At 43.3% G+C, this 144179-nt stretch overlaps 3 protein-coding genes and 12 non-coding genes across 19 annotated transcripts in view; 10 read left to right on the top strand and 5 right to left on the bottom strand.

Annotated features, from left to right (window-relative positions):
- Nucleotides 1-17962, top strand: part of pax7.L (paired box 7 L homeolog) — a 113903-nt gene extending 95941 nt beyond the window's left edge. For all 4 annotated transcript variants that reach the window (XM_018224609.2, XM_018224607.2, XM_018224608.2 and 1 more), the window contains 2 exon segments: nt 10256-10502; nt 15631-17962. In XM_018224609.2, the coding sequence (XP_018080098.1) occupies nt 10256-10502; nt 15631-15746 (363 nt within the window). In that variant the 3' untranslated portion in view covers nt 15747-17962.
- A 45740-nt stretch (nt 17963-63702) lies between these two features.
- On the bottom strand, nt 63703-76135 carry aldh4a1.L (aldehyde dehydrogenase 4 family member A1 L homeolog). Its single transcript, NM_001097079.1, is given in 15 exon segments — nt 63703-64253; nt 64430-64548; nt 65688-65809; nt 66494-66646; nt 67017-67061; nt 67238-67434; nt 67833-67906; nt 69098-69285; nt 69833-69907; nt 70184-70333; nt 70536-70691; nt 71600-71647; nt 71799-71891; nt 72951-73044; nt 76077-76135. Coding segments are annotated over 15 exon segments (1668 nt in total). The 5' UTR covers nt 76118-76135; the 3' UTR covers nt 63703-64140.
- A 9796-nt stretch (nt 76136-85931) lies between these two features.
- On the top strand, nt 85932-85988 carry LOC121395849. The gene has a single exon (XR_005962728.1). It is a non-coding gene; the product is annotated as a U7 small nuclear RNA (small nuclear RNA).
- Nucleotides 85989-90846: 4858 nt separating this feature from the next.
- LOC121395848 lies at nt 90847-90903 on the top strand. The gene has a single exon (XR_005962726.1). It is a non-coding gene; the product is annotated as a U7 small nuclear RNA (small nuclear RNA).
- A 398-nt stretch (nt 90904-91301) lies between these two features.
- On the top strand, nt 91302-91358 carry LOC121395847. Its single transcript, XR_005962725.1, has one exon. It is a non-coding gene; the product is annotated as a U7 small nuclear RNA (small nuclear RNA).
- A 926-nt stretch (nt 91359-92284) lies between these two features.
- On the top strand, nt 92285-92341 carry LOC121395846. Its single transcript, XR_005962724.1, has one exon. It is a non-coding gene; the product is annotated as a U7 small nuclear RNA (small nuclear RNA).
- A 410-nt stretch (nt 92342-92751) lies between these two features.
- Nucleotides 92752-92808, top strand: LOC121395834. Its single transcript, XR_005962713.1, has one exon. It is a non-coding gene; the product is annotated as a U7 small nuclear RNA (small nuclear RNA).
- Nucleotides 92809-94097: 1289 nt separating this feature from the next.
- LOC121395845 lies at nt 94098-94154 on the top strand. Its single transcript, XR_005962723.1, has one exon. It is a non-coding gene; the product is annotated as a U7 small nuclear RNA (small nuclear RNA).
- A 635-nt stretch (nt 94155-94789) lies between these two features.
- LOC121395851 lies at nt 94790-94846 on the bottom strand. The gene has a single exon (XR_005962730.1). It is a non-coding gene; the product is annotated as a U7 small nuclear RNA (small nuclear RNA).
- A 774-nt stretch (nt 94847-95620) lies between these two features.
- Nucleotides 95621-95677, top strand: LOC121395857. Its single transcript, XR_005962736.1, has one exon. It is a non-coding gene; the product is annotated as a U7 small nuclear RNA (small nuclear RNA).
- Nucleotides 95678-97545: 1868 nt separating this feature from the next.
- LOC121395844 lies at nt 97546-97602 on the top strand. Its single transcript, XR_005962722.1, has one exon. It is a non-coding gene; the product is annotated as a U7 small nuclear RNA (small nuclear RNA).
- A 340-nt stretch (nt 97603-97942) lies between these two features.
- Nucleotides 97943-97999, bottom strand: LOC121395858. Its single transcript, XR_005962737.1, has one exon. It is a non-coding gene; the product is annotated as a U7 small nuclear RNA (small nuclear RNA).
- An 823-nt stretch (nt 98000-98822) lies between these two features.
- LOC121395852 lies at nt 98823-98879 on the bottom strand. The gene has a single exon (XR_005962731.1). It is a non-coding gene; the product is annotated as a U7 small nuclear RNA (small nuclear RNA).
- Nucleotides 98880-100298: 1419 nt separating this feature from the next.
- Nucleotides 100299-100355, top strand: LOC121395842. The gene has a single exon (XR_005962721.1). It is a non-coding gene; the product is annotated as a U7 small nuclear RNA (small nuclear RNA).
- A 3967-nt stretch (nt 100356-104322) lies between these two features.
- Nucleotides 104323-142999, bottom strand: LOC108696856 (intermediate filament family orphan 2). 2 transcript variants are annotated; one of them, XM_018226545.2, is made up of 9 exons: nt 142360-142999; nt 116591-116651; nt 116347-116442; nt 112984-113124; nt 112363-112511; nt 108157-108277; nt 107914-108006; nt 107363-107493; nt 104323-106999 (listed from the first exon to the last, which is right to left on the bottom strand). In XM_018226545.2, the coding sequence occupies exons 1-9, from the start codon at nt 142878-142880 to the stop codon at nt 106894-106896; spliced, it is 1419 nt and encodes a 472-aa protein (XP_018082034.1). In that variant the 5' UTR covers nt 142881-142999; the 3' UTR covers nt 104323-106893. The 2 variants fall into 2 exon arrangements, with proteins under 2 accessions (XP_018082034.1, XP_018082035.1); XM_018226546.2 differs by having other exon boundaries at nt 104323-106981.
- Between the last annotated feature and the right edge of the window lie 1180 nt (nt 143000-144179).

Here is a 144179-nt window from a genome sequence, read left to right as displayed (position 1 = left end):
ACCAATCAGCAGCTGAGTGGACCTGATAGGGAACTGAAACCTGTCTTCTGGCAGAGAACACCCCCCCCCCCACTCCTCATGTGAGACAGGGGCAGGATCTGATCCATAGGGAGCCCAGTAAAGGGGCCTTTTTAAAAAATAATATTCATTTTCAGCCCAAAGTGAAACTAGCGACATATTTTGTCCGTTATTTCCTACAAGATTGGAGGGGTATTTAGTTACACTATGGGGGTTATTTATTAAAATCTGAAGGCCAAAAACCCAAAAAATTTGTGTTTTTTTTTTTTACTAAAATTTTTAGTGGGTAAAAAAATCATGAATTTTTCGAGATTTATTATACCCCAAGGATGGAAAAAGTCTAAATCTCAAAATCCAGCATCTCAGACCTGCCAAGGTTGCATTTAATTCAATGGGAGAAGTCCCAAAGAGATCCTGATCTGCGCTGGGTTTCGAAAAAAAATTTCGGTCGGGAAATCCCAAAAAATTTGTATGCTTCGTTTTATTCACAATTTTTTCGAGTTTTTTTCCTGTACAGGAAATTTTCGGCAAAATTTATTGATGAATAAGGGGGAAAACCAATTTGGTCGGAGTATTTTTCAGAAAATAATGCGATAAATTCGGACTTTGATAAATTGGCCTTCCCATGTCTTCTTTAAAAGAGAAGGAAAGCTAGTGCAAGCTGTAACACTGTATTTATTCTACAGAATGCTTTACCATACCTGAGTAACCAGCTCTCGAAGCTCTCTGTTTAGTATAGCAGCTGCCATATTAGCTTCCTGTGACATCACTTCCTGCCTGAGTCTCTCCCTGCTCACTCATAGCTCTGGGCTCAGATTACAGCAGGGAGGGAGAGAGGAGCAAACTGAGCATGCTCAAGCCCTAGAGGTTTAAGCTGAAAACAGTTAGTCTGATACAGAAGCCCATGAGTACACAATAGAAGGAAAGAAATGTGCTGTTTCTTTTGACAGAGGACTCAGAGCAGCATTACTTTGAGGGGTTACTGGTGTATTTATATAGACCTTTCTGATAAAGCTTACTTACTTTTAGCCTTTCCTTCTCCTTTAAATAAAATGATCCTCCTGGCTGAATTTTTTTATTGTTGGCCTTGATTTTTCCCAATGTCGGTGCTCACGCATTTGATCGCTATTTGTGGCACTTAAATAAAAGGCCCGACGCAGCCTGAATAAACAATATCATAAGAGGTAATATTTGCCCTTTATTGAAACATCCGCCCAGTGCTGAGCCAGAATGGAGAAAAGGATTCACTGTCCCTTTTAATTGGCTTGTTTTCATGCAAAACCCCCATCTCTGTCCCCCTCAAATTGATCTCACAAGCACCTGACACAAGTGAATCAGTGTGAATGGGACCTGTCATGTGTTTTCTGTCTCTCATTATCCCCAAACGCAACGTCGTCTCTGCTCAGTGAGGCCGGGAACCTAATTACAATCAGCCATTTGCAGCGTGAAAACGGCGTAATTAAATTTATTCACTCGTTCTCTCTAAACAGTCGTATCTTTCCAACAATCGCTCGGCCTCCTCTCTGGTTCCCTCCTTCCCGATATCTGAGGCCTCTTTTTTTTTTCCACTTTCACAAAAAAAAATGTTTTAAATAATTTCTCGTTACCTGACTGAGTGGCGTACAGAAAGCAAAATGGCAGCTGGGTTAGCGCTTGCCGGAACTGAAAAGCAAAACACAATGGAAACACTTTACAGATGTTTAGTTCTGGCCGGGGATTGATGGACATCTGCTTCCAATGTCGCCCTGAACTGCTTGAAAAGCTGAAGTTTTCTCCTACACAATCTTTTATATGAGGTGCCGAATGGGCTGAGGCTTCGCTCTCGCTACATTAACTATTAGGGTCCCGGGAAAACTTGCTTTTAAATTCTGTGTCGCATCGGAGCTTAAATCAAAGGCAACAAACCGTATTCCTTCATGACTAATGGATATTAGCAACTGGCAGTTAGTTCAAATAGAGTTAAAAGGTTGAACTTGATGGACGTGTGTCTTTTTTCAGCCTAACTTACTATTTTATACTATGTTATACTTACGAAGTGTCGAAGTGAAAATTCGAATCAAAAAAATTCGAATTTCGAGCTATTGTTTGTGTACGTCAGCTAGGGAATATTCCACAAAAAAAAAACGAAAATTCATGTAATGTCTCTTTAAAAAATTGACCAGTTACCATCTAAAACCTGCCGAATTGCTGTTTTAGCCTATGGGGGACCTCCTAGAACCTATTTGGAGTCAACCTTGAATCGAATTCGATCGAATACGATGTTACTTCAATTCGTACGATTCGAAATTGAATGAAAACGCCCGATTTACCTAGAAAAAAAACCTTTGATTTTTTTAATAAATTTCAGGGGGTTTTTTTATTCAAAATTCGAACCCTTGATCAATCTGCCCCATACAGTTGCAACGATTGAAAATGTACATCGGAAAGTTACCTGGAATCACAAATTTATTTTGCTATTTAAAGGGCTGGTTCACCTTTAAGTTAACTTTCAGTATGTTATAGAATGGCCAGTTCTAAGCAACTTTTCAATTGGTCTTCATGATTTATTTTTCTTGGTTTTTGAATTATTTGCCTTCTTCTTCTTCTTCTGACTCTTCCCAGCTTTCAAATGGGGGTCACTGACCCCATCTAGTTTTTTTATTTCATTTTTAGACCTCTAGAATTTACAAAATTCTCGGTCTCACTGAGATCTTAAAGGGGCGGTTCACCTTTAAGTTAACTTTTAGCAGTGATCCCCAACCAGTAGCTCGTGAGTAACATGTTGCTTATCAATTCCTTGGATGTTGCTCTCATGGGTCACAAAGCAGGTGCTTGTTTTTGAATTCCAGGCTTGGAGGCAAGTTTTAATTGCATACAAACCAAGTATAGTGCCAAGTAGAGCCTCTTGTAGGCTGCCAGTCCAAATGGGGCTACTAATAGCCAATCACAGCCCTTATTTGGCACTGCAAGGGACTTTTTCATGCTTGTGTTGGTCCCCCACTCTTTTTACATCTGAACGTTGCTCACGTGCAAGAAAAGTTGGGGCCCCTGACATTTAGTATATCATAGAATGGCTTATCCTAAGCAACTTTTCAATTGGCCTTCATTTTTTTTTTTTATAGTTTTAGAAGTATTTGCCGCCTTCTTCTGACTCTTTCCAACTTTCAAAATGCTCTGTAAGGCTTCAAATATATTGTTATTCCTACTTTTTATTTCTCATCTTTCTATTCAGGCCTCTCCTATTCATATTCCAGTCTCTTATTCACATCAATGCCTGGTTGCTAGGGGAATTTGGATCCTAGCAACCAGATGGCTGAAAACGGGAGAGCTGCTGAATAAAAAGCCAAATAAGTCAAAAACCACAAATAATAAAAAATGAAAACCAATCACAAATTGTCTCAGAATATCACTACATCTACATTCTACATCAGTGATCCCCAACCAGTAGCTCGTGAGTAACATGTTGCTCCCCAAACCCTTGGATGTTGCTCCCAGTGGCCTCAAAGCAGGTGATTATTTTTGAATTCCAGGCTTGGAGGCAATTTTTGGTTGTATAAAAACCAGGTGCACTGCCACACAGAGTCTCAATGTAGGTTGATAATCCACCAAAATGACCAATCACAGCCCTTATTCTGCACCCCAAGAACATTTTTCTTGCTTGTGTTGCTCCCCAACTTCTTCAACTTCTCGATGTTGCTCATGGGTTGAAAAGGTTGGGGATCCCTGCTCTACAGAGGTGAAGCACCCCTTAAATAAACAATTTCTGGGGGGGGGGTCCCCTTTAAATAAATGTGGCAGAAAAGCAAACTATTACTAGGGGGGAATAAATTTCCATTGAGCGCTCGGAGCTGTGAAGCTGGATAATGACGTTGCTGATGGGCTGATATATCTCCAGTATGTGTTAAATGGAAGAAGCAGCGGCTGATATCGCTGGTGAGTCTCTTATCTGCCCCTGTCTCTGCTCATCTCACAGTCCAGTTGGAGAGATCACCCTAAGCCTCAGCTATCGGGGTCTGTGATTGATCAGAGAAGCAGCGAGGGGCTCTCATATCGAGCGGCAGAAGAGACGCCCCAGGCCGGGATAAAGACACTTTAGGGAAAGTGCTGAAGCTTTTTCACATTTATCCAACGCTCCACTAGAGAAGAGATGAGGGGGTTGGTGGCAGCGGTGGGCAAGTTCTAAAGATCTCAGGAAATCTTGTTTTGAAGCTGTAAGTCAGTGTGAACTCTCCATTACTGAAGCCTCGGGGGGAAAACAAAAGCCGGGAGAGGGGGGGGGAGCTGTACCAGCTTTAGCCGAGAGGGTGACAGAGAGGTGAGGAGCGAATATAAGAGCCTCCCCCCAATCTCACATTCTGTTCCATTTACAGATTTTCATGGGCCAATCTGCAGAACAATGTCTTTTTGTTTTTTTATTGCAAAAGTTTGTGGTGCGTTTTAGGGATTTGTGTGACTCTAATAACCTCTTGTAAGTGCTGCAAATAAGTGGCAACTCCTTCTAGACTATTGTGTGCCCAGAACATTCCTTCTCTGTATATTTGTATTTAAACATATGGGAGGAGGAGGTGCCATATAGATTCCCTTAGACAGTACAGTATGAGGGTATAGCTTATTGTGTGCCCAGAACATTCCTTCTCTGTATATTTGTATTTATACATATGGGAGGAGGAGGTGCCATATAGATTCCCTTAGACAGTACAGTATGAGGGTATAGCTTATTGTGTGCCCAGAACATTCCTTCTCTGTATATTTGTATTTATACATATGGGAGGAGGAGGTGCCATATTGATTCCCTTAGACAGTACAGTATGAGGGTATAGCTTATTGTGTGCCCAGAACATTCCTTCTCTGTATATTTGTATTTATACATATGGGAGGAGGAGGTGCCATATTGATTCCCTTAGACAGAACAGTATGAGGGTATAGCTTATTGTGTGCCCAGAACATTCCTTCTCTGTATATTTGTATTTATACATATGGGAGGAGGAGGTGCCATATTGATTCCCTTAGACAGTACAGTATGAGGGTATAGCTTATTGTGTGCCCAGAACATTCCTTCTCTGTATATTTGTATTTAAACATATGGGAGGAGGAGGTGCCATATAGATTCCCTTAGACAGTACAGTATGAGGGTATAGCTTATTGTGTGCCCAGAACATTCCTTCTCTGTATATTTGTATTTATACATATGGGAGGAGGAGGTGCCATATAGATTCCCTTAGACAGTACAGTATGAGGGTATAGCTTATTGTGTGCCCAGAACATTCCTTCTCTGTATATTTGTATTTATACATATGGGAGGAGGAGGTGCCATATAGATTCCCTTAGACAGTACAGTATGAGGGTATAGCTTATTGTGTGCCCAGAACATTCCTTCTCTGTATATTTGTATTTATACATATGGGAGGAGGTGCCATATTGATTCCCTTAGACAGTACAGTATGAGGGTATAGCTTATTGTGTGCCCAGAACATTCCTTCTCTGTATATTTGTATTTATACATATGGGAGGAGGGAGGTGCCATATTGATTCCCTTAGACAGTACAGTATGAGGGTATAGCTTATTGTGTGCCCAGAACATTCCTTCTCTGTATATTTGTATTTATACATATGGGAGGAGGTGCCATATTGATTCCCTTAGACAGTACAGTATGAGGGTATAGCTTATTGTGTGCCCAGAACATTCCTTCTCTGTATATTTGTATTTATACATATGGGAGGAGGAGGTGCCATATTGATTCCCTTAGACAGTACAGTATGAGGGTATAGCTTATTGTGTGCCCAGAACATTCCTTCTCTGTATATTTGTATTTATACATATGGGAGTACAGCCCCAGTCTCCCCCATGAAATTACTTTATGTGCCATATTGGCTTTAGCATTTTCCTATGAACTAACTTATATTGATAGAGCAATAAGAGTGTGAAAACCCACTGAAGCTTTACAACCACTCAGCCCATAGACTTAACAGTATCTCGTTCCTATTGTTTTGGTTGTTGATCATCAGAAAAAATCTTTTTACAGAATCTTCACAACCTGTAGTTTCTTCTGATATTTTATAAAAATCGCCAATAACAAACAAATCGACTTGTTTCCAGTAATCATTGACTAACACAGTGCTATATGAATTCTGGAGCACTCTTTACATATATTCCTTTTAAATCCCCTTCTGGGAAAAGCCACAAATCCCATTTTTTCGCCTATAAGTCGGTAAAAAAGCTGCTAATTTCAGAAAGGAACGAGGAGCTTTCTATCTACAGACACATCCCCTATAAATGAGATATTACAGGGAATTACTAAGAGGGATGTGAGTGACTGATAAAAGCTCGAGCTGCTTGTGTGTGGGCTACGAGTGTAACGGATCATACCACCTTGCGTGTCGCTTTCCCTTTAATCACCACTATACATGGCACATTCCACCCCCAAGTAGATGATATAAGGAAGGCACTTTTATCCTATCTCTGACTTTCATGTAGTGTCACTTTCTGTACCATCCCCCTGCCGGGGCCAAAGAACTTGGAAGAGCTGATGGAGTAGAGATGAGGGGTCCCTAATTGCTCTGGAGCATCTAAAGCTGCACTCGCTTTATCATAAAGGGTGCAGATTTCCCTGGCTGCAGACTCCACGGACACAGACCCTCAGGCCCAGCTCAGAAATAGAGGGAATTAATTACATTCCTTTTTTAAGTCTCCCCTTCTTCTAAAGTCTGGAGAGTAAGAAGAAACCTCCCTGGGGGCAAATGTCTGCAGAGGAAAGAGAGAGATTGGATAGAGAGGAAGGGCATGAAGGCGAGTAACTGCCATTATTCACCAACGACCTGCTTGCCGGCACAGAGACACTTCCATCATCATCATCATCATCATCAGATTAGAGGGGCAAAAGGATTTAATGTTGGGGTAACTTGGCTTTGTCTCAAGCATGTGTACTGGGATGTAGCACTACATTTATATGGAGGCTTATCCTATGAAGGATAATAAAGGCAAGAAATCAAGTAGTGTTCAGCCTGTGAGCAATTACAGGCTTCATATCAGCTGGCAGTTGGACAGCAGAGGTCCCCAAACCATGGTCAGACCACTAGGCACTTACAGTCTAATGCCCTGCCCAGAGGAACTTACAATCAAGTAAAGCCCTGGCAAACAGAGGATCTTAATCCAGGGCCAGGGTGAGACTGGGCCAGCGGGGCACGGGTAACAAAACTGTTGGACCCCCAGCCCTTGTGGAACCCGCCTGCCCAGACCTGCTATTGGCGCTGCCCCTCTGACCTCCCTCCCGGGGCTGGGGGAGGGCCTGGCTGATGTGTCTTCTGGGGGGCCCCAAAGCAGCAGCAACCCCCCAGTCCGACCCTGTCCAGGGCATGCTCCCAAAAATCCATGCAATCTAAGATACACAATGGTCCCTAATGGCCAGACAGCTCTGCTACAGAGAGCTTACAATCTAGGGCACAATGGCTAGATGGAGAGAGCAAAACCGCTCCGACTCACCGCAAGTTGATCAAAAGTAGCCGGCACAATGAATCCGGATCTGGGTGCTGGAACTTCGGCGTCCCACGCCGTGAAGAGTGAGGATAAATGGAGAAGAGCGATTCCGCACACCAGGCCGTTTTAGTTAAAATAGAAAATCTTTATTGAACCATGTTTAAAAATACACGCTGTGGTTTCAGCTTGACGCGTTTCGGCTCAGCTGCCCTTAATCATAAGCTTATGATTAAGGGCAGCTGATCCCGAAACGCGTCAAGCTGAAACCACAGCGTGTATTTTTAAACATGGTTCAATAAAGATTTTCTATTTTAACTAAAACGGCCTGGTGTGCGGAATCGCTCTTCTCCATTTATCCTCACAATGGCTAGATGGCCAAAGAGCGTAGTCACTGCCTTGAGCACTGAAGTCAGTGTCGGACTGGGACACCAGGGGCCCACCCAAAAACCTTAGACCAGGGGCCACTCTCAGTAATATTATTCTTCCTCTCCTCACTCAACCTCTATTCTCCTAGTCTCTTTTCTTTATAGACTATAATCTATTAATTGTTCTTGTATCCGCTTGGGTATCTTCTGGGTACTCCAGTTTCTTCCCAAATTACATGAGAATACAGGCAGGTTCATTATATATATATATATATATAGAGTATAGTGTATGTAAATGTGATAGGGAAGAATATGTTGCAGAATGGGCTGCTATTGTATCAATAAAGCCTAATAATGGAGGTTGTGATACTGCAGGACGGAACTTGAATACAGAGCAACTGGGGTTTTGTTCACATCCAGCCTGTCTGGCAAACTAGAGGTTAATCTGCGAAACTGTGACTGATTAGGGGCAGCAGCACCCAGGGGGTATCGGTGGGTGCTGGGGAGGAAGTTCACTGCCATTCACTGAGCTCTGATATCCCTGCAGATAAAGCTTTGCAGATGCAACTGGTTTTGGTTTAGTGATGGTAATAAGAAATACGTTAAGCATTTTATAGAGGCTGTGCAAGGGGTAAAGCCAAGTTTTACATATCCAGCAAGTCCCCTCTATCAGCACCGAGCTTCAAACACTTCCGGAAATAAACGGTTCAGTTCATTTGCTTTTGAATCTGACCTGCGAGCTAAGAAACAAAAGCAAATGGACTGATCAGTTACGTCCTACGTGGTCCCTCCTCCTTCAAGTCGATGACAAAAACTGGCCATACACGGGCCGATAAAAGTGTTTGGGGGCCTCAGATGGGCTTCCCCAATCGATATTTGGCTGAAAGTCGGGCAGATGTCGATCACAGGTTTAAAAATCCCGTCGGAATGCGGCATCATCTCTTCATTGATGCAGTCCCGCGATCCGACCGCCCCTATTGGCTGCATTATGATCCGATCGAAATCGCCAAACGAGAGGATCTCTACGTGTATTGGCACCTCAAGAGTAGCCATACATTATAGGATCCGCTTGTTTAGTGAGGTTGCCAAAAGAATGAATCTTAACCTGATATGCCCACGAGAGACAGGGCAATATGGGGCTGATCCAAACATTCAGCCCTTCGGCCAAACAATCGGATTATAACGAAGGAAATCGGTGCTGACGGGTCGTAGAACCAGGGGCGCGCCGTCAATGAGGCGAGCTGAGCCACTCGCCTCAGGCGGGAGCACCTGAAAGGATTCCAGGGGCGGCAAAAAGCCGCTCCTGCACCTTTAAGAGCCGAATTTCCGGTTTTTGAACCGGAAATTCGGCTGTACTATTGCGAGAGAGCGCAATTGTGCTCTCCGCAATAGTGTGTCTGCCTCCCCTCCCGACACGTAAGCTGGTGAGGGGGGGCGGCATTGCAGGAGCCGCCTCAGTCAGAATCGGCGCTGCGTAGGACCACATAAACTGCCCAATGCAGTCAAAACCTGCCCGATCGATATCAGGCTGATTTTTGGCCCAATCGTGGACACCCATTGGAAGCCCCCACACATGGGCAGATAAGGTGCCAACTAGGTGGCCATACACGGGCAGATTAAAGCTGCCGATATCAGTCCTTTAGACCAATTCAGCATCTTATCTGCCCATATGGGGGGCTCCCAATGGGTCCTCCCGATTGATATCAGGACAAAAATCGGCCACATATCGATCGGTCAAGTTTGATTTTTTTGTACGATCCAGGACCACATTGGCTAGTTGATGCCGTCCTGCGACCCGTCAGAGCCCATTCATAGTATTGTAATCCGTTCATTCGTTCGGATTCATCCGATATTGCCCAGCTGTTAGTGGGCATATCGGGTTATGATCCGCTCGTTTGGCGACCTTGCCAAACGAGCGGATCTTATAATGTATGGGCACCTTTGAGGACCAATATTGGCAGCTTTAATCTGCCCGTGTGTGGCCACCTGAAGAGATAAGAGAGCTGCAAGGAACGAAGTAGTGTTCTGACTATTATGTTACACATCCAGCCTTCATACATTACATCTTTGCCTCACTAACTGCATTAGAAACATATTATTTTATTATCATTTACACAGCCTATCTATTTACCCAGTTTTATTTTTACACTGAACTGTTCCTTCACGTTTCCACCCAGTCTTGGGTATTGGTGGGGCACTAGGAGTATCTTGGAGTATCCCACCAATATTCGGTCAATATTCATATCCAGTCTTCCTGTTGGATTTTGAAATAACTGGTTTGTCGTGTTAAATGGTTTTCTGTTAGGAGACCCCCCACAGAGTAGATAATCCCAGTTATTATTTCATTGTGATCATAATTTAACCTTGATGTAGACATAACCTAACCGGCTGCTTTGTGTCTCTCTTTGTGTTGCTCCAGGTTATGAGCATCTTAAATAGTCCCGGTGGGGTTGGACCTCAGTCCCAGTCCGATTTCTCCATCTCTCCTCTGCACGGTGGACTGGAAACCAGTAACTCTCTCTCTGCCAGTTGCAGTCAGCGCAGTGACTCCATTAAGTCTGTAGACAGTTTGTCCACCTCTCAGTCCTACTGTGCCCCCACTTACAGCTCAAGCGGCTACAGCATGGACCCCGTGGCTAGTTATCAGTATGGCCAGTATGGACAAAGTAAGTACTAACTAGCCAATCTGCATTGTATAACATTATGTGTTGTCTGTGTATGTTCTTGTTCATTGTCTGTTCTAATGTATGGACGTGTATATAATAATATATATATAATGTATGGACGTGTATATAATAATATATATATATATATATATAATGTATGGACGTGTATATAATAATATATATATAATGTATGGACGTGTATATAATAATATATATATATAATGTATGACGTGTATATAATAATATATATATATATATATATAATGTATGGACGTGTATATAATAATATATATATATAATGTATGGACGTGTATATAATAATATATATATATATATATATATAATGTATGGACGTGTATATAATAATATATATATATATATAATGTATGGACGTGTATATAATAATATATATAGTGAATAAAGTACCCCCTTTTGTAAAATATAAGGATATTATAAGTTACCGAGGAGTTTCATGACTATATAAAAGTACGAGGCCGAAGGCCGAGTGTTTTTATACAGGTCATGGAACTCCGAGGTAACTTCTAATATCCTCATATGTTACAACTGGGGGTACTTTATTTATTATAATACACAAATTTCAATGAGTCGTGACAGAAATGACATCAGAACTCACCGTTTATAACTGATGACATCAGAACTCACCGTTTATAAGGATATAATTTACAGGATATTCATGGCTTTTGTGTATTATATATATATAATGTATGGACGTGTATATAATAATATATATATATAATGTATGGACGTGTATATAATAATATATATATATAATACACAAAAGCCATGAATATCTTGTAAATTATATCCTTATAAACTGTGAGTTCTGATGTCATCAGTTATAAACGGTGAGTTCTGATGTCATTTCTGTCACATGACTCACTGAAACTTGTGTATTATAATAAATAAAGTACCCCCAGTTGCAAAATATGAGGATATTAGAAGTTACCTCGGAGTTTCATGACCTGTATAAAAACACTCTGCCTTCGGCCTCGTACTTTTATATGGTCATGAAACTCCTCGGTAACTTATAATATCCTTATATTTTACAATAGGGGGTACTTTATTCACTATATAATGTATGGACGTGTATATAATAATATATATATATATAATGTATGGACGTGTATATAATAATATATATATATATATAATGTATGGATGTGTATATAATAATATATATATATAATGTATGCTGCTGCTGAAATGTATTGCAGGGGCTCTGCTTGTTGCTGAGGGTTTTTCAGGGGTTAAATTATTTGCTGAAGTTTATTTTTGGGGCTGCAGTCTATTGCTGAAACGTCATGAAGGTGCAGAGTCTGTAACTGAAGTTTATTCACACTCCCTGCAATATATAAACTGTCAGAAACTCCACTAACTCACGCCCCGGGCCAGGGAACACTGGATTCTGTACTTCCCAACATTTTGGAAATAGAAAGAGAGACAAAAAAAAGATCCAAGTGGCGCAAATGTTTTGGCAACGTCCATATTGTGTCCACACCCCCTAATTACAATGTTCATTTCACAAAATTTGGCAGGTTATGTTAAGTTTGAACACATTTCTGTGGTTTTTATGTAATATTACAGTTTTGCTAATGAAGCGAATTGCCCTTTAAGCTGCAAGTCACTGTTTCCACAAGAGGCCTGCTTATCTTAAATCGTTACAATTGTTTCTTTGCTTATCTTAAATTGTTACAAAATGTATCTAAGTGCAGCTGCCGGCTATTCTGGCCTCTCAATTACGTTTTAGAAACTTAGATCTCCTGCACTGAACAGCCAGAAAAAGATACAAAAGAAAGTTGGGACATTTCAGCAACACTACAAAACGAAAGGGTTCACTGCTGAAATAAATGCAGTTTTGAAAAATAGAAAATAAACAGGGGGGCAAACTCACAGTTCACCCCAGTCCAAGGTGTATACACCTAGGAACCTAGGATTTTAATCCAACGATCGAAAGAATATCCTTCGATCAAAAAAACTTAGGAAAGCCTATGGGGACCTTCCCCATAGGGTTTGGTAGCTTTTGGATGGCGAACTAGTCTTAAAGAGACAGTACTTCGACTATGTGAGTTCCTCCAAAAAAAATAATAAAGCAGCTAATAAAAACCAAAAAAAAAATTATTAGGACATGGCCTGACGCATTTTGTGCCACTTACTCATATTTGTTCAGTAACAACCCAGGACTGCCGGTTTAGCTGCCAAAACCGGGACTGTCCTAAAAAAAACGGGACAGTTGGGAGATATGCTGTATGCCCCCTTTTTTGCCCCTTAAAGCATGGGTTGCATGCCAGGGAAACTGCAGTATTTCCACGGGTGACGCTCACTATATAATTAAGATTGTAAAAAATGATATTCTAAGGCATTGTGCAGTTTTATGAGCTGAAATCCAGGATAAGCAACATGAAGCCCTTTAGGTAATGTTTAACTGCAACTCCCAGCATCCAACATCTACAGCACCACTAGGAATTTGTTTTTATAAACAAGTCCCTCAATGAGCAGCTCCTATACCCGGGCACACGGCCCATTCAGCTCCATCTCTGCTCCCCACATTGACAGGACAGAGAAGCGTGAAGAGACTCCTAATGGATATGACAAGTTTAATAAGAGTCCTGTCTGAACCAGCTTTCCCCCCAGGATGGGGACTGACACGCGGCTGACGCTTCATATTTGTTTACTCATTGGCAGTAACTGTTAGATCAGAATTAATTTAATTTGGGACATTAATGGGAGGGTGGGGGGAAGAAGCTCTCATCTTGTTCAGAACGGAGCTTTTCTGCCTGAAGGTTCCACGATCTTCTCTTAACACTCAAGTGACACAAATGCTGTAATGCAAATTGTTGTTCCATGAGAGTAGATTCCAGGACATTTAAATGCAGTAAGAGGTCATCCAGTAGTAAAGCAGTAGCCAAATGTGTTTTTATAAAAGTAAAAAAAAATCTTTATTAGGACATATGTGAGCCTGACGCGTTTTGGGCACTTACTCATAGGCTAGTGGTCTCCCCTGTTTACAATCCTTATAAAGGGGTGTTGACCAATTAAAATGCATGACATCATACTTAGCCAATCGAGGCCTCGTTACAGAGACATGAGCCAATAGAAGTTGATTGCCTGTGTTGCAACATGCTGAGCCTTATCCAATAGGGACGTACATCTAGTTAAATGGTGTCCAATAAGGACACGCATCCAATTAAACAAAAAATAGCAAAACAAATAACAAATATACTAAATACAAAACCATAAACATTGTGATCCAAAATTGTTAAATTTCAGTTCATACAACAAATGATATAGTGCAAAATTTTACCCAAATAGGTCACAATTATTAACTATTAATTATTAAGTTGAACATATTATCCACAAGATAGAATTGTCTGTTTGATAGACAGGGAGGGAACCCGTGTTAAAACACCACGGACATACTAAGTGGAGAACCCAATCCTAAGTAAATATGGTTATTTCAGATGCATTTTAAAGAAAAAATGGGAAGTATAGGATAAAAATCTATATTAAAGATAATATCCAAATCGGGAGTGTTCTGGTAGCCAGACATTCTAATTCTCCAGGACACTCACAGACTTGTATGGAAAAACATGCCTTTATTTTGCTATATTGTATTATTTGTGGGGCAAACCAGCAGGGCTGCTTTTAGTGGTGAAGGGCTAAATAAAACAGATACTGGGGTTTCCCAATCTTGCTTTGGCTATACAGGTATGTGATCCGTTATCAGGAAACCAGTTATCCAGTAGACTCAGAATTATGCAATGTCCGTCTCCCATAGACTCCATTTTCCATCCAAATACTCCAAATGTTTTTAAACGATTTCCTTTTTCTGTATAATAATAATAATAATAACAATAAAACAGTCGCTTGTACTTGATCCCAACTAAAATATAAATAATCCTTATTGGAAGCAGAACCAGCCTATTCGGTTTTCTAATACATTTAAGGGATGAAGATCCAAATTACGGAAAGATGTTATCCGGAAAACCCCAGGTCCTGAACATTCTGGATAAAAGGTCCCATACCTGTATATGAACTTCACTACTACTACTAAACTTACTCACCCATCTGGCCCATTTATACTCGCCATCCCACAGCCACAGTCCATTAGCAAATGGATCACATGACAGTTTGATGAAACTGCCTGGCAAGTTAAATTAACAAGAATGATGCAAAAATGCCAATAACTGCACCATTATAAATCAATAACAAATATCAGTCCATGGATGCATAACATGTGACCAAAAAAATGTGAGTTTTTCTCTAAAAAATTTAAAGACCAAAATATGATAAAAAATTCAAGTAATTTATTAGAACATAAAGGTGAAGGTCTGACGCGTTTCGTGCCTACTGGGGCACGTACTCATAAGCTAATGAGCATACCCCTGAACATCTCTTTTCAGTAGGCATGAAATGCGTCAGACCTTCACCTGTGTGTCCTAATTAATTACTTGAATTCTTTATCATATTTTGGTCTTTACTTTTTGGAGAAAAACTCACAATTACTTGGCCACATGTTATGCATCCATGGACTGATATTTGTTATTGATTTATAGTGGTGCAGTTATTGGCATTTTTGCATCATTCTTGTTATTTTAACTTGCCAGGCAGTTTCATCAAACTGTCATGTGATCCATTTGCTAATGGACTGTGGCTGTGGGATGGCGAGTATAAATGGGCCAGATGGGTGAGAAAAACTCAAATTTTTTGCCCGTTGCCTGCCAAGTTAGTCAAGTTCTATGAGTGACTGCATGAATGTAATTGTGTGTCTGTATAATAACAGGGGATTATATATTTATATGACTTTAAAGAAGAGCAACAGGGCAGGAGAATGGTTTCTTCAAGTCAACAAGGCCTATGTCTGGATGTAAGGCTTGGAAAACGACTCAGTCCGTAGAAATTAAATACATGAATGGATTTTTTTTTGACGAGGAAAGTTTATGAACAGGGCCCTAAATCTAAACAGTTTGCTCTTCAGTTTGGTCTTCAGTGAATCTCTGTAAATATGTTGGGTCAATAAGGGATACTAACTGTCAACGTCATGTGGGCAATGATATTATATGAATTCATCCCTCTTGTGTGTTTTTTTTTTTTGTTCCTGTTTCTGCAGCCGCTGTTGATTACCTGGCAAAAAATGTCAGCTTGTCAACACAGCGCCGGATGAAACTTGGGGACCATTCAGCCGTATTAGGTCTTTTACCCGTGGAGACCGGCCAAGCCTACTAAAGCAAAGCCATGATAGTAACTTGCACCAGAATCCTCTGAGAATCAGAGCAGCTTCTACATCTTCTGAGACCTGTCCATTGCTTCATCTCCTGCTTCAGGACAACAACATCAAGGTGCTTCTCCACTAACCACCTCCTAACTCCCTGCCATGTAAGTCAACTGGCGGTTCTTCCCAGGAGTCATTTCCTGCACTTTTATTTTTAAAAAAATTAAAAATATTATGACAAATGTCTGCCACTTGGTGACAAACTGAAACAGTCAAGTTTTGGGAGGACCAACTCTTGATATTGATCTCCCAAGACGATAAGCTCTGGGTAATAGAAGGAAAAAAAACGATTTTATTTCTTCGCCGGCATTTTTCTTTTCTTTCTCGATTTGCCTGTAACAAAAAAAAAGAAGAAAGAAATCGACAGCCTATTTTGGAGTAACGTTAAAGGACCAATGAAGACTTCAGATATGACTTTGCATCCTTGTATTCGCTGTGGATTTTGTGCTGGAAATTACAGTTCAGTGGATATTTATGCAACAATTGTGATGGAAAACAATGGACCTTTGCGAAAATGATTGAAATTTGGAAAACTCAATTTCTGCAAAATTTGCAGATTTAGAAGCACGTTATCTACTATAGGTAACATTAAATGCAACTTCTTTGTGTATAATGATGGCACTGTTTCATGAGCCCTAAAGTAAGTGTTTTTTTGGGGCTGATTGCGTCCCACTTTAAATGTGTGATACAAATGAATAGAAAACGTTTGCAGGGAGAAATATTGGGCTTCAGCTTCAGCCTATAGAGACTTTGCACAAGGTATCCATGTGATCTTATTGTTGGTTTTGACATGGGTTCAAGCACGTCTGTGTAGGTTTCCAAATCCTGCGCTTTCCTCCAAGGACCACAAGAATATTCGCTGATTCTTAGGACCAATACCAATTTCCAGAAATTTTTAACAAGAGCTCACTTTTCTTCAGTTTGATTGCTAAATATTTGAAATGGTGTCTTGTAGCTGACTGTCCCCTCCCAGGTCGGGAAGCTTGGGCTTGCCAAATGGTCCAAAGAGGTCCATCAAAAAACAAAAAAACAGAGACAAAAGCCGGACTGTGACCAAATGGGCCCCGAAAATCATAGAAATAGTAGTATTATAGGGCACAAATGTATATGTTCACGAAATTGTTAAAGCGCGGCCAACTTTAAAAATGATGTAAATAAGGACGTTGTTATTCCCTTCTATGTGAAAGAAACTCCTAAATCATTCCAGTGAGAAGATTTCGTTTTGAGTTTTCTTGTGGACCGTAATATTGACCGGATGTTTTAGTAAGGTTCCTGTAAACTAATTGAGTGGTGTCGTCTGAAAATTTATATATCAAAATCCCAAATTAAAAAAAAATAAATAAAAAAAAAGTCTATTTAAAATAATGTTACCAGAGAAAGCTAAGGGTTGAAGAAGCACAATCGGATTCCGAAAAATAACCCCCAGCTTTGGTTGGATTGTATTGGAGAGAGATGGGCTGAAACGTTAAGCCATTTGGAGCATAAGTGAGTATGGTGACGTTAAATAGCATTCCATCAGTGGCGTAACTACCAGGGGTGCAGAGGGTGTGATGGCACCTGGGCCCGCACCCTCTTGGGGCCCACCGGGGCCACGATTATGGATATCGTGGGTGGTTGGGCAGGGGGAGATTTTACAGAGCACGCGATTCATAGGGGGGAGGGCCCGACACCAGGGCCTGCCGATGAGTAGTTACGCCACTGCATTCCATCAACATATTCCTGAAGAATCCCACTATAATCTCATGGATATATGGACATTATGCCTTTTTTATACTTCTGCAAAAAACAACTCTGTTGAATGTAGATCCGGGACTTCTATGTATTTTACTTCTAACATGGACTTGCTTGTTCTAATCTACATCCCAGGAGCCACGTAACTAGTTCTAGATAACATTCCATCCACTGCCCCTGTATCTGACTCACAGCTACCTTGCTTCACATGTGTAAATATATATATATACATATATATAATCCTGCTATAATTTATTCAGCTATATTATGTGGTAGAGTAGGAAGATAAATCAATACTTGTTTTATCGTGTCTGTGCTAGCAGATGTTTGCATTGCGCTGATGACCAGCAGCGGGGGGTCTACCTGCCGCCTGTATGTGTTTTCTGTGCACCTCAGGCATTCCTGTTATATATTAAAGAAGATTCAATTCTAACCGGCAGCAATGCGTTTGGTTTTTTTTATTGAGGAACATCATACTTGCGGACCTACAAACATGGACACAGCAAGAAAGAGAATTGGGGGAAAAAATGCTTTCAACCTGAATAAATGGAACTGAATTCAAATGAGAAGTAGAGAATTAAGGAGCAGAATGCAGTGCGTGGCATTCATTTAAGAAATACAATAAACTCTTCTGCATCCATCTTGGGGAATAAAATAATGCTCAGAACTCCAGTAGGAACATAGAAAGTGTGCGTTATTAAGCATAGCAATGCAAGGATTGGCCCTGTATGCATTCATACAAGCCAAAGAAGAAATAAATGTCCATTTGATTTCAGCCAGGAGACAAACTAAAGTAATCTAAAGTCAGGAGATACAATAAAGTGATCTGATTTCAGCCAGAACACACAAAGTGCTTTGATTTCATCCATGAGATAAAGTTCTCTGATTTCAGCCAGGAGACAGACTAAAGAACTCTAATTTCAGCCAGGGGAGAAAATAAAGTGCTCTGATTTTAGCCAGGAAACACAATAATGTGCTCTGATTTCAGCTAGACGACAAAATAAAGTGATGTGATTTTAGTCAGGAGATAACGTTCTCTTATTTCAGCCAGGAGACAGAATAAATCATCTGATTTCAGCAAAAAAGATTTTAAGGCAGGACACACAAAATGCTCTGATTTCAACCAGGATATACAGTAAAGTGTATTGATTTCAGCCAGGAGACAGAATAAATTATCTGATTTCAGACAGGAGATTTCAACCAGGACACACAATAAAGTGCTCTGATTTCAGCCAGGAGACAGAATAAATTATCTCATTTCAGCCAGGAGATTTTAAGACAGAACACACAATAAAATTCTTTGATTTCAGCCAGGAAACAGAATAAATGCTCTGATTTCAGCCAGGGGATTTTCAGCCAGAACACACAATAAAGTGCTCTGATTTCAGCCAAGAGATTGTGTAAATGCTCTGATTTCATACATGAGATTTTCAGCCAGAACACACAATAAAGTGCTCTGATTTCATCCAGGAGACAGAATAAATGCTCTGATTTCATCCAGGAGATTTTCAGCCAGATCACAGAATGAAGTGCTCTGATTTCAGCCAAGAGACCGTATAAATACTCTGATTTCATACAGGATATATTCAGCCAGAACACACAATAGAGTGCTTTGATTTCAACCAGGAGACATAATAAATGCTTTGACTTCAGCCAGATTTTCAGCCAGAACATACAATAAAGTGCTTTTATTTCAGCCAGGAGTTTAAATAAATGCTCTGATTTCAGCCAGGAAGCAAAATAAAGTGCTCTGATTTCATCCAGGAAACAGAAAAATGCTTTGATTTTTAGCAAGGAGATTTTCAGACAGAACGCACAATAAAGTGCTCTGATTTCAGCCAGGAGACAGAATAAATGCTCTGATTTCAGCCAGGAGACTTTCAACCAGAACATACAATGAAGTGCTCTAATTTCAGCTAGTAGACAGAATGAATGCTCTGATTTCAGACAGGAGATTTTAAGATAGGGCACACAACAAAAGTGCTCTGATTTCATCCAGGAGATAAAGTGCTCTGATTTCAGCCAGGAGACAGAATAAATGCTTTTAGTTCAGCCGGAAGACTTTCAACCAGAACATAAAATAAAGTGCTCTGATTTCATCCAGGAGACAGAATAAATGCTCTGATTTCAGCCTGGAGATTTTCAGCCAGATCACACAATAAAGTGTTCTGATTACAGACAGGAGACAGAATAAATGCTCTGATTTCAGACAGGAGATTTTCAGCCAGAACACACAATAAAGTGCTCTGATTTCAGCCAAGAGACAGATTAAATGCTCCGATTTCAGCAAGGAGATTTTCAGATAGGGCCCATAATAAAGTGCTCTGATTTCATCCAGGAGATAAAGTTCTCTGATTTTAGCCAGGAGACAGAATAAATGCTCTGATTATAGCCAGAACACACAATAAAGTGCTCTGATTTCAGACAGAAGACCGAATAAATTCTCTGATTTCAGCCAGGAGATTTTCAGCCAGAACACAATAAAGTGCTCTGATTTCAGACAGAAGACCGAATAAATGCTCTGATTTCAGCCAGGTGATTTTCAGCCAGAACACAATAAAGTTCTCTGATTTCAGACAGAATACACAATAAAGTGCTTTGGTTTCAGCCAGGTGACAGAATAAATGCTCTGATTTTAGCCAGAACACACAATAAAGTGCTCTGATTTCAGACAGAAGACCGAATAAATGCTCTGATTTCAGCCAGGAGATTTTAAGACGGATCACAATAAAGTGCTCTGATTTCAGCCATAACGCACTATAAAGAGCTCTGATTTCAGCAAGGATATAAAATAGAGTGTTCTGATTTCAGCCAAGAGACACAATAAAGTGCTCTAATTTCAGCAAGAGAACAGGATAAAACACTCAGATTCCAGCCAAGGAGTAACGTGCTCTGCTATTGGGCACTAAATAAAGTGATTTGCATTTAGTCAGAGAACACAATACAGAGATAATATAGATAATAGGAAAACACAATTTTAGGATTTGACTGCTACTGAGTCCACCACAAAAGATTAACCTGTATCCAAATCTTAATTTGTATATGCAAATTAAGGGACAATTCCCATGATAATTAATGTTTGGTAATGCACTTACAGCCAGTGTAGTTGTTTTTGGGGATGCAACAAATCCAGGATTCGGTACGGGATTCGGTTCGGGATTCGGTCTTTTTCAGCAAGATTCGAATTTGGCCAAATCCTTGTGCCTGTCTGAACTTAATCCAAAACCTAATTTGTATATGTAAATTAGTAAAAAATTCCAATTTTCTCCCTTCCTGGCCCAATTTGCATATGCAAATTAGAATTCAGTTCAGTATGTGGCTGAATCTTTCACAAAGGATTCTGGGATTCGGTGCATCCCTAGTTGTGTTACATGTTGTTGCTTTTTATAACAAGCCAATTCCATAAACTATTGATTATCTCATTAGAACTATGAACTTCCTAACATCCTAACTAGTGATGGGGGAATAGTTACATAGTTACATAGTTAAATTGGGTTGAAAAAAGTCAAAGTTCATCAAGTTCAACCCCTCCAAATGAAAACCCAGCCCCATACACACACCCCTCCCTACTGTCACATAAATTCTATATCCCCATATCTATACTAACTATAGAGTTTAGTATCACAATAGCCTTTGTATTATGTCTGTCCAAGAAATCATCCAAGTCCCTCTTATAGTCATTAACTGAATCATCACCCGGCAGTGCATTCCCCAACCTCACTGTCCTGACTGTGATGAACCCCCTACTCTGTTCCTTTAAATGAAAGTTCTTTTCCTCTAGTCTGAAGGGGAGGCCTCTGGTACGTGATTCTCTTTATGGGTAAAAAGGTCCCCTGCTATTTGTCTATAATGTCCTCTAATGTACTTGTAAAGTCTAATCATGTCCCCTCACAAGCGCCTTTTTTCCCCCAGAGAAAACAACCCCAACCTTGTCAGTCTCCCCTCATAATTTAACTCTTCCCTCCCTCTAACCAGTTTAGTTGCACTTAGTCTCTGCACTCTCTCCAGCTCATTTATATCCCTCTTAAGGACTGGAGTCCAAAACTGCCCCCATACTCCAGATGAGGCCTCACCAGGGACCTATAAAGAGACACAATTATGTTTCATCCCTTGAGTTAATGCCCTTTTTTATACAAGAACTTTATTTGCTTTAGTAGCCACAGAATGACACTTCCCAGAATTAGACAACTTGTTATCTACAAATAGGGATATAGCGAACTGTTCGCGAACTTCGAACATCCGAAAATCGTTCGATTCGAACGATCGAAGGATTTTAATCGTTCGATTTTAGCGATCGAATGGTCGAATGGTCGAACGATTTTGACGCGAACGCCTATTGGCGAACGTCGCGCGACGTTCGCGAACTTGCGGCGGACGCGAACAGTCGAAGTTCGCGCGAACTAGTTCGCCGGCGAACAGTTCGCTACATCCCTATCTACAAAGACCCCAAGATCCTTCTCATTTAAGGAAACTCCCAACACACTGCCATTTAGTGTATAACTTGCATTTATATTATTTTTGCCAAAGTGCATAACCTGCATTTACCACCACTCTTTGTAGTCTATCTTTTAGCCAGTTCTCTATCCAGGTACAAATACTATGTTCCAGGCCAACATTCCTTAATTTAACCAGTAACCTTCTGTGTGACACTGTATCAAATGCTTTAGCAAAGTCTAAGTAAATCACATCCACTGCCATCCCAGAATCGAGGTCTCTACTTACCTTCTCATAAAAAGAAATTAAGTTAGTCTGGCAAGATCTATTACGCATAAAACCATGCTGGCACAAACTCATAGTATTATGATTTGCTATGAAGTCCAGTATCTTATCCTTTATTAACCCTTCGAAAAGCTTTCCTACCACTGACGTCAGACTAACTGGCCTATAGTTTTGAGGCTGAGAATGGGATCCTTTTTTGAATAGAGGCACCACATTAACAATTTGCCAGTCCCTTGGCACTATGCCAGATCTCAATGAATCCTGAAAAATGAATTAAAGAGGTTTGGCAATCACAGAGCTAAACTCGCTAATTTCCCTGGGATGAATACCATTTGGCCCTGGACCTTTGTTAATCTTAACATGTTCTAGTCTCTTTTGAATTTCATCATGTGTGAACCATGCATCATTAGTTGTATTACTAGAATTGGGACTGTTAAGAAGGAAACCTTCACTTACTGGTTCCTCATTTGTGTAGACAGATGAAAAATATGAGTTTAGAATCTGCGCTTTTATTTTGTTTTCATCAACCAGCTGACCCCCCTCTGATAGTAACGGTCCCACCCCTTCCTGCTTCATTTTTTTAATATTAACATATTTAAATTCACAGTCACATGTTTCATCCCACCAGGTCTCAGTGATACCAATTATATCATAATATTTAGAGCAAATAATTCTAGGTCTCCCATTTTACCTGACAAACTCCGTGCATTTGCAGCATACAGCGGAGGTTACTACTTTTACTTTTGAAATTTGCATTACTTAGTGGAGAATTATACGTTAAGTTAGTATTATTCTGTTTTCCTTGTAACAGAGGGACCTCCTTAGCTGGTAAACTATATGCCCCCCTCACTCCTCCCCCAAGACCCCTTACTAACCCCACTGCCCCATCTACACTAGCTCCCCCATAATTCTTTATCTCACCCCCCCTTGCCTAGTTTAAACACTCCTCCAACCTCTTAGCCATTCTTTCCCCTAGCACTATGGACCCCCTTCCATTGAGGTGCACACCGTCACGACTGTATAGGTTGTACCCCAACGAAAAATCAGCCCAGTGCTCTAGGAACCCAAACCCTTCCTTCCTGCACCAAGACTTGAGCCACACATTTAGCTCCCTAAACTCCCGCTGTTTTCCTAAACTTGCACGTGGCACAGGCAAAATTTCAGAAAAGATGACATTGGAAGACCTTTCCTTGATCTTAGAGCTTAGATCCCTGAAATCATTCTTCAAGGTCTTCCATCTCCCATTTATTTTGTCATTAGTACCGATATGCACTAAGACAGCTGGGTCGTGCCCAGCCCCACCCAATAATTTGTCTGATCAACCACATGCCGAACCCTGGCACCAGTTAGACAGCAAACTGTTCGGTTGTAGCGATCCGGACGATAAATTCCCCTATCCACTTTCCTAATAATTGAGTCTCTGCTTAGGCCTGACTCTACTCTCCTCCCCACCACTATTCGGACGCCCATTGACTTTAACGCCGGCGTCAAAATTGATGCAGGCGTCAATTTTCGAGCTTCACGAATTTATTCGCCAATCACTAACCCTAACAAATAAAGTGCATACAAAAGGTAAGTACCGGCAGCAACTGATATAAAGCAATGGGGAGTATGTAGACCTGACACCAACATCCGTACAAATAACAAAAGAAAATTTAGAAAAACTAAAACTTCAGATAATAGATCTATAAATAATAAATATGGAAAATGTAAAAAAAAAAAGTGTTCCTGCAGACCTTATCAGTAGTCACATTAATACACCAAAATGTACACCACTGAATATATTAGCAAATAGTGGCCGGCCTGGGACCCACTGGTTCGGGTCGGCTCCTGCACAAAATCTTCGGGAACCACTTCCAGCTTCCGGCGCCTAAATTTATAGACTCGCCCCTGTCCCTTTTGTGATGTCACTGTGGGGCAGGTCTATAAATAGAGGAAGAATGGGGGTTGTGCCGGATACGGGTTTGGAGGGAGGAGGGTTCGGGTTGAGTGCGGGTCAGGAATTTCAGGACACACCAATCAAAGCAAGATGGATATAGTCCACCCAACGAGTCAAAAACCTCAACAAGGTCTTGTCAATCATCCAGTCTTCAGTGATAAAGTATAGTAACGCAGGAGTAGGTCCGGGGTTCATCCCCCCAAAAGTTACAAAGGTATTGTAATGCTGGGGATGTTCACAGGGGTGCATCGCTAATGAGGCGAGTTGAGGCTGTCGCCTCTGGCGGCAGCGCCCCACTAGGTACCAGGGGCAGCAAAAATGCTGCTCCTGGTACTTTAAGAGCGAATTTCCGGGGGAGGGGGGGGAGCAGCAACTGCTTCTGCCTCAGGCGGCGGAGGGGCCAGGATCGCCCCTGGATGTTCAGACCACGAACGTTCAGATATTGATCATATGTTTTAATGCAAAGATTTTAAACACATTCAGATTTTAAATTGTAGGATTAAAGCTGTAAAAATAACAAATCAGATCATGTTCTGGCCATTAAAGAGGTTGTTCACCTTCCAAACACTTTTTTTTTTCAGTTCAATTGTTTTTGGATTTTACACCAGAAATAAAGGCTTTTTCCAATTACTTTCCATTTTTTTCAAAATCTAAGATTAAAGTTGAATGTCTCTGGTGTGTGAGTCTGGCAGCTCATGCGCCGAAAGTCACGAAGTTGCCGAAAAAAGAAATCGGAAAACTTTGTGACTTTCAGCACATGCGCAGTAGAGCTGAAGCGGCAAATGCTCCTACTGCGCATGTGCCGCCAAACGCCGGGCAATCCTGGAAGAAGACCGCACTGGAGACGATGACGCCTGTGAACTCTGTGGACAGGACCTGTGCCAAGGGGTAAGTAGCAACTTTGGGGCATTTGCCTGGGGTGGAGGAAGGAGGGGGGCAACACAGGGGAGGGCGGAGGAATTTTAGTGCCGAAGGGGTTTAGTTCTCCTTTAATACAAAAAATAGCAGCTGATTCCAGATCCAGTAAAATAAAATACTAGTTCTTGATAAGCATAAAATGGAGCAGTGCCGCTTCTGCCTGATGCGTTTCGGGCTTCCTTTGCCTTAATCATAGGCATGCAGTAGTAATAGAGCACGCCCTTAGATAAGAGAAATCAAATTCTCTCACATACTTGACACCATCTCATGTCACACGCCTGCCTTTGTTTTGTGACGTGTTTTCATTCGTTCTTACTTTCCCTTTTCTTTCTCCCCTTCTCCTCGCTCCTATTTTGATCTCCCTAGATGGATAGAGGGGAAAGTGTCGGAAATATTATTAAAAAAGAAACTATTAAGAAACGAAATAATGAAGACCAATTGAAAATATGCTAAAAGTTAACTTAAAGGTGAACCATCTCTTTAAAGGGATACTGTCATGGGAAAAAAAAGTTCAAAATGAATCAGTTAATAGTGCTGCTCCAGCAGAATTCTGCACTGAAATCCATTTCTTAAAAGAGCAAACAGATTTTTTTATATTCAATTTTGAAATCTGACATGGGGCTAGACATTTTGTCAGTTTCCCAGCTGCCCCATGTCATGTGACTTCTGCCTGCACTTTTGGGGGTATATTTATCAAAGAGTGAAGTTAATAGTGAAGTTCCAGCACTAGGGTGAAATTCCGCAGCTCTCAATTCATTTCTATGGCATTTTTATAGGCGTATTTATCAAAGGGTGAACTTTCACTTTTCACCCGTTGATAAATACGCCTTTCAAAATCCCATAGAAATGAATTGAGAGCTGCGGAATTTCACTCTAGTGGCGGAACTTCACTCTTTGATAAATTTACCCCTAGGAGATAAATGCTTTCTGGCAGGCTACTGTTTTTCCTTCTCAATGTAACTGAATTTGTCTCAGTGGGACCTGGATTTTACTATTGAGTGTTGTTCTTAGATCTACCAGGCAGCTGTTATCTTGTGTTAGGGAGCTGTTATCTGGTTACCTTACCATTGTTCTGTTGTTTGGCTGCTGGGGGGGAAAAGGGAGGGGGGTGATATCACTCCAACTTGCAGTACAGCAGTAAAGAGTGACTGAAGTTTATCAGGAACTTCACTATTAACTTCACTCTTTGATAAATATACCCCCCAAAGTGCAGGCACAAGTCACATGACTGGGGGCAGCTGGGAAATTGACAAAATGTCTAGCCCCATGTCAGATTTCAAAATTGAATATAAAAAAATCTGTTTGCTCTTTTGAGAAACGGATTTCAGTGCAGAATTCTGCTGGAGCAGCTCTATTAACTGATTCATTTTGGAAATTTTTTTCCCATGACAGTATCCCTTTAACCATACTAGACAATATGCTGATGGAATGGATTTTGATCTCCATAGATGCAAGACGAGGGGGCAAAGGCCGTCCCCATAGAGGATCCACATCTGTGTAGATAGTAACCACTGGGAAGTAGTTGTGGCTCAACAAATAATCTAACGGCAGCATCGAAAACGTAACACAATCCCGATACAGTTATCAAATCTTTAATACTGACAGGCTGGGGCTCATCAGTGCAAAGTCTGTAGATTGGGCTGATCAACAGCTGCCCTGGAACCTACTGTAACAGCCATTGGGTGAGATTTAGCCTATAGGGGATTCCTCTAGAATTGAAGTTTTATGAGTGAAGCTGGGTTTTCTTCCCAGGATTCCCTCTGCTTTGCATATAAATGAGTAGATGGTCTCCCCGCACTAATTGCTCTTCCTGCGCACATTCCTATATGTTATATATTATATATTATATATTATAGATGGTTCATGTCATAAAGGATTGTCAGGAGCTTTTGAGGTGATCTAGTCATGAAGAAGCTTACATTATAAATAGTGCAGAGATATCAGATCCAGCGTCTAAATTATTAATATAAATTTTAGAATGCTTGGGGTGGGGGGAGTTATAGAGACTTTGTAAGTTCAATATTACATAAGACATATGTTTCAATTATACCCCAAAGGGCTTACTCGTTTATCTGGTTATACAAGATACGTTTCCGTATTTTTTTTAAAGCATAAATGCTTAATGGCAGCTGAGATTCTAGCTATCTGTATAACAGAACATTCTGTCCCAGTGGCTGCACAGATCCTATCTGATCCCCATTGTAAGCAGCAGTCCTGTCCTGCTTTATGGCAGCTGAGATTCTAGCTATCTGTATAACAGAACATTCTGTCCCAGTGGCTGCACAGATCCTATCTGATCCCCATTGTAAGCAGCAGTCCTGCCCTGCTTTATGGCAGCTGAGATTCTAGCTATCTGTATAACAGAACATTCTGTCCCAGTGGCTGCACAGATCCTATCTGATCCCCATTGTAAGCAACAGTCCTGTCCTGCTTTATGGCAGCTGAGATTCTAGCTATCTGTATAACAGAACATTCTGTCCCAGTGGCTGCACAGATCCTATCTGATCCCCATTGTAAGCAGCAGTCCTGTCCTGCTTTATGGCAGCTGAGATTCTAGCTATCTGTATAACAGAACATTCTGTCCCAGTGGCTGCACAGATCTTATCTGATCCCCATTGTAAGCAGCAGTCCTGTCCTGCTTTATGGCAGCTGAGATTCTAGCTATCTGTATAACAGAACATTCTGTCCCAGTGGCTGCACAGATCCTATCTGATCCCCATTGTAAGCAGCAGTCCTGTCCTGCTTTATGGCAGCTGAGATTCTAGCTATCTGTATAACAGAGCAGTGTGTTCCATAGTACAGAACAACTATTTTTTTGCACTGGAAAAGTAACTAGGGATTGTTGCAGCAGAAGAGACAATCAGGTTTTTAATTTTTCTATTTATGATTTAGGGTGGGGGGCATTTGCATAGATAACCATTACTAAAAGGCATGAAGGTTTGTGAGCGCGGGATCGGCCAATGTGATATTTGCAGATAAGAGAAATATAATTTCTGACGAATCTCACATACTTGATCCATCTCATGTCACGCGCCTGCCTTTGTTTTGTGTTTTCATTCATTTTTACTTTCCCTTTTCTCCCCCCCCCCTTCTCCTCGCTCCTATTTTATCTCACTAGGCGGATAGAGAGGAGGGGAAGTTTAATCTGCGGACAGTTTTCTTTTCTTTTTAATGTGTTTTTTCTTCGGGGAGGTTGGGGCCAACAGCGGCCGTATCTGCTTCGCTTGTGTATTTTAAAGGCAGCGGACAAAAATCAAAATATTTGAAAATGTATTTCATGGTAATTATGTCGGATTTTCTGGCTGGGTGACAGTACTGAAAGGCAGACTGAATGCCTTAATTTGTATAGAAATTGTAATCATTTGTTCATTTCAAGGTGAAAATTGCATTTTTTAATTTAAATTGTATCCTGCCTGATAGTCTATTATGCAGTGAAATTGTCTGTACGTATCAGAACGTCACGGCTGTTACTGAGCCACTTATTTGCCTCATTCGCTTTGTACACAGTCGCTGCTTGCGCTTAGGGCTCGCTGGCCACATTGGCCGGGGAAAGGGGGGGCGCATATATTTTCACTTGCCTTGGAATGTTTTCCTAAGAATTTGGGTATTGAGTTGTTTTTTTTATATATGAGAAATGGAAAGAATTAATGTCGTCCCTTGTCCGAATAACAGGGATATTAAAATAAATAGTGCAGGTGTTTCTTATTTACGCCCCACATGTTGCGTTGGTATCGCTCAGCCACTCTGAGCCTTTCAGTAGCCGCGGGTATTATATGGGTAGCCCATTCTGAGAGCTCATTGATTGCTACAAGCTTCATAGAAATCAATCATTTAAGTACTTACCTGAGGCCGCTATATGTTGAGTAAATAACGATAAAGGCATGCTATAATCCCCTTTTCTAGAGTATAGAACTCCAAGATTGTATACATATCAACTGCTCAACTGCAGCCTCCAGCTTAATAGCCAAGCAGATATTCTATATGGCAGCTCCTGCTCTTAATGTCTAATATTTACCCTCATACTGTGTGACAAATCAGCATGGCATTACAAAAAATCAATATGGCACCTCCTCCTCCCATATGTATAAATACAAATATACAGAGAAGGAATGTTCTGGGCACACAATAAGCTATACCCTCATACTGTACTGTCTAAGGGAATCAATATGGCACCTCCTCCCATATGTATAAATACAAATATACAGAGAAGGAATGTTCTGGGCACACAATAAGCTATACTCTCATACTGTACTGTCTAAGGGAATCAATATGGCACCTCCTCCTCCCATATGTATAAATACAAATATACAGAGAAGGAATGTTCTGGGCACAAGCTATACCCTCATACTGTCATGTCTAAGGGAATCAATATGGCACCTCCTCCTCCCATATGTATAAATACAAATATACAGAGAAGGAATGTTCTGGGAACACAATAAGCTATACCCTCATACTGTACTGTCTAAGGGAATCAATATGGCACCTCCCTCCTCCCATATGTATAAATACAAATATACAGAGAAGGAATGTTCTGGGCACACAATAAGCTTTACCCTCATACTGTACTGTCTAAGGGAATCAATATGGCACCTCCTCCTCCCATATGTATAAATACAAATATACAGAGAAGGAATGTTCTGGGCACACAATAAGCTATACCCTCATACTGTACTGTCTAAGGGAATCAATATGGCACCTCCTCCTCCCATATGTATAAATACAAATATACAGAGAAGGAATGTTCTGGGCACACAATAAGCTTTACCCTCATACTGTACTGTCTAAGGGAATCAATATGGCACCTCCTCCTCCCATATGTATAAATACAAATATACAGAGAAGGAATGTTCTGGGCACACAATAAGCTATACCCTCATACTGTACTGTCTAAGGGAATCAATATGGCACCTCCTCCTCCCATATGTATAAATACAAATATACACAGAAGGAATGTTCTGGGCACATAATAAGCTATATCCTCATAGGGCATGTGAACTGAGAAATATATATAATGTGTGGAAGGCTTCCCAGGAATTTTGAGAGAAAATGAAGGGAGCAGGTTGGCCAATCATAATCACAGTTTATTCCCAGAGGAATATATTTGTTGATGCCCAATGAGGGGCCTGGATGTTCCATGGGGAAATTGTAATATACGTGAAAAATAATCATCAAGATTCTTTCAGAGGAAACTTCTCTTTTTAGCTAATTTGGTATTATTTTTTTTTTCCAAGAGCTCTGTCTCATTAGCCTGTTCTGCCCAATTCCGGCCCAGCTGAGCAACTGTCACTTTAAGTCTGGCCCCAGCTGTGAGCCGCCGCTCGGCTTTGGGAGAAGAGACCAAATTAAGTTCCGTGCGGCTGTGGATGGAGGGCCAGATGCGCGGGGAAACAGGCTGCTTATGTATTCATGAGCTACGAGGCGGATAAATAAAAGGATTCATTACCGAGGGAAGTGTTACTAATGACATATACCTGCCTCCGCTCCCCTCCGAAAATCTAATGCGACACAGTCAGATGGAAAATGCGTTCTCTTTATCCCGGATCCTCCGCTCAATGGGAAATTTCCACTGCCGGCCTCCAGCTAATTCTCTATTCACTAAAGGCCACGTTTACAATTCCGCCGCTATTATGTCCTACCAGGGCCTCTGTAGCCTCGGTCGCGACCTTACGATTAGCTGCAAATTGGAAATGGGTCAGTTCAGCGAGGGAAATGGGATCGGGATTCATATCCCCTCTTCTCAGGCTGAGGTTTCGGTGAGTTGCAGGACACACAATGTACAATCAATTAGCTTTGTGTTACTATAGTGTAACGTTGCAGCTCAGGGTGGAGAATGACACAATTCCAATTGCTCAACTGGAACAACCTTTCTCATTCAAGAACAGCAATGAGGCCTGGTTCTGTATTAGTCTTTTACTGTCGCCATTAATGCTCCTCAGGGGCCCCCACACCATCCCCCGGGCCCCCCAGCTGCAAAGCCCTCCAGTTCAGACATTCCTAATGGGGCCCATCATAAGCCCCAGAATCCACAGATTTCCATTATCGGCCTGCCCCCTCCACAAAAAGTTTGTTCTCATTGGGCCTTAGGGTAAGGTTGGTTAAAGGAGAACTAAAGCCTAACTACAGAAGTAGGTAGAAATGTTGTACATGATGTTTTGTGCTTCTGTACCAGCCCAAGGCAGCGACAGCCCTTTAGCAGTAAAGATCTGTGTCTCCAAAGATGCCCCAGTAGCTCCCCATCTTCTTTTCTGCTGATTCACTGCACATGCTCTGTGCTGCTGTCACTTACTGAGCTTAGGGAGCCACTCACAATATACAGTACACATAGAATAGAAATGTCACAATATAAGGCTGATTAGTAATTAATACACATAATTACTACATGGCAGCACAGAAACCAGTGCAATTAGCATCAGAATTTAATAATCAGCAAACCTGTAGCATCAGCTTATATTACAGCCAGGGAAGCTCATTTTCTGCTGGATAATTAGTGACGAGCCCTAAGCTTAGCTTCTCAACAGCCAATCAGAGCCCACTGAGCATGTGAGTGTCACAGACACTTTCCAAGATGGTGACCCCCTGTGACAAGTTTGAAGTCCTGGATCATTGCTGCTATTGACAAGCTCAAACTTTAGCCTCGTGCAATAAGTTCACTATATCAAATAGGACATTTTTAGCCACATTTTTAGGGTTTAGTTCTCCTTTAATGACTTGGGATGGAAAACCCTGCAAAGAGAAATAAAGGAATGTATGGGACATCCGCAGATTAAAAAAGTGAACAAGACTTGCAGTCCAAACGAACACAACAATAGAATGTTTTCATGGTCAGACTGGGGGGCCACCAGGGCTGCTGTCTCAGAGCGACCCGTCCCTAAAACCTTGCGGCCCTACACCCAGGCCTATATGACCCTGTCACAAATGCAGCGTCCTCCAATATAAAGTGTATTCTAATGTCAGAGGATTCTTATATCCCGTGATATGAAGGAATCTCTATTCACTTTCCCATGGTGCCCTGTCAGGTCAGGGTGAGGCTCCACATGAAATGAAATCATCTGGGGTAAATGGAATTATTAGGGGAGCTGAACGTTGACTGTCGTATTAGCTCTTCACTAGGGAAGGGTGTTCCTCGACCCTCCCGAAAAGAGGTGATACCTGCAAGAAAGAAGGATATATATATATATATAGTCATATATATAGTCAGGTTGGGTCTCAGCTCTCTGCATGTCTATTCACCTCTTTCTTCCAGATCTTGTTTAAAAGAATAAAACTGTTTATTTCAGTTTATTTCAGTTTATTTTATACATCCAGCTTCAATCCCATTTGACTGGATTATTGGGAGCCTCAGTAGAGTTTTGGTTTCACTCCGTATTGTGCTGTGACACCATGTTGGTTTGTAGTTTCCTTCATTGGAAGATCTGGAAAGACTTTGCCAATGTGGGATGGAACTTGGAATAACTGGATCTCAGTCTGATGTTCTGCTGTGGATCCAGTTTGTGAAATAATTAGATTTGTGGATCTGTTTCCATTCAATAATATAGATGTACTCTGGCTGGTGGCAGAGGTTGCAGGGTTCCTGGGCATGTTCCTCCAGGCTGATGGGAGGTGCAGTTCAGTTGAGTAGAGGAAGAAGAAGAAAGCTGAATGATAGTTGCACTAGAGCACTAGGGGTGCATATATACAAGTACACCACATAACATGAGAGGCACAGTATAAGCTCACACTCACACTCACACTCAATGAGGAGCCACTGTAAGGTCACATTACTGTGAGTAGGGGCCACACTTGTATCTGTTGGGGCCTTTGCCTGGACCTTACTGCATTTAGCATTTCTCTCTTTTTTGTCTCTCTTCTGCCTCTTTGTTACACTCTGTGAGGAACGTTGAGTCTTTTTGGGTAATGGGGTGATCTCTCCCCTCTATAGACATTCAATGAGGTGCTCTCACACACATTGGCTATGACATATACCCCACAGTCATTGCCATTGGGTTGCTGGTTCACCTTTAGATGTATCAGGCTTCCCAGAGGATCTGGGGCCACTTCCCAATAGTATTCCCGGATTTGTCTCTTCATGGAATTGCTGAGTTTGGGGGATTTAAAGCTGTTTATGATCTCCACTCTATCGGATCAGAAACGAGATGCCAACCAGTGGTTCCGATCTCTATCAAACTGGATCTGTACAGCTGGGCCGGGCACAGGTACAACCTGCCATTGGGCCTGGAAGAACATCAGCTTCTTTCTTTCTCCTGACAACTTCCTTGACTACTTGCTGGTCAGACTGGTGGGAAACCGACCAGCAGGTGGCGCTGTTGTAACACAATTCATTCATAGTAACAGTACATGTATCCCTTAATATCTTGGCATTAAAAAAAATATATAATAATAAATGTAAATGGCAAAAGTGCTTAGAATAGCCCCTTATCAATTTTACATTCACTTATGTTTAAGTTTTTCTTATCCTTTAAAATATTTTTTTCTCATTTCAGCCACTGTCATCTACCCTAGAAGGTTTGATCCACTCAGGAGTGGGGAACATGGAACATTAAAGGCAAAGCTTTGATTGGCCGGTGAGACCGGTGCTTCGGGTGGGAGACGTGTGAATATATAGGAAGGAAGGTGCCGTCAGTGACAAATATGATCACAGGTAAATGGTTAGGGCTCACAGATGGGCTTTACCTTGGCACGAGTTTGGTGATTTTATGGACATGAACGTGCAACTAAAAACACTCCTCTGTCTGCACTAAATTTCAACCCTAAACGGGATATGTACTTTTATGTGGCTTTCCCCCAAGAGAACCCTCTAATGCTGAGTGTCCCATGGAGAATGACTTATTCTGCCCTACCCTTGGGCACCTATTCCTACTAGGGATCCACCGAATCCACTATTTTGGATTTGGCCAAAACCCCGAGAAAGATTTGGTTGAATACTGAACCAAATTGGAATCCTAATTTGCATATGCAATTTAGGGGTGGGAAGGGGAAAACATTTTTTACTTCCTTGTTTTGTTACAAAAAGTCACGTGATTTCCCTCCCCGCCCCTGATTAGCATATGGAAATTAGGATTCAGATTCGGTGAATCCTGCTGAACAAGGCTGAATCCTGGTTGAATCCCGAACCGCATCCTGGATTCGTTGCATCCCTAATTGCTACCAGCAAAGAAATGCCTGAAAGCAAGTATAACATTTCCTATTGACTGGTAACTGTATGTGACTGCAAGTTCAACTGGAGTTTGGACTCAATATTCTCACTTGGACATTCCCAGGGCTACAGTCCAGCTGTACAAGTCGATACAGTCGGTGGTTATTCTGGTGAAGAGCAGTTGGTATGGAGGGTGTTGTCTCCATCTCCAGATCTCACTGTTCAGCACCTCCATAGAAACATCTATAAAGCCCCCGTCTCAGGTAAAGTCGATCCCGTCTTCCGCAATGCGACTCTGTTCCTCTGACATCACCGCACGTCCCCTAATCCCACTCTTCCTCGTGTTCCCGTCTCCGGGATTAACTGAAATAGACGTTGAATAGAAACTGTCATCCCTGTGCTGATACCCCGGTGTATCTGGTGTCACCCAACTCCCTCTGATTAATTCACACAATGTTCTCTCTCCTGTCGATATATTCCATGTTCCCCGCATTCCGCATTATATTATGTGTTAATATGGGGGGAAAATGACCCTTCTGATTTGTTTATACAAAGTCCAATATGTCACTAATGGGTTTCTGTGCCTGAGATATTCACTCGCTCACTGCCAGGATTATACAGACAAATAACTGATTATATTTTATTATTATTATTATATGTTACTGGGTACAGCTGTATATGAATCTAACCCCCAAATTCATGCAGTGTTTGATGTGTCTACAAGATATTTTTATAGGACCAGCTTATTTGTACCCTGGGTACCCCTGGAACTATAGCAGGGTGACACCCCAATGTTTCTATATATCTGTAACCTTGTTATGAGCTAAGGGGCCCCAGTCTGAAGGTGAGTTAGGGGGAGATTTGGGGTGAGTGATTATTTGTACCCTGGGTACCCCTGGAACTATAGCAGGGTGACACCCCAATGTTTCTATATATCTGTAACCTTGTTATGAGCTAAGGGGGCCCAGTCTGAAGGTCAGTTAGGGGGAGATTTGGGGTGAGTGCTTATTTGTACCCTGGGTACCCCTGGAACTATAGCAGGGTGACTGTTACCCCAATGTTTCTATATATCTGTAACCTTGTTATGAGCTAAGGGGGCCCAGTCTGAAGGTCAGTTAGGGGGAGATTTGGGGTGAGTGTTTATTTGTACCCTGGGTACCCCTGGAACTATAGCAGGGTGACACCCCAATGTTTCTATATATCTGTAACCTTATTATGAGCTAAGGGGACCCAGTCTGAAGGTCAGTTAGGGGGAGATTTGGGGTGAGTGATTATATGTACCCTGGGTACCCCTGGAACTATAGCAGGGTGACACCCCAATGTTTCTATATATCTGTAACCTTGTTATGAGCTAAGGGGGCCCAGTCTGAAGGTCAGTTAGGGGGAGATTTGGGGTGAGTGTTTATTTGTGCCCTGGGTACCCCTGGAACTATAGCAGGGTGACACCCCAATGTTTCTATATATCTGTAACCTTGTTATGAGCTAAGGGGGCCCAGTCTGAAGGTCAGTTAGGGGGAGATTTGGGGTGAGTGTTTATTTGTACCCTGGGTACCCCTGGAACTATAGCAGGGTGACTGTTACCCCAATGTTTCTATATATCTGTAACCTTATTATGAGCTAAGGGGACCCAGTCTGAAGGTCAGTTAGGGGGAGATTTGGGGTGAGTGATTATATGTACCCTGGGTACCCCTGGAACTATAGCAGGGTGACACCCCAATGTTTCTATATATCTGTAACCTTGTTATGAGCTAAGGGGGCCCAGTCTGAAGGCCAGTTAGGGGGAGATTTGGGGTGAGTGCTTATTTGTACCCTGGGTACCCCTGGAACTATAGCAGGGTGACTGTTACCCCAATGTTTCTATATATCTGTAACCTTGTTATGAGCTGGGAGGAAAACTCTAAATAAAAATCCACCAAAAGAGGTGGTTAAACCATGAAGTGCAACACTGATTTAGGGTGTAGTTATTACAAATGCTTATAAAATAGTGGAGTTCTTCTTCGTGGTGGTACCACTACTGGAAAGCCCCCTCTGGGCCCCCTGTCACAACCCCCACCAGCCTGCCCCCCTTTTTTCTTTTGCGACTGGACCAGGATCGGGAGGTTCAGTCAGAGGTTCGGGCAGGGAGAGGGTCACTGGGTTTTTTCCCGTTGTCCCGCCGCCCCAGTCCGACCCTTTACCCATTGACTCCAGTGGCAAAATGAAATGTTACTCTTTCTTATGTCTAGTTAGTTCCATACATCTAGATTTGTCTCCAAGATAAAGAGAAAAAGGATCTGAATAATGATCTAAGTCAGAGACAAATTACCCAGATTGGCCTCAAGGGCCCTGTAATAAATCTTTAACCCTTTAATGTGCATTACAACTAATAGGGAAGGAATAAGCAGTGGCCAGACCCCAATATACCTGTCACATGAGCCCTCTCCCCAAATCCCTGGGCCTACAGTTGGTTTCTGTTAAGTCTCATTTCTGTTCTTCCCCAAAGCTGCTCTGTTTGTCCTGGCGCGCGGCCCCCTTTGTATCAACGTCGCTTTGTAAACTGAACCGCGAGCCCCCGAGCTCTGAATGAAATAAGAGAAAAAGATAATAATAGAAAAATCCAGAAATTTGTACTTCCATGATAAACCTTCACTACTCCAATCATTCCTGTTTCCCAGATCTAGGAAAAGGCAGAAAAAAAACCACTGAATGAATTCCCGTGAAACGCAACGTACGGACCTCGTGTCTGAACTTCCCGCGCACACTTGGTTTTGGGGGAGATTTCCAGGCAGAATTCCTTTGAGGCTGTCGGATGCATTTAGGAATTGTGCCATTGTTTATTGATAGTGATGGGCGAATTTGCGAAAATTCGCGAAACGGCAAAAAATTCACGAAACGGCGCCCGTTTTTTTTACACAGGCGCCCGTTTTTGACTCCGGCGTCCGTTTTTTCAAAAAAAAATTGACGCCGGCGAATTTTTGCCGCAAATTTTCGCGGGCGTTTTGCGAATTTATTTGCTGCCGGCGAATCGCGCAAATTCGCTGTGAATTCGCCCATCACTATTTATTGAGTGTAACACATCAGGAGAATGTAATGAACCCACTGCAGAATATTGTCCATATTTGCAAACACTTCTTGTATAAAGGGACCAGTTATTTCTAAATACAATAGAACCCCTATTTTACATTTTTCAGGGGACCAGGAAAAAATGATGGAAAATCCGGGAAAATGTAAAATCATGGAAATGCGTTAAAGTACCTTTTTCTTTAAGGATATAAGCACACGAGTCAGTTTTACATAGAGATGCACCGAATCCAGGATTCGCCCTTTTTTAGCAGGATTCGGATTCAGCCAAATCCTTCTGCCAGGCCGAACAGAACCCGAATCCTAATTTGCATATGCAAATTAGGGGCTGGGAGGGAAATCATGTGACTATTTGTCACAAAACAAGGAAGTAAAAAATGTTTTCCCCTTCCCACCCCTAATTTGCATATGCATATTAGGATTCAGATTCCGTTCGATATTTGGCCAAATCTTTCGCAAAGGATTTGGGGGTTTCATGCGAATCCAAAATAGTGGATTCGGTGCATCCCTAGTTTTACTTAGAGATACAATATTTAAAGTTTTTATTTAAGAGTTTTATTAAACACACATACATAACAGTGGTACATAAGAAGAAGAAGAAGAAAAGAGAGGAAGAAGCGTGAGCCCAGTTGGCCAGTTTAGGCCCCACAAGGGGGGCATTAGGAAGACAGGGGTATCTGTGCACAACTTGGGGTTTGACATTCTAGGATCCACAGGACCAAAGAAAATGAGTTCAAAAATATATATTTTATTTGTACAAAGTTAAAAAAATGTATATTTGCATCGCCATCCGCCCTACGCGTTTCGCACCCACTTGGGGCACTTAGTCACGGGCTCCGATGTCAGACACAGGATATGAGCATTTATACACAAGACAACCAATCAAAGCACAGATAAGAAAATGAAAAGAAAAAAAACAAAACAATCCTTAAAGAGACAGCAGCTCTTGTATACCTCTGAAAAACTACATGAAAAAATTTCAGAAATATTCCAATTTTTTTTTTAAAAATATACAAGATATTAAGGAGAATTATACAATAAATGTACCATAGAAAACAATGTATGAGCATGAATAATAGCAGCAAAGAATGCACAAATATGAGTAAAAATATATGGGCCCCAGATTCCTTCAGATGTATCGGGGCTCCCTCGTGCCGTATATTTACCAGTTTTTGTTCAGCCAACGATTCCTGAACTCGTTTTTGTCCAGAACCTCAGTGAGAGGGTGACACTGACTTCCATTGTGATATTATCTCTTTCTTAGTGAAGTAAAAAAGCTGCAGGAGCAAAGTTTGGGGTAATTGCACATGGCTAATGTTCCCGTGATCCCCAGGAGACAGAAGTTGGGGGACAAGATATTGGGAAGATCTAACATGTTCTATGTCTGTATCCGGGGGAATTCCCAGGTAATAGGTTGGGACATGATTAAGCATTTAGGACAATCATCTGATGCTCTTCTAGATCTCAGCTGTCCTGTGTGGGGTTCACTCTATGGAGGAATTTAAGTTGGATGGATCTGTCTTTAGCAGATATTGTGAGCCGAGAAACAGGCCCGGACTGGCAATCTGTGGGTTCTGGCAAATGCCAGAGGGGCTGCTGTAAGGTGCCATTGACACTCACTATTTAGTGCGCTGGGGGGGGCTGTTTGGGCCTCTGTGTGTCCTGTTGGGGTCTCTGGGTACCTGAAATGCCAGGGCCTATTTTGATTCTGTAATGGCTTACCCTGGTGGTCTAGTGGGGGGATGGCAGTGACGCCCACCGTGTCTGCTTCCTCCTGCGCCGGTTTGCTATGGGCGCGATCGCCTCTGCTGTATAAATTGGGGCATGCGCGCTGGCGTGATGATGTCAGCGTGCAATGGCGCGAAATTTGAAAATATTTAAAGGGCCATTATGCAGATTCTCATTGCCCCGCTATAGGTTTGTTCCTGGTGCCTTTAGCTTTTTGCTATTCTGATTCTGAGCTGATTTTTGACTCTCTGTTGTGACCCCTGCCTGTTCCTGACGATTCTGACCTCTGTATCCTGATCCATTGTCTGAATTTCGACTACCTCTTCTGCCGTATCCCTCTGATTTATCTCCCGGTTTTGACCCTTGCCTGCCTGACCTCGCTTTGAACGCTGCCTGCCCAGACCCGGCCTGATTTGTTTACGCTCACTTTCTGCCTTGACCCGGCCAATTCCGACTACGATTCTGTCTAACACCTTGTACCACGACCTTCTGCCCAAAGACTTTGCTAATAGTTTTCCCCCTGCTTATCCGGAACCTCTCGTTTAAGTCCAGGTGGCATCCAAGTAGCTGAGGGCTCCTCCCGAGGCCAATGACGGTCACACTACTGGTGAAGCACGAGCCGAGACCAGGGTGCTTGGCATTTGTTCTGGTGTTGGGAGCTGACCGTGACAGATTCTCAGTCCAGACTTACCGGGGAACCAAGTCCAGAGCCAATATAGTTTCAGCCACTTTTGGTTGACTTTGTTGAGTGTAGAGGTGTTAGTCCCCATCACTAGGACATACTTATAGGTCAGCACTTATTGTAGGTTCTGCTTCCTTAGATATTTCTCTAAACTAGTTGTTTGTAGGGGCCTTGAGGGGAGTTGTGATCTGAAGTCACGGCACGTTTGTAACTATGAAAAGTGCAATGTAGGCGAAATCGGGGAGTCCTTCCTAAGGCTCTGGAACTGTTTGCCATTTTGTGATATCTGAGAAGGGTTTGATTCCTACATTTGCCCATGAGACTATGTCTGTTACTGAGTGGGAGTGGGTAGGTGTTTGTTTCCCCACAGTGGCCTCCATTTTGACCATATCGGCTTGTTGCCCTGGGCTACTTTCAGTGCTTTATAATGAGTCCACCACATGGGAACGGTCGTCTTATAGCGGGAGATCTACTTGTATATGTAGATGGGCTCCGTGTCGGACTGAAATTCTTTAGAAAACTTTAGATGGTGGGCCCATCGGTAAACGGTGACAAAACGATTATTCCTCCTCTCTGTAGTCAACCTCTTTATTCTCCTAGGCTTTTATATATATTTACTATACTTTATTATTATTACTATACTATACTTCTTTTTTACCATAAAGGAATAGGGAATGATCATGAAATAGACCAAATGGTTAGAAGCCCCACTGACACCTGGGCCCACTGGGAGTTTTCCTGGTGTCCCAGTGGGCCAGTCCGACACTGGATGGGCCAGAGCTTGTAGGGAGCCTATTACCGTGGCTTTAAGTACTTGTTATTTAGTTTGGGGGTCATCCAGCAGTGTGCAAACACCAGGCCAGGAAGTAAATGTGAAAGTTGGCTAGTGCTAGCCCACCCCTGTTTGCAGGGCCTTGTAAGGTTGTGAGATACAATATTTACTGTGTTACTAAGGGTTAAACATTACAATGTTAATGTTACACTATGGGGGGTGAGTGTAAGACTCAGTGTCAGTCACATACACAAGCTAAATAAGTGATTGGTGCAGGACTGTATAAGGGGCTCACTAATTGGAAATGACTAGTGATGGGCGAATTTGTCCCGTTTCCTTTGCCCACGATACCGGCAAAAAATTCACAGACAATTTTGACGCCGGTATCTGAACTGTCGCCGACATCAGAACTGTTGCTGGCATCAGAAATAATTGACGCCCGCAAATTTTCACGGCAAATTTGCAAATTTATAGGCGTCTTTATTTCACTAATAATAACATTCAGGGAAAAAAAGCAGTTTTTGGAAAACAACATTTTGTTGTAAAACATTACTTAAAAGCAGGGAAAGGCACCCAGTAAGATGTATTATAAATTAGTGGGACCACAAATGAAAAATGTAAAATGCAGAAAATCTGAAAAATCAGGGGACTTAAAGGAGAAGGAAGGTTAAAAGTAAGTAAGTTTTATCAGAAAGGTCTATATAAATACACCAGTAACCCCTCAAAGTAATGTTGCTCTGAGTCCTCTGTCAAAAGAAACAGCACATTTCTTTCCTTCTATTGTGTACTCATGGGCTTCTGTATCAGACTAACTGTTTTCAGCTTAAACCTCCAGGGCTAGGGCTTGAGCATGCTCAGTTTGTTCCTCTCTCCCTGCTGTAATCTGAGCCCAGAGCTATGAGTGAGCAGGGAGAGACTCAGGCAGGAAGTGATGTCACACCAAGCTAATATGGCAGCTGCTATCCTAAACAAACAGAGAGCGTTTAGAGTTGTGTATTCAGGTATGGTAAAGCATTCTACAGAATAAATATAGTGTTACAGCTTGCGCTGCAGGTTTTTGTCTGAATTTAATTAGTGGCTCCCACTGACTTGCAACTCAATCCTCTAGAGGCTCAGGCCATTCACCTTTTCACCGTTTCCAGCTCTTCTCATTGACACTTTGTTACCAGTAAGTCCCAATTATAAGACTTTACTAATGAGCAGAACCACACGCATGAAACAGGAGCAAACCCGACCCCTAATCCACTTAATACGCAATGAGCCTCAGTCCATCTTCAAAGGCTTTTGCTACAAAATAAATGAACCTACTGTGTCCCCCGCATTCCCCCTTTGCACAGACTCCGGGTCATTTATTTGCTCCATCCATTCCCACTAAATGTATTTTCAACCGGATAGAAGGAAATGATTGTATTTTCATTAACTCCAATCTGCCACTAATTCCTCCTAGACCCAGAGGTTAAACCAGTGACCTGAAGGTTTTAGTTATAGGTAAACTGATTAACCTGGATGGAACAGGACTGTGTGGCAACCAGGGGGTTAAGTGAGGGCACTTGCTGCTACTTTTATTTTATTTTATTTTTAATTAACAAAATTCTCATTGCAAACTGGAGAGCCACTAAATAACTCAGAAAACACAAATAATAAAAAATGAAAACTAATTGCAAATTGTCTCAGAATATCCCTCTATATCATACTAACAGTTAATTGAAAGATGAACCACCCCTTTATCTTTTAGTATATTATAGAATGGCTAATTCTAAGCAACTTTTCAATTGGTCTTCATTTTTTTAAAAATGTTTTTATAGTTTTAGAAGTATTTGCCTTCTTCTTCTGACTCTTTCCAGCTTTTTAAATGGGAGTCACTGACCCCATATAAAAACAAATGCTCTGTAAGGCTACAAATGTATTGTTATTGCTACTTTTTATTCCTCATCTTTCTATTCAGGCCTCTCCTATTCATATTCCAGTCTCTTATTCAAATCAATCCATGGTTGCTAGGGGAATTTGGATCCTAGCAACCAGATGGCTGAAAACTGGAGAGCTGCTGAATAAAAAGCTAAATAAGTCAAAAACCACAAATAATAAAAAATGAAAACCAATTGCAAATTGTCTCAGAATATTTCGATTCTAGCTGGTGGAAAGGCTTTTCAGGGAGATTAGTCGCCCGAAGAAGAGGCGATTTGTCGCCGGGCAACTAAATCTCCCCGAATCTTCACATGTGTCTCTGCCCTAAAAGTTACCTCAAAGGTGAACCCCCCCCTTTAAGGCAATATCCAAAGCAGCTTTGATTGGTTATTGTTGGGCTCATGAGAGAATTGTTAGTGTTTCCAATGGAGCTAAAACTGACGGGGCTCAGTCCACAAGCAGCACCTGAACTGGCTTCCAAAACTCTGAGATTTCACTGGTCGAGAGCACAGGGACACAGAGAGGGGGCACACGAGGGGTCGCTCAGGTTTCACTGGTCCCAGGGAAAAGTTGACAGTTGCTCAGAACAAGTTGTGAGGAGGGCGGGTGAGTGGGGGCGGCAGTTTCCCAGGCTGGGAGAGAGAACGGGCAGCTGGACTTACTCCCACCACGGAAAGGGGAGAAAGTGTGAAGTCTTGCCAAGGGCTTATCATGTGCAATGAAACTACAGGGTTAAAAGGGCAAGTGGCCCGGCCAGACTTTAGTGCAGCTGTTAGTCGCCCTGATCAAGCCCCCGACCCCACACTCATTGTATGTGACGACTCCGGTGTGAACCCCAAGTTCCTGAGATGCATCAGCTCAAGCTCAAGGCTCCTCCGCATTTGCCCAGCAGTGCCCGGGGCCAGTGAATGGGCTACAAGAAGAGGGGGGGGTATGTTTTTGGGGGGGTCACATAACTGACTTGGTCTGTATGCTTTAGAGGGGGGCCCAGGCCTTGGTTTGGGCATTGGATGTGCAGCGATGACTTCATCATTACACACTGGGAAGAGTATGACATCATAGTACAGAGATTAGTGAGATTTCACCCACATTCCACCCGTAGTGACTGCTTGTTGCCCCCGCTGTGAATGCTGGTGGGGGGGGCCAGGCAGATGCTGCCGGCACCAGCCAAAAAACTACCGGCCAAATTCCCTTTTACTTAGTCTCACCCGGGGGGGCAGGGAGGGCAGTGAGACCCAAACAAAATAACTGGTGATACTAAAGAACATTGGGGCTCATTTATCAACACTGGGCCAATGTGCCTATGGGCAGTTACCTATAGCAACCAATCAGTGATTAGCTTTATAAAGGCAGCTGCAAGTGGGACAATGAATGCAGCAATCTGATTGGTTGCCGTGGGTTACTGCTCATGTGCAAATCTGCCCAGTGTTGATAAATGAGCCTCATTGACTTTATACTGATTTCTATATGAACAATTGCCCAGGGCTATGGTGACCCCCAGTCCATCAGCTTCTGTGTATCATATCGGTATTTTCACACAATTTTTCCCCCACAGGTTGATTTGTCCTTTAATGTGTGTGAGTTATAGAGCCTGTAATGAACGTATAGAGTGTATAGGGCCACCATTAGAAATCACAAGTCCCAAACAACAACATTATACAGGGCCACGTGGGCTGCCACAAGCCACACCCCCATGTGATCAGGCCCAGAAATGTTTCTGCTGGGGGGTCCGGCTCCGTAACATTAACCCACTGTCCCCCCACTTATACCCCCTAGTAGCACCAGCACACAGAGGGTTAATGTGACTCAATGAGGGGCAAGGAATTGTGGGAAAGTTCCCAAGTTCATAGCAGGTGAGGGGGGCGCAGGGAGTTGTCGGGAGCAGCTGTCTCTGTCCATCTCGGGATTAATCACTTGGCAGCGGAGGTGTTGGGGGTGGAGGGAGGATTTTGGGGAACATTCTTTGGGAACGACGTCAATTTCGGATAAATTCCCTTCTAACTCCTTTTCCTCTTTAATGAGGAGCCGATCTGAGTCTCTCGCCATGTGGTCCCTGGACTCGGGCCCCTCACACACAGACGTATCAGTGACGCTCATACTGGTGCCCGCGGGGTTAATAGAGTGTCGCACATTCACTCTCGTTCCTTCACTGACGGGACATTTCTACATCTTGTTTCTCATTGGCTGAAAGGGAAGGTTTACTTTAATTCCTACCAGAGATCCATTGTACTTGCCCATGTTTTATTCCTCTTCCAGCCTGGCAATCAGACCCATAACTTGACTGTCCTTACAGTAAAGAACCCCTTCCTATGCTGATGGTGAGATCTCCTTTCCTCCCCACCAATGAATCACTCATTCCCCCTCTCTTGGTAGTGAATCCCATAACCTGACTGTCCTTACAGTAAAGAACCCCTTCCTATGCTGATGGTGAGATCTTCTTTCCTCCCCACCAATGAATCACTCATTCCCCCTCTCTTGGTAGGGAATCCCATAACCTGACTGTCCTTACAGTAAAGAACCCCTTCCTATGCTGATGGTGAGATCTCCTTTCCTCCCCACCAATGAATCACTCATTCCCCCTCTCTTGGTAGGGAATCCCATAACCTGACTGTCCTTACAGTAAAGAACCCCTTCCTATGCTGATGGTGAGATCTTCTTTCCTCCCCACCAATGAATCACTCATTCCCCCTCTCTTGGTAGTGAATCCCATAACCTGACTGTCCTTACAGTAAAGAACCCCTTCCTATGCTGATGGTGAGATCTCCTTTCCTCCCCACCAATGAATCACTCATTCCCCTCTCTTGGTAGGGAATCCCATAACCTGACTGTCCTTACAGTAAAGAACCCCTTCCTATACTGATGGTTATATCTCCTTTCCTCCCCACCAATGAACCACTCATTCCCCCTCTCTTGGTAGTGAATCCCATAACCTGACTGTCCTTACAGTAAAGAACCCCTTCCTATGCTGATGGTGAGATCTCCTTTCCTCCCCACCAATGAATCACTCATTCCCCTCTCTTGGTAGGGAATCCCATAACCTGACTGTCCTTACAGTAAAGAACCCCTTCCTATGCTGATGGTGAGATCTCCTTTCCTCCCCACCAATGAATCACTCATTCCCCCTCTCTTGCCCATTTATTAAATCTCCCTCCTTCCTTTCTTGAGTTTTATGGAAGGATATTTCATTAGTTACATATTTCTATTGTCCTTCTTTCTATTTGTACATAAACAAACACTTCTAGACGCAACAACTTCATTATCTGTAGCCTTTCTCTATCAAGTTAGATCTTATTCATGTAATTCTCCTCTTCTGATTTATAACTACAGTTTATATTATTATTATTATTATTATTATTATTATTATTAAACAGCAGCAAATCTGTAACCATTGTTTATCCACAGACAATTAATAGGTAGAAATGACTGCACTTTATTATTCGTGTAATAATCGGGGTCTCAGGGCTTTACTAGACGTCTGCCCTTTATGTGAGCCCCCCATTTCTTATAAATAAATCTATATCATGTACATTGGCCACTAATTCCTAATTGTCTGCAGCTCTAACTACTCACGGGGGGGGGGGGGCAGCCGTTACTTTACGCACCATTTAGTGAAGGGGATAATGACATATCCCCTAATGACATAAGACTAGTCATGGGCGAATTTGTCCTGTTTCGCTGAAAAATTCTCGAATTTATCAGCGAAATTCGCAACATTTTGACCCTTGACAATCTTTATGCACTCGACTATTCTGACACGCAGCCACATTTTTTTGACACGGCGAATTTTCACCGCAGTTTCGCAAATTCATTCACCGGTGGTGAAACGCTTAATTTCGACTGCAAATTTATTCGCTCATCACTACATAAGACAATGGGTGACGTAAGGAATAGTTTTTGGGGACGGGCTCTTCTGAGCAGGGTTATGGACGCTAGGGAGGCAGAAAGTATTAAATTAAAAAAACACTCCTCTCCTAACAGTCGATAAATGAGACAAAGTTTTAATTTGCACAGCTCCTTCTCCAGCTATAGTGACAGTGCCCTCCTCAGGCAGCATTGAGGTACTGCAGCCTCTGGATGATTTTCTTATCTGCCCAATAAATCTGCTTTTTCCAGCTTGTGCCTGGGGCACCTTCTCCTTCTTTGCATATTTCCATTCCAGATGAACAGGAGATAAGTGTCGATTTAGAGCCGGGGATGGGAGTTCATCTCAGTCAGTGATCTATAAGTGAGCGTTATCTCTCCAGCCAATGTCAGCCGCTCGCTCTCATTATATCTCTGGAAGGAATGTCCTTGGGTTCAAGGTGACCGGTCACATCTCAACTTATGGTGCTGCTTTTTACTTGCCTCCAGGCAGCGCCACAAATCCAATCAGATTTATCTTAAAGAGCTTGTTCACCTTCAAATTAACTGTTAGTATGATGTACAGAGTGATATTCTGAGACAATTTGCAATTGGTCTTCATTTTTTATTATTTGTGGTTTTCGATTTATTTAGCTTTTTATTCAGCAGCTCTCCAGTTTGCAATTTCAGCCATCTGGTTGCTAGGGTCCAAATTCCCCTAGCAACCATGCACTGATGTGAATAAGAGACTGAAATATGAATAGGAGAGGCCTGAATAGAAAGATGAGGAATAAAAAGTAGCAATAACAATACATTTGTAGCCTTACAGAGCATTTGTTTTTAAGGTGGGGTCAGAGACCCCCATTTGAAAGCTGGAAAGAGTCAGAAGTAGAAGGAAAAGAATTCATAAACAATAAAAAAAAAAAAATAATGAAGACCAATTGAAAAGTTGCTTAGAATTGGCCATTCTATAACCTACTAAAAGTTAACGTAGAGGTGAAACACCCGTTTAACCTTCTGCAAAAAAATTCCAAAAATGTTCCTACATTCGTGAGTTCAAGGCAAAATGTGTAAGACACGTGTAATGTGCAAAAAATAAATGTGGCGGTCATTAAAGGGGAAGTTTGCCACAGAAATAAATTCTAGCATGATAAAGCCACTGAGATCATAAAATAAATTAATTGTTTTTTTTCTACTTTTGTGGAGGGGGAGGGGTGGTTTCTCCCCATCTCTAACTTGAAAATAAAAACGCCACCCGGTAGCTGTAGATTTTGTTAAGCAACTCAGTCCCATTGGGCTCCACACATCAGGCGTAAATGGGGAGAGCTGAAATGTTTAATACATTAAAAAAAACACAAAGCGGTAGATTCACTAAAGGGCAAATTGTCGCCAGCGACCGCTTCACTCACTTCGCATCACTTTGCCGGACGAAAACTTGTTCCCTCTCCGCTAATTCACTAAAATGCGAAGTTGCGTCCTGGCTGCTGAACGCTGGCGATTTTTCACTAGTGTTACTTTAGCAGTAGGAGCATTTCAAATCGAAATTACGCTGGCGGTCGATTCTGCCCAGAGAAGTTTCATTAGTCCTCTTAGTTAGGTCAATTTGAATAGGGCGGGTACATATAGATCATATAGATCATATAGATCATATAGACGTGTTTATTGGAGATGTTGGTGCAAACGCTTGAAGTGGCCACTTATTATTACACAAGACAAAACAGATCCTACAATGTCCTGCACATGAGCCCACCCTAAAATGAATGTTCCCTGACCCTCAAATGTCTGGGGAAAATGTTATTCAACAGTCCCGTTCGCTAGCGAATTGTCGCCTACGCCTGTTAGGGAATTGGCGATGTCCCTGCGGATGGGATTGCTGGCAAAATGTTGCTTGCGTTAGCCACTCTGCCCTTTAGTAAATCTGCCCCAAGTAATACAAATTATGATTACAACTATTCCTGTGTTGAAAGTTTGAATTCTTTGTGAGCAGAGGGCATGGGGGCTATTAGTATCAATGGCAGGGCCGGACTGGGAGAAAAAAGCAGCCCTGGCAAAAAAAAATTAAAGCAGCCCACTTCAGGTATTGGATTGGTTATCTGGAAACCCATTTTTCAGAAAGCTCCAAATTAGGAAAGGCTGTCTCCCATAGACTCCATTTGCCCGTATTCACAAATGGCCAGTCCGGGCCTGATCAATGGTGTAACTATAGAGGACGCAGACCCCGCAGTTGCAAGGAGATCTGGGAAAAGAGGAGTCCGCTTCCTCTATATTTAACAAGAAACCCCGCCCCCTTCCCCAGCCACTCTCTTTCCTGCGGAGCTGAGTGTGGGCGGGGTCTGGGTGGGGAGTGGGTGGGATCCCAGTGGGGAATGGGTGGAGTCAGGGTTGGAAGGGGGTGGGAGGGTGGGTATCGGAGTGCACTGGGCCCCTGTGATTTTTTTGCATGGGGCCTGACACTAATTACACCACTGATTAGTACCTATGTACTCTTGTAGCTCCTCCACTTGGAGGTTGCAGGGAGTTGCTACCCATTTATACACAGAGGGACACTGGGACAGGTTTGTGTTACTGTCATATGGGGACTTTAATGGGAAATCCACAAAATCCTATTTTTGTACTGGTACGTGTGTAACTCCCAGCTACCTGCACTTCTTTCTCATTCTTGATCTCCACTGTCTATAAAGGTATGGGACCTGTTATCCAGAATGTGCCGAGCCTGGGGCTTTCTGGATAACAGATCTTTCCGTGATTTGGATCTTCACACCTTAAGTCTACTAGAAAATCATACAAACATTAAATAAAGCCAATAGGCTGGTTCTGCTTCCAATAAGGATTAATTATATCTTAGTTGGGATCAAGTACAAGCGACTGTTTTATTATTACACAGAAAAAGGAAATCAGTTTTAAACATTTGGATTATTTGGATAAAATGGAGTCTATGGCAGATGGGCTTTTCCGTAATTCAGGGCTTTCTGGATAACGGGTTTCCGGATAATGAATCCCGTACCTGTATTAATAATAGTTTTATTAGAGCAGAAATGTTTGGGTTTGTAATTACAGATAAGATGTATATTACATTTCCCAGCTCTCTAGTCAGTCAGGAGTCAGGAGCAGCAGTGCAGCCAACAGCTGGGGGGCCACAGGGTGAAGATTCATTGGGACTTGACGGATTTAATGTCTGCAGGTTCCAAAGCAGCAGCATCTGAATGTTGGTGGTTCCAAATATAATTCTTTGTGCTCTAAGCATTCACCCCATCCATCCCTGCGCCCCCAACTATCTCCTGGGACCCATGTACTTTATTACAGTGGTCCCAGATAGTTGGGCCAGGCCCTGACTCTCTCAACTTAAACACCTGGGACCCCCACATAACTATAATGAGAGATTGAATGTCTGGAGAGGGGAGAGATCACCCCATTCCCCAAAAAGACTCAACGTTCCTCACGGAGTGTAACAAAGAGGCAGAAGAGAGACAAAAAAGAGAGAAATGCTAAATGCAGTAAGGTCCAGGCAAAGGCCCCAACAGATACAAGTGTGGCCCCTACACACAGTAATGTGACCTTACAGTGGCTCCTCATTGAGTGTGAGTGTGAGTGTGAGCTAATACTGTGCCTCTCATGTTATGTGGTGTACTTGTATATATGCACCCCTAGTGCAACTATCATTCAGCTTTCTTCTTCCTCTACTCAACTGAACTGCACCTCCCATCAGCCTGGAGAACCAGGAACTCTGCACCCTCACATCAATAGTTGCAATGGGTTAATGAAGATCTGGAGGAAAGAGGTGAGTGCAAAGGAGACAAATACAGATCTTCTCTCAGTAACACTTGCTAAGCACTGACACATTAACAACACTGTGTGTTTCCTTCCCCTGCAGGTAGAACCTCTCTCTTTTGGACTCAACCAACTCCCAGGCCCTATGGAGAATCATGGGACAGACCACCTATCCGGCTACAGGAGACGTTATCAGTGTAGGCCAGTGGGATGATCTCAAGTTGCCCTCTGTTGGAAAGATCAGATCAAATTGCCCCAGCTGGGGCTTTATCATCTTGTCCCACTAAATCCTTCTCCATAATTGGCCGAACACACCTGTAACTAACAGGGCATTATGGGCAGGTGAGTGAGACTCAAGATTAAGCAAGAAGTGCAAGTTCAAGACCCAAAAAAGTGAATGAAGCACCCCTCCCAGGAGCACAGCGCCTCCGCTTTCATCAAGCTTCAACTTCCCAGCCTAGACCTGAGGACCAAGTGTGTCTCCTTCTTCACATAAGATCATAAGAAGAGATACAGTAACTAGCCAAAAGGCCCAGTGGGACGACACAGATACTACACTTGACTACACTTGACCTTAGCCAAAAGGCCTGTGTCCCCTGGGCCGTCCCCACCACTGCAGGGTCTGCTTCCCCTATAGTTACACCAGTGATGGACAACATAACCCAACTGAGACTTTATAGGACCATGTTTTACATTAAGGGGCTGTTCCTGCTCTAATGCCCAGCAGTTCTCTCCCTCCTCTAATCTATCCCATACTCACAGGCACTGGATTTCACTTTTTGTGCTGACAGACCCCACTCCCCACCTTCCTGCACTGGGGCCTGTGATGCAGAATATGCCCAAGAGCATCATCTCCGGTGCACTGTGGGTTCACCCCATGCAATTTGATCCTCTGTATCTGGCTTGCAATTTTCCATTTTTCCGTCTTTCATGGATGAAGGGGCCGGCACACAAAGAAGCAAATCCTGTAACTGTCATGGCTCTGATGTGGCCCTGCACCCGTGTGGAACAGGAGGGGATCACAGGAATCTGGAATCACTATCCAGGGCTAAAGGGGTTAAAAGCATGAGAGTAGATCAGCTGCAGTACCAGCCAATAGATTGTGGGTCTGGTGACTCAACACAGACCCACAACCTGCGTTTTTACTCTCTTGGACCCACAACTGCCTTATCCACAGGCTGATCCATGACCCGCTGACCAACATTAACCGTCATATATGGGCAGGGCAGAAAACAGTTTTTAAAAATGTGTAAAGGATTAAAATATGCTATAGTTACAACCTGCAGACCCGCATCTATATCTGCATCCGAAAGTCCTACCCGCAACCTGCATGTTAGCTGCTTTTTTGTGGGGAACCCATGCGAGGGGTCGAAGTTTTGTTAGACCTGCGATTGACCCAAACCCAACCTGAGAGCGGCCAGACCCAGCACACTGTGAGCAGGAGAGGCCTGTGATTCATATGATAATGATAATTTGGTAAACGAGGTTTAAAACAGACCTATAGGAAGGGGTAAATTATATACGACTTGTGAGAATGATGACAGCGACCCCCCCCCTAAAACATATGATAATGTACAAGGGCTCCGTGCCTTTCCCACCGGTCCATAAAGCCTGAAATATTACCAGTAAAAACCACCCATGGAGCTCACATGTCTGAGCCATAAGGGGAATAACGGCCCACCTTGTGTGCACATGTCTTGTCTCCCCCCAGTCCCTCGGGTGATTGTGATTCAATGGCCGGGCTCTCTCCCAAACCCATAAATTACTGGGTGAGACAGTCAGTATATCAGTTATATGTGCCTCTGGGGCTGCTCCCATGATGCCAGGGATTGTTCATCCGGCTACTGTTCCACATCAGCACCCCAACAATTCTAATATTCCCCCTACAACAACCGTTGCTACTTCAGCTGAAATAAATATTATATTATTATAGAATATTATCCTTTGTATCTGCTGTACCTGTAATTTATCCCACCCGGTGCTACAGGATCCAGAATTGCCAGATTTGCCCCAGAGATACCCAGAGAGGCTGGAGTGGAACAATGGAGCAATCACTTATATACTGAGTCTGACCTGAATAAAGGGAGACATTGGCTCCGCTATTTCTCTCCTCTGTATAAAAGGAAACCGTGGCTCCCTTATTTCTCCCCTTGTATAAAGAGGAACCTTGGCTCCCCTATTTCTCCCCTCCATATAAAAGGAAACTGTTGCTCCCCGATTTCTGCCCCTGTATAAAGAGAAACCGTGGCTCCCCTATTTGTCCCCCTTTATAAAGGGAAACATTGCCTCTCCTGTTTCTCCCCCAATTATAACCCCATCCTCCTGTTATGCCTCTGACTTTGCAAAGATACAAAGTTTTGTCTATGTAACATGTAATTACTCTTACCCCAAATATTGTGCCACTGGTGCTAGTGCCTGATTAGTCAATGCCTGTACAGCCCAGGGCCAGGCTCAACCACCAACTATCCCCCCTAACCGTTTATTCCACTATATAATAATATGAAGAACTTATTATGTAATGGATGTCACCCCTAAAAACTTGTTGCTTTTGGCCCTGGTCCACGCACACACCACACACAAAAACACACACCACACTCAAATACACACACACACGGAGCAGCTGCCTATAGGGTCGATTCTCAGGGAGAATTATTGTTGAGCAGGTGACATCCCGGGGGGCCCCAGTGATTTCATCAGACATTTCTCTGGCAGATTCTCACTGCACTTTTTCCTATGGACAAGAGAAGGGGGGGGGGGCAGTTCTACCAGGGGAACAAGGGCCCGGCGCTGAAACATCAGCCAATAATTTATTTCCCAGGAATCCCAAGGGTGCAATGAGCCCAGTCTCCAGGCTGGAATCTGCTGGCAACATAATGTATATGATTCACCTGTTCCCCGAGTCTCCTCCAGACACTGAGTCTTCCCATGAGCTGATCCGACCAATGAACAATGTGTCCCCTTCTTCAACTCCCCGCAGCCCCTTCCCAATGGCTCTTGTCTTAAAGCAAAACCTCCTGCTGTAACTTACACTTAGTCTGTGCCCCTTCAAAATAGGCGTCATTCAAAGAGGTTAATTATATATTCCCGTCTCCCACCCGGAAGCCTCTTCTGTCGGGATTGTGCCTAATGCCGTGGGCCAGGGTTTCTAGGGATAAGGCAAAAATTAATGGTGACAGGGGGCATCCCTGACATGTGCCCCCCTCTTATCTCAATGCTTTTGGATTGGAGCCCATTCGGAGTACCTTCGCTGCATCATATAGTTGTTTCATTCCGGTGAGGAATGGTTGTGGTATTTTCAGTTTTTCCAGGACGGCAAACATATATTTCCAGTGTAGCCTGTCAAATGCTTTCTGTGCATCTAAGGACTGAAGGAGGGAGGAGGTTGGTATCGTTAATGCTGGACTGGCGCCTGGTACAAAGCCCTCCTGATCTTTATGAATTATCTTGGGGAGAAATGTAGAGAATCTGTTGGCCAGTGTTTTCTCAAACATTATGATATCTGTATTTATTAGTGAGATCCGTCTGTAGATGTCACAGTTATAGGGGTCCTGTCCTGGTTTTAGTAAATGTGTTGTGATAAAAGTGACTTTTTTTTTAGGAGCGATTGAAAGAGATCCTTCAAGTGTGAGGTTAGGAGTTTATCAAATGTTTTGCAGTACTTTGCAGTATAGCCAAGTGGTCCGTCTGATTCCTTTGTGAGATTAGCCGAGGGGGCTTTGGCGGCTGTTTACAGTTCCTTGTAAATGTTACTAAACTGTCAGGGCCCGAAGGCTCAGGTTGGAATTACGGACCAGGGAGGAAGCAGTTGGCACTAAACACAGTTCAAGGTATCCAAGGGGTTAAGAGAATAACGAAGTCAAGTCCAGGCAAAGGGTCAGTTCAGGCAGCAAGGGTTCAATACACGATATAAAAGGCCAAGGTCAAGATCAGAATCAGCAGAATTAACAATATTACGCACCCAGGAACACACAAGGTAGAACCTATTATCGGGCAATGTCTGTAGACCTTAGGCGTCCATTTAAAGGCTGATTCTCGCTCCAAAACCTGCGTGATGACATCACATTGGATGTTGACACTGACAGTTTTGACGCATCGGTGTCAGAACATCACAGCGTCCCACGTGGCTCCCCTGGGTGCCGCCATCTTGCTGGTGACGCTGAACAAGTAAGGAACACCGGCGAGCGCTCCTTATATAATCGTGTTATAGGATTTGTTTTGTGTCTCTTGTTACTGTCCCTGTTGGGTCCTTATAGCAAGGATGTTTGTGTAGTATTTAGGGCCCTCAGTTTGCTCATTAGCATTGTGTGAGGCTTGTTCGCGTATTCGTAGTACTGGTATTTCGTTTTTCGTATAACGTAGGCTGCTTTGTCTGAGAGAGTCTGGATTAGCTGTGCTCTTATGTTTTGTATTTCTTTGTAGTTTTCTGGAGTTGGGTTGTTTGTATGTGTGGTGGCTACATTAGAGTCCTGCCATATCTGCAACCTGGACCCGCAACCCAGACCCGCAACCCGCATTCTTACCCGCTTGGACCCGCTACCTGACCCGACCTGCAACTACCTTATCTGCAACCGGGACCTGCGACCTGCTGACCAACAAGAATCAGGAAGTGTTGTCATTGTAAACCGGAAGTGACATCGTCGGAAGTAGGCGCGATTGGGGGGGAAAGTAGTAAAAATCACTATTGAGAAGACCAGTAGCCCGACCCGCAAACCCGCAGAACCGCCGACCAGCGTCTATATCTGCACCCGCAACTTCTACCCACAACCCGCAGGTACCCGACCCCAGGACCGCCATCAGAAATCATAGGGCCCCATACGACAAAATTTCCTGGGCCCCCTGGGCTGCGCCCACTGCAAGCCCCACCTACAGGTTCGCCCTCCCCACCCCACAGGTCCGCCCCCCCCCATTGGTGGCTAGGGTTCCCACATGTTAATAAAAAATAAAAAGATATTGGTGGTCAGGGCCCCCCATAAAAATACATTTGTGGCCAGGGCCCCCCCATTAAAAAATATTGGTGGCTAGTTGTTTAGTTTTCTCTTCTGTGGTCCTTTTTATTCGGGAAGCCGGTTTAATCCAAATCCCTCTAATTAACGCTTTGTGAGCTTCCCATCAGTTATAGGAGCGTTAGTTTTAACATGTTCTATTGGCCACCTCTGTACAGATCTCATTGTCTAACAGCAGCGATTCGTTCAGTCTCCACCCACTGTACCTCCCCCTCTTATTTAGTCCCACCTGTCCAAACGCGTTTCCACTATTCCGTGATCGGACCAAGTCATATTGTGGATTTTGGCAAAAATAGGCGTCATTCAAACACAATTATCCCTTTTGGAGTCAGTAGGGGAGGACATAAGTGTAAATAGTTGTGGGGATCATTACTGGCCCAAGAGCTGACTTATAGCAGAAGTAGAAATCGGCAATAGGGGAAGGGGGTAGAATTATGTATTGACCCCACCACAGACCCAACTACTGACTTGTGAGACACTTTACCTCTATCCCTGACTGTATCCAACTCTATTAATTGCTCTGCCCTCCCCATTCTCCTATGTAAAAATAGCATTAAAAAAACCTATTGAATTTACACAAATTCACTATATACACTATTCATTATAAAATATTTTGTCTATATTTATATTTTGTCTCTCTACTCCCTAACCCCCTTTCCCTTCTCTCCTTCTGTCTCTCACCCCCTTTTCTTTTCTCCCCCAACTGTTTGGCCTTACTCTCCCCCATCCTCCCTCTTCTCTCCCCTTCTATATTTCTCCTCTTCCCCCATTTGTCTCTCTACTCCCTAACCCCCTTTCCCTTCTCTCCTTCTGTCTCTCATCTCCACTCCTTTCCTTTTCTCCCCCAACTGTTTGGCCTTACTCTCCCCCATCCTCCCTCTTCTCTCCCCTTCTATATTTCTCCTCTCCCCCATTTGTCTCTCTACTCCCTAACCCCCTTTCCCTTCTCTCCTTCTGTCTCTCACCCCCTTTCCTTTTCTCCCCCAACTGTTTGGCCTTACTCTTCCCATCCTCCCTCTTCTCTCCCCTTCTATATTTCTCCTCTCCCCCATTAGTCTCTCTACTCCCTAACCCCCTTTCCCTTCTCTCCTTCTGTCTCTCATCCCCTCTCCTTTCCTTTTCTCCCCAACTGTTTGGCCTTACTCTCCCCCATCCTCCCTCCTCTCTCCCCTTCTATATTTCTCCTCTCCCCCATTTGTCTCTCTACTCCCTAACCCCCTTTCCCTTCTCTCCTTCTGTCTCTCATCCGCTCTCATTTCCATGGACAGAGGTTCCATCTGCAGAACCCCTATATTAATCAGGTTAAAGTTGGTTGAGTTAAGACCAGGGTGTGAAAAGTCTTCTCTAAAACTTGAGTGGGTCCAACTCAATGGGTTTTGATTTATTAGGAGAATGGAGCAGATGAAATGGGAAATGTATTTTTTCCTTCCATCCTTTCCTAGATAGAAACTCTATGAGAATTAGAAAGATGGAGGAAGCTCCTTTATGTGTAAGAAATGGCAGATATGAGTTGAGAGGCATCTCCTGACCCGGCAGCTAATGGATTTGGGGCAGAATGTATCACAGAGACCCAGACTGACATAAAGAAACTCAACTCTGTCTTTTTTGCTGCAAAAATAGGAAAATAAATCTCTATTGAACGTGATTCCGGGGATGAAATTCAGAGAAATGAGTCGACAGAAGAGGCTGCTGAGCCGACAAAACTCTCACATTTCAAGATGATTGCGGATCGGGGGGCAGAGGTTGCCGGGATGGGAGACAACGAGATTGATGTGTTTTATTTTGCCCCAGTAGGAAGTAAATCCATTAATACTGCAGACCTATCAGGTGAATCTAAATAGAGAAAAAGCTTTGAAAACAGAAAGTGAGGAGAGAAATTGTTACTATTCCTACATTCCAATCTGGAATCAAACCCGGCAGCTTTTCTTGGCAACTGAAGCTGAGCCAAAGCCAGATCCCATTTCGGAGACTAATAACTTAAACCCTCATAAAACTGCAAATAATTCCAATACGTGACTGTCCGCTCAGAAGAGACCTGCGGCCCGACGCTCAGTGCTCAGAATATCAATCTCGTGGCATCTGCCATTGGTGCTGAGCGGGAGGAAGACTTTGCTACTTTCAATGGCTAGTGGTATGGCCAGAGTTGGGCAATGAGAGCGTTCCGACACTTGCCCTTAGTGGGCTGGGCCAGGATTGGACAGAGAGAGAATTCCGACACTGGTCCCTAGTGGGATGGGCCAGGATTGGACAGAGAGAGAATTCCGACACTTGTCCCTAGTGGGATGGGCCAGCATTGGACAGAGAGAGAATTCCGACACTTGTCCTTAGTGGGCTGGGCCAGGATTGGACAGAGAGAGAATTCTGACACTTGTCCCTAGTGGAATGGACCAGGATTCCGACACTTGTCATTAGTGGGCTGGGCCAGGATTGGACAGAGAGAGAATTCCGACTCTTTTCCCTAGTGGGATGGGCCAGGATTGGACAGAGAGAGAATTCCGACACTTGTCCTTAGTGGGATGGGCCAGGATTGGACAGAGAGAGAATTCCGACACTTGTCCCTAGTGGGATGGGCCAGGATTGGAAGAGAGAGAATTCCGACACTTGTCCTTAGTGGGATGGGCCAGGATTGGACAGAGAGAGAATTCCGACACTTGTCCTTAGTGGGATGGGCCAGGATTGGACAGAGAGAGAATTCCGACACTTGTCCCTAGTGGGATGGGCCAGGATTGGACAGAGAGAGAATTCCGACACTTGTCCCTAGTGGGATGGGCCAGGATTGGACACAGAGAGAATTCCAACACTTGTCCTTAGTGGGCTGGGCTGGGCCAGGATTGGACAGAGAGAAAATTCCGACATTTGTCCCTAGTGGAATGGGCCAGGATTGGACAGAGAGAGAATTCCGACACTTGTTCCTAGTGGGATGGGCCAGTATTGGACAGAGAGAGAATTCCGACACTTGTCCTTAGTGGGATGGGCCAGGATTGGACAGAGAGAGAATTCCGACACTTGTCCCTAGTGGGATGGGCCAGGATTGGACAGAGAGAGAATTCCGACACTTGTCCTTAGTGGGATGGGCCAGGATTGGACAGAGAGAGAATTCCGACACTTGTCCCTAGTGGGATGGGCCAGGATTGGACAGAGAGAGAATTCCGACACTTGTCCCTAGTGGGCTGGGCCAGCATTGGACAGAGAGAGAATTCCGACACTTGTCCTTAGTGGGCTGGGCCAGGATTGGACAGAGAGAGAATTCTGACACTTGTCCCTAGTGGAATGGACCAGGATTCCGACACTTGTCATTAGTGGGCTGGGCCAGGATTGGACAGAGAGAGAATTCCGACTCTTTTCCCTAGTGGGATGGGCCAGGATTGGACAGAGAGAGAATTCCGACACTTGTCCTTAGTGGGATGGGCCAGGATTGGACAGAGAGAGAATTCCGACACTTGTCCCTAGTGGGATGGGCCAGGATTGGAAGAGAGAGAATTCCGACACTTGTCCTTAGTGGGATGGGCCAGGATTGGACAGAGAGAGAATTCCGACACTTGTCCTTAGTGGGATGGGCCAGGATTGGACAGAGAGAGAATTCCGACACTTGTCCCTAGTGGGATGGGCCAGGATTGGACAGAGAGAGAATTCCGACACTTGTCCCTAGTGGGATGGGCCAGGATTGGACACAGAGAGAATTCCAACACTTGTCCTTAGTGGGCTGGGCTGGGCCAGGATTGGACAGAGAGAAAATTCCGACATTTGTCCCTAGTGGAATGGGCCAGGATTGGACAGAGAGAGAATTCCGACACTTGTTCCTAGTGGGATGGGCCAGTATTGGACAGAGAGAGAATTCCGACACTTGTCCTTAGTGGGATGGGCCAGGATTGGACAGAGAGAGAATTCCGACACTTGTCCCTAGTGGGATGGGCCAGGATTGGACAGAGAGAGAATTCCGACACTTGTCCTTAGTGGGATGGGCCAGGATTGGACAGAGAGAGAATTCCGACACTTGTCCCTAGTGGGATGGGCCAGGATTGGACAGAGAGAGAATTCCGACACTTGTCCCTAGTGGGATGGGCCAGCATTGGACAGAGAGAGAATTCCGACACTTGTCCTTAGTGGGCTGGGCCAGGATTGGACAGAGAGAGAATTCCGACACTTGTCCCTAGTGGGATGGGCCAGGATTGGACAGAGAGAGAATTCCAACACTTGTCCTTAGTGGGCTGGGCCAGGATTGGACAGAGAGAAAATTCCGACATTTGTCCCTAGTGGAATGGGCCAGGATTGGACAGAGAGAGAATTCCGACACTTGTTCCTAGTGGGATGGGCCAGTATTGGACAGAGAGAGAATTCCGACACTTGTCCCTAGTGGGATGGGCCAGTATTGGACAGAGAGAGAATTCCGACACTTGTCCCTAGTGGAATGGGTCAGGATTGGATAGAGAGAGAATTCCAACACTTTTCCTAGTGGGGTGGGCCAGGATTGGACAGAGAAAGAATTCTGACACTTGTTCATAGTGGGATGGGCCAGGATTGGGTCGAGAGAGAATTCCGATACCTGTCCCTAGTGGGATGGGCCAGGATTGAACAGAGAGAGAATTCCGACACTTGTTCTTAGTGGGATGGGCCAGGATTGGACAGAGAGAGAATTCCGATACCTGTTCCTAGTGGGATGGGCCAGGATTGGACAGAGAGAGAATTCCGACACTTGTCCCTAGTGGAATGGGTCAGGATTGGAGAGAGAATTCCGACACTTGTCCTTAGTGGGATGGGCCAGGATCGGACAGAGAGAGAATTCCGATACCTGTCCTAGTGGGATGGGCCAGGATTGAACACAGAGAATTCCGACACTTGTTCCAAGTGGGATGGGCCAGGATTGGACAGAGAGAGAATTCCAACACTTGTTCCTAGTGGGATGGGCCAGGATTGGGCAGAGAGAGAATTCCGATACTTGTTCCTAGTGGGCTGGGCCAGGATTGGACAGAGAGAGAATTCCGATACTTGTTCCTAGTGGGATGGGCCAGGATTGGATAGAGAGAGAATTCCGATACTTGTTCCTAGTGGGCTGGACCAGGATTGGACAGAGAGAGAATTCCGATACTTGTCCCTAGCGGGATGGGCCAGGATTGGACAGAGAGAGAATTCCGATACTTGTCCCTAGTGGGATGGGCCAGGATTGGACAGAGAGAGAATTCCGATACTTGTCCCTAGTGGGTGGGACCAGGATTGAGTAGAATCAGAATCCCAACGCTCGTTACAATGTTTCCAATCCCGGGATTGTGCAGTGAGACGGGTCTGACATTAGTTACAATGTTTCTTACACCCACAGCCCATTCTGGAAACATTCCAGGTCTGATTTTTATTACCGGTTGGGAATGAGTGACTTTGGGATCCATCCAGATCGTGTCATGCGGAATCTCCCATAACTTCCCAACACGGGACATCAAATGGTTTCATGTGGGAATTGGCTCCAGGCGGCTCCACTAAACTGAATCAGATGGAACTTGTATTATCCTGAGCTCCTTCTGTTTCTTATCAATGTTCTGCTAAAGGGGCAATCGTTTTATTTCCCATTACTTGTTGAGTGGAGCCTCAGTAAGAACTCACCGACCCCCCTTTCCAGAAAGAATAGGAAATAAGGAACAGTATCAGCACCAGTAGGTTATTGCTGTGGTTATTTTGCTGAAAATATTTGGAGGGTTGACATGTCATTGTACTTCCTGCTCCTGGGCTGTTCTCTTTCCCATGGTCAGACAGGAACCTCCCCCTGGGTAAGTGAATCCAATCTCCCCCAGTACTTACCCAGGTACAGAGCTCTGATTCTCTGTACTTCCTGCTCCTGGGCTGTTCTCTTTCCCATGGTCAGACAGGAACCTCCCCCTGGGTAAGTGAATCCAATCTCCCCCAGTACTTACCCAGGTACAGGGCTCTGATTCTCTGTACTTCCTGATCCTGGGCTGCTCTCTTTCCCATGGTCAGACAGGAACCTCCCCCTGGGTAAGTGAATCCAATCTCCCCCAGTACTTACCCAGGTACAGAGCTGATTCTCTGTACTTCCTGCTCCTGGGCTGTTCTCTTTCCCATGGTCAGACAGTAACCTCCCCCTGGGTAAGTGAATCCAATCTCCCCCAGTACTTACCCAGGTACAGAGCTCTGATTCTCTGTACTTCCTGCTCCTGGACTGTTCTCTTTCCCATGGTCAGACAGGAACCTCCCCCTGGGTAAGTGAATCCAATCTCCCCCAGTACTTACCCAGGTACAGGGCTCTGATTCTCTGTACTTCCTGCTCCTGGGCTGTTCTCTTTCCCATGGTCAGACAGGAACCCCCACCCCAGATAAGTGAATTTTAACAGATAATTTATAATAGTTCTGATCGGAGAGTGGGATGGGGATGGGAGTGGGTGGAGCAAGAAATATCCACTCAGATAATTAACAAAACACAGCATAGCCAATCTCCTGTAACAGTAATGAGCAGTAGCAATTTATTATTATTATTATTTTTATACTTAGAAACATTGTAACAAATCACTCAGCACAGGCAGCTCCATCGTGCTTGGCTTCAGAGCTTACAGTCTATTGTTTCCTATCGGTGTATAATTTATACAAATAGAAGTTTGTGTTCCAGTGTAACTACAGGATTCCCTGTTTTGTACCATCCACATAAAGAACATTCTCTTATACTCCAAGGCGCAACAATAAGGATATCGGGATTGTTCAGAGATTAAGCGGCTTCACTTTAAATCTGAAAGAAACTTGCATTCACAAGGCCGGGTGTAAAGTGAGATTTCGTTTTGGCTTAAACTCGAATCAGTTTGTACCGGGGGGGTGAATTTGTCTTTACAGCACTGCTGCCTGGCGAGGTCTCTTCTAACCAGGTGACTTAAAGGCAAAGTTTTACACTTAAATAGGAAAAACCTGTTCCTCTGTCTGTGCAGCAAATACCAAACACTCCTGGAACGTGGGTTACATTTAAATGCCAGTATAAAAGGAAGTGGGATTGGGGTTTAACCCCCTCAGTTATTAACAGCAACTAGAAAGAAATACATTGGAAGGAGAAGCTTCCAGCCCAAAATCTGCAGCCCCCCCCCAATTCTATGCAGATGAAGCCCCTCAATCCGCCTCCAATTAATTTGGATAACCGGATAATGACGGCAGCGAGGAAACTGAGCGAATGTGTGCGACCAATTGCGTTCCGCCCAATCCCGCACGTAATTAACAGCGAGCCGGGGATTATGTATCGGACAAATAAAGGCGTTTGATACGAGGGGAGAGAAAATGCAGGGCCCTTCAGTGAAATTACATTTAATTCTCTTAAATAAAGAAATGAGCGGAAAGTGGAGAAATTAAAGGGGAAGTAAGTCTCCTGGGGCCCAGCATGAACCCCTAATGATCAGAGCAGGCTCCAGAGGAGAATATTGGGGGGCAGCGGCGTAACTAGATATAATACACAAAAGCCGTGAATATCTTGTAAATTATATCCTTATAAACGGTGACTAGTGATGTCATCAGTTATTAACGGTGAGTTCTGATGTCATTTCTGTCACATGACTCACTGAAACTTGTGTATTATAATAAAGTTACCCCTGTTGCAAAATATGAGGAATTTAGAAGTCACCTCGGGGTTCCATGACTAGTGATGGGCAAATTCATTCACCAGAAATTCGCGAAGTTGCCGTGAAAATTCGTTGAAATTGCCGCTGGTGTAAATTTTGACGCCCGCGAATTGTCCAAAGTAGGAAATACGGACAGGAGATTGAAGTGAATGACATTATCAGCCAATTGCTGATCGCCATCTCCTCAGCCCTGCCCCTGATGTCACAGGCCCACCCCCCTGCCTGTTTTCACAAAAAAAAAGGTGGCAACCCTACCCCAAAATGTTTAGAGCTTGACTTGTTTTAGCAATATTTATTGAAATTGTATATGAATTAGAGCCTCATGGGGCCCCTATACCTCCTGGGCCCTCCTGCAGCCACAGGGTCTGCTTCCTCTATAGTTACACCACTGTTGGGGGCCCTAAAGGGTTTAGGGGTCCTGGTGGCTGAACAAATGCTTAAGGCTTCATCTCAAAGTTTAGAGGGACCCTCAAATAGTTTTGCTTTGGGGCCCACAGGCATCAGCATTTCCATATGGCCACACCTCCTATGGAATTCATGATGAGAAGGACCAGTCCATCATTTCTGCTCTATAACACTGCATTGTAGGCTTGGAGTACATCTCTAGTACTGAATACTCACTACTTCTCAAGACTTTCACAAACAGTTCTATTTATGGAAGGTCAATGGAGACTTTTCCCAAGAGTAGAAATAAAATACTGTCACCCTTTGTTGGGGAAGTTGGTATGGTCCACACCGAGGGTTGGAGGTCACTCCTCAGCTGAGCCAACCAATGACCTAAGGCAACCAATCACGGCTTGCTTTTAATATTGGACCTACTATGGGTCACAAAACAAAGATTATTGTGACCTTCAATCTGATGCCTCCTCCTGATGCTGAACTACAACTCCCAGCATTCCAGTGGCACAGATAAATATATCAGAAAATCGGAAGGCTCGGCACCAAGAACCTTTGGCCTGGACATTAGCAGATAAGGGTCTGGATTTTTTTTTTAAAGGGGAAGTTATCACTTAGTATGTGTTGTAGAGATTGTCTCTGGCATTTAAAGGAGACACTACTTTACTGCAGTGATTACGGAGTGACTTGCCTTTAACTCTCCCATAGACTGCAACAATAACAGCAAACCCGTCCAAAATGAAATAACAGCAAAATTTCACCCAAAAAAAGCAGAGCACTCACTTCAACCAGCAGGTGGAGCTCTACTACACCATCCACTTTCATGGAAGTGCTACTTCCCCTTTATCCCGATTCGCAGCTGGGAAGTTCCATTACAGATAAGTCCTTTTCCCAAGTTTGTCCAGTGAAATTAAGACTTGGGCATAGGGCTCCCCCTTGTGTTATTATTAAATAATGACATGAATGGATTCACTTAAAATAAAGTTAAAGTGTTAAAATCCACTTTAAAAAAATAAAATATTGCTATGATAAAATCTGTAAAATGAGGCGTTGGGGGGATTTTGTGTCCATGTTCCAGAGGACCAACCGGATTTTGGCAGCAGCTGTGATTTCTCCCCTCAGCAGCTTGAGTTGGTTCAGCCCTCATGGACACAGCTCACTGCATATACGGGTACTTCCATTCCGTCAGGGGTACGTGGGTCTCTTTAATGACTTGCGGTGATGTCCATCTGAGGATGTAGTGCCGCCCCCCAGGCTTGTCATTGGTTCCTGGAATGAATAAAACTCAGAGTGGGAGGTGCTTATCTACTAAATGGCATACACAGTCGCTTCCCCCAGTGCAGGAGGTACAGTGGGGTCCCTGGGTATCTGGGGTGCAGGTTGGAGAGGGTGGGGGTCTCATGCCTCATTTTGGGACAATGTTTGGTGGTTTAGAACCAACTTACCAGAAGCTCGAGAGCCCCCAAAAGGCTGCTGAGCCACAACTGCCCCCGTGGATTTATCATTTACGTAGAAATTCCCTGCGGCGTGTCGGAGTATCTGTGTCGCCTCCCTCAGTACATTCCTGAAACCAGATACAGAGATTTCATTAGATTCATCTTTCCTCCTAATAGAGACAATGTGTCTTTACTCACAACTGACACTGACCTAACTTACAGTTTCAGCATTGCATCAAACTCCATTATCCTCCCTCAAACTTCCTTCTTACATCCCCTAGTATTGTGTTATAAACCCAGGAACAGCCCCTAAGTTTGCTCATAGTCTGTACAGAGAGATCCCATAAAACTATGGCAGCATAGGTATTCCCTGTACTAAGCACAATTCAGCAGGAACAGTCCCTAGGTTTGCTCATAGTCTGTACAGAGAGATCCCATAAAACTATGGCAGTATAGGTATTCCCTGTACTAAGCACAATTCAGCAGGAACAGTCCCTAAGTTTGCTCATAGTCTGTACAGAGAGATCCCATAAAACTATGGCAGCATAGGTATTCCCTGTACTAAGCACAATTCAGCAGGAACAGTCCCTAAGTTTGCTCATAGTCTGTACAGAGAGATCCCATAAAACTATGGCAGCATAGGTATCCCCTGTACTAAGCACAATTCAGCAGGAACAGCCCCTAAGTTTGCTCATAGTCTGTACAGAGAGATCCCATAAAACTATGGTACATAGGTATTCCCTGTACTAAGCACAATTCAGCAGGAACAGTCCTTAAGTTTGCTCATAGTCTGTACAGAGAGATCCCATAAAACTATGGCAGCATAGGTATTCCATGTACTAAGCACAATTCAGCAGGAACAGCCCCTAAGTTTGCTCATAGTCTGTACAGAGAGATCCCATAAAACTATGGCAGCATAGGTATTCCCTGTACTAAGCACAATTCAGCAGGAACAGTCCCTAAGTTTGCTCATAGTCTGTACAGAGAGATCCCATAAAAATATGGCAGCATAGGTATTCCCCTGTACTAAGCACAATTCAGCAGGAACAGCCCCCTAAGTACTCTGTGCTCAGCAGAGACTGCAGGGAGTTCTATACAGCTTTAGGTTACATGGTTCATCCCTATCTTTGGGGACAAGCAGACACTCGTCTTTGGGGAGTCTATAACTCTCATTTGCATATGTAGATTAGCTTATTAATATTTAGTCTCTTTATTTCCATTAGAGTCACACGTCCCCCAGTATTGGGCAGGTATCAGCGCTACTCACTTGTCCTGAGCAAACACTGCCCCCGTGAGGCCGTATGGGGAGGTGGAGTCAATAAGGTGCAGGACTTCTCTGTAGTTGTTTTCCGGATAAACGTAAACCACCAGCACCGGCCCGAATATCTCCTGTGTGATAAGGAATAAATGAGCAGGGCCCAATATGGCACCGAGGGATCCAATCGGAACCAAAAGCTTCACCCGCCCAAATACAGTGTAGAGATTGTGTTACAGGCCCCGCCCACACTCACCCCTTTGTATGTGGCTCAGATTTCTGCCTCCCCCAAACCTTGCTGCTCCCCTCATTGCCTAACCAGCATTCCCCATCCATTTACATTGCTCTATTATGTCCTCACCCCCTAAACTCTTGTTTCTTACTCCAGGGTTAATAGAGTGTCAGCTCACATGGGCAAATGGGCAATATAGGTGTTTTTTATTCTTAGTTGGCAAGTCCCATGCCTCAGTGGGCTAATTTTCGAGGGGTCTGGAGGGGAGGGCTGCCAAGTGCCATGCTTGCGTGGGGGAGTGTATTTCCTGGTGCACATGTAAATGTCCGACTTCCTTTCTGGCAGATAAAGACCAGACCTGTCTCACTTTACAGCAGGGACCCTACAGTCACACTCAGGACTGAGGAAGTGAAGCCACAGGCAACATGGGCAAGGTTTACTTCCCCTTTACATAAGGGTATAGGGGAAAAAACTTCATCTGAGACCCTACACCTGAGGCAGGTAAGTAGCCAGTGCTATACAGTAATAGGGACCTGAGCTCTGGTATATACGGTGGGTGCTGCCATACTGCCAAAGTCGCTCGTACCTCTTGAATGATCTTCTCCTTGGGGTTTTTGCTCTCAATGATGGTCGGTTCCACGAAATACCCCTCGCTGTCGTCACACTTCCCTCCTGCTAGAATGGTGAGCTCCGGGGAGGATTGCGCGTGTTTTATCCAACCCTCTATCCGCCTGAAAGACTGAAACACAAGTCTCGTGAATTTTGCCCCTGTCCCTTATTGGCTGCTGCCTGTCACCTGATGAACAGCAAGTGTCTGTACCTCCCAGTGCAGTGCTTGCCCTTTATACCAGCCCCAACCTTTCTACAGGTAATAGGGAATCAGAGCTGACCAATAAAGCCGACCTCCGACCCCTACACACTGCTGTGCTGCCCTCCAGCTCCCATACTGAGCAGCAGCATCTTATGCAAGAATTAGATTGTAAGCTCTTGGGTGCAAAGCCCCTAACGGGAGAAAAAGAAAATCCCTACATGTAACAGATGCAGGTGGATAAATCCCTGGCTAGGATATTAATGCTGCAGAATTAGGGTACAGGGTAGAGAGGACTTACCTTCTGATCGATGACAGCGGAGAAGAAGGTGGAGAAGTCGTTGGGCTGAAAGGAAAGAGAAGTCGGATGAGAAGGAGTCACATGACTAAATCAGCGGATTAACAAGATCAGAATCCGTTAAATCCGTGTCAGGATCAGAGCAGGGGATTGGGGCGGAATTAGCCGTGGGATTAATCACATGAGTGCGGGGCCAGAGGAATAAATGACACATTGACACTCACGTTCCCCGTTTTTATCTTGGCGAGTTCCTCCAGGAGCCGTGCTCTCATCCGGGGCCACATCGAGTCGGGAACGTAGAGGCGGGAACAGGCCGAGCACTTCTGCCCCCCGAACTCAAACGCTGAGCGGATCGTCCCATTCACCACACTCTCCAAGTCGGCCGAGCTGTGAACAAAGTGGAAATTCTTCCCTCCACATTCTGATTGGTCCGGGGGGGGGAAGAGAATCGCTGGTGAGTTTTATATATATATGAGCCCCTCCCTGTGCCCCACAATTACGCCCCCTCTGTGCCCCTTGCCACCCCCACCAGCCCCTAATGACAAGGGCCTATTGGTTTCCCATGTACCGCCCCTCACCCACTCTGCGCCATGTGCCCACCTGCACCATCTCAAGCACAGAAAGGAGTGAGTGTGCCCCCCCCCAGAATGAACCCTCATATATTTGCCCATGTCTTTCTACTACAGGAACGACCAGAGAGACACCTAACGGTTATTTCTATTCCACAAACACAGACTGGTAGGTTCCCTATTATATCCAGTTGGGCCCAGTCTAATTCCCTTTAATTAGGGACCAGTCCCCCCAGGACAGAGCCCTCACCTCCTGACAATCGAGGGAAAGTCCGATACACGTCCAGGTTCTGTGCCACCTGCTTCCAGAGGTGCTTGAAGGTTCTGGGTACCAAGAAAATCAAAATATTAATATGATCATCAGATAAGGCCTCAGCAAGGGCACATAGCAGCCAATAACTGATTGGATTGGGATTCTACCAATCTTCTCCTACTGTCTCCATGTTGCCCTACTGTCTCCATCTTGTCCTACTGTCTCCATCTTGTCCTACTGTCTCCATCTTGTCCTAATGTCTCCATCTTGCCCTATGGTCTCTTTCTTATCCTACTGTCTCCATCTTGCCTTACTATCTCTTTCTTGACCTACTGTCTCCATCTTGTCCTACTGTCTCCATATTGTCCTACTGTCTCCATCTTGCCTTACTATCTCTTTCTTGACCTACTGTCTCCATCTTGTCCTACTGTCTCCATATTGTCCTACTGTCTCCATCTTGCCTTACTATCTCTTTCTTGACCTACTGTCTCCATCTTGTCCTACTGTCTCCATATTGTCCTACTGTCTCCATCTTGTCCTACGGTCTCCATCTTGTCCTACGGTCTCCATCTTGTCCTACGGTCTCCATCTTGCCCTACGGTCTCCATCTTGCCTTACGGTCTCCATCTTGCCCTACGGTCTCCATCTTGCCCTACGGTCTCCATCTTGCCCTACGGTCTCTTTCTCATCCTACTGTCTCCATCTTGTCCTACTGTCTCCATGTTTTCCTACTGTCTCCATCTTGCCCTATGTCTCTTTCTCATACTACTGTCTCCATCTTGTTCTACGGTCTCCATCTTGCCTTACTATCTCTTTCTTGACCTACTGTCTCCATCTTGTCCTACTGTCTCCATCTTGTCCTACTGTCTCCATCTTGTCCTACTGTCTCCATCTTGCCCTACGGTCTCCATCTTGCCCTACGGTCTCCATCTTGCCCTACGGTCTCTTTCTTGTCCTACTGTCTCCATCTTGCCCTACTGTCTCCATCTTGCCTTACTATCTCTTTCTTGATCCACTGTCTCCATCTTGTCCTACTGTTTCCATCTTACCCTAATGTCTCCATCTTGCCCTACTGTCTCCATCTTGTCCTACTGTCTCCTGCAAGATGGAGGTAGAGGTGCTGTAGAGTAGAGTTACTATTGGGGCAGCATCTCACTGGCCCGTGTGTGGGGGGCTCACAACAACCCCATATAAATAAATTGGCTACAGAAAAACCAGAACCAAAATGTGAGGAGAATTTTCTCAGTATTGGGGCAACTCACGGGACACTGCCGGTAAAGTTAATGCCACAGAGATGCTCCGAGCTGGTTATGGTGTCACCAAAGACTGGACCATCGGCCGGGACAAACTGGATAACGTTGGGCGGGAGGCCAGCTTCACGTAGAACCTGATACACTGCGTAACTGGCCAACATGGCGGTGTCACTGGGTTTCCACAGAACCACATTCCCCTGGAAAACAAGAGAAACCGCCCAATGATTGGACTGGAACATGGGGACCACCTGCACCCACATCTGATCAACTGCCAGAGCGTCAGTCTGTATTATATAAATATATATATATTTGTGAGTAATATTAAATTCAAGGTGAACTTGCCCATTAAATTAGGAAGGGACACTCTCCACTACACCTGAGCCAAGTATAATACTGACCCAACCAGGGTCCCACCTTGGGCCTCAGCCAATGGCAAGTTGGTGGCACAATATGAAAATGTGGGGGCACATATATACGTCTTATAGGCGGTCCCTCCCTCCACCTGCACCAATGGATGTACTGGAGTTGGTACAAGGGGCAACATCAGTGGGTGGGGAGAGAGTCAATACTAATGGGCTACAGAGCCCTACCCTGGCTAATATGTATATCATTTGGCCAGTCTGTCCCATGTTAATTATTACACCCCCAGTGTGGGTGCCGGACTATGAGGGGCTACTATCCAGTTATGGCATCATTAGTATTGATAAGAGTGTCAGCTTTTCACCCATCTATATCTGTACTCACCATCAGTGCCGGAGCTCCCGCCAGATTCCCACCAATTGCAGTGAAGTTAAATGGTGACACCGCGGCAATAAACCCCTAATATTGAGAGAAAGTGTTAATTATCAATTATATCAGGGTGACTGTTACCCCAATGTTTCTATATATCTGTAACCTTGTTATGAGCTAAGGGGGCCCAGTCTGAAGGTCAGTTAGGGGGAGATTTGGGGTGTTTATTTGTACCCTGGGTACCCCTGGAACTATAGCAGGGTGACACCCCAATGTTTCTATATATCTGTAACCTTGTTATGAGCTAAGGGGGCCCAGTCTGAAGGTCAGTCAGATTTGGGGTCAGAGCTTATTAACAGCTTTTACCTCTAAGCCCCTATAAACCATGGAGTTGGTGCTGACGGGGATGCTGATCGGCTGCTCGTGCGTCAGGTCCATGGCGTATTTGGCGTTGAATCGGAAGAAGTCGATTAACTCAGCAGCGGCATCAATTTCTGCCTGGATCGCGGTTTTCCCCTAAAACAAGAGAGTGAGTTTGGGGTTCAGCTTACAAGTAGATAACCTGCTCTGTTAGATATCAGGGGTATTACAGGACAGGTCACATGACTGTGTGGGTAGTAAAAACAATAATTAGTGATTCAGAATTAATAAAGGTACAAATCTCAGGACAACTCCCAGCACCCACAGATGATACAAGTCCTGTGTATGTGACACTCACCTGCCCAATCATAGTCTTGGCCAGAATCTCCGCCCTCCTGGGGCCACTCAGAAGATCTGCCGCTTTAAAGAAGATCTGGGCCCGGTCCTGTACGGGTTTCAGGTCCCACTCCTTGCGCACGGCCAGCGCCGCATTGATGGCTTTATTCAGCAGCTCCTGGGGGGCAACACAAAGTGGGAGGAGTTATTTGGGGTAATGAGCCGTCCTACAGGGGGCGACACTGGGGTGGGGGGAGGCGGAGATGGAGGAATGAGGGGCAACTGGGAAACTGATTGGGGAGGGAGTGAACGACATTGGACCTCCTTCTTAATGTTTCATATACAGGGTATTTAAAGGGGAAGTTAAACCTGGGCCTCCTTCTTAATGTTTCATATACAGGGTATTTAAAGGGGAAGTTAAACCTGGGCCTCCTTCTTAATGTTTCATATACAGGGTATTTAAAGGGGAAATTAAACCTGAAACTCCTTCTTAATGTTTCATATACAGGGTATGTAAAGGGCATGTTAAACCTGGGCCTCCTTCTTAATGTTTCATATACAGGGTATTTAAAGGGAAAGTTAAAACTGGGCCTCCTTCTTAATGTTTCATATACAGGGTATTTAAAAGGGATGTTAAACCTGGTCCTCCTTCTTAATGTTTCATATACAGGGTATTTAAAGGGGACATTAAACCTGGGCCTCCTTCTTAATGTTTTATATACAGTGTATTTAAAGGGCAAGTTAAACCTAGGTTCTTAATGTTTCATATACAGGGTATTTAAAGGGAAAGTTAAACCTGGGCCTCCTTCTTAATGTTTCATATACAGGATATTTAAAGGGGATGTTAAACCTGGTCCTCCTTCTTAATGTTTCATATACAGGGTATTTAAAGGAGACATTAAACCTGGGCCTCCTTCTTAATGTTTCATATACAGGGTATTTAAAGGGGAAATTAAACCTGGACATGATGTTGCAGACAATAGCTCGGAACAAATCTGTACGGAAATGTTGAGGTACAGGAGCCATGCCGCAGGTGTAACACAGGGCCTATTGAGTGGGGCAGAACACATCTGAGTAAGCACTCACCTTATCCGCATAGCAGTACTTGGCCACTCGGTGAGAATGCTTGAAGGGCTGAAATACACAAGAAGCCGGGAGTTATCAGTTAAAGTGACAGCAGCAGAGTTTACGACATTGTGGGGGGATTTACCCAAGTTACCCCAGATACAAACACATGAATTTCTCTATGTTGTGTCATTGATGAATCATTGGCTCCAGATCTTACCGACACTTGGTACCGCACGTCCTTAGTCCAGACCTCCTCTCCCCCCACGACACATGGGATTTCTTCTGTTTTATCCTTCAGCTCCTTTAATGCCTAATAATACAATACAGACATCAACTGGGGGTGCAAATGCACGGGGCAACTCTTATGTATGGTTATTCCAGTCTAGGAGCCACCAATCAGATTCTTGTGATGCTTTAATTGGCTGCAAGTTGGTCTAGTCCTGTAACTATTCTAATGCTCTGATTGGCTGCAAGATGGCTTAGCCCTGTGAATATTCTAATGCTCTGATTGGCTACAGGATGGTCAAGTTTATCAAGCCTAAGATATTTGCATCCCTAGGTGTTTTGGGTTTAGTTCTCCTTTAATCTGGGTTGGTGATAGAGCAAGCTATTTCTAGTCAGGTTCCAATCAGACTGAGAAACAATTAGAATAGTCACTCGCACCCAATGGAAGACCCTAATGGGCAAGTAATAGCCGACAAACAGACAGGTTTATATTCCTGTTATCAAACAATCTGCTCATACACGTTATTCATTAATGAGCTGTCTGGGAATCTCACCGTCTGTACACACTAATGAAGGTGAAGAAACTGCTGGAGCAGCACAAAATCGCTAAACTAACATGAAAATCACACAATTGGCCGTCTGTCCGTCCCCTGGTAACAGATTAACCTGCGTTGATGTGACTTGTGAAAGTAAAGGTCAAATTCACCCAAAATAACATTCCATCCAAATATCTGTTGCCCGGTCTAGTCTACGGTCTAGTAGCTGTTTGGGGCCCCCAGGAGATGCCTGACCTCTATAAGTCATATACACATTTTATCAGCGTTGGACTGGGACACCAGGGGCCCATCAAAAAACCTTAGACCAGGGGCCACTCTCAGCACTATTTTCTTCCTCCCCTCACTCAACCTCTATTCTCCTAGTCTCTTTTCTTTACATACTATAATCTATCATTGCATCTATTTAGCCTCTTTGTTCTCATAGAAATAGTTAATAACCATGAAATAGGCCAAATGAAGCAGGAGGGCCCACTGACACCTGTGCCCATCGGGAGTTTTCCTGGTATCCCGGTGGGCCAGTCCGGCACTGCATTTTATTATCTGCGCTGTCCCTTTAATATTTACAAGAAAAAAGGCCAGTTACATACCTGCTGGAGGGCCGCCCTCTCCGTGCTGCCAGGTTTAAACTCCAGGATTGGCTCATTCTTTACTTCCACTGCTGCACAATGATGCCGGCGCCACCTACAGGAAACAAGAGAGAAGATCAGGCTTTACCCATAAGAAACCCCAAATACCCAAAGCAGCCCCCATGGATTTACACTGACACTGTCTGACAAACACCTAAATCTGCTCCCGTGTCCTAAATCCCTGCTTTATAGAACCAGATAGAGAGAGGGGCAAATAGAGGGGCAGATAGAGAGACAGAGAGAGAGAGAGAGACACAGAGAGAGAGACACACAGAGAGACAGAGACACAGAGAGACAGAGAGACAGAGACACAGAGAGAGAGAGAGGCAGATAGAGGGGCAGATAGAGGGGCAGAGAGAGAGACACAGAGAGAGAGACACAGAGAGAGAGACACAGAGAGAGAGACACAGAGAGAGAGACAGAGAGAGACAGAGAGAGAGAGACAGAGAGAGAGAGACAGAGAGAGAGAGACAGAGAGAGAGAGACAGAGAGAGAGAGACACAGAGAGAGACAGATAGAGAGGACTGAGCACCCAGTGAGATTGGGGTGTGCCAGTCTGCCCTATGGGTGTATCTTTATTAAAAGAATTCTGCTCGTTTGCAAATAATCCATTGTTTGTGGCCAGAGACCGTCACAGGATCCTCACTACAAACACCCACTGGGTGAAAACCAGAAGAAACACATTGCAGACTTTTGTTATTAGCGCAGGCCCTGAAATAAAGTGTCAGCTCTTGTGAGTATAAAGGAAACATGTGTAATAGGTATGTCCAATGTGCAGGTCTAAAGCTGAAGAGAGGATGATGGGAGCTGTAGTTCAGCAGCTGGTAACTTTATATCCCATGTCCTTATTTACAGAACAGCTAATCCAGGGTGATACCATTCTACACCAGTCTCATTCACTGACCACATTTACACAAAAATATGCAAATAAGACTTTTGGGGCAAAACAGCCAATGGACTATGAACCCTTCACAGGTAAATACCCCCCCCCCCCACTGTCTAAACACAATAATAAACAGACCCCCCTTCCCCCAGTTTGTTGTTTGTAGATTTGTCTCTGTTACAAACTGACTAAACAACATTCTCCCCTCCCACCAGAACTGACAGTTTACGGACTCCCAGGTAAGTGCAGGTGTCATATAGAACATATTGATCCCTCAGAACAAGAAAGGGGCCTGGAGCCCCACAGGGGTATAAGTGAATCTGGGTGTATAAGATTTGAAGTAAAGGTATTAACTCTTTGTGCTGGTGTGGAATAAAGGCTAAAATCTGTTTTGTTTTGTATAAGTGAAGATGATGGACAAAAACTGCCGACTTGGCTTCTTTGAGCTGATTACACTTATGGGGCAAACGAATGGCCTGTCCCACAGCAGCTCTCCATTAGCCCCATAATGACCCAAGTATTGACCTGAGGCCAAAATAACTCGATCGGCCCAATCTAACCGCCAAATGGGCAACTATTCCTCTATACGCGGTCACTGATCTGGCCAAGAGACTGGTCAATGCACAATATCAGCCCCTCATTTTACTGATAATTAATTCTGACCAACTGAATATAGAGGAGAAATATAGAAGGGGAGAGAAGAGGGAGGATGGGGGAGAGTAAGGCCAAACAGTTGGGGGAGAAAAGGAAAGGAGAGGAGATGAGAGACAGAAGGAGAAGGGAAAGGGGGTTAGGGAGTAGAGAGACAAATGGGGGAGAGGAGAAATATAGAAGGGGAGAGAAGAGGGAGGATGGGGAGAGTAAGGCCAAACAGTTGGGAGAGAAAAGGAAAGGAGAGGGGATGAGAGACAGAAGGGGAGAAGGGAAAGGGGGTTAGGGAGTAGAGAGACAAATGGGGGAAGAGGAGAAATATAGAAGGGGAGAGAAGAGAGAGGATGGGGGAGAGTAAGGCCAAACAGTTGGGGAGAAAAGGAAAGGAGAGGGGATGAGAGACAGAAGGAGAGAAGGGAAAGGGGGTTAGAGAGTAGAGAGACAAATGGGGGAGAGGAGAAATATAGAAGGGGAGAGAAGAGGGAGGATGGGGGAGAGTAAGGCCAAACAGTTGGGGAGAAAAGGAAAGGAGAGGGGATGAGAGACAGAAGGAGAGAAGGGAAAGGGGGTTAGGGAGTAGAGAGACAAATGGGGGAGAGGAGAAATATAGAAGGGGAGAGAAGAGGGAGGATGGGGGAGAGTAAGGCCAAACAGTTGGGAGAGAAAAGGAAAGGAGAGGGGATGAGAGACAGAAGGGGAGAAGGGAAAGGGGGTTAGGGAGTAGAGAGACAAATGGGGGAAGAGGAGAAATATAGAAGGGGAGAGAAGAGAGAGGATGGGGGAGAGTAAGGCCAAACAGTTGGGGAGAAAAGGAAAGGAGAGGGGATGAGAGACAGAAGGAGAGAAGGGAAAGGGGGTTAGAGAGTAGAGAGACAAATGGGGGAGAGGAGAAATATAGAAGGGGAGAGAAGAGGGAGGATGGGGGAGAGTAAGGCCAAACAGTTGGGGGGAGAAAAGGAGAGGGGGTGAGAGACAGAAAGAGAGAAGGGAAAGGGGGTTAGGGAGTAGAGAGACAAATGGGGAGAGGAGAAATATAGAAGGGGAGAGAAGAGGGAGGATGGGGGAGAGTAAGGCCAAACAGTTGGGGGAGAAAAGGAAAGGAGAGGGGATGAGAGAGAGAAGGAGAGAGGGGGGTCAGTGAGTAGAGAGACAAATGGAGGAGAGAAGATAATGTAAGAATTCTCAGCTATTTTCAATATGTCGCAGTTCTCTGGCCAGTGACAGTCCGTAGGGTGCAGGGAGTTGTAGGTCAGACATCACTGGTTTATTCCCCTCACATTGTGGCTCCAGTTTGTGGTGTATCAGGATTGGATGAAGCTCAGTCAGTGGCAGGAGAGGTTCCCTGTCAATCAGAGAAGCTGCAGAACCTCTTGGAGCTTCAGTCTGTTAGTAATTAACAGTAAATAAAGAGAAGCTTCGGCTGGTTGTGCAGGAGCAGAGGCTTCATAGTAACGTTGTTCAGTTCTTATTCTACAATAGCACAAGAGCTGACGCTCTAAGCCCGCCTCATGCAGAACAGAGGCCCCAGTCTGACAGTTTTTGGGGTCACTTACCCGGCACAGGAGCGAGTGAGGAGTCTGCGGAGCTGCAACATGTTCCTGCCGAGTCGGTGACTCCCCTCAGACTGAGCTCACCTTGCGCTTCCCCCACTGACCTGTCTCCTCCCTCCTCTTGTTACTCGGCTCCCTATTGGCTGGAGACAGCGCTGCCCCCTGGCGGTACAAGGAGCAAGTGTTACAGCAAAGGGTTAATCTCCCTGTCCCGGGGGGTCGGATATTAGAATATCAATTATATTCCTATTAAATTCACAGCCTTGAACACGTGATTCAGTCTGGATACAATGAAAGAGAAAGAATCAGCAGCCAATGATCAGCCAATCAGAAGCTCCGTTACAACTCAGCGTCAGGCTGGGCTTTCCCTTCTCCAGCACGTGCTTGGAATCATCCATTCTTACACATAGGGGAGGCCTCGTGCTGCAAACCCCGGGGAAGGCTCAGGGCGGCCGAATCTGTTACTGAGCGACATTCCAGATATTAAACAATAAATATACTGATAACACAAACAGCGCGTTGGTATGTGGGGGAAATATAATCACGTGCTGTGTTTGTGGCTTTCTCGTTCTCTACCCCCGCCTCGCTTTGACCTCGCTCCGTTGTAGGCGTTGTTGAGGCCGGTACCATGAGAACCAATCAGCGGACGCGCGGAGCGGTTATTGTCCAATGAAATAGCGATAAGTGACAGACGCCTCTGCCGCCGCTGTTTACCCACATATGGTCACCTGGGGTGTGAGGGGCAGACCATTGAGTTGCAGGGGGATTGGGTTACACCATTCTGCTGCTATTGGGGGGAGTGGCAGGAGTATTAGTGAGGGATCAGCTCCAGGGTACTGCAATATCATATCTATGACTGGATTCTGGGACTGCCCTTGTATTGGCTTTTTCTTAGTGGGGAAATAACATCGTTTTACTCACCTGTCCCTTTTACCCATCATCCTCTCTGTGTCACATGACCAAACCCACCTGGATATGAGACACTCCCATAGAATAGAATCTCCCAGTTGCACAATCACATGGAATGAATGGAGAATTCCTATTGGCTGCACATTTCTGTCCCATTATTTCCTGCTCTTATCTAGGTCACATGACTGGAGATTAGATTCCAAATCTGCACCTTCTGTTTGACTCCTAAGTGACTCGGCCTGTTGTGCCACATCCCCGGGGTCGTTATGTCCCTGACAAGGACAAATTCATAAAGGAATGAAGGGTGTGACCTCCCACACTGTTTACTTGCCCCGAAGAACTGCCCCAATCACTAGTGTAACTGGTTTAAGGGTCAGGCCACACTGGGCGTTTTGGGGAGATCTGGTTGCCAGGCGACTAATTGCCTCATCTTTGCGGCGACCAATCTCCCCTAGCGCCTTCCCTCACTCTGCGCCGGCTAAAATGAAAAAACGTCAGCGCTAATCACACGCGACGATTCATTTTCCGAAGTCGCCCGAAGAATCCTTGTGAGGCAACTTCGGACGACTTCAGAAAAGGAATCGCCGCAAGTGATTAGTGCCAGTTTTTTGGGGTTTTTTTCATTTAAGCCGGCGCAAAGTGAGGGAAGGCGTTTGCGGAGATTGGTCGCCACAAAGACGAGGCGATTGGTTGCCAGGCGACCAAATCTCCCCAAAACGCCCAGTGTGGCCTAACCCTAAAGGAGAAGGAAAGCTACAGAGGCAGTTTATTGCCGATAGATTAGCTGCATTAGAGCAAGTTATAACACTATTTATTCTGCAGAATGCTTTACCATACCTGAGTAAACCACTCTAGAAGCTCTCTGTTTGTTTAGGGTAGCAGCTGCCATATTAGCTTGGTGTGACATCACTTCCTGCCTGAGTCTCTCCCTGCTCACTCATAGCTCTGGGCTCAGATTACAGCAGGGAGGGGAGGAGGGAGAGAGGAGCAAACTGAGCATGCTCAAGCCGTAGCCCTGGAGGTTTAAGCTGAAAACAGTTAGTCTGATACAGAAGCCCATGAGTACACAATAGAAGGAAAGAAATGTGCTGTTTGACAGAGGACTCAGAGCAGCATTACTTTGAGGGATTACTGGTGTATTTATATAGACCTTTCTGATAAAGCTTACTTACTTTCTCCTTTAGTCCCCCAGTCCTTCCTTCCACCTTATACCCTTATCATGGCTCCAGTGGTCCCCAAGTGCAATCACCCCCCCCCCCAATACTTACACCTACAGTTGGACTGGGCCAGTGAGACACCAGGAAAATAAAGAGGTGGGACCTGCTGACCAGCTCCCTGCACTGCTCCCTGACCTCCCCTACTGGCCCCGATTATGTTGTGTCAAGAGAATTATTTATTTCTTCATTATATGACACTGGAATGAGACATGGGGATAAAGGACAGACTTGTTCAGTGCTGGGAAACCTTCGGCATCATCCCCAAATTTCTTCCTGTCACTCAGTACATATAAGAAAATTCTACTTCTAATCAATGCCACACAGTTGTCCACCTTCATCTCATTCCCTCTAAACACTTCTAAGACAGGTGATAACTAGAATGGGTCACCAAGACCCCAACAAGAAGATAGTTGCTTAGGAGGCAAGGCTTTGCCAGTGAGGGCAGCAGTGTTAGTGAGACCTGGAAATCCTGAAGGAGAGGCAAGACAATTCCTATCTGGTGTAGGCCAGAGGTACATAGGACGTGTGCTGGACTAGAAGGACCAGAAGGTAAAATGGGAATTCCTGGAGTAAGGCAGGGGGACAGCAACATTTTAGTTTGGCGCATTATCCTGCAGAGATACATTTACATACGGTCAACAGTCCTCACCAATCAGAATACTCTCATTTGCATACTGATTGTTATTGTTGCATATTCTCATCTTATTTAATGGGTTTCGGACTTTTAATTGTTCTATAAATACATACATATATATATATATAATATATATATAGATAGATGATAGATAGATAATAGATAGATTACAAACTCAAGCCGTCATCAGGAACTGTAACAATGTGACTGTGTATAAAGATAGAATTATTAAATAATTACTAGTGAATATAGTGCCCATTGGCTAATCATGGATTTTGCTTGTTATTGAGAGAAGAAAGCAGCCCCCTATTGTGATTGTATTGACTTATCCCTCCAATTTGGCTACACAAAGAGATAATAACTCAAAGTTAAGCAGATGTTGGTATATCGCTGCAAGATACCTCAAACGTAAAAAGAAAATGTGTTGTACTCCTCAGGTGAATTAAAAATGTTAAATAAACAATGTAAAAGGCAAATAAATTGCTTCCAATTAATTAACCAGAACTAGAATCGCATACAATTCATAAATTTAAAGTGACATGAGCTTATTGAATCACTGCAGGCGCTCCTGATTGAATGGTGCAACGCGCATGTGCAGACGGTGCTGCCTGGCGCCTAAAAAAACTTTTTTTTTGTAGATCGTGAGAGAGGTCTGGCCTGGCAGGTTTAAGGGTCGGGGCCCACGGGTTTTTTCCTGTGGTCCCGCCAGGCCAGTCCGACACTGTATACTTGATTGTAAAGTGACACGTGCTTCAAGTGATTAATTCCAAATGAATAGTGAGTTCTCTTAGCCCAACACCCCAAATAACTCCTTGAGTTGGTTTAGATTAGAAACTGGAAAAAAGAGAGAAGCTTTTGGGAACAGCTCCACCATCTTTCTAATTTGTTTACTGACTAACCCCTGGGAACAACAAGCAGAGAGAGAAAGCAGAAACTGAAGGGCTACAGTATCAAATTTTACCTTCCCTAGTCTTATATTGGAGAGGATATTAATAACCTAGAAAACCGCAAACCCATCAGTTCTTGGAGAGAAAATAGAATAAAGGATAACTAAACCTTAAAAATAAGTGAATGTAAAATTGACTTTTGCAATGTTCACTCATTATTTATTTATTTTTAATTCCAAGTTATTAAGGGATAAAGGAAGATTATTTCATACTTACCGAGATCTTCCTTTCCTAGACGTACTCCATGTCAGTACGTTACGGGATAGCCCCTCCTCCCTGCTCCAATTAGAAGGAACCTCCCCAAGCCTTTAAAAGGCCACCACACCCACCTACCGGCGTCTTTGTAACAAGCTCTTAAATTACCGGAAAAGAAAGGGCGGGTGTACTGACATGGGGTACGTCTAGGAAAGGAAGATCTCGGTAAGTATGAAATAATCTTCCTTTTTCCCTAGACGTACTCCATGTCAGTACGTTACGGGACATAGCAAGTTAACGTTATCCCATGGGAGGGAATATGCTTTAAGAAGAAACTGTAATAAGGAAATGAGTATCTCTGACTAGATAGTCCACCATCATGCAAACTCCTTACCTTAATATAGAGAGTCCAGGTGAAAACCCCAGAATAAGTTCACCAGGCTAAGAATAGAGCTATAGTATAGCATATACTATAGAGAAAGAGAGAGAGAGCGCGAGAGAGAGATGTTAGCCCACTGAGAGTGAGGAACAAGTTAGCTCACTAACCACCACTTCACCCTCCAGAAGAGAGAGAGAGGAAGACAGTCCTGTAAAAGGCGAATTCAGCAAGCTGAAATACTTACTCTCCTACTCACCAAAAAGCATTCATCACATGTATGCCTAATTTCAGTGCAAATTGCAAGGTACCTGTAAGAAACACTTGGTAGGAGTAAGAACCCAAAACAGACACAATATAGAAATGATCTGCTTAGGATATATCCATAAATGTAGGATATCCAATGTACCCTCAGGTACCCAAGGCCAGTACCATAAATATCTTCATATCAGAATGCATGTTAGTCAGGACTGTTCTAACAGAAAGCAGATCCTAAAGATCGGAGACAAGGGCACCTGAGAAAATAATTGGGATTAGAATTCCTTACCCTGTGTAAGGTCCTGTGATGAGGCAGACTCAATTAACTGTAAAGAGTTGAGCAACTACAGTACCTAAGAAAGAGCCCCTGTTGGTTGACCCAACCTAGTACTCTGAGAGGTATAACTGAATACCCCTAAGGTTACAGATCCCAATAACCACAGTGCAACTAAAGGACTAATTCCAAGATTTATGGAGGCAGATTATATGCCCTGGATAAATGTTTATAGTCACCCACAAACCTGTGTTCTCTCTACCCATAAGGGACCCACTTAGATGTGGAATCAACTATACTACATATTTAATCGTTGAGGCTGACCTTGGAACTGGAGGGACACTATGGATGTTCCAGTAAGTGTCAGAAGGGCCTCTGATCTACTAGAGTCATGCTGGGTCATATGTATCAGGAGTAGCACAGGAATGTGAATCCGAGAACAAACCAGGATAATAGGAGTGTTGTATCTGGAAATTACCTGGACATTGAGCTCTGTGCGAATGTTTCAGACACAATTTTCAGCAGGTGTAAATGTAATCCCCCTAGCATAGGGAATAATGTGACAGACATGGTCAAAACAGACAAAAAAAATACTTCCAAGCCTCCCATTTGAAGCTAGACAAACCTGTAGGACAGATACATAAACTATCCTTAATTCATTCTCAATGAAATTAATGACTGGAAGTGGTAAGAGATTACACTCTACTGTAATGACTGCAACCGTCCCACTTAAGGGAAGACTATGATCCTGCTCAGAAGAGCCAAGTACATTTTCGGCCGAAGCAATAGGATAAGTAGCAACTGCAGTATGTAACTGTGAGGAGGAAAGATCCAAAACTGCTGGTGTTCCAAGAGGGCACAGACATAGAGAGGGAAAATAATTAACGCTCCTAGGATGCCTCCATCTGCTGTCCAATCAGTTACCTATCTGGTGTGGAAGAACAGCCGGCCCTGTATTCTAAAAAACCACTAACTAGGGGTTTGAGAATTGAAGAAAAAATAAATAAATAAATAAAATAAATGGGCCCAAAATAAGTGCCTTCTGGACACAGAGCCTTAAGTCACAAAGCCGTTTTGATGATAGTATAAGGTAGTATAAGCAGAATATCCCTATCCTGGGCCAGACTTGAACAGAGGTCATCTCTATGGACTAACAAGACACTTTGGAGGACTCCTATAGCCTGAAAACCCTTGGTTTGAAATATATACCTTATGCAAATTCCCAGTGGCCTGATATGTATGTGTACCCTGTCTCTATAGACACCCTGTATTGGCAGATAAAATGTCCCCTCTATCCTGACATTAAGAATATCAGTAGAAATAGTATAGGAATAACACTGGGTAGTGGCTCCCCTCTCTAATTTGTAGGAGGCACCAAGGAGTCACCCTAAAAAACGGTAGAAATACATCTGGGGATCCTTCAGCAAGCATAGAGAACTGTATACCTTGTTCTCCTTAAACCTATGAATATGGAATTTCCACAGGTTGCACCCCTCGAAACTAGCCAGATGTCCTGGCTGCTATAGTGAAACTTATGGATGAAGAGTTCAAGTACTGATTGTTCCAGGAATCTTCAAAAATACTATATGTTGCATAAAAATATAGGTTTATTGAGCCAACGTTTCTGGTTCCAAAAAAGAACCCATCCCAAGGACACAAATCATATATAGATATCTGTGCAAACATATATACACACTCATATACATGCCTTAATAATAAAATATATGCACCTGCCTATGGCCCTCTTATAGCTGCAAACATATATGTTGCTTGGTAGACCAGTTGTATTATGGAGTTTATCCATTAATTGAGCATTTGTTCTGAAGGCAGTAGAATCCCCCTGCAGGATGTGGGCCATGTTGCAAGCATATATTAAAATATGTGATAATAATATGTACCTCGGTCAGAGTCCTAAGCTCCTGGTAGAGCACAGTACCCGACCCCAGAGCTCGAGCTGCGTGGGTAGTAATAGACTGCACAATTGACTGGGCAAAGAAATTATCTGGTCCTCCATTCGTTCAGGCAGTGATCGGTGATACAAGGCTGCTGAATCTGGAAAAATGTACATTCAATGGTCCCAAAAGTAGTACATACCTGTGGTTATTGTTAACCCAGCAATCCTTATGACAGACAGGCTTCAGAACTCCTGTAGTGTTTATCAAGACAAAGTTAAGCTTACCTGCCATCGGGAAAAAATATTGCCTAGTGTTTAATTTATTAAGCCATATCTTATCCCAGGAGCAATGCCATGGAATGAAAAGACCTTCATATGTAGGTATTCCTATCAGTACTCATCTGGATTAAACCTGAATGTACCCCAGAAACAATTACAACCCCATGTAATGCATAGTTTAGGTTAGCTGCAGTCAGAGCAAACCTATATCCGACCTTCATAGCCACCCAGTCCAGTGATGTACATCTATTAGAGCTACTGGTTCAAGGTGAGTAATAATTAGAGCATATCATACTGCAGAGAATAGGAGCATACCGATATGATCACAGCAACATGTAATACATAAAATATTAGCTACTGCTTAGGGCAAGCGTAAATCTGGTCCTAGACATTCCCAGGCCTGTGCTTTACATACCTTAGGGCTACCTATTCCAGGTGAGCCATAGCCAGGGTATATACTGCAGAAGAAAATATAAGCACAGATTCAATCACAGTAACATGAAATACATAGTTTATATGAGCTGCTGCTTAGGGCAAGCATATCTCAGGGCCTAGCAACTCAAAAGGCCTGTGCTCTACATCCATTAGGGCTACTTGTTCCATGAGAGAAATAGCCAAATCGTAAACTGCAGAAAACATGTAATACATAATTAGGTTAGCTGCTGCCTATAGCAAGCATGTATCAGGACCTAGCAGCAAGACAGATCTGTGCTCTACATATCGCAGGGCTACGTGTTCTTTGTGAGCAATAGCCAGAGCATAAGCTGTATAACAAAATAGTAGCACAGGTACAATCACAGCAATATGAAATACATAGTTAGATTAGCTGCTGCTTCGAGCAAGCATGTCTCAGGGCCTAGCTGCCAGCCAGACCTGTGCTCTACATCCTGTAGGGCCACGTTTTACCTGTGAGCAATAGCCAGAGCTTAAGCTGTAGAACAAAATAGGAGCACAGGTACAATCACGGAAACATGAGGTCCATAGTTTAGATTAGCTGCTGTATAGAGCAAGCTTATATCAGGCCCTAGCATTCAGCCAGACCTTTGCTCGACCTCCATTATGGCTACCTGTTCTATGTGAGCAATAGCCAAAACATAGAATGCAGAACAAAAATAGCGCAATACATATTATGGATTATCTGATGTTTATAGCAAGTATATATCAGAGCCTAGCAGCCCCCCCAGCCCAGTGATCCATATTCAATAGGGCTACTGGTGTCCTATTTGTAAATGGCTTGTGCTTTCAGGCAGGAAACAATCATAACCAGGCACAGTGCAGATAAGCATATGAATATATAGCATGCAAGCAGTTAGTTAGACTTTAGTACACTGCAGAACAGCATATGGACACACTCCTTACCTGCTGCTCATTATACAAGGCTGGAAGCTGACCCTTTAATGTCACAAATTCCAGGACACTATTGTTAACAGGAAAACAGGCCTCACAAGTTTACTGACAACAGCAGGACTTACCTGAGGCTGCAGCTTCCTCGCTTGCTGAGTTAGAGAGTGGGCGGGGCCATCTCCACTTGCTTTAGCTGGACCTGATTATACTCAGCTGGTGTCTGCACTCAGTGGGGGGTTGATTATACTCAGCTGGTGTCTGTATAGGCAGGGAACCCAAAGCAACTGCGTAGGTTATACTGAGGCGAATTGGATAATTAGTGTTGGTGCTTCCTGCACAGGCCCAAGTTTGCTATAACATGAAGCCTATAGCGAAACTTTTTTATATTTTTTATTTTTTATTATTATTTTAACTACCTCCACCTTAGGAAAGTCTGTTGAGGGAGGCAGTTGGCCATGACCTGCCCCCATTAAAACAAAAATAAAACAAAGGTAACAGGGGGCAGTAAGGTTCAGGCCCCTAACTAATTAGCCTAAATTAACTGCCACCTCCCTCGCCCATTCGTAAAAATGGGGTGTAGGGGCCACATACACCAGTGCCGCCTGAGGCCCTCTGGGCAGGTCGGGAGGGCACACGAATGGGGGGACAAGCACCTGCCACCCAATGCTCTTGATAGCAATACAGGAAGGCAACTGAAATACAGGCAGACAAGGAGTAGCAAACATTGCACCTCAGTGCCTTACCTGATTCAAGAGCTGAAGTTCAGAAGACTCCAGGTCTGAGGTAGTGTGCTGGGGGGAAAAAGGTCCCATGGACCAAAACCCCTGTCCCTAGGACGCCTTCCGGGCAGGCCTAATGCTTTCCTAGGCATAAAAAGAGAAAAACAAAAATTTGCTTCTAATGATTGAGGCCTTTGTTCAGAGAACAAAGCCAAGAGCATAAGAGAAGGAAAAAAAAGACGCCGGTAGGTGGGTGTGGTGGCCTTTTAAAGGCTTGGGGAGGTTCCTTCTAATTGGAGCAGGGAGGAGGGGCTATCCCGTAACGTACTGAAATGGAGTACGTCTAGGGAAACATGTAGTGTTACTATGAATGAATTTAGTTACAACAGCGCCACCAAGAGGCTGATGTTCTTCTGCTTAGGAAAGATGTGAGAAAGGTTTCTAATTTTATTACTAAACAGAAGAACATCAGCCTCTTTCTTTCTCCTGACAACTTCCTTTATCTAAAACAGGGCTTGTGATAAACAGTTTCTCCTTAACCTTAGGAATCCCCCAACGGGTAGAGCTTTTTTTACACTCGCTGGATGGAAGCTTGAGTGATTTAATAGGGAATTTGTAGCTATTATTTCCCCATTCTCACTCTTGCTAATACTCAAATCAAGGAAGGAAACTTCTTTGTCAGAGATCTGGGGGGTTAAATTTATGTTCAAGTTGTCGTGTTTTTAATTTACATACTAATTTACATACTGTCTCTCCCTAAGGAGCACAAGGGAGGTACTGAGTGGGATACAGTTAGTAGGGAGAGTGTAGGTAAGTGTTACAGCTCTTTTACTATTTGTCTAGCAGGTTCTTACTCTGTAGGAGCCACACACTGTGTATAATGACAGAATTGTTAGCAAATTAATTAAGTATGAGTTTTATTTACTTTTCTCAGTGCAGTGTTTGTGGCAAAGTTTTACTGATTTTAGCTTTAGGCTCAACAGCACATTTTTGAAGTCTGGAGAATCTGCAGCCCTAACTGTCTCTGCTTCTCCTCTGTTCACTTAACCCTAGAGTTGCTGACTTATTAATGCTTGATACTAGCAGTCTAAAACTGCAACTATCTTACAAAACAAAAAAATCTAAAACCACTGTAAGATACTTTTAGAACCATTCACATAAATTGATTGCATATTATTAGAATATCCAATTAAAAAATCAATAATTACACACAATTTGTGCATCCTTCAGAGTAAGATCCTACTACACAAATAATAAAAGAGCTGTAATACTTACCTACACTCTCCCTACTAACTTTATCCCACTCAGTAGAGTCCTGCAGCGGGTCGGGTACCCGCGGGTTACCCGCAAAAACCTGCAGTACCATGCGGGTTTTTCGTTGAAGTTCAAGGTGCGGGTATACCCGCGGGTCGGCGGTTCTGCGGGTTGCGGGTCGGGCTGCGGGTCTTCTCAATATAAATATTTGCTCCTTTTTTCTGGTCACGCCCACTTCCGATGATGTCATTTCCGGTACACAATGACAGCACTTCCGGTTTTACTCCCTTTTTTTCTGATCATATCTACTTCCGATGATGTCACTTCCGGTTTATAATGACAGCACTTCCTGATTCTTGATGGTCAGCGGGTCGCGGGTCCGGGTTGCAGAGAAGGTACTTGCGGGTCGGGTTGCGGGTCCAAGCGGGTAAGAATGCGGGTTGCGGGTGCGGGTTGCGGATTGCAGGTTGCGGGTACGGGTCGGGTTCAGGTCCCAAAAAATGGACCCGCGCAGGACTCTACCACTCAGTACCTCCCTTGTGCTCCTTAGGGAGAGACAATATGTAAATTAGTATGTAAATTTGTCTCTCCCCCATACACTGATCACAAGCCCTCTGAGCAATTTTTTTAAATTTGCATTAAAGGGGTGTATGTTAAAGAATGGTCAAATCTAATATGTAAGTGAATTTCTGGGTCTACAACGTATTGTAAAATGGGCTTATATAGCCATACAAAACTATCTGCCGGGAACTGAATGTTTTAGATATTTTCAAATCCAACGCTTTCTCAATAAAGTAACATAGTAACATAGTGACAGTAAGTAAGGTTGAAAAAAACACATGTCCGTCGAGTTCAACCTTTTTTTTTTATTATTATTTATTAACTACCTATCTGCCAGTTGATCCAGAGGAAGGCGAAAAACCCCATTTGAAGCTTCTCCAATTTGCCTCAGAGGGGGAAAAATTCCTTCCTGACTCCAAAATGGCAATGGGACCAGTCCCTGGATCAACTTGTACTATGAGCTCTCTCCCATATCCCTGTATTCCCTCACTTGCTAAACACCATCCAACCCCTTCTTATACCTATCTAATGTATCAGCCTGTACCCCTGATTCACTTCCCAGCTCTCCTGTAACACCCCTTTCCCTCCTCTAATCTCATTGGCTCCCTCCTGTCTGCTGGGAGGAGCTACTGGTGAATAAAGCATCCGACCCTTCCTTGTACCTATCTAATGTATCAGCCTGTACCCCTGATTCAGGGAGACAATTCCACATCTTCACAGCTCTCACTGTAACAAACCCCTTCCCAATATTTAGCTGGAACCTCTTTTCTTCTAATCGGAATGGGTGACCTTGTGTCAGCTGGAAAGACCTACTGGTAAATAAATCATTAGAGAGATTATTATATGATCCCCTTATATATTTATACATAGTTATCATATCTCCCCTTAAGCGCCTCTTCTCCAGAGTGAACATCCCCAATTTGGCCAGTCTTTCCTCATAGCTAAGATTTTCCCTTTACCAGCTTAGTTGCCCTTCTCTGTCCCCTCTCTAATACAATAATGTCCTGTTTGAGTGATGGAGACCAAAACTGTAGGGCATATTCTAGATGGGGCCTTACCAGTGCTCTATACAGTGGGACCCCCTCCTCCCGTGACTCTCTGCCCCATTTAATACAAGTCAAGACCTTATTTGCCCTTGATGCTGCTGACTGGCATTACTTGCTACAGACAAGTTTATTATCTACAAGGACTCCAAGCTCCGTCTCCATTATGGATTTGCCTAGTGCAGTCCCATTAAGGGTATAAGTGGATATTGTTACATCCCAGGTGCAGGACTTTACATTTATCAACATTGAATCTCATTTGCCACTTAGCTGCCCAGATTGCCAGTTAGTCAAGATCCTGTTGCAAGTGCCACATCCTGGATGGAATTAATTGGGCTGATAGTTTTGTGTCATCAGTGATACATTACTTACAATACCCTCCCCTAAGTCATTAATGAACAAGTTAAATAAAAGTGGCCCCAATACTGAGCCCTGAGGGACCCCACTAAGAACCTTACTCCAAGTAGAGAATGTCCCATTAACAACCCCCCTCTGTACCTGATCCTGTAGCCAGTTTCCTATCCACGTGCAAACGACTTCATTAAGCCCAACAGACCTTAGTTTAGAAAGCAGTCGTTTGTGGGGCACAGTATCAAACGCTTTGGCAAAATCCAAATAGATCTACTGCCCCCCCACTATCCAGAATCTTACTTACCTCATCATAAAATGCAATCAAATTCGTCTGACATGACCTATCCTTCATAAAGCCATGCTGATTGTTGCTCATACTGCCATTCTTTAGGACAAAATTTTGAATGTGATCCCTTAACAAGCCTTCAAATAATTTGCCCACCACAGATGTCAGACTTACTGGCCTATAATTGCCAGGCTGAGATCTTAATCCCTTTTTAAATATTGGAATAACATCAGCTTTTCTCCAATCCATAGGCACCATACCAGATGACAGTGAATCTGAGAAAATCAGAAATAGGGGCTGGTTTAAAACTGAACTAAGCTCTCTTAGAACCCGGGGGTGTATGCCATCAGGCCCTGGAGCCTTGTTTACATTAATTTGTATTAAAGCTTTATGAATCATATCCTGAGTCAGCCACTGACTAGACTGAGCTGAGCCATTAGTGCAGTTATTAAGTGAGCCTGGGAACTCAGACTCCTCTATTGTATACACTGAAGAAAAGAACTGATTTAACACATTTGCCTTTTCTGTATCTGTTACAACCAGACTGGTACCATTATTTAATGGAGCAACACTCTCAACCTGCATCTTTTTACTATTAATATATTTAAAAAAGCTTTTTTAGGGTTAGTTTTCACCTCCACCGCAATTAACTCTTCAAAGGGTGTAGTAACATTTTAACTTCAACTGCTTGGGAACAAATGTGTATTAAATTCCCATGTAGTGGAGGAATAATAATCTTATTATATAAGGAAATTTTAAACACCTCCACGCCTTCCCTTCCAGTTTACACTAAACAATGGGAAAAAGAGCTGAACAAGACAATAGAAGCCATTTTTTGGCAGCAAACTTGGGAGACTACACATAAAAGTTCAATAAATCTTCTGGCACAAGAAACACAATATAAAGTACTATCTGGATGGTACCTGGTGCTACTAAACGACATAAATATTATCCTAACTCCAGCTCATTATGCTTTAGAAATTGTGGTATGGAAGGTTCGATGTTACTCACTTGGTGGCAATGTAGAGAGGCGTCTAGATTTTGGTCACTTTAATAGATTCAATCACAAGAATTAATCTTTGATAGTACTATTAAATACAAAAATTCCAGTATTAAATAAACATACTCGAAAATGGTTACAATTTATCTTCATAGCAGCAAAACAAACCATTGCGGCTTCCTGGAAAAAAACATACAATTCCTATAACTATGTTTGGCCATAGAAAGAGCTGATAATGATCAATGAGAGAATATTAAGTGTAACAACTGATAAATATATTATAGCAAGATCTGGATGCCTTGGATAACATATACTAATATGTAATACTGGAATTATATGGAGAAACTGTAGCACAAATGTGTAACTTATATCCCAAATTGGCTAATGACGGCAGATTGAGTTGGAATCTGTATGACGGAACCTTTGGATACCTTAAAGCATTATATTAGCAGAATATACTGTAGGATACAAAAATGAAAAGAATACACAGCTGTAGACGGATACGTTTGTTAGTTTAAATATATATTGGAATACAGTTTTGAAAACTGAAATGTTTAAGTCATCATATATTGTAACTGATTGTAAAGCTGGCGCTTCCCTCTGCGTAGATGAGCCTTTGTGACCCGAAAAAGAATAAAAAAAAGGGAAAAGGTTACGTCATGATGTAAGTGAATGTAATGATGTTAACCAATAAAAAAGTTTTGAAAAGGAAGAATGGTCAAATCAAAATAGTCTTCATTTTTTTATAGTTTTTTAAATTTATTTACCTGTTCAATTCAAAGTAAACTTTATTGTCATATTGGTAGAAATTGGGGGGTCGCTGACCCCATCTATAAACAAATTCTCTGTAAAGCTACAAATGTATTGTTATTAGTGATGTGCACGTCTGCCGGAACCTTAGACTCCTGGTCCCAAGCTTTAGAAAGTCAGCAAGTCTAGGGTTAACTGAATACAGTTGCTGCTGAGCTAAAAGCCTTATACTAGCTGTCTAAAATTGCTAATATCTCAGAAACCACTAAAACTAGAAAATAAATGGAATTTGTAGAAGTTCTCAGAGGACGTGTTCTTGTGATCAGTACATGGGGGGGAGACAGTTAAAATAAATTCAAAATATTGTGTTTTCAGCCTCATAATGTGTGTGCAGAGTGTACATAGTAATTTACATACTGTCTCTCCCTAAGGAGCACAAGGGAGGTACTGAGTGGGATACAGTTAGTAGGGAGAGTGTAGGTAAGTGTTACAGCTCTTTTACTATTTGTCTAGCAGGTTCTTACTCTGTAGGAGCCACACACTGTGTATAATAACAGAATTATTAGATAGTTATAAACTTAAACTCTTGAGTAAAGAATACAATTTACTCAATTAGTTTCTATCTGCTTTACAATTTTTTAATAGTTTACTTTTCTAATATATTTGTAGTTTTAAATTAATTCCAGTCAGCTACCCTTGGGTTCCATTAATTCATGAAGTGCTGCTGAGTAAATACCTGCTACTAGCTGTCTAAAATTCCTAATATCTCAGAAACCAGAAAAAATAGAAAGTTAATGCAAATTGTAGAATTGCTAAGAGGGCTTGTGATCAGTTTATGGGGGAGAGACAAATTTACATACTAATTTACATACTGTCTCTCCCTAAGGAGCACAAGGGAGGTACTGAGTGGGATACAGTTAGTAGGGAGAGTGTAGGTAAGTGTTACAGCTCTTTTACTATTTGTCTAGCAGGTTCTTACTCTGTAGGAGCCACAAACTGTGTATAATGACAGAATTATTACATAGATATAGGTTCAAGCTCATGGGTAAATATTACAATTTACCAAATAGGTTTTAATGTGCTTTTAGATCAAAAACTGGTACAGGGAGGTTATTAGAACAATTGTAATGGTTTATAACCTTTGAAATTATTTGTAGTTTTAGTCTGTGAGTACCAGTCAGCAACTCTAAGGTGTAATGAATACATGAAGTGACTTACCTGTAGTGCTGCTACAAACTGTGTATAAAGACAGAATGATTAGATTGTTATACAATTGGAATTACTTATAAAGTGGCTTTTAAAAAAAATTACAAATATTCTTTAATAGAAAGATGATTTTATATAATTTAATGCAGGGAGCTCCTTATAGCAATTTGTGATCCATATTAATATCCAGTTGTATCATTATCTGAGATATTTTCACTTTAAACTGCTGATACAAGGCTTTGAGAGTCAGGGAGAGACAGCAAGGGGGTGCACTTTTTGGGGTGAATGAAAGCACAACCTCAAGCTTTTTAATTAAAAAAAGAAAACAACTGAATTGTATATAAGGACAGAATGAATAAATATCCAGATTTAAATATGTCATAACCAAAAATGACTTTAATGTAATGGCTTTTGAGGGTCACTAACCTTTAGGTTAATTGAATACAGGGAGGGCAGAGACAGTGAGAGCTGCTGATACTCTGATCTACACAAGGTGCTGCTGAACAGCCTGATACTAGCTGTCTAAAACTGCTAATACTTCAGAAACCACAAAAACTAGAAAATGAATGCAATTTGCAAAAGTTTTCATAGAGCTTGTGTTCAGTGTATGGGGGGGGGAAGAGACAAATTTACATACTAATTTACATATTGTCTCTCCCTAAGGAGCACAAGGGAGGTACTGAGTGGGATACAGTTAGTAGGGAGAGTGTAGGTAAGTGTTACAGCTCTTTTACTATTTGTCTAGCAGGTTCTTACTCTGTAGGAGCCACACACTGTGTATAATAACAGAATTATTAGATAGTTACATGCTTAAACTCTTGAGTAAAGTTTGCAATTTGCTCAATAGGTTTCTATTTGCTTAACAATTTTTGAACAGTTTTAGTAGTTTAATTTACTAAGATATTTGTAGTTTTAGACTGTTAGTTCCAGTCAGCAACCCTTGGGTGCCATTAATACATTAAGTGCTGCTGAGTAAATACCTGCTACTAGCTGTCTAAAATTGCTAATATCTCAGAAACCAGTAAAAATAGAAAGTTAATGCAAATTGCAAAACTGTTCAGAGGGCTTGTGATTAGTGTATGGGGGAGAGACACATTTACATACTAATTTACATACTGTCTCTCCCTAAGGAGCACAAGGGAGGTACTGAGTGGGATACAGTTAGTAGGGAGAGTGTAGGTAAGTGTTACAGCTCTTTTACTATTTGTCTAGTAGGTTCTTATTCTGTAGGAGCCACACACTGTGTATGATGACAGAATTATTAGCAAATTAATTAAGTATGGAGTTTCTTTACTTTCCTCAGTGCAGTGTTTGTGGCAAAGTTTTACTGATTTTAGCTTTTGGCTCAATGGCACATTTTCAAAGTCTGGAGAATCTGCAGCCCTAACTGTCTCTGCTTCTCCTCTATTCACTTACCCTAGAATTGCTGACTTTTAAATCCTTGGTACTAGCAGTCTAAATCTGCAACTCTGTGAAAATCCTAAAAATGGGAAATTGCAAAAATCCTGAAAGAATTTTTCTGCACCTGTTTACATACATATATTCCATATTCTTAGAATATCTACAATATCTATTGTGAACCCAAAGCAATAGCAATTCAGATTTTCTGCTAAGTTCTGCAGCTCCTACAGAATAAGAACCTATTAAACGAATAGTAAAAGAGCTGTAACACTTACCTACACTCTCCCTACTAACTGTATCCCACTCAGTACCTCCCTTGTGCTCCTTAGGGAGAGACAGTATGTAAATTAGTATGTAAATGAGTGTCAGCCAGTGTTGGGTGCAGACCTGCTGAATGAAGAAATGATAATTCAGGAAATGTTTGGGTGACCCCTAAAACCAGGCAGACTCCTTGTTCACTCATAGGAGCTGTAGTTAGTGTGGGCTGAACCCCAATCTCTTATCTGCACAACTCCCCTTATATAACTCTGCTTCAACAGGGAATATCTGTGCACAAACAAAGGCCCATTAGATTTATATACAAGTATGGGATCTGTTATACAGAATGCTCAGAACCTGGGGGTTTCCAGTTAAGGGATCTTTCCATAATTTGGGTCTTCATAATTTGTCTGCTAGAAAATCAGGAAAACGTTTAATAAACCCAAAAGGTTGGTTTTGCTTAATAAAAAATGAAAACCTATTTGTGGTTTCAGATAATACAAATTTTTCAGGTCCATTGTTTTTTCTGTGTATTTTTCTTGAATCATGGAGGAACAGCTAATTCGATTTTAGATAAATCAGCCCCTTAGACTGTTAGTACCAGGAACCGCAGGGTGTAATGAATACATGAGGTGTCCTACCTGTAGTGCTGCTGAGCTAAATACCTGCTACTAGTTGTCTAAAACTGCTAATATCTCAGAAACCACTAAAATTAGAAAGTTAATGCAAATTGCAAAACTGCTCAGAGGGCTTGTGATCAGTGTATGGGGGGGAGAGACACATTTACATACTAATTTACATATTGTCTCTCCCTAAGGAGCACAAGGGAGGTACTGAGTGGGATACAGTTAGTAGGGAGAGTGTAGGTAAGTGTTACAGCTCTTTTACTATTTGTCTAGCAGGTTCTTACTCTGTAGGAGCCACACATTGTATATAATGACAGAATTATTAGTAAATTAATTAATTATGGAGCTAGTTATTTTTCTCAGCGTTTGTGGTAAAGTTTTACTGATTTTAGCTTTAGGCTCAACAGCACATTTTGGAGAATCTGCAGCCCTAACTGCCTCTGATTCCTCCAGTTCATTTTAGGGCTACTGATTCTGCTCTAGCGCCAAATATTTTCACAAATAATTAATAACTGTTGTTATTAGGGAGAGACAGTATGTAAATTAGTATGTAAATGTGTCTCTCCCCCATACACTGATCACAAGCCCACTGAGCACTTCTGCAATTTGCATTCATTTTCTAGTTTTAGTGGTTTCTGAAGTATTAGCAGTTTTAGACAGCTAGTATCAGGCTGTTAGTTCAGCAGCACCTTGTGTAGATCAGAGTGTCAGCAGCTCTTACTGTCTCTGCCCTCCCTGTATTCAATTAACCTAAAGGTCACTGACCTTCAAAAAGCCTAAAACTGCTCTAAGAAACTCACTGCATTAGTTTACATAAAAACATTTTCAGTTATGAAATGTGACACTGACAGATGAATATAATAATATTTACCTATAAGTAATATTGTTCATGTGAATCTATCACTACCTAATAATTCTGTCATTATACACAGTTTGTGGCTCCTACAGAGTAAGAACCTGCTAGACAAATAGTAAAAGAGCTGCAACACTTACCTACACTCTCCCTACTAACTGTATCCCACTCAGTACCTCCCTTGTGCTCCTTAGGGAGAGATAGTCACATGATTCCCCCCCAGATCTGCACCAAGGGACCCCCCACTTACACTACAAGTCTATGGGGAAATGACATGGAATTTATACAATAAATAAAAATGATGAAAGTGCAGAATACAGGATTGTGATTGGTGCAGACTTTCCAATATGTAAATGAGTGTCAGCCAGTGTTGGGTGCAGACCTGCTGCATGAAGAAATGATAATTCAGGAAATGTTTGGGTGACCCCTAAAACCAGGCAGACTCCTTGTTCACTCATAGGAGCTGTAGTTAGTGTGGGCTGAACCCCAATGTCTTATCTGCACAGCTTAATAAAAAATGAAAAACTATTTGTGGTTTCAGATAATACAAATTTTTCAGGTCCATTGTTTTTTCTGTGTATTTTTCTTGAATCATGGAAGAACAGCAAACTCGATATTAGATAAATCAGTCCCTTAGACTGTTAGTACCAGGAACCCTAGAGTGTAATGAATACATGAGGTGACTTATCTGTAGTGCTGCTGAGCTAAATACCTGCTACTAGTTGTCTAAAACTGCTAATATCACAGAAACCACTAAAACTAGAAAGTTAATGCAAATTGCAAACTAAGCTCAGGACTTGTGATCAGTGTATGGGGGAGAGACAAATTTACATAGTAATTTACATACTGTCTCTCCCTAAGGAGCACAAGGGAGGTACTGAGTGGGATACAGTTAGTAGGGAGAGTGTAGGTAAGTGTTACAGCTCTTTTACTATTTGTCTAGCAGCTTCTTACTCTGTAGGAGCCACAAACTGTGTATAATGACAGAATTATTAGTGGTTTAATTAATGAAGTATGAGGCTTTTATAATTTCCTCAGTGCAGTGTTTATGGCAAAGTTTTACTGATTTTAGCTTTTGGCTTAACAGCACATTTTTAAATCTGGAGAATCTGCAGCCCTAACTGTCTCTGCTTCTCCTCTATTCACTTAACCCCGGAGTTGCTGACTTTTAAATAACTGATACTAGCAGTGTAAAACTGCATCTCTCTTAGAAAATGCTGGGAAAGGCAAAATTCTCCAGAATACTCTCATTTACATACTGATTGTTCTTGTTGCACATTCTCCTCTTATTTAATGGGGTTTGGCCCTTTAATGTAGTATCTATATATATATATATATATATATATATATTATATATATATTATAATATATTATATATATATATATATATATATATATATAAATACAAGATTCCTCTGCACTCAAACCCATTAATCAATATATTTAAGACAGCGACATTTTGTGCTACTGCTACTGAAAAATGCCTTACCCTTAAACAAAACAGGGATTGTCCCTTTTATAAAATGTATAATTAAACCATAGAATTCTTAATGAATCAGATGAAAATTGAGCGTAGGACTGGCCAGATATGGGATGCCTGTGACGTAGTTGTTCAGCTTAAATATATTGCAATAAATGGACAAACAATCCCTGTTTTGTTTAAAGGGTAAGGCATTTTTCAGTAGCAGTAGCACAAAATGTCTCTGTCTTAAATATATTGATAATGGGTTGAGTGCAGAGGAATCTTGTATTTGTCTATATGGATTTTGTGGTCACACCCTCATTGCACCCCCGCCTAATGTTTTAAAAACTAGTGGTGAGCACAACTTTCCTTGTTTGTTATAGTTATACAAGAGCAGTGACCAGCTCCATGTTGTAGCTCCCACCCCTACCCAGCTATAGTCAGGTGATCCCACTGGTGTCTAATAAAAGGGCAGCCAAGTTTGGGAGTTTTACTTTGAAAGCAGCAAGTAAGTTGCAGGTAAAACGTATTCGTCCCTTTTATAAAATGTATAATTAAACCATAGAATTCTTAATGAATCAGATGAAATTGAGCATAGGACTGGCCAGATATGGGATGACTTTGACGTAGTTGTTCAGCTTAAATATATTGCAATATATGGACAAACAATCCCTGTTTTGTTTAAAGGGTAAGGCATTTTTCAGTAGCAGTAGCACAAAATGTCTCTGTCTTAAATATATTGATAATGGGTTGAGTGCAGAGGAATCTTGTATTTGTCTATATGGATTTTGTGGTCACACCCTCATTGCACCCCCGCCTAATGTTTTTAAAAACTAGTGGTGAGCACAACTTTCCCTTGTTTGTTTTATATATATATATATATACCTGTACTGTAATCATGTGACTGTGTATAAAGATAGAATTAATAAATAAGTACTAGTGAATATAATGCCCATTGGCTAATCATAGATGTTGCTTGTTTGACAAGTTTTAATATATAAATAACTGCCCCTCCAGCATTTCATATCATGTATAGAGGAGTCCCCAGTGTTTTATTACAGACACAGTGCAGCCCCCCAGCATTACATGACTGGCATAGATATTTGCAGATTTAGACTGCTGTTACCAGGCTTTTGAGGGTTAACTGAACACAAGTGCAGAGACAGTGAGGGTTGCAGAGATTCTGAGCTACAAAATGTGCTGCTGAGCTAAAAGTCTGTTACTAGCTGTCTAAAACTGCTAATATCTCTGAAACCACAAAAAACACGGTGATCTATGAGGTAAATAAATGTACATACTAATTTACATACTGTCTCTCCCTAAGGAGCACAAGGGAGGTACTGAGTGGGATACAGTTAGTAGGGAGAGTGTAGGTAAGTGTTACAGCTCTTTTACTATTTGTCTAGCAGGTTCTTACTCTGTAGGAGCCACAAACTGTGTATAATGACAGAGTTATTAGCAATTTAATGATTTAGTTATGGAGCTTATTTACTTTCCTCAGTGCAGTGTTTTACTGATTTTAGCTTTTGGCTCAACAGCACAAGTTTAAAGTCTGGAGAATCTGAAGCCCTAACTGTCTCTGCTTCCTCTAGTCATTTAATCCTAGAGTTAATGAATTTTTAATGCTTGATACTAGCAGTGTAAAACTGCAACTATCTTGAAAAAAAAAACGAAAAATGAAAAATCTAAAACAAAATCTTTCGGCACCATTCACATAAATCAATTTCTTATGCTTAGAATATCCAATTAAAATAATATTACTACACACAGTGTGTGGCTCCAACAGAGTAAAAACCGGCTAGAAAAATAGTAAAAGAGCTGTAACACTTACCTACACTCTCCCTACTAACTGTATCCCACTCAGTGTCTCCCTTGTGCTCCTTAGGGAGAGACAGTATGTAAATTAGTATGTAAATGTGTCTCTCCCCCATACACTGATCACAAGCCCTCTGAGCAGTTTTGCAATTTACATTAAAGGAACAGTAACACCAAAAACTGAAAGTGTTTTTAAGTAATGAAAATATCATGTAGTGTTGCCCTGCACTGGTAAAACTGATATGTTTGCTTCAGAAACACTACTATACTTCATATAAACAAGCTGCTGTGGAGCAATGACGGAAATTGAAAAACGGCTAAATGGCACAGGTTAACTAATGGATAACAGATAACACCATTAGACAGACAGAGCTTATCTGCTGTCTGCTGTGTAACTTGAGCCTTTTCTCCTTTGAATGGCTGCCCTCATTGCTACACAGCAGCTTATTTATATAAACAATAGTAATGTTTCTGAAGCAAACACAGCAGTTTTACTAGTGCAGGGCAACACTGCATTATATTTTTATTACTTTAAAACAATTTAATTTTTTGATGTTACTGGTCCTTTAACTTTCTAGTTTTACTAGTTTCTAAAAACTAGACAACTAGTAGGTATTTAGCTCAGCAGCATTATAGGTATATCACTTAATGTATTCATTTCACCCTAGGGTTGCTGACTGGTACTCAGAGTCAAAAACAAAAAATATTTTAGAAAATTATAAACCATTAAAACTGTTCTAAGACACTCCCTGTGTTAGATACAAATTATAGAGTGTGCTGAAACCTGTCTGAGCATGAGCTTATAGCTACCAGGCAATTCTGTCATTATACACAGTGTGTGGCTCCTACAGAGTACGAACCTGCTAGACAAATAGTAAAAGAGCTGTAACACTTACCTACACTCTCCCTACTAACTGTATCCCACTCAGTACCTCCCTTGTGCTCCTTAGGGAGAGACAATATGTAAATTAGTATGTAAATGTTTCTCCCCCCCCATACACTGATCACAAGCCCTCTGAGAAATGTTTTAAATTTGCATTAAAGGGGTGGTTCATCTTTAAGTTAACAATTAGTATGTTAAATAATGGTCATGTCTAAGCAACTTCATTTTTTTTAAAGATTTTTTATAAATGTATTTACCTTTCTTCTTCAGGCTCTTTCCAGCGTTGACCCATCTAAAAACAAATACTCTGTAAAGCTACAAATATATTGTTATTAGTGATGTGCACGTCTGCCAGAACCTTAGACTCCTGGTCCCAAGCTTTAGAAAGTCAGCCTAATGCTAGCCGTCTAAAACTGCTAATATCATAGAAACCACTAAAACTAGAACGTGAATAAAATTTGCAGACGTTCTCTGGGGTCTTGTGACCAGTACATGGGGGAGATACAGTTACACAGGTAAGAAGCAGTCGGCTTCAACGTTCCCTCTAATTCCATCGCGACTATATGTGCATAGAAATTCTCTTGTGAGCACATTTTAAACTTGTGTGTGAATTATTAAAACCTGTGTTTGTAGGTCAGAATAAATGTAAAATGTTGTGTTTTCATTACCCTCAAAATGTGTGAGTGTTCAGCTTAGAGGGAACGTTCTCCAGAATACTCTCATTTATATACTGATTGTTATTGTTGCACATTCTCCTCTTATTTAATTGGGTTTGGACCTTTAATTGTAGTATCAATATATATATATATACCTGTACTGTAATCATGTGACTGTGTATAAAGATAGAATTAATAAATAAGTACTAGTGAATATAATACCCATTGGCTAATCATGGATTTTGCTTGTTTGACAGTTTTAATATATAAATAACTGTCCCTCCAGCATTTCATATCATGTATAGAGGAGTCCCCAGTGTTTTATTACAGACACAGTGCAGCCCCCCAGCATTACATGACTGGCATAGATATTTGCAGATTTAGACTGCTGTTACCAGGCTTTTGAGGGTCCGTAACCCTAGGGTTAACTGAATACAGGGAGTGCAGAGACTGTAAGAGTCAGGACACACAGGCAGATTCAGGAAGATTAGTCGGCCCGAAGAAGAGAAGATTTGTTATTGGGCGACTGATCTCCCCTGTGTGTCCTGAGCCCAAGGGCTGCAGAGATTGTGACCTACACCAGGTGCTGCTGAGCTAAATGTCTGATACTAATTGTCTAAAACTGCTATTATCTCAGAAACCACAAAAAAACAGAGGGCTTGTGATCAGTGTATGGGGGAGAGACACATCTACATACTAATTTACATATTGTCTCTCCCTAAGGAGCACAAGGGAGGTACTGAGTGGGATACAGTTAGTAGGGAGAGTGTAGGTAAGTGTTACAGCTCTTTTACTATTTGTCTAGCAGGTTCTTACTCTGTAGGAGCCACACACTGTGTATAATGACAGAATGATTAGGTTTCAACAGGGAATATCTGTGCACAAACAAAGGGCCAATATAATTACCATTAGTATAGGGGGGATAGAGAATTCCTTATCTGTTCTTTTGTATTCATACCTGTCACTGGGAGCTGCCATGCTGATTTTTATCACCCCCTGTGTTCAGTAAATACAGTTCCTTCCCTCACCCAGAGACAAAAACACAGACATTTGTATTTAATGTGGTTTGTTTGGGGGTGTTGTAGCTACTCAGTGCAGAGTTGTTGTTTTGTCAACATGAAAAATCAGTGATGTCAGTTGCACCCGGGGGATTTCTCGGAGATGATGATGATGTTCTACACCCCCAGGAGACCGGTAACTGGAGGGGACACATTGGAAATGGGACTAAACTAATGAGATTGGGGTCGGGAGCAGATCATATGGAAGAGGTGAGACTGGAGTTGGCCGGTGCATGTGCTGTAGTTACACACGAGTTCTGGGCAGGTGGTGAAATAATGATATTGTTGGTGTTTTCAGTCAGTTCTTCCCATTCATCAGAAGTTTGGGAATGTGGGAAGAGCTTCTCTCATCAATGGTGTTGGGCCCATTGGCATCAGCTTGTGGTTCATGTTGGACGTGGGTTGGACTGGAGCAGAAGAGCAGAGGGTCTGTTCTAGTGTCAGGGAAGGAGCTGAGGGGAGAAGATCTGTTTCAGGAGACCCCTCGGATACCATTGTTTGTTGTTCCATACAAAGGGGATTAAGAGTTGATTGAGGTTTGTAAAGAGGGATTTAGGAATTGAGCAGGGAGAGTTGTGTAACATGTAAAGGAATTTGGGAAGATAAACCATTTTTATAATATAACGCAAAGCAAACTGGCCAAGTTTAAAGCTGCTCTCATCCCAAAACGATGGTTTTAAGCAAAATAATGCAGCGCTGCAATTTATATTAATCTCCAGGGTTTCTTTTTCTAAAATATTTGCCGTTTTTTCCACTGCTAGTACCAGACATCTCGAAATCACCAACCTAAAGGGTTTAAAGGGGAAGTAAACCCTGCTGCACTGCTCAACCTGTAGTCCAGCAACATCAGGGTGGTATTCTTAAAGCAATATTGCACAATAAAACTTTCCCCCAGATCTCCACAGCCAGCGACTGCTTTAAAATGCAAAAACAAAAAATCCTCCAATGAGAATCCAGCTGATCTGTACCGATCTGACTCCATGTTCTTTGTTCTGCGACTGGAGTTGGAAGCTTGAGGGTAGAGCTCCACAAGCGGTTTTCGTTGGATCAACACCCGCCGGCAAAACACACGCGACAAGTCGGATGCAGACGCACGTGTGAAGATATAATTGGACTGAATGAAAAGTTGGAGGTAACAACTACATCACATGCGACTAGACTGTCAGATGTGGTTGCAGAAAGCAGCATCTTCTTCCAACAGTCGGACTGTGTAGTTATTAACTCCGACTTTTCATTCAGTCCAATTATATCTGCTCCGACTTCTTCATACGACTTGTAACGTGCGTTTTGCCGGCGGGTGTTGATCCAACGAAAAAAACGCTTGTGGAGCTCTACCCTTGAGCCCAGTTTCCCAGCACTGAACAAGTCTGTCCTTTATCCCCATGTCTCATTCCAGTGTCATATAATGAAGAAATAAATAATTCTCTCTATATGTAAGATAACAGCAAGATGCCTGACATGGGGCTGGGAATCAGCATTCTCATTGGTCACTTCTTTTGCATTTATAATGAAGTAGAATTCTCATTGGTGAATTCTCTTGCATCTATAATTATGGTTTTTGGCAACTTCTATAGAAAACCAGGGGGCGCAGTGGGACGACATTATGATTGGGAAGAATATGCTCAAGCCCATTGCCGTATTTCTGGGATATAAATCTATATATTCGCTCTATATACACAGAGGCTGGGGTTGGGTTCTACACTTTCTCTTGATGATCAGAACCAGGTCCATTTGTTTATTACCATAAGGTTCTGACATTGTGTAACCGGCATCCCACGAGCACTTGGTGCAATTTGCCCAAATTGTCAGCATTCTGCCCCAATATTTGCCAGTGTGTGAACCTGCATGTGCCAGTGTGTGCCAATGTGTGTATATCAGTGCGTGTGCTAATGTGTGCCAGTGTGTGCCAGTGCCAATGTGTGTGTACCAATGTGTGTGTGCCAATGTGTGTGTGTCAATGTGTGTGTGTGTGCCAATGTGTGTGTGCCAATGTTTGTGTGTGCCAATGTGTGTGTGTGTGTGCCAATGTGTGTGTGCCAATGCGTGAGCCAGTGTGTGTGCTAATGTGTGTGTGCCAATGCGTGAGCCAGTGTGTGTGCCAGTGTGTGCCAAAGTGTGTGCCAACATGTGTGTGCCGATGCATGTGTGCCAGTGTGTGTGCCAATGTATGTGCCAATGTGCGTGCATGGCACCGGAACACTTCTGATTGTATTTCTGTCTCCCAATTCACATTATTTATTATAGAAACCAAAAAGACGGACACACAAACCAAGAGTCTTTGGCATTTATTAAAAGTTTTTTTGTTTTTTTTTAATTTTGTAACCAAAGATACAGAGAACCCCGTCCCCTTAACAACGACCCCCCGGTGACAGTCACAACACATTGCTGTGCAGTACGGCAGCCCCCGCAAGTACCACTGGGCAAGGCTTTTTAAACCCCCAAATCTATAGGACAAACTTAACTTGAAAAAAAAAAAAGGAGAAAAACCACCATTATTAGACTTTTATTTTTAGAAAAAAAAATCCCGGGGGGAAATAAAACACAGAACAAAATATTCTCATTAAAACCCACTTCCAAGTGACACAAGAGAAAGAATAAACAGAAGATACTGAAAGTGCCAGAGATTTGCTTTCTGAACCCCAAAAATTAAATTCCGCTTCTTTCAACCCAAAATATTTCTCATTTATTGGGTTTTACCAAACGTTAATGTCCGACTGTGACCCATGAACTGACTTCACCCCAAGAACCAGAACGACCCTCCTGACCCCCTTCATGGTCAACAATCCTCCAGAACGGTTTTTAGATTAATTATGCTGAATTTTAATTTTGGAATTATTTTCCAGACAGGAATTTGAAAAAAAGCTAAAACATTTTCAAAGATTTTTTTTTCTTGGAGGATTTAGATTCTGCCAAGTCCTTTGATTTTAATGTTAAAAATCCTCAGCTCTCCTGAACCTGCCCCCGACTTCTACTTCTTCAGTTGACAAATTTTAATTAAATTTTTATAGAAATTTATAAAACTCAAACTTAATTTAAAGAAACTTGAATAAATGGATAATTTGATAATTTCTCAAATTGTGAAAGAAATGACCTCATAGTTTAATAAAGCTGAGGAAATCCACAAATTTTTGCTCACGGATGAAGCAATTTTTTTTTTTAATTTGTCGAATGTTTAAAATGAAGTTCAAAGAGGTGTTTGGACAAATCTATTGGAGGGTTCAGTTTTTAAAGGGGTTGTTCACCTTTAAATTAACTGTTAGTATGATGTAGAGAGCGATATTCTGAGACAATTTGTAACCGGTTTTCATTTTTTATTATTTGTGGTTTTTGAGTTATTTAGCTTTTTATTCAGCAGCTCTCCAGTTTGTAATTTCAGCCATCTGGTTGCTAGGGTCCAAATTCCCCTAGCAACCATGCATTGATTTGAATAAGAGACTGGTATATTAATAGGAGAGGCCTGAATAGAAAGACGAGGAATAAAAAGTAGCAATAACTATACAATTGTAGCCTTAGAGTATTTCCAGCTTTTAAATGGGGGGTCACTGACCCCATCTAAAAAAAACAGTCAGAAAATAATTCAAAAACTATTAAAAAAAAGAAAAAAAAAAAAAAGAAAATGAAGACCAATTGAAAAGTTGCTTAGAATTAGCCATTCTACAACCTACTAAAAGTGAACATAAATCACCCCTTTAATGGAATTCAAACATTCTGGATTTGGGGTCCTACTAAGAATATTTCTAAATAAATTCTCAATGAGAAAAGGGATTTTTTTTAATTTTTTTTTTTTTAAGAGATTCAGAAAGCAAATCTGCAGATTTCATATTGTACCGTGCGTGTGAATATTTGCAAATACGAGGTAAGAGATTCACATTTTTTTTCTACTATTGCTTTTTTATAAAGTAGAGTATAAATGTGATGCTGAATATTATTGCACCCCCAAAACCAGATTTTTTTTAAAAAAAAATAATGAAATTTACCCCAACACATGATTTAAAAAAAAAAAAAAAATTATATAATGAACAAAAACAAAAAACATCATGTGACTCATGATCATGGGATTTTCCCTTAACATTTATAAAATTTCTATTGCCTTTTCTCTTACACATTATTAACCCCAGACTAAGATTTTGCCCTATAAAAAAAAACCTCCCAATTCCTAACTGTCTCTGTGAAACAATTCCTGATTGGCTCCTTGGAGTGGGCGGCACCCGCTAAGGAATCTCGTACTGCCGCCAATAACAATGGAGTCTGAATACCGAGTGGAGAGGTTTTTTTTTTTATTCTACATTTTTTTATGTTTTTATTTAAAAAAAAAAAAGTTTTGCTCATAAAAATAGAATATTCACAATTTTTTTGCTTTATAAATAGAGGACAGTAAGCTTATGGTTATAGGTGAATTTTCCCAAGAATTCTATTTTTTTTTATATTTCTGTTTGAAATACATTCCACCCCCAACACCGCCACAGACAAGTAAATACAATTTCCCAAAAACATTCGTCCGCGATTCTGTCGTTAAATTCCGACCCCTTCAAATCGTTGGACTTTCTATACATGCACCCACATCAAGCAATTCTTATATAATCACCAGCACCCCTTCCTTATGTACAGACTCCGCGTTAGACGGGGGGCCACAAGGGGCCCCAATTTAAGACACGAGTTCTGTGGCTTTTGCCTACGTTACATTTTTTGGCTGGTAGCTTTAGGGCTGTGATGGGCGTCAGGAATATCTCCCCTTTAGGGTATTAACCCCGGGAAGATCCCACCACGGACTCAAAAACTCAGAATTCCAACCAGGAACGGCGTAAAGCCGACCCAAATTTTAACTTAGTCTTTCGAGCGGCGAATCTACAAAAAAAACAAAAACCTCTTGTACGAGGACCTAAAGAATCTAGAAAAAAAGTGTCAATGTGACACAAAGTCGCGTAGAAAATACAAAGAATCTATTTACAGATTTCAGCTGATAAAGAAGAGGAACGATTGGCTGCGCTTTTTCCGACGCAACCGGAGGAAGAATTCATAGATTGTTTTTAATTTTTAAAATTTCGCCAGAATTTTTACAAAATTCTGAATGTATTTTAAAAAAAAAAATTTAACGAAAAATCTCAAATTTTGACATAGGGGAAAATCAAAAGTGGGAGGGAGTTGAAATAAGTTCCGCCCCCTCGATTCCTCTCTGATATTGAGGGAGTGGGTTGGAGCTTTGGTTACAATACGGGGAAGAGAGCGAGGGAGGGGATTCAGGACGAGTGACTGTTCCGCGGGGGCGGAGTTCCAGTGGAATTCATTATAATCACAAGGCCACCGAGGTTTGATAAATAAACATATATATATATATATACACAGAAATGGCTTTAAAGGCAAAGTTAAGCATTAAGGAAGAAATCAAGGTTGTCGGGTGTATTTGTAGAACGGGAGTCGCAGCCTCGGGCGCCGCTCCTCATTTAAGGAACCAGGACGGGCCTGATCGTAGTAATAAAGGTGCAAATATCCTGTCCCGCTGGCATCAATATACATTAGCTCTTCTTGACTATTAAAGGGAAAGTAAACCCAAATACAAAATCTTTTTAAAATGGTTTTGCCCCACCCACCCATCATTCTGTCACACGATAGAAAGGTAGAACCCACCCACTCATATCATTTGGGTTAACTTCCCCTTTAATGAGTCGTTCTATGTCAGAGCACAAGGCAGAAAAAAAAGAAATCTGCTTTTTGTCATCATTGTGGAAATATTATTCCCCGACCCCATTGGTGGAAGGGGTTAAGCCTATAAGTGCTACAGTCCGAGCCCAAGCTCCGGATCACAGTCTTTCACTGCTGGAACTGGATCCCGTATTCCTGGAGAAGCCCAACGTGCGTAACCGTGAGCCCAATGAGAGACAGAGGTCGCCCCCTGGGGCAAATAAGGCAAGCGTTTTGCATAGTTTTCCTACACAGCGCCACTCGCTGACCCGCCTTTCCTACTGCAGCGCCACACAGGGGATTTAAAGGGGAACTGCCACTCAGGAGCCATGAGAGTTCCCGCCCCTTTCCTGGTTATATCTGGAAGCCAATAGCGGGATGGGAGGAGAGAAGACTTTAAACTCCCCTTTAATTGAGGCCTCAGGATGGCGCTACAGGGGGGAAGGCACATTTTAACAGTTTCCTTACAAAAAAAAATCACTATTTACACCTTTAGTTTCCATAGAAGAATAGACATTTACAGCACCAGCATCAGGGGAGGGAGAGTCTGTCGGGTAACCGCAACCCTCTCGTGGGAATCAGCGTCTCTAATTGGTTCAGGACATGCTGCCACTCCCACAAGGCGGAGCTCATCAGCTAATGGCGCTGTCCACTTCAACGTCCTTCTCCAATTCCTCCTGCATCTCGTCTGAGTTCCCGGAGTCGCTGCTCGACACAGAGCTGATGGATGGAGAATTTCTGCATCAGACAAAAGGAGAAGCCGCATGTAGAGACAGAGAGAGAAGCGCCCGTCACCAGCTGGAAAAGGGGAGGGGCTTGGCCGTGGCAGCTGCCACCCACCCACTAAATACCAATATAATGGGATAGAGTTCTATGAAGCAAGTGCAAAACTGAAGGCTAAAGTTTGAGACAAGGCTAGAGATCCAGAGCACTGGCTGCTGGTGCATGCTGGGAGTTGTAGTCCACCTATAGGTTGAAAACCCAACTAGAAGGCCTAGAAAGCTGTATATAATAAAGTCATGGGATTTGAGCCCATCTAAACTGTGGTCACAATACGCAGCCAACAGCAAAGCTTTAACCTCAGCACAAGGCATCACCCACCTGCCCTCCGACCCCTTTATGAGCCTCCGGCAGGTTTCCATCTGTACGTCGAGCCCTCGTTTCATGCTGCACATTTCCATGTATTCGTGTAGGTGCCGGTTCATGTCGCTTTTTGCCGTGGCCAATTCCAGCTGTTGGAAAGACAAGACAGGAAAGGATTTAAGGGTTAAATCAATGCGCATGTTCCTTTTCCACCACTAGATGTCACTAGAGACTTTGGAATTGAGCATCTTCTGCACTGCAAGTTTTTTTTTTTTATATATACTAAAATTAAAATGCGACAGCGCATTACATGCAGCTTAAAGGCTCACTGGCAGCAGAATATAAGGGCTGCATTGGTGCGAGGGACAGAGCCGGGTATCTATAAACAATTACACTTATTTGCTGGACTCTCTGGTTCAGTTCATTGGCTGAATATAATCACTGTGAGACTTATTACACACAACAGTATAACCCAGTACTGAATTATAAGTGCAAAGGAACCATTATTACTGATTTTCCCTTGCAATTGACTTGACCTGTCAGGGTCTGAGTTTGGGGCCTTGTCTCACCTCTATCTGCCCAATAGTTTCCTGATAAGCTTTGTCCCGGGTTGTTAGGAAACTCTCTGCTTCTTGGATCAAATCTCCCAGGGTTTCCTCTTGCTAAACGGCAGGGGAAAAACAAAGGCAGATTAAGGATGTGATGCAGCCGAGGATGCTGGGAAATGGAGGCAGAGACAGATGGTGATTTATTGCTAACGACTGCAGTGCAGGATATATAATCTGCCACAAGGGCATTTGTTGGGCACTTACCTCTCCCTGCGCCTCGACAGTTGGGTTGCAGTTGGCGAAATCCTCCCAGAGAAGCAACGTGTCTTCATTCTCTTCCCACGCCAAACTATCACAGTCGTCGTCAATATCGTACGTCTCGCGTCTGTCAGGGGCAGGAGAGGAAAATTTTCAATTTTCAATTTCTTAAAACAAAACCTTGTGTATTACGACTATATGAGTGCTGAGCCATTGGCTCTTCTACTAGATACAGTAAATGGGAACAACAATAATTAATCACTATTATCACACTCTCCAATAACCGAAATATTTTACTTTTTCAACAGACCGAAACACTTTTTAGTTTGATGTACTTAAAACAATGTTGCTATTGGTCTTTGCAAGTGAAGCAATCGGTTCTTAGTTTCCCGTTTAAGCCTCAGTTGATACATGTTTATTACTTATTACATGAATACCATACAAAATACATATACCATACAAATACCCCACAGCTTTGCAGAGCTATGATGTCCCTTTACACTGAACTCTTTTTTACACCAATGCATCAAACTGGATTAACCCCCTTGAACCTGATTTGCACAGTGGATTTGACTAACACAGTACTACTAACACAGTACTATTAACACAGTACTACTAACACAGTACTACTAACACAGTACTACTAACACAGTACTACTAACACAGTACTACTAACACAGTACTACTAACACAGTACTACTAACACAGTACTACTAACACAGTACTACTAACACAGTACTACTAACAGTCTAATGTGCAATCAACCCTTCAACTACAGATATAAAGGACAAGGCCTTAAACTACACACAGTACTGTATATAACTGTATATAACTGTATATACTGCAGTCATTCAATATTGAGCCCCTGTAGAAAATTCCCTGAAAGTCCTCATGGTGGCGCTATTGGATAATATCTACAGGAAGTCTCTTTAAAAATATTCTACAGTGGCATTCCTTGAGTAAGGAGTAAGTAGGGGGAGAGATGGTGCCTATAGTAACAGGGTGCCCATAGTAACAGTGGGATAATAGTCTCTGGGAAGGGAGTGTGACTGTGGGATAGCAGGTATAGTAGGGAGAGATGGTGCCTATAGTAACAGTGGATAGTAGTCTCTGGGAAGGGAGTGTGACTGTGGGATAGCAGGTATAGTAGGGAGAGATGGTGTCTATAGTAACAGTGGATAATAATCTCTGGGAAGGGAGTGTGACTGTGGGATAGCAGGTATAGTAGGGAGAGATGGTGTCTATAGTAACAGTGGATAATAGTCTCTGGGAAGGGAGTGTGACTGTTGGATAGCAGGTATAGTAGGGAGAGATGGTGTCTATAGTAACAGTGGATAATAGTCTCTGGGAAGGGAGTGTGACTGTGGGATAGCAGGTATAGTAGGGAGAGATGGTGTCTATAGTAACAGTGGATAATAGTCTCTGGGAAGGGAGTGGTGGACTGTGGGATAGCAGGTATAGTAGGGAGAGATGGTGTCTATAGTAACAGTGGATAATAGTCTCTGGGAAGGGAGTGGTGACTGTGGGATAGCAGGTATAGTAGGGAGAGATGGTGCCTATAGTAACAGTGGATAATAGTCTCTGGGAAGGGAGTGTGACTGTGGGATAGCAGGTATAGTAGGGAGAGATGGTGTCCTATAGTAACAGTGGATAATAGTCTCTGGGAAGGGAGTGTGACTGTGGGATAGCAGGTATAGTAGGGAGAGATGTGCCTATAGTAACAGTGGATAATAGTCTCTGGGAAGGGAGTGTGACTGTGGGATAGCAGGTATAGTAGGGAGAGATGGTGTCTATAGTAACAGTGGGATAATAGTCTCTGGGAAGGGAGTGTGACTGTGGGATAGCAGGTATAGTAGGGAGAGATGTGTCTATAGTAACAGTGGAATAATAGTCTCTGGGAAGGGAGTGTGACTGTGGGATAGCAGGTATAGTAGGGAGAGATGGTGCCTATAGTAAGAGTGGATAATAGTCTCTGGGAAGGGAGTGTGACTGTGGGATAGCAGGTATAGTAGGGAGAGATGGTGCCTATAGTAACAGTGGATAATAGTCTCTGGGAAGGGAGTGTGACTGTGGGATAGCAGGTATAGTAGGGAGAGATGGTGCCTATAGTAACAGTGGATAATAGTCCTCTGGGAAGGGAGTGTGACTGTGGGATAGCAGGTATAGTAGGGAGAGATGGTGCCTATAGTAACAGTGGATAATAGTCTCTGGGAAGGGAGTGTGACTGTGGGATAGCAGGTATAGTAGGGAGAGATGGTGTCTATAGTAACAGTGGGATAATAGTCCTCTGGGAAGGGAGTGTGACTGTGGGATAGCAGGTAATAGTAGGGAGAGATGTGTCTATAGTAACAGTGGATAATAGTCTCTGGGAAGGGAGTGTGACTGTGGGATAGCAGGTATAGTAGGGAGAGATGGTGCCTATAGTAACAGTGGATAATAGTCTCTGGGAAGGGAGTGTGACTGTGGGATAGCAGGTATAGTAGGGAGAGATGGTGCCTATAGTAACAGTGGATAATAGTTCTCTGGGAAGGGAGTGTGACTGTGGGATAAGCAGGTATAGTAGGGAGAGATGGTGGCCTATAGTAACAGTGGATAATAGTCTCTGGGAAGGGAGTGTGACTGTGGGATAGCAGCTATAGTAGGGAGAGATGGTGCCTATAGTAACAGTGGATAATAGTCTCTGGGAAGGGAGTGTGACTGTGGGATAGCAGCTATAGTAGGGAGAGATGGTGCCTATAGTAACAGTGGATAATAGTCTCTGGGAAGGGAGTGTGACTGTGGGATAGCAGGTATAGTAGGGAGAGATGGTGTCTATAGTAACAGTGGATAATAGTCTCTGGGAAGGGAGTGTGACTGTGGGATAGCAGGTATAGTAGGGAGAGATGGTGTCTATAGTAACAGTAGAGATAATAGGGATAGTAGGGAGATGGTGGATACAGTGGCAGTGGGGAAGGGGCGTGGCTAGCAGACAAATAAAAGTGTCAGTCAGTAGGAAACTGGTTTATTTCTTTCTAAACAAACAGCTGAGAATTCAGCAGATTTTGAATGAGCTCCTCCTTTCCCTGTGTAACGGACCAGACCTTGGCAAGGAATTCTCTCACTAACGGAAATCATTTCCCTTCCCAGGAAAAGCCTCCTGGTTCTTGGCTGGTTCCCCCTCCCCTGAGACGACTCAATAAGGAGTCAGAGCTGGGGGGGGCTGCTGGGTCCATGTGCTCTCCAGATTTATTAAAAAGGAAGAATTGCTTGATAAGCGGATATCAGTTGGTACAGTATAGGACCCATCAAATCTAAATAGGCTGCAATAGTAACGTATAGGGGCGAGGTGCTGGGAGTTGTTGTTCAAACTGTGTAAGTAGGATCTCTACTTCACAGAATCCAATCTCCCCCAGTACTTACCCAGGTACAGAGCTCTGATTCTCTGTACTTCCTGCTCCTGGGCTGCTCTCTTTCCCATGGTAAGACAGGAACCTCCCCCTGGGTAAGTGAATCCAATCTCCCCCAGTACTTACCAAGGTACAGAGCTCTGATTCTCTGTACTTCCTGCTCCTGGGCTGTTCTCTTTCCCATGGTCAGACAGGAACCTCCCCCTGGGTAAGTGAATCCAATCTCCCCCAGTACTTACCCAGGTACAGAGCTCTGATTCTCTGTACTTCCTGCTCCTGGGCTGTTCTCTTTCCCATGGTCAGACAGGAACCTCCCCCTGGGTAATTGAATCCAATCTCCCCCAGTACTTACCCAGGTACAGAGCTCTGATTCTCTGTACTTCCTGCTCCTGGGCTGTTCTCTTTCCCATGGTCAGACAGGAACCTCCCCCTGGGTAAGTGAATCCAATCTCCCCCAGTACTTACCCAGGTACAGAGCTCCGATTCTCTGTACTTCCTGCTCCTGGGCTGTTCTCTTTCCCATGGTCAGACAGGAACCTCCCCCTGGGTAAGTGAATCCAATCTCCCCCAGTACTTACCCAGGTACAGAGCTCTGATTCTCTGTACTTCCTGCTCCTGGGCTGTTCTCTTTCCCATGGTCAGACAGGAACCTCCCCCTGGGTAAGTGAATCCAATCTCCCCCAGTACTTACCCAGGTACAGAGCTCTGATTCTCTGTACTTCCTGCTCCTGGGCTGTTCTCTTTCCCATGGTTTAGACAGAGGTGGATATTGCTAATGAGCCCCCATTTTAACCCCTTAACACGAGATTAATAATGAAAGACTTACAGTTGGTTAAACATTCGTTTCATCTCGTCCGTAATGTTGAGGGAACAACTGACTTCATCGTCCGAGAATCTCCCCGCGTCAGCGTCCTTCTCCGATATGTCTTCCTCAGACATCAACTTACGCTCTCGCTTTTTGGTCACCGTCCCCACCTTAAGGAGAGACCGAGGCAGCAGCTGGTAGTTAATAGACAGCCCAGAATGGAGGGAGAAGGGGTTAAAGATCAGATGTTGGAGACAGACAGAGGCTGAATAAAGCATTAGCAAGTAGCCAATCAGCAGCCAGGATACAGCCAGGGGCAAGATACAGCCCGGGGCAGCATGCAGTGTGAATGTAAGAGCAGAATACAGAGGGGTGCAGTTCAGCAGTGAAAGAGAAGATGATGGGGTCTTCACTGGTTTACTTCCCCTTTGACAGTAAGAAGAGCGGAGACTTGACAGCTGTAGTGGAATATGGACTCCCTGCATCCCTAGGCAGTAGAGGGGGCTGGGAGTTAACAGTTCACTGAGATTTGGCTCCTAGCCTTGGGTTACCGACTAGCAAAGAATACTGGCCCCCTAGTTGTGACTCCTGAATTTCCCCCCTAATCCCGTGAGTCTGAGAAAGGGGAGGAGCCCTGTTCACCTGGAACATCTTGGACACATCCTCAGAGTTGCGCTGCTGCGCCACATCACACAGTTTGGCGGTGATATCAATCCGCCTGCAGATGTCCATATCCACCTTCATTGCCTTCTCTTGGATCTTTGAGTCGAGATCGGTCATCGGCTGCAGGGGGACATTTCTGGATTATATTCTCTCCTAATACTCTCACAATAAATGTTTATATATATTTTTAATCATGTATAACTAATCTAAACATTCGGCTAAAGGGAAGAGTGAGGCAAGTGGAGACGTCACAATAGCCAGTGGAGATGTCACAATGGCCAGCATAGACATCACAATGGGCAGCAGAGACGTCACAATGGCCAGTCATGATGGCCAGCAGAGACGTCACAGTGGCCAGTCACGATGGCCAGCAGAGACGTCACAATGGCCAGCAGAGACGTCACAATGGCCAGCAGAGACGTCACAATGGCCAGCAGAGACGTCACAATGGCCAGCAGAGACGTCACAGCAGAGTCATCACAACTGCCAGTACACAACAGTGTAGAATACATTAAGCAAATGTATCAGCCTCCTCATTATAAATACAGCGACATAAAGTGAGCCTTCTCAAATCATTCCCAAGTATCGCCCAGGGATTCAGCTCTGAAGAAACGTATATACAGTAAAGTGAGTAGGATTAAAGAGACTCCCTGAAATAAAAATTAGCACGCTCATTAGACATAATCTCAAATAAAGTGAGCTTGCTCGGCTAATTAAGAACCTTCTCGCCCTGGGAAATAAAGGAACCCTGGGAAATAAAGTGAGTCACCTCAAATATAATGGGTAATATAACAAATATATTCCATGAAGCTCAGATAAACCCCCTGAAATAAATCTGACCTGCTCATAATAAACCCCACTAAATAAACTGAGCATGCTCCAATCCAGTGAAATAAAGTGAGCCTGCTCAAATATATGCTGTGAGATACATTAGGCATACTCAGATACATTTCATGAAACACACTAAGAATGCTCAATTAAATCCTTTGAATTAAATCCCCTATAACAAACTGCATGGAATAAAGGGAGCCTGCTCCAATCCGGGATAATAAAGTGAGCCTGCTCAAATTCAATTTAATAAATGCTCAGAGAAGCTCCATGAACTAAGCTGAGCAGATTCAGATAAATTCCATGGCATTTAAACTGCCCATGGTAAATCCCGTGGAATAAAGTGAGCTTGCTTCCATTAAGACAATGGTAGAAAAAAAAATGAATATGCTTAAAGGGGTTGTTCACCTTTAAATTAACTGTTAGTATGATGTAGAGAGGGATATTCTGAGACAATTTATAATTAGTTTTAATTTTTTATTATTTGTGGTTTTTGAGTTATTTAGCTTTTTATTCAGCATCTCTCCAGTTTGTAATTTCAGCTGGTTGCTAGGGTCCAAATTCCCCTAGCAACCATGCATTGATTTGAATAAGAGACTGGAATATGAATAGGAGAGGCCTGAATAGAAAGCAAGATAGCAATAACAATACATTTGTAGCCTTACAGAGCATTTGTTTTTTAGATGGGCTCAGTGAACCCCGTTTGAAAGCTGGAAAGGGTTAGAAGAAAAAAGAAAATAATGTAAAAACTATAAAAAATAAAGGCCAATTGAAAAGTTGCTTAGAATTGGCTAGTCTACAACATACTAAAAGTTATTGTAAAAGTGAACCACCCCTTGAAGTCAATGATTGGATTTAGCGTAAATTGAAGAAAATTAAAGCACCCAGGGATCATACCAAGTCTCAGGGCAATACAGATGTGATGGAAACCTGGACTACAACTCCCATCATCCTTAAAGAGCCAGTATAAAAGAATTGGGTGATGTAGTCTAGAAATAATGTGACTGCCAGCAGAGCATGTGTATTACAGACTATGACTTAGTGCCGGGGGATCTGCTATATGTTAGTGGATTCCTCTCGTATAGAGTCATGTGACATTCCATACATCCCACAGCATTGATTCCAATGGAACAGGGAAGGGATTGTGTGTGTGCAGTGGAGTCAGAGAAATGTCTCTCAGCAGAGCTGGTATTTGCCAATAATTCCATTTCCATATGTGCTGGAACCAGGCCAGGAGTGAGACAGGGCCGGGTATGTGCTGAGCTCATCCGTGCACCAGGAATACGGTTGCCTAACAATTGTATGACATGAGCAGCTCTTAGACACAAAGCATCCGTCGCTCCCCCGTTTCATAAATAATGGTTCAGACTTGTTCCTCTGAGGCCCCTCCCTCCCTCCCTGACTCATAAATCACCAGGGAACCAGGATGCAAAAGAAAGTGAATGAGCAGCTCGTATGCAAGTCTCCCCCTTCTTTCCTTCGTCACATGGTATAACCCAGTGACCAATCTCTCTCTGCCAGCGATGGAAAGACTATAAGGGGCTCATGGGAGTTGTAGTACAACAGCTGGAGGAAACCATTGGGATATTCCCCCCCCCCCCACGAGCCCACACTGAAGCCACAGCCTCCACTGACTCAAATAAACTGAAAAAAGGACAAAAATAGCAAAACCCATGTTTGACTTGGGCATTACCTGCAAAGGATCCTGAGACAGAAAGCACAACATGTTAACCTTGAAGATGCCTGAACTATACGTCAAACTGCAGGGAGTTTAGATGGAACAACCTGGGTCTGCTATTTGCTCTTTATGAATCATGGGAATTGTAGTTCAGTAAACATGGCTCGTAACCCTTGCTATGCCACATGCACAATACACAGGCTGCAGGAGTCGTTAGAATACAGTTCCTTTAACAGTGAATGTATGAAGTACAAGGATTCCCCCCGCGGGGCAATAAAATTCTCCAAACTTTCTGAGTCTACCTTTAATGTCATTCTCTGCACTGCTGGTTATGACTACATGTACAATAGCAACAAAGACTCCATTTCCCACAATGCTTTGCGCTCACTCTCCCTCAACCCACCTTTAATCCCAAGCTGAACAGCAAATAGTTAACAATAACAACCCGAGGCTCTGCTTATAGGACAGGCATACGAAGTGCAAATCAAGGTGAACTTTCCCTTTAACAGTGAATATGCCCCAAAGCAGATGCTGATTGGCCTGTATTCACATTCCCCATGCAAGGAGCAGTGTTAGGGACCTGCCCACGAGGAGCCACAACTGCAGAATGGGCGGAGCTGGGACAGAACTGGCAGTCGGAACAGACACAAGCTGTCGGGATTCAGCCTTAAAGAGACAAGCGGCCCATTAATGTGTCACATGAGCTGGTGATGAAGCGGGTGAGTGGGCATCTGCCACGGGAGCCATTGTGACCCCTCCCATACAATCTCGTGCTGGGAATCTGCTATGGACCAAGCCACATGGAGTGAAAACTATGATGCGCTGGGGGTACTTACATCACTCATCAGACCCTTAAACACCACCAGTTCCGACTTCAGCCTCTCGATCTTCTCATTGAGCTCATCATGGACACCGTAAGCCTCCTGCGCCTCCTGCGGAGACAAGATTGAAGGAATTCTGCATTAGTGTAAGTTCCGACTCCAGACACAATCCCTGCCATAAAGCAAGACACCACTGCTGCTGGGGTGCCAGAAAGGAAGTAGAGACTGAGCAGAATCATCAGTACTATAAACCACTTACCTCTTGCATGTTCTCCACCATAGATTCCAAATTCATGCGCTTACCAAGCTCCTCCTCCCACCTGCAAAACATACAATAGGAAACCATTAATATCACTTACTCCAAAGCACAGTCAGGAGAAACATCATGGCAGCGCCTACTCATATGTATAAATGCAAATATACAGAGAAGGAATGTTCTGGGCGCACAATAAGTTATACCCTCATACTGTACTGTCTAAGGGAATCAATATGGCACCTCCTCCTCCCATATGTATAAATACAAATATACAGAGAAGGAATGTTCTGGGCACACAATAAACTATAGCTAGCAGAATAAGGAATGTCACAGGCACATAAATGTGGGTTCATGGCTGATATATGGGCAAGTTTCCCAGGCATTTGGCTGCCCTCCTGCACCTCCCTGAGCCTCCAGCCAAGGGCCACAATGTAACTGCACTAAAGGCATAAATTCCATTTTAGGTTAATGGAGATTTCTCCTTTACTGTCACCCTGGGAGAGAGAGAGGGAAAATATCATGAAAACAGTTGTTCTCCAGCTGTTGCAAAACTACAACTCCCAGAATCCCGCAACAGCCAAGAAACATAATGTGTTTGAAAGGGAAAGTTCTCCTTTGATGTAATTTCCAGCAGCCTCATTCTCTCTCCCTGTGTTTAAAGCCAAGCTCGGCTCAGATCTCTATATTTAGGCACGTCGGACATGCAATGAAAGGAAGATCTTGTCTGTCTCAGCTATTGGAGGGTTTCCAGAAAAAGCTTCTCTGCGGCATCTGAAATATGTCCCCCTTTTAACTGCATTCCTTCCCTCTCCGGCCAATGACATCAGCAGAACTGCGGTTTATAAATTATTTGACATCTTCTTCTGACTCTTTCCAGATTTCAAATGGGGGTCACTGACCCCTTTTAAAAAACAAATGCTCTGTAAAGCAATGAATTTATAATTATTGCTACTTTTTATTAATCATCTTTCTATTCAGGCCTCTCCTATTCATATTCCAGTCTCTTATTCAAATCAGTGCATGGTTGCTAGGGGAATTTGGACCCTAGCAACCAGATAGCTGAGATTACAAACGGGAGAGCTGCTGAATAAAAAGCTAAATAACTCAAAAGCCACAAATAATAAAAAATGAAAACTAACTGCAAATAATCTCAGAATATCCCTCTCTATATCATACGAACAGTTAATTTAAAGGGGAACAACCCCTTCAAAGAGGTTCCTCATTAGGCAATAACTGTTCTTGGGTGGAGTTGCCCTTTAATATCAGGGTTACTCAATGTTACTCAAATCAGATGATTTCAACAGATATTCTGTGCCGCTGCCCAATGAGTAATGTACCAATAGCATCGACTGGTTAATTATCTGCTCATTATTCTAATCATGAAATAAAGGGAAATCGGGATTTTAATAAAAATTATGCAGAGTCTGTTGGCACAAAGTGATTTCCTTGTTGTGTCGGTGCCAGCGATGGGTTTGTCTGAGCAGCCGCCCCCATTATCAGCAACTAATTTAAATAAATGAGGCAATTTCCCATCACTAAGTGAATCATTCCCTAATGCCCCACGGCAACAATGTCACCCACGGGTGCAGGAGAGCAGTCATATGTGAGTCGGCTTATCATGCTGGGACTGGTCTGCTATTGGTAACCTAGAGATTTGTGCAAAATATTAGCTCTAATTTAACTCCTTATTTATAGCATCAAATTATACTTGGTATTCCTGCTCGTAAATAGCCTGTAATGATCAGTGGGGAAATATTTTGTGTATATCCTCTTACAAAGCAGCAGTCCTGCCCTGCTTTATGGCAGCTGAGATTCTAGCTATCTGTATAACAGAACATTCTGTCCCAGTGGCTGCACAGATCCTATCTGATCCCCATTGTAAGCAGCAGTCCTGTCCTGCTTTATGGCAGCTGAGATTCTAGCTATCTGTATAACAGAACATTCTGTCCCAGTGGCTGCACAGATCCTATCTGATCCCCATTGTAAGCAGCAGTCCTGTCCTGCTTTATGGCAGCTGAGATTCTAGCTATCTGTATAACAGAGCATTCTGTCCCAGTGGCTGCACAGATCATATCTGATCCCCATTGTAAGCAGCAGTCCTGTCCTGCTTTATGGCAGCTGAGATTCTAGCTATCTGTATAACAGAGCATTCTGTCCCAGTGGCTGCACAGATCCTATCTGATCCCCATTGTAAGCAGCAGTCCTGTCCTGCTTTATGGCAGCTGAGATTCTAGCTATCTGTATAACAGAGTTTAGATTTTGGGGTGCTTGACAGAGGCCGCATGATTCAGCACCCAATAAATTGCTTAGGCTGCTTGAAAGAAACAGGGCCGGGTCAGATTACTTTTTACAGAGAAAACTCAATCGGTGGCCTCAGAAGAAGGGAAATAGTTAGAAGTAGAAATGAATGGGGTGTGAGAGATGAAAGTGATTCTCTCCTCGCACGGATCACCCTCAGGCTTTTAGGCTTTTGTCTGCGGCACAGAGAGAAACCACAAAGAAAGGGAGAGATTGTCTGGACAATATTTGTTCCGATTGGTGCAATTCCTGAGCCGCTCTGTCTCTTTAACCCTTATTGCTCTCACAACATTCCCATGTAAAGAACATTCCAGACTAATAGGTCAGAGGATCCGGGGAGGGGGGGAGGATTTTGATATAAAAGTAAAACTCACTGGGTGAGGGGGTACCTGGCATTGTGGGTAATTTTTGGCTTAGTTGCCCTTTAAACACAAGCAGAGCCTGTTTTTACATTATGCACATTTCATTGTTTTTTTGTGCCTATTCCTTTAGGGACTGATCTATGTTATTAAGTTGTACATGAAATATCTTGTGGAGTGAGGAGGGGCCGCACCCTGGTGTCTTTGTACTGATCCCCCAACAGCCAAATTCTTCCGACTTTATGACTAACACTTAGTAATTTGCGCCTCGCAGGATTAAATGCAACAGATCCTCTCAAACAGGTGAGGACAGATTATTAGAAACACACACACACCTTTCCAATGACTCCATTTCAAGGGAAAGTTAACTACTAGAATGAAGTGGATAATGGAAGGAGCTGGTTGTGGTTCTTGCTTTTATTCATGGCGAGAGATACAAGAACATTATGGAGCAAGCTGTAGCCAATCAGAGCTCAGGAACATTCAAGCCAGACCAGGGGATCTAAACCAGTGAGGCAGGACCCACAAACGCTCACCCCAATCCTATTAATGTAGCGCAATTTTACATTACTAGAGAAAACAGTAATTAAAATGGGACAAATGTGTTGTACATAGTTTTCATACAAACTGAACTCTCCAAATGAATTTTGTCCCTTGAGAAAAAGTTTAAAACACTAGACCAGATCAGCTTGTAGCCAATAACATTATTAGGACAATCAAGGGACAGAAAAACCTGTAGCCAATCGTATCATTAGAATATTCAAGGCTAAAATAACCCATAGCAAATCAGAGCCTAAGGGTAGAACTACAGGAGCATCTTCAACTTGATTCTGGCGGATCAGATGCGCTGCGCCAAAACGCAGGCGTCAAGTCGGAAAAATAAGGTGAGAAATAGCAATGTCGGATGGTGTCGCAGCGTTCATACGACATTATTGCGTCTGCATCAGACATTCGCGTCGGATGAACGCTTCGACAAGATCCAACATTTGTATTTCTTACCTTATTTTCCGTCGCAGCGCGTCTGATCCGCCAGAATCGCGATGAAGACGCTCGTGTATATCTACCCTTAGAATATTCAGGGCTGAAATAGCCTGTAGCTAATCACATTACTCAAAATGTTTAAAGTTAGAATAACCCGTAGCCAATCAGAGTATTATAAAGTAAAGCTTCAACCGAACAATATATTCAGACTCTCTCTCCTGAGATAAAAGTGATTTTAAAGGAATAGGGGGGTATTTCCTAACTTTCCACACACGTCATGAGTCAGAATCATATCCTCAGAGAAGAAGATCCTTTCAGAGTTGAAAGTATTTACCCAAAGGGAGACATCAGGGAACAAGCAGATTATAAATCCATTATTTTCTGCCTATTTCTATATAGGATAAGCTTGGATTCAGCCATTGCATTTAATTGTTGCAAATCCTGTCTGTGAAGAGCACTGGCCCTTTAATTACAATGTGCAGAGCGCCAGATGCTGCGTCCTAATCCGCGCCAGATTTGCTGGACGTCACGCAAGCATTAAACTGATAAAGTCTTTTCCTCTTCCCTGCGACTGGCAGCTGCGACTCTGTGCCAGGCCCCTGGGTTTGGGATAATACACAGAACAGGAAGTGATGGACAGGAAATGTTACTTCCTCTTTGGTTTAATGGGAACTGAAGGTGCCAGGATCTCGGCCAGTAGCAGCGACATGGGGCAGGAGGAAAGCAAGGGAAATGGGCTCTAATTGTACAGCCAATCACATTCCTCATACTGACCAGCTGCCTCACAGTAGGAAGCACAGACACCAGCGGGGCCCCGTCCTGCCCTGTAATATCAGAGGATCCCCCTTCTCTAAGCAAACTTCCCCATGGACCACACATAGGGCACAAGAAGTATATTATAGTGTATAATTAGTATACTGCCCAGGGATGCAACACTGCACCAAACATAGATAGCAAACGGTGTGTATGAGCCGCACACCTTGAATATATTCGAGAACTGGGTGCTCATGCATAAGAAGTAGATACAAAGTGCAAAATGATGGCACTCACAGGATTTTAAGTGAAAAACCGACAAAAGGTATCAAAAAAAGAAAAGGTGCCATCATTTTTGCACTGTGTATCTACTTCTTATGTATGAGCACCCAGGTCTTGAATATATTCAGGGTTGCACCGAATCCACTATTTTGGATGCGGCCGAACCCCCAAATCCTTTGTGAAAGATTAGGCCGAATACCGAAACGAATCTGAATCCTAATTTGCATATGCAAATTAGGGGTGGGAAGGTGAAAACCTTTTTTACTTCCTTGTTTTATGACAAAAAGTCACGCAATTTCCTTCCCCCTCCGTAATTTGCATATGCAAATTAGGATGAGGATTCGGTTCGGCCAGGGAGAAGGATTCGGCCGAATCTAGCTGAAAAAGGGCGAATCCCGAACTGAATCCTGGATTCGGTGCATCTCTCTCTCTCTATATATATATATACATACATACATACATACATATACATACATACATATACATACATACATACATACATACACTGTTAGGAGGGGCCAAACATACCAAAAAACACAGTTTGATCTAATTTTCCAGCTAAACAGGGGGGGGGGGGCAGTAGCACGAGAGGGTTCAATGCCTGTTGGGTCATGAAAACGAATGTCACTCAATAGAATGCAGCAAATGCCTGGGCTGTGGGAAACATACAATTAACAGCAGATCATGCGAGGCAAGACTTGTTATTCCAATGAAAAGTCCAATTCTGCAAAAGCAATTTACTCTGCACTTACTGCCAACAGTCATGCCAAACACTGCACCTCTAATGTCAGAGTTATTCAACAGCTATGCCGATTATCAAGCCAAATGCCCAAATTGTGCCCAAACTTGAAAGTAATGTATCTATGTCGGACTCATTACAGTATAAAGTTTAGCCTCACTTTTCTCTCTGCAAAAAATATTTTGGGGGACTTTATCCTTGCTGGTTTATATTCTCTGCAATGCTGGTTCTGACTCCAGAAACAATGTAGATGAAGGCAGCTGATTAAACAGACCTGGAGTAAAAAAGACTTCATGTCTTTTTAACCCAAGTATAAAGAAAGAGTCACAAGTACAGCCTTTTAGTCTTAAGTCATGGGACATGGAGTGAACATGGAAATTTGTAATGTAAATACTGCGTCTCATACATAAATACAATGTGATATATTGTGTAAAGTCGCCACTCGTGATTCGCTCGATTTCCATTTGGCCAAAACAAGAGCAGTCTGTCCTGCTTCATGGGGGGATTCATTTAAAACCAGAGGGGCTCATTTATCAACACAGGGCAAATTTGCCCATGGGCAGTTACCTATAGCAACCAATCTGTGATTAGCTTTTTAAAGCCAGCTGCATGTAGAACATTGAATGCAGCAATTTTATTGGTTGCCATGGGTTACTGCCCAGAGATGACCCCCAGAGAGTTCTAGTTACACAAGGGATATGTGGAGGATGAATTACTCTGAGTTCTGTGTAACGGTCATTGTGTCAGGGCAGCTGATTAAACCAACCTGACCTGCTAAAATGTTTCAAGAGTCACAACCCCCAGTGCAGAAAGAGACAAAAGAAAACCAGAGTCGCAGGTGATGCTGCAGCCGTTTCCTCTGCAGAAATGATAAACACGAAACCCAAAGTGAAACGTTTTACACCAACAAATTCATTTGAGCTAAAAGCTTCCCAGGGAGGCAGAGAGTGGATTCCCAACAAGCTGAAGTGTTTAGGGATCGGAGTCCATTATCTGGCCCTTTAGCAAACATTTCTTTCAAGCTTCATCCCTGCAATTGGTCTGGCCCAGATATAGGTCTATTTCTGCACAGATGGGTGTTTGGTTTGGCGACATTTCCTGCTCTCTGGTCTATGGTTTCCGGTGTTTCTCTGAGTAACCATGGTAACAAAGGCGACCGTTTCTCTATTTAAGGATGTGACACATTTCATTTTTTTTCATCTCTGAATCTCAATTTCATTTCGCAAATAAGCGATTTCTCAGAAAAATTTTTTATAAGGAAACCAAAACAATCTGTGCAGCCACTGAGACAGAATGCTCCGTTAAGAATCTCAGCTGCCATAAAGCAGGACAGGACTGCTGCTTACAATGGGGATCAGATAGGATCTGTGCAGCCACTGGGACAGAATGTTCTGTTATACAGATAGCTAGAATCTCAGCTGCCATAAAGCAGGACAGGACTGCTGCTTACAATGGGGATCAGATAGGATCTGTGCAGCCACTGGGACAGAATGTTCTGTTATACAGATAGCTAGAATCTCAGCTGCCATAAAGCAGGACAGGACTGCTGCTTACAATGGGGATCAGATAGGATCTGTGCAGCCACTGGGACAGAATGTTCTGTTATACAGATAGCTAGAATCTCAGCTGCCATAAAGCAGGACAGGACTGCTGCTTACACTGGGGATCAGATAGGATCTGTGCAGCCACTGGGACAGAATGCTCTGTTATACAGATAGCTAGAATCTCAGCTGCCATAAAGCAGGACAGGACTGCTGCTTACAATGGGGATCAGATAGGATCTGTGCAGCCACTGGGACAGAATGTTCTGTTATACAGATAGCTAGAATCTCAGCTGCCATAAAGCAGGACAGGACTGCTGCTTACAATGGGGATCAGATAGGATCAGGTTGAAGGGTAAGTGTATTCAATGAATAAATGGTTATAAATCTGGAATATTGAGAGAGAAAAATGACTTTCAGTAATGGTTCCTATGGAGGAGTCCGGTTACAAACGGGAAAACAAGACACTGACACCATATTGTTCCTAAAATATCCTCAGCTCAGTGACGCGCTGGTAAATGGGATTGTGGCTAAAGATGGATCTCACTGCTGGTCGATGAATGGGCTTCCAGTGTCGCACGTCGGCTATAGGATCTCTCAGTCGGAATCAATAGACTCGGTGCCCTACATGGTCATATGGACACAGGACTGGAATTACATCTCTTGGCTAGAAAATGAATATTCAGGAATTTAAAGCAACTGTTGCATTGTGGGTGAAACAAACTCCATAGTAGAGTTAATGTGAAGACGGCCTGACTATTGCATTGTGGGAAGAAACCTCAGACTGCAGTTAACGAGGATAAAGCCCGACTGTTGCATTGTGGGAACAAAAGCCATTGTAAAAAACAAATGTGAAGAGGTTGGAAGAAGAAGAAGTGGCTCTTCCAGGGATTAGGCTCTTGTCTCGCTTCCCATGACATCATTCCTGACTTTATGAGAACGCGTCGCTAGCCCTCTCCTAATACACCGGATAACACCCAGTCTACACAGTCGCGGTGACTCTTGGTGCCCTGGCTGGGGGCCAATCTGCCCAAAACCCTTGGCATTAATGGTTTGAGGCCGAGAGTCAAGAATCTGGTTAAGATTCCAACCACTTCCCTGGGCGCGTCAGAGATTAAAGGCAACGGGTTTTACCGAATTCTGCCTCAGTGTCTGGCTGTGGATATTAGGGAGATAAACACCCAATAGGTATGTGGTTAAGGGGTGGCCTCCATGTAGGGTTGCCACCTTTTCTGGGGGGAAAATACCTTCCTATATATTTATCTTTATTCCCTATTAATAACATTGGGATCACTGACCTTCCTATATATTTATCTTTTTTCCCTATTAATAACATTGGGATCAACCATCATTTTTACTGGTCAGGCCGGTAAAATAGCGGCCAGGTGGCAACCCTACCTCCATCTGATTCCTCTCCACAGTTAATATGAGATCTGGAGGCAAAACATCTCCTTCACCTTGAACTTCACAAGGAACCCTCCATCTTGTTCAACAAACTTGGTCCCTCTTTCTTCTCCCAAGCTCCATCCTTCTAACTCCTACCAAATCCCCCCTTTTGTCTCTTATCCACTTCATCATCTAGTCATGGGGTCCCCAGCCTTTTGTAAAAAAAATTTGGAGACCAACACAAGCATGCAAAAAGTCCCTGGGGGTCCCTACTATGGGCAATGATTGGGTTTATGGAAGCCTCTGTGTGGACTGGCACCTACAGGAGACTTGGTTTGGCAAAACATGTTTTTTTAGACAACCAAAACTTGCCTCCAAAGCTGGAATTCAAAAATAAGCACCTGCTTTGAGGCCACTGGGAGCAGCAAACAATGGGTTGGAGAGCAACATGTTACTCACGAGCTACTGGTTGGGGATCACTGGTCTAGTCCTGTTTCTTCACTTCAAAGTGCTTCAGTCAACAGCACCTCCAAACATCTCCAGAACGTCACTCTCCTGGTTCCAGGGTCTTCTAAACATGGGACCCCTTCCAATCAACCAGTCAGATGGACAATTAATTACAGTTTGAAGGAAGGTCTGGGGGTACAGCTGATATTGTTGGGGTGATGACTTGTAACCAGGGGTAACTAGGATTTGAGCTTTAGCCCTCACTCATTGTGGGAAATGATCGTTATTGTTTGTATAGGGGAGGGGGATTTCCCGATACACACGACTTATGTCTCTGCTGCCTTTTTGCCACAGGGACCCCGAGTCTTTACTGCATGGGGGCCCCTTATTACAGCATTGACTAGAAATGCACATAAATTATCCAGACAGCGGATTGGTTTGGTTTCCCTATAAATAAACAGAAGATATAACCGCCGCGCTATTTATCCTCACTTAGCAGATTTGCCCCACAGGAAACTCGCCCCATTGGGAGGTTGGAGAGGTTTGATCTCTTAATAGATTTAATCTGGTGGATCCGACAGTACCGGGAGCACAAGATCTGACCTGCTCCATTAATTACCAAGTGGTACAGGAATTAAAGAGACGGAGCTGAATATGAACCACAGTGACACCTTCCCTCACCCATATGTGATGTAACCGACTCCCGCGGCCAATCGTGACGCATCTGGGGGAATTTTACAAGCAAAAAAAAAAAAAAAAAAAAAAAAAAGGGATGATCCAGCAGGAACTCGCCCGAGCCCCGGGGAAAAGGGACACCTTTATAGGTGCATCTGAGCCAAGTGCATGAAACCACATATTAACCACAGATTAGTCTTGTTGTAAAAAATGATGTGGCATAATTATATTTATTTGCAGCGGGCGTTACATCCGCCATTAATACTGCTGTGATGTCCCAGTCCTAAACTCACCATCCCAAATACACAGCCCCTCCTTACTATACACATCCCCCTCTATAACAGCACTGCCCTCCTACTGTTTACAGAATCCAAACGGTGTCCTGTCCCTTTAAGAGAAGCCAAAGACCACTGCACCCTGGGAAAGTTCTGGCATGTGCCAAGGCTAATACAGTGGGCCCCTGTGAGGACAATGAATGGGCCCTGTGTGCGGAGGGATCGCTGACTACTTATTCCTGGCCCGGCACAAAGCCACGAGATTCCAGGACAAACAGTTTCAAGAATCAGTGGAACCCAATACCTCCACGTTCCCCGGGCCGACAGATACAGGAGGTGATTTTATACCTGGTCCTTAACCCTATAGTTGCCAGGTGCTGAAATCAGTACAGAACCAACACAAAGACCCATATGCTCTGCTGATTATTGTGACGTCATCTCTGCTCTCTATCCATTAAAGCCATTCATTGGATAGGATTACAGCACATGTATTTGCCCTAATACACCAGTGATACTATTCATACAATGAACCAAACACGCAACAATAACAGTTATATAATCCTCCATCATATCAGTTACCTTCTCTCTGCAGCAGGGTTTATCCAGGGCACTCACCCCAAATCTCCCCCTAACTGGCCTTCAGACTGGGCCCCCTTAGCTCATAACAAGGTTACAGATATATAGAAACATTGGGGTGTCACCCTGCTATAGTTCCAGGGGTACCCAGGGTACAAATAAGCACTCACCCCAAATCTCCCCCTAACTGGCCTTCAGACTGGGCCCCCTTAGCTCATAACAAGGTTACAGATATATAGAAACATTGGGGTGTCATGCTGAAAGCAGATGGCACGTGCCAGTTGGGCTACAGAAATAAAGAATATTAAGTCCATGCCAGTGGGCACATGTAAATCAGACTGCCCCTGTGCATTGTGGGAAACATAATACTTGTCCCTGTCTCTGGGGAATGAACCCATTACTCTGTGCTGTTCTCTTTCCGATCCTTAAATAGGAGCCTCCTAGGGCCTCAGGGCACAGAAGCTTCAGGATAAACAGTGAGTGATTGGGAAAACATGTGCCTCTTGGACAGGAACGGTTTTGAAGCTCTGGGAGCAGTGAAGTTATTTGGCTTCATTCATTGTGACGTCGCTCAGTTTAGACCCAAACTCATTCATGAATTCAGGCTGAAAACAATTAACATTTCCTAAGTGGCACTTTAATGCTGCGTGACCCTTGGCAGGAGCCTAATAAACACTGATAATGCCCAGATTTCCTTCTAAACTCCCTGCCAGTTGGTTTGGCCCTGCCTTTGGGTCTCACACTTTTACAGTGGTTTAATAAAAAAAAAAGCTCAATGGTTTTCCTGAAAAAGTGACGCTCTCTAGAATAAGAGTTGTAATTCCCTTTCTTGAAATGGGCTGTTGTATCCACCATTACTTCCACTGCATGATGGGAATTCTACAACTCCCTGGCTGGCACAGACCGTGAATATAAAGGGGCTGTTACCCTTTAAATTAACTGTTAGTAGGATGTAGAGAGTGATATTCGGAGACAATTTGCAATCGGTTTTCACTTATTATTATTTGTGGTTTTTGAGCTTTTTATTCAGCAGCTCTTCATTTTGCAGTTTCAGCCGTCTGGTTGTTAGGGTCCTAATTCACATAGCAACTATTGCATTTGAATAAGAGACTGGAATATGAATAGGAGAGACCTGAATAGAAAGATGAGTAATAAAAAGTAGCAATAACAATACATTTGTAGCCTTACAGAAGAGCATTTGTTTTTTAGATTGGGGGGTCAGTGACCCCCCTTTGAAAGCTGGAAAGAGACAGAAGAAAAAGGCAATTAATTAAAAAAACCATAAAAAATAAATAATGAAGACCAATTGAAATGTTATCTAGAATTAGCCATTCTATAAAAGCCTAAAAATTAACTTAAAGGTGCACTTTAAGTTAATTTTGGGCACAGTAAGTCTCATTGTGACGTCACACAGATCACATGTTTTGCAGGACTCGCATAACTAAACGTCTCTGCACTTATCTGTAGACGCCACAATTTCCAGCTTCCCTCGCACATGAGCAGCAGCAGCAGCCGCAGGTGAATAGTAACGGCCTCAAAGGGACAGAGTTTATTACATAAAAGAATTCTATGGCCGACACCTGATCTGTGGGGGTAACTGGATGCGACTGGGAATTGTTGGGAATAGAGAGACCAAGTGAGAGGCCGGACATTCCACAGGACAAAGGCAGAAAACAACACAGATAATAAATACCTAAATCCACCCATTGTGACATCAATCGTTTCTCCTTTAAACCGGAATTTGCCACTTTCAGAACAAAAGCAAGGTCTCTCCTTTCTTTCTATTACTTATGCAACATGGCAGCTCCCCTTAGTGATTTAGTTACAAGAGAGGGAGAGATAAGAAAGCTCAGCTGGGGAAGAGCAAACAAAACCACCAATTAAAATCTCCGCTTGGGCCCTGCGTGCGCCTCCAACAAAGCCCCTCCCACAGCCAAAGCGTAAATACGGAGAATGTAAGAAATCTAACGGAGACTGGTGAATAATCAGCAATTTAAATGTACACGTGGGACGAGGCCATGAAGAGGGATATTGATTTCTGTCCAAAAAGGGTCAAGTGTCAGTTATATGGGCGGAGCCACGTCAGCTGCCACCCACCGTTAACTCAATCAATGCCAGATTTGAATCATCTGTCTGCAGGTCACACGATTTCAAATGTTTTCTATTTGCTGCCCTGCTGGTTCCGACTCCCGCAACAATGTAGCAGCCGATCAAGAGAGCTGACTGTGCTACATTGTTTCAGGAGTCAGAACCAGAGACTAAAAAGAAATAAATAGATGAGACTTGGCAGCTTGGCACAAACACACAGGGAAATGCGCTCAGTTCTGCAGTCGGAAATACGTTTCTCTCCAGGAGACACATCCCCCCCTGCGTCTGCCTTTGCCCCTTCCCCAGTCCCTGAACTGATTGCTAATTCCTGACACTCACAGGAAAATCCGCTGACTCGGAGGAAAACCACTTCCCCCCTAGAGATCCGATTGGCCGGTTACTGTACAGTGATGAGACTGCAGTGTCTGCCCGAGACCCTCCCCCTTAGCTGGAACACTGGAAGTTTTAAAGGGGAAGTATCTCCTCATCAATCAACTCCCTGCCTCCAGTATCAAAACTCAAAGAGGGTTCTGCTATTTCTAACACTGTACAAGCAGCACCAACAAATGCAATTTATTTACATTAATCCCACAACCCGACTGCCCTTACAGCAATAAACCCTTCCTAAGGTGATGGTGAAATCTCCTTTCCTCTCCACCAATGAATCACTCATTCCCCTCTCTTGGTAGGGAATCCCATAACCTGACTGTCCTTACAGTAAAGAACCCCTTCCTATGCTGATGGTGAGATTTCCTTTCCTCCCCACCAATGAATCACTCATTCCCCCTCTCTTGGTAGGGAATCCCATAACCTGACTGTCCTTACAGTAAAGAACCCCTTCCTATGCTGATGGTGAAATCTCCTTTCCTCTCCACCAATGAATCACTCATTCCCCTCTCTTGGTAGGGAATCCCATAACCTGACTGTCCTTACAGTAAAGAACCCCTTCCTATGCTGATGGTGAGATTTCCTTTCCTCCCCACCAATGAATCACTCATTCCCCTCTCTTGGTAGAGAATCCCATAACCTGACTGCCCTTACAGTAAAGAACCCCTTCCTATGCTGATGGTGAGATCTCCTTTCCTCCCCACCAATGAATCACTCATTCCCCCTCTCTTGGTAGGGAATCCCATAACCTGACTGTCTTTACAGTAAAGAACCCCTTCCTATGCTGATGGTGAGATCTCCTTTCCTCCCCACCAATGAATCACTCATTCCCCCTCTCTTGGTAGGGAATCCCATAACCTGACTGTCCTTACAGTAAAGAACCCCTTCCTATGCTGATGGTGAGATCTCCTTTCCTCCAGGATCACATACAATACAGAGTTAACCATTCACGTAACAGCTACAATGAAACTGTGCTGATTACAGCAAGATACAGAGCAGCAAGGAAGGGGGTTACAGACGGAGTAACTGTATTGATTGTGTGTAAATACTGGATCCTCAGACACAGAATGTTACATTGAAACACTGAGCTTTCCCTTCTCTGCTTCTCTCACTGCCCTGAGATACAACAGAGACAAGAGAAAGTGTCAGAATAAATAATAAATAAATGTCATTTACAGAACCTACAGTTATTGCTTCAAATAGTCAGAAAACTAATTCAGCTCCCAGAATGCTCAGAAAGCCAATGACTGTCTTAGAAAATGCCACACCATATATACAGTATTATAAGGGATAATGTACCCCCTACTGTAAATGATAAGGATATTAGAAGTCACTGAGGGGTTGTTCTGTGACCATATAAAGACACAAGGCTGCAGGCTGAGTTATACAGGGAACTCTGAGTATCACTCATGTATTATAAGGATAATGTACCCCCTACTGTAAATGATAAGGATATTAGAAGTCACTGAGGGGTTGTTCTGTGACCATATAAAGACACAAGGCTGCAGGCTGAGTTATACAGGGAACTCTGAGTATCACTCATGTATTATAAGGGATAATGTACCCCCTAGTGTAAATGATAAGGATATTAGAAGTCACTGAGGGGTTGTTCTGTGACCATATAAAGGCACAAGGCTGCAGGCTGAGTTATACAGAGAACTCTGAGTATCACTCATGTATTATAAGGGATAATGTACCCCCTACTGTAAATGATAAGGATATTAGAAGTCACTGAGGGGTTGTTCTGTGACCATATAAAGGCACAAGGCTGCAGGCTGAGTTATACAGGGAACTCTGAGTATCACTCATGTATTATAAGGGATAATGTACCCCCTACTGTAAATGATAAGGATATTAGAAGTCACTGAGGGGTTGTTCTGTGACCATATAAAGGCACAAGGCTGCAGGCTGAGTTATACAGGGAACTCTGAGTATCACTCGTGTATTATAAGGGATAATGTAACCCCTACTGTAAATGATAAGGATATTAGAAGTCACTGAGGGGTTGTTCTGTGACCATATATAGGCACAAGGCTGCAGGCTGAGTTATACAGGGAACTCTGAGTATCACTCATGTATTATAAGGGATAATGTACCCCCTACTGTAAATGATAAGGATATTAGAAGTCACTGAGGGGTTCTGTGACCATATAAAGACACAAGGCTGCAGGCCGAGTTATACAGGGAACTCTGAGTATCACTCATGTATTATAAGGGATAATGTACCCCCTACTGTAAATGATAAGGATATTAGAAGTCACTGAGGGGTTCTGTGACCATATAAAGACACAAGGCTGCAGGCCGAGTTATACAGGGAACTCTGAGTATCACTCATGTATTATAAGGGATAATGTACCCCCTTCTGTAAATGACACAAGGCTGCAGGCCGAGTTATACAGGGAACTGCATCTCCAACATAAGTGCTTATTCATTAGGGTGGGATATTAACCCTTAGGACCACCATTTTGTTAATGCAGGAAACTCCCAGCCAATTACACACATGACCCCATGATGCGACCCACCCTCCCAGAGATTCAGACACAATGGGAGGGAGAGACAAGTTTCCTGATCACAAAACAACACATGGCACCTCCCCCCCCGCTTGCGAATATCACAATTGTGTCGTCACACTTCCTGCTCCCACTCACCCACAATCACACATTTCCGCTGCTCACTAAGCTCACAAATAAATTTATATATTTTCTCCAGGTCTTGTAACCCATAGCAACCAATTGGTAAGTGGCGTTTTGTTTGGTTGCTGAGAGTGTGGGTAAGCTTAGCACTTCTCATTACATTATCCCATTACATCTCGTATGTTATATCTGGTGCCGCTGAGCATTAGGGTATTTTTAGGGTGCTCTCTGGCTGCACCCAGTCTGTAAGGGAAGAGCCTCAGTTGGATTTAGAAAACTAAAAATGGAGAATGAGCTCAAAGGAAGGTTAATAATCAGCCCCTCAGCCCTAATAGACAGACCTAAAGGCCCATTTATCAAAGTCCGAATTCATCTCATTTTCTGTATAATACTCCGACCAAATTCCCCTTATTTATCAATGCATTTTCCAGACAATTTTCTGTACAGGAAAACCCCCAAAAAAAAAAAAAATTGTGAAAAATATGTATCTTACGAATTGTTCGGATTTTCCACCCGTAAACTCAGATTTTTTTAAAATTTTTGCCCAAAAACCACAAAGTCTTCGGATTACTGCACGAAACCCAGCGCAGATAAGGAAATCTTTGGCACCCCTCCCATTGACTTATATACAACCTCGGCAGGTCTGAGAGGCAGGATTTTCGGATTCTGACTTTTTCCATCCTCGGGGTATAATAAATCCCAAAATATTTGTGGGTTTTTTTCCCACTAAAACTTCAGATATTCTTGGCAAAAAAAATAAATAAAAAACACAACAACTAGGGATGCACCGAATCCAGGGTTCAGTTCGGGATTCGCCAGGATTTGGCGTTTTTCAGCAGGATTCGGCCAAATCCTTCTACCCAGCTGAACCGAATCTGAATTTGCATATGCAAATTAGGGGCGGGGAGGGAAATTGCATGACTTGTTGTCACAAAACAAGTAAAAAATGAATTTTCCCCTTCCCGCCCCGAATGTAAATATGCAAATTTGGAATTAGTTTGGTATTTGGCTGAATCTTTCGCGTAGGATTCGGGGGTTCGAACTAATCCAAAATAATGGAATCGATGCTTCCTACAAAAAATTAAAAATTAATAAATTTTAATAAATAACCCCCTTATAGTTCCAACCGACTGATTTCAGCTTCCTCAGCAGAACCCTCGGGTCGGTGCCGGTTCCCTCCAGCTCACACCAGGGGAAGAAATAAAAATCGGCAGAAACCTCTATAAGAGGAAAGTGCACAAATAGGAACAGACGTCCCCCGGCTGCCCAGCTTGGGGGTATCAAATAGCAGAGACTCACACCCGGGTGCTGGAGGGCTGCCAGTTGTACCAAGCAGGAAACACATGGAAGTGGGTGTAATTTGGGTCGGCTTGTGTTCTCTCTAAACCGATTGCTGGACTACAACTCCCAACAGCCATGGCCTGGGATTATCCGAAAGCTTGAAACTAATGGGGCTAGAGACTTCAGGTGGGTGGTTCGGTCCAATGTCTGAACTTGCCAGTAATAGCCGGGCAGCTACATGGGCATCACACAAATGGCACAACTTGGCACCATCCCTGGAGAGGCTGATACACAGTATATGTAGGCTATTGTACAGCGCTACAGACTATGCTGGAGATATAGAAGCAGAGGGTAAGTGCCGGTGCCCAAGCCGAGTGATAAATCTAAATGCAGTAACTTGGCACAGACAATGCCGGGGATTTGCCGCGTCTCTGGAAAGCAGAGTTCCTGGATGTAAGAAAATCATTAGGAGGCTTCTTGCTTCTCCCACGAGGCCTCACTTTCCATTACTTGGCGCTGAAAAATCTCCTGCCGCACGTTGGGTCCAGTTACAGATCCTTTTGGAGGAGGGGAAATAACTCAGTGAGTTCAGAGGAATCTGGAGAGTCGCGTGCGATGCCACATTAGTACCAGGCCCAGACTGGCAGAGCCCTCCACAGTCTCATCATGTTTATTCTACGGTTAACTTCCCCTTTAAGTAACACAATGTTTCAATCACCAACAAATGTTTCACTTTTCATTCCTTTACCTAAAGCCAAAGACTGGACTGGACTCTCATTACTTTGTTCTCAAATGCCCTTCAGAGGGATCAGCGCCAGGACCCTCAGCCCACAATTTTCTGCTTCGACGCTTTCGTCTGGCGACATAACTGCTCAGTGATGCCTAACGACTTCCACATGCGATAAATGCCTCGTTAGGCCAACAAACGTGGTAACGACCAATTATTTCATCTCTGAGATTTCTGTGTTAATAGGGAATTAACTGTCCTCACGTATCCCTCAACTAATGCACAGGAATGTCACTAGAGCTGCCATATTGATTCCCTTAGACAGTACAGTATGAGGGTATAGCTTATTGTGTGCCCAGAACATTCCTTCTCTGTATATTTGTATTTATACATATGGGAGGAGGAGGTGCCATATTGATTCCCTTAGACAGTACAGTATGAGGGTATAGCTTATTGTGTGCCCAGAACATTCCTTCTCTGTATATTTGTATTTATACATATGGGAGGAGGAGGTGCCATATTGATTCCCTTAGACAGTACAGTATGAGGGTATAGCTTATTGTGTGCCCAGAACATTCCTTCTCTGTGTATTTGTATTTATACATATGGGAGGAGGGAGGTGCCATATTGATTCCCTTAGACAGTACAGTATGAGGGTATAGCTTATTGTGTGCCCAGAACATTCCTTCTCTGTATATTTGTATTTATACATATGGGAGGAGGGAGGTGCCATATTGATTCCCTTAGACAGTACAGTATGAGGGTATAGCTTATTGTGTGCCCAGAACATTCCTTCTCTGTATATTTGTATTTATACATATGGGAGGAGGAGGTGCCATATTGATTCCCTTAGACAGTACAGTATGAGGGTATAGCTTATTGTGTGCCCAGAACATTCCTTCTCTGTGTATTTGTATTTATACATATGGGAGGAGGGAGGTGCCATATTGATTCCCTTAGACAGTACAGTATGAGGGTATAGCTTATTGTGTGCCCAGAACATTCCTTCTCTGTATATTTGTATTTATACATATGGGAGGAGGGAGGTGCCATATTGATTCCCTTAGACAGTACAGTATGAGGGTATAGCTTATTGTGTGCCCAGAACATTCCTTCTCTGTATATTTGTATTTATACATATGGGAGGAGGAGGTGCCATATTGATTCCCTTAGACAGTACAGTATGAGGGTATAGCTTATTGTGCGCTGAACAATAAAAGCAGAAATATGATTGGTTACTGTGGTTAATTGGACTATAAGGACGCACAGGATTTCCATCATTTGAAAGACCTCAACAGGGGATTCTGGGAGTAGTAGTTCTTCTATAGTGTTAGCCACTGCTCTCACCTTCTATAGACATAGTGAACCAAAGCAAAGGAAGGTGCCGGCCCTGTGAATATGGACTAGCAGGTCTCCTGTGGCATTTGCCTTTGGGACTGATAACGTTTATTGGGAGACAAGTTGGGTGGAGGCAGGAGGGCCACATAACTCACATTGTTCAGTCTCTTGTGGAATTTGTGAGACACCTGGGAGAGAGCCGGCCGCCCCATAATAACCCCGTCATTATCTGTAAATACCAGGACCCGCTGACTCGGAATGTCTGGCACCTGCCAATACCAGCACTGACTCTTTCCACCTTTCAAATGGGGGTCACTGACCCCATCTAAAAAACAAATGCTCTGTAAGGCTATTGCTACTTTTTATTCCTTATCTTTCTATTCAGGCCTCTCCTATTCATATCTCAGTCTCTTATTCAAATCAGTGCATGGTTGCTAGGGGAATTTGGATCCTAGCAACCAGACGGCTGAAATTGCAAACTGCAGAGCTGCTGAATAAAAAAAACTAAATAACTTCATAATAAAAAATGAAAACCAATTTCAAATTGTTGAATTTCAGACTTAGAGGCAAGTTTTGTTGCATAAAAAAACAGATGTACTGCCAAACAGAGCTTCCTATTGGCTGCCAGTCCACATAGGGGCTACCAATAGCCAATCACAGCCCTTATCTCACCCCAAGAACTTGTTTCATTCTTGTGTTGCTCCCCAACTCCTTTTACATCTGAATGTTGCTCACCGGTGAATAAGGTTGGGGATCCCTGAGTTAATTTAAAGGTGAACAAACCCTTTAAACTGTCGCACCGCAGGTTCTTAATCCCATGAAACACCCAGAAAACATTTGTGACTTGGTTCCGCCTCTCGTTATCTCACCCGACCTGGGGGTAAATATGAAATGAGCAAACTGGGCCGCACAGCTGACAGTCTATCAGCAGATAAGGAGCAGATAACAGGAACGTGGTTACGGGTTATTTAAAGGGAAAATCACTACACAATTAGCACATTTTACCATGACCGGTCCCTAAATACTTTGCAGTTGGTCTTTATTTTTTAAGCAATAGGCTGCTGTGCAACCAGCCAACATCCCACTCATTCACACGCTGCTGTTTGCCCCTGGGGTCCTGTTACAGAAAAGGTTTCTGGGTAATGGAATGCCACAGGCGCAGCTGCTGATTGGCTGCCGGAATTCCACTGCAGAATCTTTGTCCCTTTGCCATAGTGATAAATGTACCCCCCATTGTTAGAAATTCCCAAATCACCGGCCCGTGACCCTTCCGACATCCCAACCATAAAACTGAGCTATAAAACCGCATGGGAAAGGGACGCAGCCTAGGAAATGCGACGATTTACGTAAAACTCCCAGATGTATTAACTCTTTATGTGGAGGGGAATAAAATAACATTTATAGGCTCCAATAAAGCAGCGGGGGGGGGGGACATCCAACCCTACGAGCCAATGAAACGGTTAATTTCGCTACATTAAACTTTTGTTTCCTCGGCCAATAGCAATAAAGCTGCGCCAGTCCCCAAAATAGTTTCCCTTTAACTGGAATCCCACCCAAGATCCAGGGGGTTTAATTGCTCCGCACTTTGTATAGTGAGACTTCTCTTTACTACAGTGACCTCAGTGTAAACAACAGAAATAGTGATCAGCAGGCGCGAATTTGTCTGCGTCAATTTCTTTGGCGTCAGCGACAATTCCGACGCCGGCGACAGCTCAGAGGCCGCGACAATTGAACAGACGCCCATTGACTTTAACGCAGGTTAAATGTTGCCAGCATCAAACTTGACACCGTCTATTTTGCCGCTGGCGAATTGTCGCCGGCATCAAAATTCGTGTTCCGCTAATTTTCCACCCGTTTCGCAAATTTCATGGGAAATTGCTGAATTTTTTGGCAAAACAGGACAAATTCGCCCATCACTAAAAAGAAACCCTGGGGCTTATTTATAAACACTGGGCAAATTTGAACTCGGGCAGTAACCCATAGCAACCAATCAGTATTCAGCAAAACATTTGATTAGTTGCCACCAGTTACTGCCCGAGTGAATATTTGCCCAGTGTTTATAAACGAGCCCCTATGAGACTTTCTGTATAAGGAAGCAACAGCCGCACATGATTTAGAGAACTCGCTTTACTGCAGAGCTGTGAATACACTTGCACTACATGAATACACATACAGGTGCATACAGCAGGACTGATTGGCCAGGAATGAGTAGAGAGACAGTCATGTGATTAGACGGATGCAGAAAGAACTGTAAGGAGGGCAGGGGCCCCAGGGCCCATAAGTCTATAGTTAGACCACAGACAGCAGCTTAAATAGCAGGTCTATTAGAAAGAGTTGGGAAATTGGGTACAAATGAGAAACTGTCATGCCATCCAGGAGGGTTTTATATTGGTGTTAAAGGGGTTGTTCCCCTTTAAATTACCTGTTAGTATGATGTAGAGAGGGATATTCTGAGACAATATGCAATTGGTCTTCATTTTTTATTATTTGTGGTTTTTGACTTATTTAGCTTTTTATTCAGCAGCTCTGCAGTTTGCAATTTGTGCCATCTGGTTGCTAGGGTCCAAATTCCCCTAGCAACCATGCACTGATTTGAATAAGAGACTGGAATATGAATAGGAGAGGCCTGAATAGAAAGTAGCAATAACAATACATTTGTAGCCTTACAGAGCATGTGCATCTTACATGGGGTCAGTGACCCCCATTTGAAAGCTGGAAGAAGATGAAAGGAAAAGGGCAAATAATTCAAAAACTATAAAAAAAAAAAAAATCATCAACAAAGACCAATTGAAAAGTTGCTTAGAGATGGCCATTCTATAACAAACTAAAGTTAAGTAAAAGGTGAACCAGCCCTTTAATGAGATGCCACAGATTCCCGCGGGCGCGACGCTGACTGGCACACAATGGGTTAGGACTTCAAAAACAACTTGGGGTGTAAAACAAGGTCCTTAGCGGGCGAGTCGGGGCACGTACAGCAAACAATGAGCCAACAGGTGGCGATCCAATGAGATGGAGTCAGGCTGTGCTACAACTCTCCCTGCCCAAGTGATGGGGATTAAAGGGGAAGTGATTTTGCCAAATGAAAGAACATTATAATCATGGAGGAAGGTCACTATACGCGGGAATGTGCCGGGGACACTGAGAAATGGCCACTGCAGGACGATCAAAGGGGAAGCAAGAGTTTGTTTAACTCGAGGTTTAGTTGCTTTGGAAGGTTCTCTGAAGGCTGAGCTGCATTTAGTCGATCTGGGCCAGGAGCATGAAGGGCAACCGGGAGAGGGAGGTCAATGAAGCTGCAGCCAGGGAGATGGATATGGGACTCAATACTGATATTTATAAGAGACCAATGAAAGGGAAGAGCAGTTGGTGTATCAGCCTGAGAGCAGCAATAGTAGTAGTAGATCACTAGAAAGGCCGCCCTGCAGAGGTGGATAATGCTTGTTGCACCTAATGAGAATTCCAGAGATTCCGAATGTAAAGGAAGGAATCTCACGTATAAATACCAAACATGGAAAGGACAAATGAGCCAATTAACCCCATTCCTTGTTTATAAATAAAGGTAAATACACAAAGTAGAGTTGCCCTTTAACTCCGGCCCTGGGGTGAGACACAGAGACAGGGGTCGGATGGAATGAGTGAAATCCTATAATTCCTCGGGAGGTGAGAGACTGTCGGTCGCGTAGGGGAATGAGAAAGACAAACATGTTCTCCCTCTTTCCTTTGCTCCGAGGCACAGACTCTTGTTTAGCCAGAATTTCCCCCCATTGACCCCAACATAAACAACCCACTGCCTGGTACCAGTATCTCTGCCCAATGTTTCTCTGTGATACCTGCCACCAACCCCGATAATAAAGGGACCCACAGTTTGAGAGGCCACGGGATGCAGCAGTGAAAAAGCAAAGAAATTCAGCACATTTATATTTTTAAAGGGGTTGTTCACCTTTAAATTAACTGTTAATATGATGTAGAGAGGGATATTCTGAGACAATTTGCAATTGGTTTTCATTTTTTATTATTTGTAGTTCGAGTAATTTAGCTATTTAATCAGCAGCTCTCCAGTTTGTAATTTCAGCCAACTGGTTGCTAGGGTCCAAATTCCCCTAGCAACCATGCACTGATATGAATAAGAGACTGGAATATGAATAGGAGAGGCCTGAATAGAAAGATGAGGAATAAAAAGTAGCAATGACAATATATTTGTAGCCTTACAGAGTTTTTTTAGATGGGGTCAGCGACCCCATTTAAAGCTAGAAAGAGTCAGAAGAAGAATGCAAATCATTCAAAGCCTATAAAAAGGAATAAATGAAGACCAGTTGAAAGGTTGCTTGGAATTAGCTGTTCTATATTATACTAAAAGTCAACTAAAAGGAGAAGCACCCGTGTAATAGGAAAAGGCCGTGATGTATAGTGAGGCAAGTGGTTGGATGTGTAACTAGTGTGTAACTAGTGTGTAACCAGTGTGTATAACAATTATCAGTAGAATTTCATATAATCAATGTAACCTGCTCAATTATTAATTTCCAGGCTGTCAGGGGATGCTGGGAGTTGTATTTCAGTACTATTGGGCCCCTCCCCACTAATCTAAACCGGGTCCATTAACCCCTCATTCCCCTCAGGTCAAACCCAAAATCTCTACTTTCTGTGCAACTCCAGGCAGGGGGCTCTGGCAGATTATTAACCTGGAGCCACATTGTTCTACTTTTCTCACTAATTAAATAAATAGAAAAATAGCAGGAAAATCTAAGATTTATTAGGAAAGTGAATGGAATGAAACCTGCCCCCCCCTCCTCATTTCCTAAACTGCCCTATGGGTGTAACACCCCCCCCCCTGAAGATTTTCTGTATAGAGGGTCCGTGCATTCCCCACCCCTATATATAATATATACACACACACACACACAGATAAATATCCTGTATATAGAGACAAATACATTAAGGGTCATTTATCAACACTGGGCAGATTTGCCCATGGGCAGTAACCCATGGCAACCAATCAGATTGCTGCTTTCATTGTCCCACTTTCAGCTGTCTTTATAAAGCTAATCGCTGATTGGTTGCTATAGGTTTGCCCAGTGTTGATAAATGAGCCCCAATTGTATTCACTACATTGTATCACAGTTATTCCAAGTAACCACAATGAATTCTGGGATTTTACCCAAAGTAATGAAACATATCCCCGGATTCCCTGCAACCTCGGCCAATGATCACCGGCACCCAGAGCTTTATCCTTTCTTATCCTTGTGGCTTCAATAAACTAAGTTTATTTACCCTATAATTAATAAATTGAGAATAAAGGTTAATTACGCCTATACACCGATTATAACGATCCCACCTCCCAATATCCATTCATTCCTCATTGTGTCCGTCTGTTTACATTCCCTGCACTGCTGATTGTGAGTCCTGAAACAATGTAGCAGGAGCCAGCTGATTACTAAATATAAATTAGTTCTTTTGTCTGTGGCTCAACTCAGGGTGAAACTAAAGTTCTGCTCAATGAGTCCGGCTCGTTAGTCACACTGTAGTTTCCGCTCTATAGTCGAAGCTGCTAATTAAGAGGCACAAAAATAAAAGGATGCCATTGGCTAAAACTAATGCACTTTTTTGGGCATCTTTTCAGTATCAGTGATGTTCAGACTGTTTTTTTTTATTGCTTAACTACAGTTCCCAGTAATCCCAGACACCAGTAAAACTCCCTGCAGCCTCTGCCAAAGTCTGGACTCCCTGCACTAAAATAATCTCAGGCCGGGCCTTTAGCCCTCAGGTCACAATTAGACACGTGTCCCGGCTGCACAAACTGCCCCCCCCCCCCAAACTGCCGAGGGGCTCAGACATATTTAGGATGAGGCAGCAGTTCATATATATATATATAACCCACGGGCTAAAACTGGCACAACAGGAGGTGCATGGACTAAATAACTGGCAACCCTTATGCTTCTGAGCACCGGGCCCACATTCATTTGCTGCAGGACTGTAACTCCCAGCACCCCCCAAAATAAATCTACAACTGGGGGTGACATGTTTCTGGGGGGCTGTAACACCTCAACGCCACCTTGGGTTTCCCATGAATTTCTATGGAAGGAGCAGAAGTGAAGCTGCAGTGCAGATCCCTCGCAGCATTACAACATCTTGCAGATACTCAGCAGGACCTGCCCTGGTTACTCGCCCCGGAAATGGCTCACTCAGGCCCCCCATTAGGGACGTCTCCCCCATCTGCCCTCAGTACACAGCCGGGAACCCCCAAAATAGTGACAAATATGATACGACAGCAGAAATGAGCCGTGGGGAGGGGGTGATGGGCCCCATCCCTGTGTTACTGAATTGTCAGCAGAATCAGCTCCTATAATATAAAGTCTGCCTAGAATAATATCAGCCTATAATAATATAATATCTGCCTATAATAATATATCTGCCTATAATATAAAATAATATCTGCATATAATAAAATATCTGCCTATAATATAAAATAATATCTGCATATAATAAAATATCTGCCTATAATATAATATCTGCATCATATCTCATGGCAGCTGCAGTGGGCACAGCTAATGTCACCCCAAAACCAGCCAATCTGGGCATAAAGACACCCCCACATTAGAACAAAGCCCTTTGCTCAGAACCAAACCAGGCCCATCCTGCTGCCCAGGGAGAAAATAATGACCCGCTGCCCTTGGATACGGGGCAAATAGTAGCCCGGGGGCAAGTGGATTCCCAGCAGCCCCAGCAAAGTATTTACAAACAGAATAAGGCGACAGTGAGGGGACGTGGGGTGCAAAAAGCAGAGGTGGGAGTGGCAGGGAGACAAGTGGGGTGGGGACTGTGGCTCATTGAATTGGGGTGATAGGGAAATCTGAAGGGGAGAATGTGGGTTGAAAAGGGATGTGGGGGAGAGACAGGGGAGGATTGGGGAGCAGAGACAGGGGGTGACTTTGGGGGCGGGGCTGCTATGGGCCATTGATTGTTCCCAGACTAATAAATGGGGGGTCAGTGAATATTGGGGGACACTTACTTGATCCTGTACTCGTCCCTCTCCCGCTTGACTTTGGCCAATACATTGTACAGGGCCCTGATCTCGGGGGTGATCGTGTCGATCTGAACCCCAACTCCATCAGGATGAGTCCAAGACACCCCGGGGCCCTGTACAGTCTCCAGGGAGCCCCCGCCGGTGCGTCTGACGTGGGAGTAAGTCCAGATGGTCCCGGGGAGGCGGCTGTAGGGGGGGTTGTTGTTATTGGGGGGCTGGTTGAGGTTCGGGGGGTCGGTCTGGACTCCCTGGTCCCGGCGGAAGATGCGGAAGCGGCTCCTGCGCTCCTGTTGCTGCTGCTGATACTGATTGTGCAGTTGCTTCTCCAACAGTCGGTTCCGCCGCTCCAGTTCGTGAACCTTCGCCAGGAAACATCGGAAACGAACGTTCAGAGTCTTCAGCGCGTGGATATTGGAGCCCAGGTCGTTGCGCAGAGCCGAGGTCGCGGCTGTTCCCGGAGGAGACTCCCCGGCCCGAGCCAATTCCCCGAATAATAACGAGTTCATCCTCCCGGCCGTGTCCGCTCAGTGTCCCGGGGACAGAGGAGAATCCGATGCGGCTCAGACTTCTCTCAATACTTCCATCCTCGCCAACTGCTCCTGCGCTTTGTACTGGCACCGCCCTCTAGTGTCCGCCTTGTGCGCTGCACCCCGCCCACTGGCACCGCCCCGCCCACTGGCACTGGCCCCTCCCACTGGCACTGGCACCGCCCACTGGCACCGCATCGCTCCCCTGATACACACAGGTATAGGCAAGGAATGGGCTCTCTCTCATTGTGACTGCTGAAACAATGTAGCAGAAATGTACAACTGATTCAGGAGTCAGAAGCAGCAGTGCCAGGGTGAGACAAGGGGTGGGAAGGGATTCTGGGTAATGAGCTCAGCAGGGCACTAATTGGGCAATTAGGGTTAATTGGGGTTAATTTCAGTTGTGCTGGGAACAAGGTCTGCTTGTTTCTGGCACTGGGATCAATTGTGGGTTCAGGCCCCTCAAACAGACAAGTTTGTTGCCACTGCAGTAGGTTTTATAATGATTTTACTGCAATAGGATCAGGGTTGGGGGTTAGAGATCGATTTTGGCCAAGTTTCTAGTCCCAGGGCAACCTCAGCACCTACTGTCTGTAATGAGATTAAATGGGTGATGGGTGGGGAGAAAGGACCCTTGGCACAAAATACTGTGGTTTTAGTATGTTATAGAATGGCTAATTCTAAGCAACTTTTCAATTGGACTGTTTCCTTTTTATAGTTATTGAATTATCTGCCTTCCTATTCTGATTCTTTCCAGCTTTGAAATGGGGGTCACTGACCCCATCTAAAAAACAAATGCTCTGTAAGGCTACACATGTATTGTTATTGTTACTTTTTATTCCTCATATTTCTATTCAGGCCTCTCCTATTCATATTCCCGTCTCTTATTCAAATCAATGCATGGTTACTAGGGGAATTTAGGCCCTAGCAACCAGATGGCTGAAATTACAAACTGGAGAACTGCTGAATAAAAAGCTAAATAAGTCAAAAAAAAAAAAAATTAAGACCGATTGCAAATTGTCTCAGAATATCCCTCTCTACATCATACTAACAGTTAACTCAAAAGTGAACAACCCCTTTAACCATCACAGGACTAGACATACTTGTAGCCAATCAGAATATTAGAATCTTACAGGACTAGACATATGTGTAGCCAATCAGAATATTAGAATCTTACAGGACTAGACATACGTGTAGCCAATCAGAATATTAGAATCCTACAGGGCTAGACATATGTGTAGCCAATAAGAATATTAGAACCTTACAAGACTAGACATA

Source organism: Xenopus laevis, chromosome 7L, assembly GCF_017654675.1.
Source record: "Xenopus laevis strain J_2021 chromosome 7L, Xenopus_laevis_v10.1, whole genome shotgun sequence".
Taxonomy (NCBI): Eukaryota; Metazoa; Chordata; class Amphibia; order Anura; family Pipidae; genus Xenopus; species Xenopus laevis.
Note: the sequence above shows the minus strand (reverse complement) of the source record. Positions and strands in the feature narration are given on the sequence as shown.

Coding starts and splice junctions, on each gene's coding strand:
- LOC108696856 (XM_018226545.2), bottom strand. CDS start 142,880: ATGAACTCGTTATTATTCGGGGAATTGGCTCGGGCCGGGGAGTCTCCT. Junction 116,652..142,359: donor AGGGACGAGTACAGGATCAA/GTAAGTGTCCCC, acceptor TATGTTTTGCAG/GTGGGAGGAGGAGCTTGGTA. Junction 108,007..108,156: donor CTGTCGAGGCGCAGGGAGAG/GTAAGTGCCCAA, acceptor CCTGCCGTTTAG/CAAGAGGAAACCCTGGGAGA.